This window comes from Pelobates fuscus, chromosome 3 (genome assembly GCF_036172605.1).
Source record: "Pelobates fuscus isolate aPelFus1 chromosome 3, aPelFus1.pri, whole genome shotgun sequence".
Taxonomy (NCBI): Eukaryota; Metazoa; Chordata; class Amphibia; order Anura; family Pelobatidae; genus Pelobates; species Pelobates fuscus.
Genome location: NC_086319.1, coordinates 371,354,789 through 371,470,966, shown reverse-complemented (window position 1 = coordinate 371,470,966; position 116,178 = coordinate 371,354,789). Strand labels below are relative to the sequence as shown.

Here is a 116,178-nt window from a genome sequence, read left to right as displayed (position 1 = left end):
AGGCGAAATAATAACCCAATTTGTCCAAATAAACCAATTTGTCCAATTCAGCAGTTCGGGTCTTACATTAATCTACTTTGAATAACTAAAAGTTCAAAGTTTAGTAAATAACCCTGTATGTTTACAAGGAGGTAGTACTGAGTTAACGCAGAGGACTGTGTGGTGGAGATACATCTTCTAGATTTACTAATGGGAAAATACGAATACTACGGGATTTAAACCGAATACTAAAAAGTAGCATATGTGGCTATTATTTCTAAAATATATAAACAGTGCAGGTGTTTGAGCGATTCAGAGGGCTTAGCATATGTAACAGAATCAGCATTTAATAAATATTATTTTTCAAGACCTATCTCAGTGGCATTCATTTTCCAAACCTCAGACGTTGGACAAGTCAAGATGACACATTGTCAGGATTACTATATGATCCAGCACGTAGAATTGTGTAACACAGAGGACTGATAGGTAACGTATACCGGACCTTAGAATGGCCGTACTAACGTACCAAAGAATAGTCAGGAATAGCCGAGGTCAAGGGATACAGAAAGAGACACAACGATAAGGAAAAGCCAGGGGTCAGGGATACCAGAATACAGGGAAGTCAAAAACAATGCCAAAGTCAAATAACCAGAATTACCAGAATCAATAACGCGCTCTCGGACAACCGCAAGGGAAACCACGGCAGGGCACTGAGCAGAAGGAGAACTGGGCCTAAATACCCCTCCTCTGGATCTGATAGGATGCAATCGGCCTTTGAACCCAAAGGCAGTTAACAGGTTCCCATTTGCATAATTGCTGCTTAGCACAAACCCTCCTGTGGATTTGATTGCTGCTCGGCACAACTTTTTCAGTCAGGACAGTAATGTTGTTCGGCACAACTATTCCTGTCTGAACAGTAAATTCCATTCATCACATTTTTATAAGCGGATGAATACGTGACACACAGCCAGGAAAGGAACTTTAACTCTATGGCTTGAACAGGTTCTTCAGTTGATGCATTAGCAAACTACCTCTTCTGCACACATCTAGATGCTTATTATAGCACAATAAGAAAACTTTGGAAATTGTCAGCATTAAATCACTGTTGACTTCAATAGATACTCACCATAAGAGATAACATTTTGGGAAACTTGGGTGGGCAGAGACACAGGCTGACCCAGGGGCGTATTAGCCGCGAGGCAAACAAGGCATTTGCCTTGGGCGGCATTTTCCAGGGGGCGGCAAAAAACGCCGCCGGCAAATGTCTTGTTAGCCTTGCGGCTAACAGACATGCTGGGCTGGTTGCTGGGCGGCCGGCAAGGGAGCTCTTCCCCTGAGCTCTCTGCTCAGCTCCCTCGCGCGCCGCCCGCAGAGTGAGACTGGGAGCCGGAATATGACGTCATATTCCGCCTCCCAGCCTCACTCTGCGGGCGGCGCGCGAGGGAGCTGAGCAGAGAGCTCAGGGGAAGAGCTCCCTCGCCGGCCGCCCAGCCTGCCCGCCAGTACCGTCCTGCAGCCACTGGACCACCAGGGAATGGGAGAACCCCCCCCACCCCCAGCATTCCCAAAGGTATGGGGGGGGGGGGGGAGTAGATAAAAAAAAATGTGTTAATGTGAGTGTGTGTGTGTGTGTGTTAGTGTGTGTGTGTGTGTGTTAGTGTGTGTGTGTCTGTTAGTGTGTGTGTGTAACTGTGTGTGTTAGTGTGTGTGTGTGTCTGACTGTGTGTGTCTGGCTGTGTGTGTCTGACTGTGTGTGTTTGTTAGTGTGTGTGTGTCCGACTGTGTGTGTTAGTGTGTGTGTCCGACTGTGTGTGTTTGTTAGTGTGTGTGTCCGACTGTGTGTGTCTGTTAGTGTGTGTGTGTGTCCGACTGTGTGTGTCTGACTGTGTGTGTCTGTTAGCTAGTGTATGCGTATCTGTCAGTGAATGTGTGTGTATTTAGAAGGCGGGGCAGGGGGGAAGGGTTGGGTGGGGGTGGCGCGCGCGCGGGGTGGGGGGGGGTGTCTGAGTTTTGTCCTGCCTAGGGCAGCACAAAACCAAGATACACCACTGGGCTGACCGAGCAAAAGTCTTTCGGCGAGCTCCAATCAGCCTCAATGACAAATTTTGGTTTAAGTCAAATGAGAGGGTATATTTACTTCATCCACAGCTATACTCAACCGTGCAGACATGGGAAGAAAGTTAAAGAAGAGGGAAGAAGCTCCACCAGCAAGATCCCAAGATCTTTTAAAATACCTGAAATTAGCTCTGTCTAAAATGGCAGTCCTACTTCGACCTCAATGAGTCATCCTCAGAGCAACCACCGTTATGTGCAATTGATGAATTAATATAGAGTTTACACCAAGCTTCATCATCATCTGAGGAGGAGTAGCCGGCCACTAAGAAAAATATCACATAGTTGCTGAAGGACATTACACAACTTTTTCATGCAGACCTCTCCATTATAAGAGAAGACGTCCATATCTTAATGGGCCTGGTGAAAGCTCCACATATACGCTCTTACCAGACCTCCATCCTCATTACTAACATACAGATGTAAAGGCTCACAATGAGATGCTGCTAAATATATCAGCTAAGGAAAACAAGAGCTGTCTTTGTAACATTAAGATCAGAGGGATCAGAGATGTGTTATCTTATTAGATGGCTATTGCCACATTGCTAAATCCCTTAAAGCATCTTCAGCGTCTCCAGGGGATGTCATTGTCCAGTTTGTAACCCAAATAGACCAGATGGCAGTCATGTCAGCAGTTCGATATTGCCTACCTACCTGTTTGAATTACACACTTTGTCCTTCTACACAGATATCTCAAGGTTGACTATGCTGTGGTGCCATACAGTAGGTCATGTCTCTCGATCTGAATATACCATATTGATGGGGCACCCTTAGGGCCCTACAAGTCACTTGTAACTATAATAAAACTTATTGATGTGCAGGATTCGATTATCTTCTTTCAAAATGCATATTCCACTGGATCCCAACCATCAACCTCCTCAACACAGGACACGGAAGCAGACAAGGCTATCCCACTTGCATCATCTACCTGCACCAAGTCTACACCTGGCGGCTCTATGGCTGCTGGCTGAATTTTATCATACTTGTTTATTTTATTTTCCTTTTCTCAGTTTAATGTCGCTTTTCTTTGTCCTACTCTAAAAAAAATCACAAGTAAATAGCTTTAATCTGTTGAAAGGGTTTTAGACCACAGTTCCAGAGAATATAGCTTGCCTAACGTAGCTTATATGACAATCACCCCCACATCTATGTATGCTACTGTTTAGACTATGAGCCTGTTATTATGAGGTCTCCAAGGCATGTATTAGAAAGCTCTTGTTTTAGACAATATCTATCTAACAAAAAATGGTGTAGTGTCCTGCTGACTATGTCTAATGTTTTTGAATCTGCTGCTCAGTAAATAGAGATTTAATAAAATTCATTATAGCAGAGTTGGCAAAGAGGATTTCATGAACTACTTTGTTCTCCTGGCACTATAGTTAAAAGTATCACTAAAAAAAATCCTATGTTAAATGGATTTCAGAAAGTGGTTGATGGTCTTTTTGAATAGAAGGTTGACAATGGTAGCACTCTGTTATAAAACCAAATAAATAACAATTCTATCTTTTAGGCAGAGTGGGCAGTTAACTAGAATTCACCACTTTGTGAAACAGTACACAAATATTCTTCAAATCGATTCCACACATGCACAGTTCACCAGTGGTAATGTATAATAGGAGTGTAAAGGAAACCAATGAAAGTTCTGCCCTGGCTCAGTCCTCGACAGGACAAGTAGACAAGAGAAAGAGTGGTGTGAGCCTAATAACAAGCCTGAGAAACACATCAGCTTAGAAGAGCCTTGTTCTTGATGGGTTTGCAATTTGCTAATCTTAACTGGCCATGTGTTTTGGTTTTTTTTTCCATTATCTATCGAGTAGCTTGTGTTTGTTGGGGCCGTTATCAGAGTAACACACTCCCTAGCAAGGATTAGAAGGATGGACACTGTCATTGCTTATGTCTTTATTGACTTTCCTGACTATAAAGACTACAAACTACTACTGTTTGACTAAGCTAATGGCAGAAAAGTCACAGTCAGCAAACAGTACTTGATAAATTGATAACCAACGTGTGAGAATACTCACACCACTCAGCAGTAAAACATGTGTTAAGGCTTTAAATAATAAATTAGTCAATAACTTCTGGTGGGCCAGGGTTCAGTCAATATTCAAAATCAAAGGGTAATCCAATAGAACCAGCTCTTTAATCATTTTGCAATGCTTGGGACATTTTTAAAACATACATGAATTGTGATTTTTATGCCAAATTAGTCAAAGTGTAAAAACTAAAATACAAAATGGATTCATGTATTTTACTATCTTGGCTGTTTTGACCTGCAATAAGCAATTTTCACTTTAGTTAAAGGGACACTGTAGTCACCAGAACAACTACAGCTTATTGCATTTGTTCTGGTGAGTAGAATCATTACCTTCAGGCTTTTTGCTGTAAACACTGTCTTTTCAGAGAAAATGCAGTGTTTACATTACAGCCTAGTGATAACTTCACTGGCCACTCCTCAGATAGCTGTTAGAGATTCTTCCTGAGTCATGGTTGCCTAAAATGCATCCAAACAGCCAGTGTCTCCTCCCTCTGCATGCAGACATGAACTTTCCTAATGGAGATTAATTGATTCAATTCATCTCTATGAGGAGATGCTGATTGGCCAGGGCTGTGTTTGAATCATGCTGGCTCTGCCCCTGATCCCCCTCTTTGTCAGTCTCAGCCAATCCTATGGGGTAGCATTATGATTGAATCAGGCTACCACTTCTGCTGATGTCAGCAGGCAGTGGGCAGGTCAAAGGAAACAGGGACAAAGTCAGCAGCTCCAGACTTGAATACAAGTAAGATTTTGCTAAGTTAGGGATGCATGAGGGGACCAGGGTGGCTAGATGGTGGTTTAAACCCTACAGAGTCAGGAATACATGTTTGTATTCCAGACCATATAGGGCTCCTATATAGGGCTTTCAATTAGTTTTAGACACTGTTTCAAAGCTCTACAGTGGTTTAGCTTCTAGTTATGTAACTCCCCCTCTTCTGGTGTCATTGGGTTTATTTCCTATAGTTTCATGGTTCTCTGGGCATATCTAAAAAGACTATTATAATCAGGGGTATAACATGCACCAAAACAAAAACCAAAAATGTGTGTGTGTGTGTGTATGTAATCAGCAAAATATAAGGAATGCAGAATAGACTCTCTGTGGAATGATTCCAAATTTGTGTTTAGGTCTAAGGGACAGATTCCATTCTACATACGTACAAATGTTTGTATTTTAGGAACAAAACAAATTTACAACTAATTCGAGCTTTAAGTGCAAGATCCCTTAAAAAGTGTCTCTTGGGAAATTGTAGACATTGGGCTTTGTATCAGCAAACAATGTTAATCAGTGGTTGCAAATATTAATTTATAATTCTGCTGGTTTTAACCCCTTAAGGACCAAACTTCTGGAATAAAAGGGAATCATGACATGTCACACACGTCATGTGTCCTTAAGGGGTTAAAGAAACAATTCAAACACCTAAAGCACTTTAGATGCCAAAGTGCTCTGTGTAGGACGTTTGTGTTTCCTTGCTTTTTTTCATTCTATAAAAGTGCAGATTTCAATAGATGTACCTTGCTACACCCATTGGCTGTCAGACAACCTGTTCTATTACTTCCTGGTTTATTAGCTAATTGGAGCTAACCTCACAAGCAGTTGTGTACTAAGGGGGGCTCCACCCCAGTTGACAGGAGATAGGCAGATGCTCAGTGCATCCCCATCACACCTGAGCATGAACCAATACCAGCAGCTTGCTCGAGAGGGTGCCGTACAGTAGTTGCCGGCATATTGAGTGTTACAAGAACCCTACAAACTGTTACAGAAGTACTCCCTTTTGTTCCCCAATACCCTGTTCGGTATTCAGACTGTGCAAACACATTCCACGACAAGTTATAACTATTTATTCATGTATACGAACGACGGACCACCCAGCCCTTGGCGTGTGCTGCCACTTAACCCCGGTCACCTTTGAAAGTACCGAACAACCGACCACCCCACGAGCGGAGCATGCCGCTAATTGACCGCCGGGAAGCTGCGGTCTGCGGTTAACCACAAGCATAATTGACTATCTCCGGGTGGCCTCGTTCGTGTAATAATTCACCGAACTGAACTCATTAAAGACTCACGAACGAGGCCCACCCGCATCCTGGCGTGTGTTCCCAATTAGAACGTTAAATCTGCGGTTAACCACAAGCTAAGTACCCCCTTTCATGGCGGTCTCCGTTGAGTTTACGAAGGGATAAGACAACCAGCCTGTGAGCGGTATTCGCGTAATTGTTCAGCCATTACTCATTCCAGGCATTTTAGGCCCATGTTCCGCTGTCCATCTATCAACCTAAAAACATGGCCGCCATCTCGTGTTCGGGACAAAAGACACGAATGGACTTTATATCGAGGAAACTAGCCATATCATTCGTGAGTTCTGAGCGCTATTCGTCCATCTGCTGCGCTCAGAACTGGGCTACATAATGAACGGTGGAATGGGAAACATGTCTGTTAAAGTATTAAAGTTATGTAATTTTATACAGTTTTATATGTTGTAATAAAACGTGGGATTTTGGGCGGCTTTGAGATAATTACATTGTCCCAACCGTTGGACTCTTTATCTCCAAGCTGGGCGGTAACAATTTCAAAGGATGCATTGTATTGCTATTGGTCAACTGCTCGTATTGTCACTGTAACCCATCAGGTCCAGAGGGGGTTGTCCTTGGACCTGGGGTTTTGCATAAATAGTGATGCCTGTGTGCCATTAAAGTCAGTTCGTTTTTACCCTCAACTCGCAGCCTCGACTCGTGTTGTAGGGAACTGTGAATCCTAGCTCTGCTATAGCTAGTGGGATGTTCTACACTTGCAGGTTTTTGCCGATTGAAGCAGCGTTCGACTCTCCAAGTTTGGGAACCAGGACATCCAAGCGGTCCAACCTGCCCCAAGACCGGAGGCAACCGTAACATTGAGGCTCTGCTGTTGGTTATTATTATTATATTTATATAGCGCCATCAGAATCTGTAGCGCTATACAATGTTCATTCTTGGGTTGCGCCGAGGGGGCTTCTGGGAACTCTCTACACTGATTTTCCAGCTCACTCAATCATTCTGTGCTGCTACTGAAGCCACGATAGGACATCATTCCAGCCGCAGTAACAGTACAGAGCTACAGGGAATGGGGCAATCAGTGATCATGATTCTCTGCAGCTCCCCACTGGATACAAGGGGTGGGGCTATACACTCTAGCTCTACCAGTCAAAGAACAGGGAGAGCTGGAGTGGATTTTAAATTGAATCGTGCGTGCTTGGATGTAATTCAGAGTGTGTATATGAATCTGTGTATTAGATGAGAACACAAGGTCTGCCTGTGGGTGGTCTCTTCTGCTCTACACCCTGTTCCAAATTATTATGCAAATTCTATTTAAGTGTCATAAAGATTAAATATTTTGTTTTTCAGTTTAACTCATGGATGGCATTGTGTCTCAGGGCTCTTTTGATCACTGAGAACAATCTCTGACACTTGTGATAATTAGATTGCCAGGTGAGCCCAATTTAAGGAAAAATTACTAAAGGAGGGTGTTCCACATTATTAAGCAGAGCACCATTTTCATGCAATATCGGGAAGAAAAAGGATTTCTCTGCTGCCGAAAAGAGTGAAATAGTTCAATGCCTTGGACGAGGTATGAAAACTTAAACGTGATCATCGCAATATTAAGAGATTTGTGGCTGATTCAGAGCACAGACTGGTTCGTGTAGATTAAGGCACATCGAGGAAGATTTCTGCCAGATCCATGCATTGGATCAAGAGAGCAGCTGCTAAAATACCATAACATAGCAGCAAACAGATATTTGAAGCTGCTGGTGCCTCTGGAGTCCCACAGACATCAAGGTGTAGAGTCCTCCAGAGTCTTGCAACTGTGCATAAACCTTCAATTCAGCCACTAGTGATGTCGCGAACATGAAATTTTCGGTTCGCGAACGGCGAACGCAAACTTCCGCAAACGTCCGCGAACCAGCGAACCGGGCAAACCGCCATAGACTTCAATGGGCAGGCGAATTTTAAAACCCACAGGGACTCTTTCTGGCCACAATTGTGATGGAAAAGTTGTTTCAAGGGGACTAACACCTGGACTGTGGCATGCCGGAGGGGGATGCATGGCAAAACTCCCATGGAAAATTACACAGTTGATGCAGAGTCTGGTTTTAATCCATAAAGGGCATAAATCACCTAACATTCCTAAATCACAATGGATATGGATTGACACCTGACATATGACATATTGACACCTTGACATATGGATTGACACCTGTCCTCAGAGACCCTGATACAAACTGACACAGAGCAGAATAGGGACTGTTCCCCCTACATAGGGTCACTTGGCAGATATGGATTGACACCTGTCCTCAGGGACTCTGATACACACTGTCACAGAGCAGAATAGGGACTGTTCCTCCTACATAGGGTCACTTGGCAGATATGGATTGACACCTGTCCTCAGGGACCCTGATACACACTGACACAGAGCAGAATAGGGACTGTTCCCCCTACATAGGGTCACTTGGCAGATATGGATTGACACCTGTCCTCAGAGACCCTGATACACACTGACACAGAGCAGAATAGGGACTGTTCCTCCTACATAGGGTCACTTGGCAGATATGGATTGACACCTATTCTAATGATCCCTGATACACACTGACACAGAGCAGAATAGGGACTGTTCCCCCTACATAGGGTCACCATTTTTAGCCCAAGGCAGCTCATCTCATCAGGCCTTTTTTAGTCAAATGTATCGCCCACTGTCAGTCCCTTCGGGATCCATCCCTCATTCATCTTAATAAAGGTGAGGTAATCTAGACTTTTTTGACCTAGGCGACTTCTCTTCTCAGTGACAATACCTCCTGCTGCACTGAAGGTCCTTTCTGACCGGACACTTGAAGCGGGGCAGGCCAGAAGTTCTATCGCAAATTGGGATAGCTCAGGCCACAGGTCAAGCCTGCACACCCAGTAGTCAAGGGGTTCATCGCTCCTCAGAGTGTTGATATCTGCAGTTAAGGCGAGGTAGTCTGCTACCTGTCGGTCGAGTCGTTCTCTGAGGGTGGATCCCGAATGGCTGTGGCGATGCGTAGGACTTAAAAAGCTCAGCATGTCTTTAAAACGTCCTGTCCTTGCCGGCGTTGTCGTGGGAGGAGGAGGATTACTTTCACCTCTTCCCCTGTTAGATTCCCGTTGTGCTGTGACATCACCCTTATACGCTGTGTAAAGCATACTTTTTAATTTATTTTGCAAATGCTGCATCCTTTCCGACTTGTTGTAATTTGGTAACATTTCAGCCACTTTCGGCTTATACCGGGGGTCTAGTAGCGTGGACACCCAGTACAGGTCGTTCTCCTTCAGCCTTTTTATATGAGGGTCCCTCAACAGGCAGGACAGCATGAAAGACCCCATTTGCACAAGGTTGGATGCCGAGCTACTCATTTCCCGTTCCTCCTCCTCAGTGATCTCAATAAAGGTATGTTCTTCCCCCCAGCCACGTACAACACCACGGGTACAAGATAGGTGACAACGAGCACCCTGGGATGCCTGTTGTGGTTGGTCTTCCTCCTCCTCCTCAAAGCCACATTCCTCCTCTGACTCCTCTTCCTCACAATCCTCTTCCAGCATTGCCGCAGGTCCAGCAAGCGATGCTGATAAGGCTGTTTCTGGTGGTGATGGTGACCACAACTCTTCCTCTTCACGCTCATCTACGGCCTGATCCAGCACTCTTTGCAGGGCACGCTCCAGGAAGAAAACAAATGGTATGATGTCGCTGATGGTGCCTTCGATGCGACTGACTAGGTTTGTCACCTCCTCAAAAGGACGCATGAGCGTCCAGTAACGTGGCAAAAATATTCCCAGCTCACCAGAGGCTGTCCTAGCACCCCGGTCATACAAATATTCATTAACGGCTTTTTCTTGTTGGAGCAGACTGTCTAACATTAGGAGTGTTGAATTCCAACGTGTCGGGCTGTCGCAAATCAAGCGCCTCACTGGCATGTTGTTTCGCCGCTGGATATCTGCAAAGTGCGCCATGGCCGTGTAGGAACGCCTGAAATGGTCACACACCTTCCTGGCCTGCTTCAGGACGTCCTGTAAGCCTGTGTACTTATGCACAAAGCGTTGTACGATCAGATTACACACATGTGCCATGCACGGCACATGTGTCAACTTGCCCAACTTCAATGCCGCCAACAAATTTGTTCCGTTGTCACAAACCACTTTGCCGATATCTAGTTGCTGCGGAGTCAGCCACTTTTCCACCTGTGCGTTCAGGGCGGACAGGAGTGCTTGTCCGGTGTGACTCTGCTTTCAAGCAAGTCAAACCCAAGACGACGTGACACTGCCGCATCCGGGATGTGGAATAGTACCTGGGGAGCTGGGGGGGGCGTCGTTGATGTGGAGCAAGACGCAGCAGCAGAAGAGGACTCAGCCGAGGAGGTTATGGAAGAGGATGGAGGAGGAGGAGTAGAGAAGGTGGCAGCAGACCTGCCTGCAAGTCGTGGCGGTGTCACCAACTACTCTGCAGAGCCACGCATTCCATGCTTGGCAGCCGTCAGCAGGTTTACCCAATGCGCAGTGTAGGTGATATACCTGCCCTGACCATGCTTTGCAGACCAGGTATCAGTGGTCAGATGGACCCTTGCCCCAACACTGTGTGCCAGACATGCCATTACTTCCTTTTGCACAATCGAGTACAGGTTGGGGATTGACTTTTGTGCAAAAAAATTTCGTCCGGGTGCCTTCCACTGCGGTATCCCAATAGCCACACATTTTTTGAACGCCTCAGACTCCACCAGCTTGTATGGTAAAAGCTGGTGGGCTAATAGTTCAGACAAGCCAGCTGTCAGACGCTGGGCAAGGGGGTGACTTTCTGACATTGGCTTCTTACGCTCAAACATGTCCTTGACAGACACCTGACTGTGGGCAGATGAGCGAGAACTGCTCAAGGCGAGAGACGGAGTGGCGGATGGTTGAGAGGGGGCAAGGAGGACAGCAGTGGTTGACGTGGCTGAAGATGCTGGACCAGGAAGAGGATGGCGGCTTTGAGCTTGTGTGCTGCTTGTACTCATGTGTTGATCCCATAGGCGTTTGTGATGTGCGATCATGTGCCTACGCAAAGCAGTTGTACCTAGGTGGGTGTTGGACTTCCCACGACTCAGTTTCTTTTGGCACATCTTGCAAATGGCATCGCTGTTGTCAGAGGCAGACACACAAAAAAAATGCCACACTGCTGAGTTCTGCAATGACGGCATTCTGGTGGTGGACACAGCATGCGTTGATTGGCGTGCTGTCAGGCTGACCCCGGGTGCCGATGCATGCTGTCTGACTGTGCCACTAGCTCCTTGCGACGACCTCCCCCTGCTTCCAACTCGTCTCCTCCTCCTCTCTGTCTCCCCATCTGGACTTTCGCCCTGTTCTTCTTCTTGCCGAGCGGGCACCCACGTGACATCCACGGACGCATCGTCATCATCAACCGCTTCACTTGTATCTGACAACTCAGCAAAGGAAGCAGCAGCGGGTACAACATCATCATCATCACACCGTACGTCCATGTGTGTAATGCTGCCTGCCTGAGACATATCCCTGTTTTCTACATCCTCTGGCAATAATGGTTGCGCATCACTCATTTCTTCAAACGGATGTGTAAATAACTCCTCTGACAGATAAAGTGAAGCGGCTGTCGTGCTAGTGTTGGTGGTGGCGGCAGGCGGGTGAGTGGTATCTTGAGAGGTGCCCGAAGCTAAGCTGGAGGAGGATGGTGCATCAAGGTTCCGAGCGGAAGCTGTAGAAGATTGGGTGTCCTGTGTTAGCCAGTCAACTATGTCCTCAGAACTTTTCAAGTTCAGGGTACGTGGCCTCTGAAAATTGGGCATTATTTTAGGGCAAAAGGGAATCACAGCACCACGACGGCCCCTGCGTTGTGGCCTGCCTCTGCCTGTCATTTTTTTTTTGGATTAGTGGTACTATGCGTGCAAGCTACTGTGAGAACAGATATGAGTGGCAATGTGCACTGGCAGAGGTTGGCAGAGTACACGCTGTAGGCCTGACACACCCGCTTGAAGACAACTGCTATTCAATCTATAACAGTGAAAAAAGTTTTGGGGTTTTTAAATGCACGCTATTGTGACACCAGATATGAGTGGCACTGTGCACTGGCAGAGTACACGCTGTTGGCCTGACACACAGACGCTTGCAGACAACTAACTGCTATTCAATCTATAACAGTGAATATAGTTTTTTGTTTTTAAATGCACGCTATTGTGACACCAGATATGAGTGGCAATGTGCACTGGCAGAGGTTGGCAGAGTACACGCTGTTGGCCTGACACACAGACGCTTGCAGACAACTAACTGCTATTCAATCTATTACAGTGAAAAACAAGTTTTGGGGTTTTTAAATGCACGCTATTGTGACACCAGATATGAGTGGCACTGTGCACTGGCAGAGTACACGCTGTTGGCCTGACACGCTTGCAGACAACTAACTGCTAATTAATCTATTACAGTGAAAAAAAAATGTTTTTAAATGCAAGCTATTGTGACACCAGATATGAGTGGTGGCACTGGGCAAGTGGGCACAGTATCCACTGTGAGCCTGACACAGAAGCTGGCAGGCAGGCAACTGCAACTAGATTACACACCCAAAAAAAAAAAAAAAAAGCAGACTGATGTTCTAGCCCTAAAAAGGGCTTTTTGGGGTGCTGTCCTTACAGCAGAGATCAGATGAGTCCTTCAGGACTGTAGTGGACACTGAATACACTAGCCTAGCTATACATTTCCCTATTAAATGAGCAGCAGCTACACTTTTTCCCTCCTCTAAGAATGCAGCTTCAGAATTAATCTAAAATGGATGCTGTACAGGAGGTGGGAGGGTCTGGAAGGGAGGGTCTGCTGCTGATTGGCTGGAATGTGTCTGCTGACTGTGAGGCACAGGGTCAAAGTTTAGAGGGTGGGAGGCAGTTTACATCCAAACAGCAGCTCTGGGAGGCTATTCTGACATCTTGCAAACAAATTCAAGCAGAAACTGTACAAAAACTCACAAGTTCAATGGATGCAAGACTTGTGAAGCTGCTATCAAATAAGGGATCCTATGTTAAAATGTAATGTGACAGTAAAAAAAATACTGTTATCATTAGGAGGTTTGTTTAATAAAATTTGAATTGTACTCTTAATAGTTGATAACATGAGAATTATGCTGACTGTTATTTACATAAATGAGAAAAATATCATTTGCATAATAATTTGGAACAGGGTGTAGTTAATTCTTCAGCAGTCTATGCTGAAAAAGTGAATGAAGATGGGAGAAAAAAATAAACTATTTTAAATAAACATTTCTCTCAATACACACATTTGCTATCAAACCTTCTAGCAATGTAAAGATTGAATTTTAGGCTCTTCAGAATGAGCAAAAATAGTTATGGGCCCTTTGCGTGGTAGAATCTGCACAGCTCTCATGACTTGGATTCCAAGTAGTTAGACCTGTATGATAATATTTACTTAGTCCTGCTGATGCTCATCGACTTTAATGGGTAATTAAGCAATTAACTCAGATGTTTAGTTTTACTCAATGTGGCAGTGATGCTTTATGACACCAGCTGTTCCTCCATTATTTGAAAGCGCTTCTGAAATCCGACCAATCTGACATTGGCAAAGTAGGGAGTCTAGTTTGGTAACTGAGGTTTTATCACTACCCTCCTGTACTCAACTTACATAAGCCAGGATCATAAAAGAATGTTTGTAACAAAGAGAACACTAAAACAGACAAATATTGCTCCTCTAAAAGCAGGGACATCTTAGATCTTTCCTCCTATCCAAATCTAATGAATGCAGCACTCCAGAACTACATCAAATAAAATAGTAGTAGTAGCATTGTCACGAGGGTCTGTATCGACACGGTCGCTCCTGATCAGTGCGGCTGTGCCGATACTTCACATAAAAGTAAGTCCATGATTAGCACGGCCGTGCCGAAAAGGAAAAAAATTAACTTACCTGGATCGCAGCGGAGTGCCGCACGATCCTCCAAGAAGACAGGTCCCAGCTGGTGCGGCGTTCTAAGGGCCGCCGTGGTCCCATTCTGAATGTTAAAGGGAGCACTGCCCACATTACAGATGGCACCAGCGTGCGTGTAACGGTGAGGCCACGTTATTCACCCACGCACGTTTTGGGGTCAAAGGCCATGTACTAACCAATCACAGCACTGAGAGGCATATTTAAACCCTGCAATGCCTTTTCTCAGTGCCCTTTCGTGGTTTCCACTTGTGGTTGTCAGAGAGCGCATTCTTGGTATACTTTTTTCTGGTTATTGACTTTGGGTATTGTTTTGGACTTTCCCTTCTTCTGATATCCTGACCCTTGGCTAGTTATTAGTATGGCCTCATTCTGTATCCCCGACCATGGCTTGTTCATGGACCATTCTCTTTTACGTTAAGTCCGGCCATTCTAAGATCCGGTATCCGTTGTTTGTGTTAATATAGTTCTGCGTGTTTGGTCACACAATAATTGTGACAATTATTCTCTGCTTAATGTTGCCTATCAGAATAGTATTTGCAAGTTGTCTCATTAAATTCACACACACACGGCATGTGTGTGCCTAGAAGTTATATTCAGAGATGATGGAGGATATAGACATGGTGGAATTTTTGGGTTAGAATATAGTACCGTAAATTAAAGGAACGGTTCCTTTGCTAGATTTAATTACTGCCTTCCCATTTAAAGAAAAAAAAATTACTTGAAGGGACACCAAGACATCCTCACTGTAGCCCAGCCCTCTGACTTCGTTAAAAGACCACTACAGTGCCAGGAAAACAAACTTGTTTTCCTGGCTCTATAGGGTCTCTAGGTACCCCCCCCCCCCCCACGGTCTAGGGAGAGGAAGGGGTTAAATTTACCTCTTTTTCCAGCGCCGGGCGGGGGACTCTCCTCCTCTTCAATGCTTTCCTATGGACGCTGGCGTCTTTTCACTGTGATTTTCACAGTGAGAAGCGCGGAAGCGCCTCTAGCTGCTGTCAATGAGACAGCCACTAGAGGCTGGAGTAACCCTATTATAAACATAGCAGTTTCTATAGTGGTCCTTTAAGAAGACAATATCGACTTTTATCCTATCAAATTGCTAAGGCAAGTAAGGCCTATAATTTATAAATAGGGGCATTAATTATCGGGATGACAATATAATTTTGCCTCTTTATAAATCAGTGGTTAGACAACCCATTGAATATGCTGTGCAGTTTTGGGCACCTGTTCTCAAAAAGGATATTATGGAACTGGAAAAAAAAATGTAGAGGCGGGCTACAAAATGAATAAAAGGAATTGAGCATTTTAGCTATGAAGAAATGTTTACAAATAACTCGTTTGGAAAAACAACGCCTAATATATATATTAGAAAGGACCGCACTCCAAGATCTTTGTGATAGTTTTCAAATAAAATTTTTTTACTTTTATTTAATCCATATAAAAGTCAACGTTTCAGCCCCCACATGGAGCTTTCTTGAGGAAAAATTTTTTTTTTTCTTCTTGTCCTGATGAAAGCTCCATGTGGGGGCTGAAACGTTGACTTATATGGATTAAATAAAAGTAAAATTTTATTTGAAAACTATCACAAAGACCTTGGATTACGGATATATATATATATATATATATATATATATATATATATATATATATCTCAAATCCCAATATTATTGCACTTAATTTAAACACAATAGAACTCTGTTAAATAATGCTGTATGCATATCATTTAGACGGAGGAACTAAATTTTTTTTTTTTTTTTTTTTTTTAAAAGAGCCTTAAAGATCTGGTTCTGTATTAAAACACAATGTACCAGCAAGGTGTACTGCCCCTTTAAATCTATTTGTTCAGATCAATGTATTTTGCTTCCCTACAAAATACTCTTTGCATTCTGTCACACACCTCTGGTAACATTGTATAAACGAATTATGCTGGAGATTGAGTAGTCTTCCTGGTACAAATTAACACAAGTGATAGATCTGACCTACGTCTGACCTAAAGTAGCACTATAGTGCCAGGAAAACAATCTTGTTTTCCTGGCACTATAGGGTCATTAGGTCCCCCCACCCTCAGGGCACCCTTCCGCTTACCTTTCTCCAGCATTGGGCTCCCTCTGTGCTGGGGAACTTTCCACCTCCTGCTGACGTCCGATCCGAATGCGCATGCGCGGCCTTCTATGTATAAGTAGAATAATATATATACTTTCATTTGGTGCTGCACAACTCTGCAACCCTATATCGTTTTCCTTTTAAAGGGACATTCTAGGTACCTGAACCACCACAGTTTAATGTAGTGGTTCCAATGTCATATAGCCTATCCAAGAAAAGTCAGTGTTTTCACAGCTGCCTGATGCTCTCTTGTGGCAGTCACTTTGACAGCCTGTAGGAGGTACTTCCTAGATAGTCCTGCAAACACTGCAGGACTGCCATTTTGCGTCTCCAGCTGAACACTCCCCTAAGAGGAAGAGTTGCCCTATGAGGAGATGCTGATTTGCGGAGTCTGGTGGTAGCCAAGTATTAAGGCTAGTATGCATCCATGGCAGAAATCAGTATTAATGATCTCAGCTGGGTAAGCAGCGGTGGCTGCGATAATACTGACGCACCAGGAAAATAAGGCAAGTAAAAAAGAAAAAAAAAAAAAAGGATTTTTATTTTTATTTCTTCTCAGGTGGGTGCAGTTATCCAAAACATATAGAGAACTAGCGATAGTGATACATATTTGAATTCCTAATCTGGAAGGGTTTCTGTAAAAATGTCCTATTCACCCCCTCTGCTCTTTTCCGCCAATGCTCTCACCCTATCATTGGTATGATTTGCTATGACATTAGGTGAAGTGCAGCTCCACTTTAACATTGATTCAAGGTCCCCAAGTGCACACCGCCCAGCTGTTTGGAAACAGTTTAAGAATGAAAGCCATTCTTGATGACCCCCAGGGTCTCCAGACACCATAACCACTTGAATTAGCTAAAGGGGTTTGGTGCAAACAGTACCCCTTTCAAGAGTCTTACTGACCCTTCCAAACAAACACAAAACTTAAACCCCAGTGAATAACTGCCTGCATTCTAACCAACTCAAATACTTTCACTTCAGTTTGCTAAACATGTGTACTTGTGTCTCTCATTTGCGATTTTCTTTCAGACGGTAAGTACGGCTTCCAAGGTTGACTGTGTTTGTTTGCTTACGTTAACGCCATTTTATTATAAGGATTACTTACTGAATTTGTTGGCACCAAATTTTACAATATTGCTTTTTCGATCACTACAAAAGTAAAAAAAAATATATATATATATATATATATATATATAAAAAAGTTTCCAATACAAACATTGAAGGTTTTAGAATCTTTATTTTCTCCTTATTTTCTTATGCAACATCTGGAACGCTGAATTCCAGGTAAGCACAATCAAAGTCTTTTATTCCACAGCAGGTAGGAAGCCAGAACAATTACTAAATGGAAGGAAGGCTTTCTGGAAGAGAGTTTCTGACTAACTAAAATGTCACTCCCTTTATAAATCAGTCACCGGAAATCCATGATACAGCCACTTCCGGACTCAGCGTGGGAGACGTGCTCAGGTGTCTGTGTTCATTCAAATCATCCAGATGCAAATTTATTTAAAAGTACATATACTGGGACGAATTGTCCCTCGCTGTGGCAGGTTTACAGAAGGCATGCCCTTAGCACCAGCCTTACTGAAAGTGCTGGAAGAGTTCACCGACTCCTTTCCCAAAGTCCTGGGTGTGTGCATGGAGGCAAGGACAGGGGCGCAGTAGGCTTATTCACCGATGTACAGTCCATTATTCTTGGTTGCGAACTATAAATATTGCCGTGACACATAGTTTAATATTCCTCCATGTCTATAGAATGTGATCTGTATTTCATTATCAAAGGCTGCAGTCACATGGAAACCCTTCCCATTGTTGGTCTAAAGGAAACAGAAAATAACAGCTCAGTGATACATTCCAGTTTACATGAAATTTGACATTTCTAAATGGTTTAAAGAGAGCTTTTTTACGGATAGCATCTACTATTGAGAAGAATAAATAACATTATCAAAACAGACTATATAATTAAGTGATTAAGACAAGGCACATTCAATTCAGTCTTTGCCATCCCTCCAGTGCTGTGGCCGCAGATATGATTCAGATATACACTAAATGTTACCTCTCCCTTCGGCTAGCCCCATTCATAGCTTCTCAAAGCAAGGCATAAACGCACCCTATGTTCAGCGAACTAAGACAACTGCCCTTGCCAAAGGAGACGTAGAAAGAAACACACACAAAAACCCTACCACATGCGATATAGTTGTGGTGACAGAGAGTAACTGAGACTGCTGGGTGAAGAGGCATGTGCAATAATGCTAAGAGGTCTTCCCCCAGCAATCTTAGTTGCTCCCTGTCACCACAACTACATGCATTCCAATACCTAGAAATTTCTACCACCATCACACATACTGACATTGCTCACACAAACACAGGAACATACACATACACTGACAATGCACACAAACATACACTGGCATTACATGCGCACAGGCGCTCACATATACAAACACACACATACATACAGTAACAACATACACACACAAACACACACAAACACAGGAACACCAACATTTAAGTCTAGAAGAACATTAACATCCACACGGATATTGCACATACAGAAATACCATTTACACACACAAAATGACAGTTTTCTCCTCATTGCTGTAAGAAAGATTAATAAACGACTGATCGTATTATGCAAACGTATGCCCATTTGTATCCGTTTATTAACAAATGAATACGATTCAGTCCTGCATTCCTTTTCCAATAAAAAATGTGGCTCTTCATAACACGTTTCACTTATCGAGTATATCATTATAGAATTGTAGAGTACCAACCTTAACCTCCAATGTATCTTTGGGAGTCAGATCCACTGGGATTGACAGAGAATACTGCTCTTTCCCAGACAGGTTCAAAGATTCGGCATTTTCCCCAGGCAGAAATTGCAGAGGAGCAATACCCATTCCAACCAGGTGGTCTTTGTGGATTTTCTCGTAACTTTCAGCAATCACTGCTCTCACACCCTGTAGAATGACAAAAGTCAGATCTTTCAACCCAGTCTAATGCAGTCAAAGCCCAATTATTTTGAAAAGCAAATAGATCAATAAAACCCCTCCATCCAGTTCTGCAAACCACAGTTCATTTCTACCACTAGTATCCTCTTTAAAGTGAGCCAATCACAGTCAACCATAAATATAGCACTAAAACCATTTGGACAGCAATGTAATAATGGGTACTTATTGCAGCTCTCCACAATACATTTTTTCAAACGTCTTCTTCTGTTAAGACTGCTAACCACAATCCCCCTGCAGCGCTCCCAGGTAGAGAGCCACAGCACAAAGCGACGACCTAATCTTGGTCCCTCATGCAGCCCCCGGAGGGTGAAGACATTCATTGCAGAGAGCCCTTGAGTCCCAGGAGTGACAAGGTCGGCCCTTGTATGGGACTGGAGCTGGAGAGGGGCACAATGGTGTATCACGTCTGCAGACGTGTATAGTGACCCAGGGAAATAGGTTGATCCTGGCTTTAGGCATATCATCTGCACTATGTAGTCACCTACACAGGCAGAAGCCACCTTGCTTTTTCCTTTTATGTTTTTGCAAACAGTTATTAATATTAATTCTGTTGATCATATCTGAATTACCTACTGAGATGCAGCAACATACTGTCCAGTCTAATTACCAGTGGTCTACTCTTTTCAGTGATTACCTAGCAAGTAATACAGTAATACTACAGGCTATGTTTCATTCTATAATTGGCCTATAACTTGCTTTCTGAAGCTTCATGTTTAGTTATACTCCACATGTCTAGCTGGTCCTTGAGCCTTGTTTTCTCCCTAAACAATTGGTCCAGCGTAATACTTTTATCTAATATAACTTAAAAATGTGCAAGTTTATAAAATGCCATGATGATACATGTTTATGAAGTGCTTGCTGTTGTGGCATGGCAAGCTTGATTGTAACCTCATACACAGCCAAAAAAAAAAAAAAAAAGACTGCCAATAGCAATATTTGGCTGAATAGCAGACATGGAATTTAATCTCTATCAGACATTAGCTAACTTTTACAACAAATATGGCATTTCAGAATTCTCAAACATACCAGTAAGAATGGTCCTTTAGCAGCCCAATCTCTCGAACTACCAGAGCCATACTTTTTGCCAGCTATAATTATTAGTGGGATGTCTGCTCTTTGGTATAGTTCGGCAGCACCAAATACATCCATCTGAAACATAGAATAAAGTATTTCGTTGTTTTTTATAATACAAACATGAGAACAAAAAATATATATATATATATATATATATATATATATATATATATATAAAATCCAGAGAACCCCTGCACTCCAACTTCAATAATAAGAAAAATTTACCTGGTGCTCTGGTGGCTAAACAATACAGGATACAAAATTACCGGCACTCAAGGGTTGAAAGTTGCTTAAATCTTCATTTATTTCGAAGAGAAAAAAAATCGACGTTTCAGCTCCTCACAGGAGCTTTCATCAGGACACAAAATCTTTAAACACTAAAAACACTCTTATATAGGACAAACAATTATTACTAATGGGTACTCACCATCAGGTGCACTGCATTTGCGCTCGCCGCCGGAACTGCCGAGACCGCCTTCACAGACAACCGTACTTCCGGGTTTACGGTCATGTGACCCCCTAGGACGTGTCAATTGGTCAGGCTGCTGTACGTTACTGGGGCAACACCAATACACAATGTCAGGTGGTTGCTCCCGAAGTACCAGAGCTAGCGAGGACCAAATTTCTTTGTGACACTTAGTGTTGTCATGGCAACCTGGACGCGTTTCCGGCGGGCGTGCCAAAACGCTTAAAATCAAAATACAAGACCTACCAAACACATATACCTATGGTTATATATACATATAGAAATATGTGTCAAAAATATGTGTACACAGTGAAGAGTGCATGTAAACTTGCAAACCAGTAAACATTAGGCTTGTGTATAGATATCGAAGTGATGTGTCTTGTATGATAAAGTGATAAGAATGGGAAGGTCCTAGGACTGCTAGAATGTGAATGATATGTGTGTGAAGAGTTGATCTTACTGCTAAATAATAGTACTAAGACTAAATATGTGAAAAAAAATTCATATATAGTGTTTGGTAATTGCGCACCTGGGGTGAGTCCCTTAGATACATACTTGTTACATATAACATATGGTAAGGTTAATATGGAATTTAAAAGAATAGTCAGCAGTACTAGAAGAAAATCAAAAGAATAAACATGAAAATACACATAAAAATAAAGATAAAAATAAAATAAGAATAAAAATAAGAAAATAAAAATAAATAAATATAAATGCAAAATAAACATGAAACTAAAAATAAAAATAAAAATAGAAATAAAAATAGAAATCAAAATCAAAATAAAAATAAGAAATAAAAAATGAAAAATATAAAAAATATAAAAATAGAAATAAAAATAAAAATAAAAGTGAGAACAAAAAATTGGACAACAATATAACAATGAAAAAGATGAAAATAACAAAGTAGCGGATTTGGAGTAAACAGTCCCATGACGTGTAAATATTAATAATAATAATGAAGGACAGGGCTCAGATCCCTATAGGAAAGAGACAAATGAGCATTTCTCATTGAGGCCTCGAGGTGCTAGGGTTCCTAACTGGCAAATCCAGTAAGTCTCTCTTTGTAATAAGAGCCTAGCTCTATCACCCCCTCTGGCAGACAATGGAACATGCTCAATTGCAACGCATCTGAGTGAAGCTAGTTGATGCTTAAGTTCTAAGAAATGTCTGGCCACTGGTTTGTCCGATTTGCCATCACGGTAGGCAAGCCGGATACTAGACCTGTGGCCTCTTATTCTTTCACAGAGTGCGGTTTCTGTTTTACCTATATAATTGAGCCCACAAGGGCAAGTCAATTTGTAGATAATAAACTCAGTTCTGCAGTGAATGCGTTGTCTGATCTTATAAGACTTGCCTGTGAACGGGTGTGTGAAGGTTTTGGAAGGGATGAGGTGGCCACACGTCACGCATCCCAAACACCTCACACACCCCACATTGATGTTTTCCTTCTTAACTGGTTTGTAGCAGTGTTGTGGGTCCGTCTTTACCAGTAAGTCCCTCAGATTTTTGTTCCGACGGTAACACATCATGGGTTTCTGACGAAATATTTCTGGAAGGGAGGGGTCCATTTCCAATGTGTGCCAGTTGTTGCGAATTGTTGTAGCTAAGTCCCCACTGGCGGTGTTAAATTGCATAGGGAAAAGGCATCTCTTGTCTGTTGTCCTTTGACTTATAGAAGAAGGATTCAAAAAACTTGATTTAGCTCGATCCAGAGCTTTGTCAAGAATCAATCGTGGGTATCCTCTCAGTTGAAACTTCTCATACATCAACTTTGTTTGTTGTTCCCTTAGATGTTCAAGGGAATTGTTACGTAGAACTCGCAAGAATTGTGAATAAGGGAGAGACTGTTTAAGATGTTTAGGATGGAAGCTCCCATAGTGTAAGAGCGTGTTCCGGTCCGTAGGCTTTGTAAAAAGTGTATATTCCAACTGCCTGTTAATGATCATTAGTTCAATGTCAAGAAATTGAACACTATGTTCGTCTATAGTTGAGGTTAGTTTGACCGGTGTTGGAAGCTCATTCAAGGTTTGTACAAATTCTACCGCTTCCGGTACCATTCCACAATATCAAAATATCGTCGATGAATCTGTAATAACCACTGACCTGATGTGGAAAACGCTGTAGTATGTGAATGGTCTCAAACTCATACATGAAAGCATTGGCGTACATGGGGGCCATTGCAGCCCCCATTGAAGTACCTGCTATCTGCAAGTACCAACTGCTTTCAAAGCGAAAGTAATTGTTTTGTAATGTAATTTCCAATAAATCCAAAACAAATTCTACCCTAGGTCCATGGTATTGTGGTGATTGTGAAAGAAGGTTTCTCATGGCTTGTATGCCTGCTTCATGAGGGATTATTGTGTACAAACTTCCAACATCTAGAGTCATAAGTATACCATTGAAAGTGCCAACCTGTTGAAGACATCGTAACAGATCAGGGGTATCTTTGATACATGTAGTTAGGGATGAAACTGGGTCCTTGAAGAGAAAGTCCAAGTATTTAGCTATTGGTTCTAATATTCCCTGAATGGCAGACACAATGGGACGCCCAGGCGGGTGTTCCAAATTCTTGTGTATTTTCGGGAGTGTATATAGAACAGGGACACGAGGATGCTTAGTTTGTAAGAATTGAAATAATTCTAATGTTATGTGTCCTGCCGTCAAGCCATACATAAGTACTTCCTCAATTTTATGAGCTATGGAACTGGTGGGATCTCCTCCCAGCAATTGATATGTTGAAGTGTCGCTCAATTGTTGCCTTATTTCTGCCGCATAATTTGCATAGTCTAGGACCACAATCCCTCCCCCCTTATCCGCCGGTCTGATCACGATGGAAGGATCAGTGGCTAGATTCTTGATTAAGGAATGTTCAAATTTCGATAAGTTGGAATGTGAAGGATGGTGTCGACGTAGTAGAGATTCAGATTCCCACTTGGTTGTCAACAGAAAAGATTTAATGGTGACCTGACTCGTCGGAGGGTCAAATGTGCTGGGTACTTTAAATTGATGTGTACTTGACCTCATAGTGGAATTTGGAGGAGGAGAAGGAGAGTTTTTAAAAAACTCCTTGAGTCTCAACGAACGGCCAAACTTAAACAAGTCCACCTCCCATTTGAATTGATTGGGGGTGGAAGTTGGGATAAATGAGAGACCTTTACTCAGGACAAGAGTCTCTGCAGTTGTTAGTACACGTTGAGATAAATTAAACACTGGGATTATTTGCGGATCGGCGGTTTCCCCTTGGGACCCATAGGGTCGTCCTTTTTGGCCTCGCCTAGTATTTGGCCTCTTCTGTCTTTTACTCTGCTTCTGGTGACCGTCATGGGTTGTCTGTTCCCGTTGTTTTCCCCATCTTTGTCTAAAAAAGTGGGTCTATCCAATCGTGATAGAGTTCCTTCACCTTCTGAAGCAGATTCTCCCGATGTTACATCGATGGTAGTGATGTTTGGTTTGTGGATTTTCTTACGGAACCTCCTTGGTTTCCCTTTTTGGTCGCCCAGTAACCATCTGTAAACTGTACCCTCCTGATAGTCGAGTTGAACCATCTCCATCTTCTGTCTTTTAAACTTGATAAGTTGGTTCTTGTATTTGAGGATTTCCTCACTCAATTTCAACATAATTTCCGTACCTTCCTGTGTGCTGAGTTGGAGGGCATATTCTGTTTCAAGTGTTTGGATCTTCTGTCTAATGTCAATGAGATCTTCCTTCACATCTTGAATGGTTACCAACATGAGGTCCAAAGAGCATTTATTGAGCACTGCAGTCCAGTTTTTACACACCCTGGCTTTCTTCCTCCCTATGGTCGGGATCAGGGCCGGCCTTAGGGGTGTGCGAGCTGTGCGGCCGCACAGGGCGCCATGGAGCAGGGGGCGCCGTGGATTTAAAAAAAAAAAAAAAATTATTATTTTTTTTTTTTTTAAATTTGCAGCGGGGGCAGAGCTTACCGTGCGGCGGGGGCGGAGCTAAAAGCGCCGGAAAACTGCTGCAGGGGAAGCAGGAAGGAGTCCCTGCTTCCCCACCAAACAGTCACCAGGAGCTGCACTGCCTCCACAATGAACTCCACAGGTAACTGTGGGATTGTCAGGTGAGTGTGACTCTCTGCCTGTCTGTATTACTGTCTGTGTGTGTGTATGACTGTCTGCCTCTGTGTGTCTGTGTGTATGACTCTCTGCCTGTGTGTATTACTGTCTGTGTGTGTATGACTGTCTGCCTGTGTGTGTCTGTGTGTATCACTGTCTGCCTGTGTGTGTGTGTGTGTCTGTGTATGACTGTCTGCCTGTGTGTGTGTGTGTGTCTGTGTATGACTGTCTGCCTGTGTGTGTCTGTGTGTCTGTGTATGACTGTCTGCCTGTGTGTGTCTGTGTGTGTGTGTATGACTGTCTGCCTGTGTGTGTCTGTGTGTGTGTGTGTGTATGACTGTCTGCCTGTGTGTGTCTGTGTATGACTGTCTGCCTCTGTGTGTGTCTGTGTGTATTACTGTCTGCCTCTGTGTGTGTCTGTGTGTATTACTGTCTGTGTCTGTGTGTATGACTGACTGTCTGCCTGTGTGTGTGAGACTGTCTGCCTGTGTGTGTGTGTGTGTGTGTATATGACTGTCTGCCTGTGTGTGTGTGTGTGTGTATATGACTGTCTGCCACTGTGTGTCTGTGTGTATTACTGTCTGCCTCCGTGTGTGTGTCTGTGTGTATTACTGTCTGCCTCCGTGTGTGTGTCTGTGTGTATGACTGTCTGCCTCTGTGTGTATGACTGTCTGCCTCTGTGTGTATGACTGTCTACCTCTGTGTGTGTGATTGTGTGTATGACTGCCTCTGTGTGTATGGCTGTCTGCCTCTGTGTGTATGGCTGTCTGCCTCTGTGTGTCTGCCTCTGTGTGTCTGTGTGTATGGCTGTCTGCCTGTGTGTGTCTGTCTGCGTGTTTGTCTGTGTGTATTACTGTCTGCCTCTGTGTGTGTGTCTGTGTGTATGACTGTCTGCCTCTGTGTGTATGACTGTCTGCCTCTGTGTGTATGACTGTCTGCCTCTGTGTGTGTGATTGTGTGTATGACTGCCTCTGTGTGTATGGCTGTCTGCCTCTGTGTGTATGGCTGTCTGCCTCTGTGTGTCTGTGTGTATGGCTGTCTGCCTGTGTGTGTCTGTGTGTATGACTGTGTGTATTACTGTCTGCCTCTGTGTGTGTCTGTGTGTATTACTGTCTGTGTCTGTGTGTATGACTGACTGTCTGCCTGTGTGTGTCTGTGTGTGTGTGTGAGACTGTCTGCCTTTGTGTGTCTGTGTGTGTGTGTGGATGTCTTCCTGTGTGTGTGTATGGCCGTCTGACTCTGTGTGTGTGTGTGTGTGTGTCACATACAACCAATACACGCATATCACACACTGTTAATACACCCATTACAAATATCACACATAGCATACATATCACACACAGTCATCACACCTACTATCACATACACAGACAACACAAACATTACAGCATACATGGATGACAGGGGGGGGGGGGGGCGCTGTGAAGATTTTTCGCACAGGGCGTCAAAATGCCTAAGGCCGGCCCTGGTCGGGATATTTCTTACCCTAAACCCTCTAGGGATATGTTTTGCACGATGGTAATCGGACAGAAAAGTCCCATGTAAGTCGAGATCGACTTCCTTTTTCTTTAGTTTTAGAAGTTTATGGTAAACATCTTTTAATGTAGTAACCATCGGAAATTCTGAGCTAGTGGTGTTCCACAGAATTTCTTCTGCCTGGGCATCGCTGAATTGCAATGTGTGTGCTTGTGTCGCACCCGCCCCTGATTGTGACAAGAAATCCTCCATCTTCCTTAGATATAGACTCTCCAAAATGAATAGAAAATTCTATAGTCAGAAAAAATTCTCTCTCCAGGTCCACAAAAAATAATAATGAAAAAAAATAGAGATATAAAAAGCAAGATTTTAATGATCTATTAAAACAGTACTGCGACTTTAAGAAAAAATAATAACCATAAAAATCAAGTATTTGCAGCCTTCCACAATTGAGTTGTGCAAATACGAAAATGTTAGTCCCAATCCAAAGTGATTTCCCTTTAAATGGTAGGGAATATATGCAATACTATGCAATATATATTGTGGGTGCATGGGGAGAGTGTTTGCCAGGCACTCTGTAATATACAAAATCCAGAGAACCCCTGCACTCCAACTTCAATAATAAGAAAAATTTACCTGGTGCTCTGGTGGCTAAACAATACAGGATACAAAATTACCGGCACTCAAGGGTTGAAAGTTGCTTAAATCTTCATTTATTTCGAAGAGAAAAAAAATCGACGTTTCAGCTCCTCACAGGAGCTTTCATCAGGACACAAAATCTTTAAACATCTTTAAAAATTTTTGTTCTCACTTTTATTTTTATTTTTATATTTTTTATATTTTTCATTTTTTATTTCTTATTTGTATTTGTATTTGTATTTGTATTTGTATTTGTATTTGTATTTGTATTTGTATTTGTATTTGTATTTTGATTTCTATTTCTATTTCTATTTCTATTTCTATTTCTATTTCTATTTCTATTTCTATTTCTATTTCTATTTTTATTTCTATTTTTATTTTTATTTTTAGTTTCATGTTTATTTTGCATTTATATTTATTTATTTTTATTTTCTTATTTTTATTCTTATTTTATTTTTATCTTTATTTTTATGTGTATTTTCATGTTTATTCTTTTGATTTTCTTCTAGTACTGCTGACTATTCTTTTAAATTCCATATTAACCTTACCATATGTTATATGTAACAAGTATGTATCTAAGGGACTCACCCCAGGTGCGCAATTACCAAACACTATATATGAATTTTTTTTCACATATTTAGTCTTAGTACTATTATTTAGCAGTAAGATCAACTCTTCACACACATATCATTCACATTCTAGCAGTCCTAGGACCTTCCCATTCTTATCACTTTATCATACAAGACACATCACTTCGATATCTATACACAAGCCTAATGTTTACTGGTTTGCAAGTTTACATGCACTCTTCACTGTGTACACATATTTTTGACACATATTTCTATATGTATATATAACCATAGGTATATAAGTGTTTGGTAGGTCTTGTATTTTGATTTTAAGCGTTTTGGCACGCCCGCCGGAAACGCGTCCAGGTTGCCATGACAACACTAAGTGTCACAAAGAAATTTGGTCCTCGCTAGCTCTGGTACTTCGGGAGCAACCACCTGACATTGTGTATTGGTGTTGCCCCAGTAACGTACAGCAGCCTGACCAATTGACACGTCCTAGGGGGTCACATGACCGTAAACCCGGAAGTACGGTTGTCTGTGAAGGCGGTCTCGGCAGTTCCGGCGGCGAGCGCAAATGCAGTGCACCTGATGGTGAGTACCCATTAGTAATAATTGTTTGTCCTATATAAGAGTGTTTTTAGTGTTTAAAGATTTTGTGTCCTGATGAAAGCTCCTGTGAGGAGCTGAAACGTCGATTTTTTTTCTCTTCGAAATAAATGAAGATTTAAGCAACTTTCAACCCTTGAGTGCCGGTAATTTTGTATTATATATATATATATATATATATATATATATATATATATATATATATATATATATATATATATTAAAAGTTCTGTAAAAAAAACACCCATCCCTCCACAACAGACAAAACAAACTGAGTAGGTAAAGTAAATGCATGAAAAAAATAAATAAAAAATATATATATTTACCTTACCACAAATTGAGTTTTGTGGGGGGGTTTTCTACTCAAAACCAGGATTTTTTTTTAATATAATGCACACACCTTACAGACCTAGCAAGTTTGAAATCAATTAACTTTGAAACTTCATAAAACATTTTTAAATCTGGACAGCAGTTACGACTGGACATTGGATATATATCACACATTGCACCGATGGTGTCGGCAAATAGCTGGCACTATAGCCATTTAAATTTCAACTAAAATATATGTATATTTTTTATTTATTTTTTTTACACCCAGCTGCAGTCTACAGACCACAAATAAGACCTGGGTGAGCCACCAGCTTGACCGCAACATATCTTATAACAGAGCTTTAAAAAAAAAAAAAAAAAAGTGTACATAGAGTAATGAATATAATCCTACTGCCTATAAAACATACTGTTTTAAATATCAAACAAAGGCAGAGCGTTTGTACAGACAAAGTCTGCAAAGCTGTGAATGCAAACACCAAACTTTCAAAGCCACTATAAGGTAATGTACAGAGCTGACAAGCAGCTACTGCAAATTCTAGTGTAGAATACATAGTGAAAGTAGTACTTTATTGTGTATGATGTCTTCTGGTACTCACCGTTTGCCCAGAGGGGAAGTGGATGGTTTTTGGACCCATTTTGCCAATAAGCTTATTAAAAAGTTTCATGTTTGCAAAAGTTCCACGAGTCATAACCGCATCATTACCTCTACGTGCTCCATACGAGTTAAACTCGCGGGGTACCAAGCTGGAGAGAAGACAAAATATCATTGAAAATGCACACCTTTTATATTGAATCCATATGTTATACCTCAGCAGTGTGACAAATTAAATATTAATAAATTAATGCATTGATAGGATGTGTATGTGACTGAATGTGAGGCTGGAAATGTACAGTTAAAATAAGGGGAGCTCTGACATAATAGTAAGCATACTGGAAACACACTTCTTTTGTGTCAGGTATTTGGCTGCTGGACTGGTGCGAGAGATGCTTCCTGCTGGCGATATGTGGTCAGTGGTCACAGAATCCCCTAAATACAGCAACACATGGGCTCTTTCAATGGGCTGTTGAGGCAGAGGGATTGTCTCCTAAATCAGAAAGAAGAAACACATTAATGGAGGGAGGGGAAATAAAAGACGCGCTCCTAAACAAATGAGACACGATTGCTTGAGACTAAAAGAGAGCAGTGAATACATGTAGTAATAGTCTTTCACTTACAAACAATGTATAATATCTAGCTACAATCGAGTTGGTGGCATTCTATGAAAACAAAATGTGGAATGCGAACATATAAGAGCAAAACCCACATCACCCATAACAATGTAGGTATATTGGGGCTTTAATCACTAAACAACCAAAGTTCATCCCCATCTAGACTTCTTAGACCTAAGCCTACCACAGAATGTCCTGCTTATTTTGCATTGGCTCTATAGAGCCCTGCACGAACTGAGTGGTTAAGTTTTTCTTTTTATTGCCAAAAAAAATAATTAAAACATTCTTAAATACGCTTAGACAGTCATTGATCATTAAGGGGTATAATAATATATAACAACACAGCAGAGTTGGCATAAATTAAGAAACATTTAAACTACAACTGAAGTGTGCTTACAAATCTGTGGAAGAAAGGAGGACTTCTGATATAAGTAGACCTGTGATCCCATGGAAATAATGTGCTTTCTGGAGAATCCAATAAGTTCCATCGTGTGTTTTGCTTCTGTAAAAAAAAATTAAAAAAAATAAAAAAATATTGAAAAGTGAAGTGAACAAACACCTAACGGGTCGCTCTGGATAGTGAAATGAGTGGATGTCATAAGAACCACGGAGAGTTGTGTTTCTACAGCAGTTGGAGAGCCATTAGTAAGCTTCACGGACTATAGACAAATACTAGACCAAATTAAATAAAAATCATATACATCTCAAACTGCAACAAAAAATAAACTGCATGCATACTATTCCAATGTCTTATGCATATTTAAATAAAAAAATTTTTTACTATCACTTCAATGGCCATTACCGTGCAAGCTCACCAACCCCATAAAGGTAAACCTCTGAAGGCGAGTCCTTCACCAACAATTGATCTCGCTGCTTTCAGCTACAAGACAAAATCCGCAAAAACTTTGCCATGAAAGCGCTCAGTCCCAGGACCATGTAACAGGGCGCATTTTGGAAGGGAGATAGATAGAGGTGAGGGTGAGACATCCAACGACACCATGGACTTGAGGGAGCTCCATGAACCCACAAAAAGTGCTGTGATTTTCGGTGACCTGGAATTTTCATCTCACAGCCTGGAACTCCGTGCCGGATTGGAGGATAGCTGTGGCATGCTGAAAACTCGACTTAAAGGAACACTATAGTCACCTAAATTACTTTAGCTAAATAAAGCAGTTTTAGTGTATAGATCATTCCCCTGCAATTTCACTGCTCAATTCACTGTCATTTAGGAGTTAACCCCTTCAGGACCGGCCTGTTTTTGCGATGTTTGTACGTTAAGGACCAGAGCAGTTTTAACACTTTTGTGGTGTTTGTGTTTAGCTGTAATTTTCCGCTCTCTCATTTACGGTTCCCATACAAGTTATATATTGTTTTTTTCACGACAAGAAGGGCTTTCTTTACATACCAGTATTTATATTATGTCATATATTGTATTTAAAAAAAATAATAAAATATGGTGAAAAAAAAAAAAAAAACATGTTTTTGGACTTTTACTTGAAAAATATTTTACTTATCTACAAAAGCTAATGAAAAAAACTGCTAAATAGATTCAAAATTTTGTCCCGAGTTTAAAAACACCCAGTGTTTACATGCTTTATTGCTTTTTTTTGCAAGTTATAGGCCTATAAATACAAGTAGGAAATTGCTGTTTCAATATATATATATTTTAAATGTATCAATAGTGACATTGTTACACCGTTATCTGTCATAAATCCCCGAAACACACCTAACATGTACATATTTTTTAAAGTAGACAACCCAGGGTATTTAAAATGGGGTATGTCCAGTCTTTTTTAGTAGCCACCTAGTCACAAACACTGGCCAAAGTTAGCATTTATATTTGTTTGTGTGTTAAAAATGCAAAAAAACGCTAACTTTGGCCGGTGTTTGTGACTAAGTGGCTACTAAAAAAGGCTGAACATACCCCATTTGCAATACCTTGGGTTGTCTTCTTTTGCAAATGGTATGCCATCATGGGGCTAATTCTCATTCCTTGGCTACCATACGCTCTCAAAGGCAACCTAACCAATCTGACAAATTTCAATAAAAAAAAAAAAGAAAAGTAAAATCAAGCCTTATATTTGACCCTGTAACTTTCACAAACACTATAAAACCTCTACATGTGGGGTACTGTTATACTCAGGAGACTTCGCTGAACACAAATATTAGTGTATCAGAACAGTAAAATATATCACAGCAATAATATCCTCAGTGAAAGAGCTGTTTGTGTGTGAAAAATGCAAAAAACTTCACTTTCACTGACAATATCATCGCTGTGATATGTTTTACTGTTTTGAAACACTAATATTTGTGTTCAGCGAAGTCTCCCGAGTAAAACAGTACCCCCATGTACAGGATTTAGGGTGTCATAGAAAGTTACAGGGTTAAGCACAGTGCTAGCAAATTAAATTATCTGGACTTTTGGCCTGGGTTGGCAGGCAGGTCCCTCAAATTGCAATCATTAAAATTACTTAATTAGGTAAAAATATTACATAAATATGCACGTAGAATTTTAATATATATACATATTTATATATTTGACGTCTACGTGTATATTTATGAAATTATTAATGTAATTTTGTATGTGGACATATGTATATTTCGTATTACTTTTAATTTATTTATACATAGATATATATATCATTACATTCTAAGTGTATTTTGATATAAATATATATATCAATATCAAAATACTGTTAGAATAAAATTGAATATATATATATAATTTTTTTTTAATTATTAAAAATTATTTTTATTTTTTGTTATTTATTTTATTAACATATTATTTGTATTTTATAATAATCTATATATACCATATATATAGTAATTATATATATTGTATATATTCGTGTGTAATTTAAATATAAGTGTATTTTTATATTAATATACGTATATATAAATATAAAAATACACTTAGTGTGACATTATATATATTATATATATATATACATATATTATATATAGGTATATATAGATATAATACATGTATATGTATATATATATATATATATATATATATATATATATATATATATATATATATATCATATATATATATATATACACATATTTTTTTTTTTTCACCGATTTCTTTTTTTTTTACACTTTATTTTTTTGATTTTTCACTTGCAGGGAGACTGCCTGTCAGCACAGACAGTCCCCCTGCAGGCAGACACATGGACACCTACTGCGGTCATGTGATCGAGTGATCACATGGCCGTGGGGTCCTGATCTGCCGAGGGGGGACTGCCCGGGCAGACAGGCAGTCCCCCTGGACCGGGAGGAGAGCTGATCGCCGCCGTGGGACCGACGGCGATCAGGTAAGTTGCCCAAAACCGTTATGACGGTTCAGGACCGTCAGCGGTCCAAACGCACGTTTTGCCGCTGACGGTCCTGAACCGTCAGCGGTCCTTAAGGGGTTAAATCACTTTGTTTCTGTTTATGCAGCACTAGCCACACCTCCCCTGGCTATGATTGGCAGAGCCTGCATGAAAAAAAAACTGGTTTCACTTTCAAACAGATGTAATTTACCTTAAATAATTGTATCTCAATCTCTAAATTGAACTTTAATCACATACAGGAGGCTCTTGCAGGGTCTAGCAAGCTATTAACATAGCAGGGGATAAGAAAATCTAAATTAAACAGAACTTGCAATAAAGAAAGCCTAAATATGACTCTCTTTACAGGAAGTGTTTATGGAAGGCTGTGCAAGTCACATGCAGGGAGGTGTTACTAGGGTTCATAAACAAAGGGATTTAACTCTTAAATGGCAGAGGATTGAGCAGTGAGGCTGCAGGGGCATGTTCTATACACCAAAACGGCTTCTTTAAGCTAAAGTTGTTCAGGTGACTATAGTGTCCCTTTAACCCCTTAAGGACCAAACTTCTGGAATAAAAGGGAATCGTGACATGTCAGACATGTCATGTGTCCTTAAGGGGTTAAGCTTGCCACCTCTGATCTGAATGCTTTTTGGGCAGAGTGAGTGCTTTGAAGAGAGCTTTCTGAAGACACCAGTTGTTTGGGGATGTGGACACTTAATAGGACACACATGAGGTTGGCAGCAGCACTGCAACATGGCTGTATAACTAAAAGCCTCCTGTTATTCAAATATGCATGGAGATTTGGGAGACAATGCAGTTAACTTTTTTTTTTATGTGAAATTTGTGTACCTCTATTTTCGCTTTCAATTCTTTGAACATGGACGGTATTACAAGGTTCTCTTCGACCTGCAGAACCTCTTCTCGACTTGGCCAAATGTCTTGCAGAAATACTTCATTGCCTTGAGCATTTACACCTTTAACAGAAAAATTGTCACTTCAGGACAACAAGGTTCACTTCAAGTCAAGATCAAAATACGATTTATACACAGTGTTAGTAGAAACAACTGTAGTGTAAATGTTAACTTGTGTCAATTGCGCTCCCTCCTCAGTATACAATTTGTTGCACGTGGCTGTACACTAAGCAGCGAACCATTCCATACTATGTAGGGGATTCACCTAAAGTTATGGCCAGTGGAATAGAACGTAAAATCTTAAATCAAGAAATTAGGTTTACGTACACATGCTTACATTTTTATTAGCAGTGTGTGAAATTTGCGGGACAAAAACCTATAAAGCAGGCTGTAAATCTGCAGGACCCCAGATGTTGTTGGACCACAACTTCCATAACTGCTTATTTACAGAATTCAAATACGTTATGAGAGCTGTAGTCCATTAACATCCATAGATGGCAGTTAGACAACCCTGCTTTATAAAGGGGCACTCCATGCTGGAGTTAACTTACATTTTTTAATCCAATATAGATATATATTGCATTAATATGCTCCGCTCATCCTAGGGCTTCCATTCCTTTTGAAGATAACATATACATTTATAAACAATAAAAAAGTAGGTGCGCAAAATAAATGTATAGGATAGCTAAATTATACACAATACAATGTGTCAAGCATGCAAAAGTGTCATGCAAATTTGTGCATAAATACAGATATATAGGAAAATCACCACATATACATTTAACCGTACAGGCTAATATACACAGATATAGAAAAAGTTATATACTTGCACAGGTCTGTTCAGGCTGTCCAATCTAAAATATAAGAAGACACAGACCTAGTGCAATATTGTCAAGGTAAATAATAGAATGAAAAGAAACATTTCCAAACTCACAATTGTGGAGTGGTTGAAGTACCACTCCAAACTATCAGACCTCAGGAGGATCAGCCCCTTGTGATCGTAGGATCCGATAGATGAACAGCTGAAAGCACTCACTTGATGACCGGTAAGGTATAAAAGCAGTGTTCCATTTATTCAGACACCAAAGAAAAATTAAATATATAAAAAATATGCTCCTGCCGCTGATAAGAGGGTAAGAGTACAAAAGGTCCAGGTCTATGTTGAGGATAAACCAAAGTAGTAGTTCTCTCCTCTTCTCTGCACCAGCTTGTCATCGGCTCTCCCATCCAGCGCAGTTACTTCCGGTCCACGCAACGCGTTTCGCCCCGCCTCTCGGGGCTTTCTCAAGCGTAAATACAAACGGCTCTCAGCGTCTCTGAAGTAGCATCCACATAATGAGCGGTCCCAAGCTATTTGCAGACACCGCTCACAGAGTCCATTATGTGGTACTTATTTCAATAAAATAATCAAACTAAAAATCACAGCTCAATTCCAAGTTAAATTAAAACGTATTCATGGTGTATCCATCCACTTAACCACAATTATAACAAAATGCAGATTATATATACATACATACATACACATATATATATATATATATATATATACACATATATACACACACATACATGGGAAAAAAGGAACAATAATGTTCTTAAAAAGGTTAGTATTGCAAACATATATGCAGGAGGTGCGAATAATAATGTTGCCCTAAAGGTATATCTGCTAAATATACACCCCAAAGCAGTAAAAATAACCTCAAATAAGACACAAAATGCTGCTAAATATTAAATATATTAACATAAGGTAGTATTTGAATATTTCCCAAAAAGGGGATATCTACTCAACATATGTCAACACATAGTAAAAATATCTGTAAGAAATCTCAAGATATTACTAAAACTCAAAGTATAGAATCTGTTGCACTAATAAGCTTAATCACAATGTTCACCATTTCCATAAAGAAGATGTTTAGAACAGAGAGGGAAGAACCAATGACATCAAGAGTATACCAAAGGTCGTGCTAAAAAATACATTAAAGAAAATTAAAACGGTCAAAATCTATATTCAGTCCTGTAGGGGTTAATGTATCCATGTAGTATGCCCATCTCCTCTCTTCCTGCCCAATTTATCTGATAAAGTCGCCCCCTCTCCAGTCCTTAAATACTCTTTTGATACCGATGAAAGAAAGGCCCGAAGGGTCTTGATTGTGCATCTCCTTAAAGTGATTGGAGACACTGTGACTCGTAACACCTTTACGGATGTTATACACATGTTCCCGTATTCTTACATGGAGTGGGCGTGTAGTTCTCCCAATATACTGGAGCCTGCAAGGGCATTCCAATAGATATATTACATTAATACTCCGACATGTAATGTGTTCCCTTATGTCATTCTGGTTTAGTTTTAGTTGATTGAAATTTATGTATTACTTTATCAGTCTGACGAGTGTCCCTGCATCCTAGACATGTTCTACATTTGTAGAAACCTCTTAAATCCCCAAACGAATTACTGGTTATCGGTGGGATTTTTTCCTTTAAATAGCTTCTTACCAATGAATTTTTAAAACTAGGTGCCCCTCTAAAGGGGATATTGGGTTTTTCGGGCAGTGTGTCCCCAAGGTCTTTGTCCATCTTTAAGATGTGCCAGGATTTGTTAATTATACGTTTTATTGCTCTACGCTCAGTATTATAATTAAAAACCATTAAATACTTTGGGGGATCCTTTCTATTATTTAGGGATTTATCGAGTAAGTCTTTCTGTGTTAACCTTTATACCTCTTGCCACGTCCTACTTAAAATGTCCTCAAATGTTCGGCATTTGTTTTTTGTTTTGCAATTTCTTAAAGTCATTGGAAACCACCCTCTCAACAGTTTCTATTGCACCCTGTTTTAAATAGCTTGGATAAAAGGTAGACCTGTTTAAAAACAGGGTGCAATAGAAACTTTTGAGACGGTGGTTTCCAATGACTTGAAGAAATTAATAATCTGCATTTTGTTATAATTGTGGTTATATATAATATATATAATCTGCATTTTGTTATAATTGTGGTTAAGTGGATGGATACACCATGAATACGTTTTAATTTAACTTGGAATTGAGCTGTGATTTTTAGTTTGATTATTTTATTGAAATAAGTACCACATAATGGACTCTGTGAGCGGTGTCTGCAAATAGCTTGGGACCGCTCATTATGTGGATGCTACTTCAGAGACGCTGAGAGCCGTTTGTATTTACGCTTGAGAAAGCCCCGAGAGGCGGGGCGAAACGCGTTGTGTGGACCGGAAGCCGGAAGTAACTGCGCTGGATGGGAGAGCCGATGACAAGCTGGTGCAGAGAAGAGGAGAGAACTACTACTTTGGTTTATCCTCAACATAGACCTGGACTTTTTGGACTCTTACGCAGGAGCATACTTTTAATATATTTAATAATTTTTCTTTGATGTCTTAATAAATGGAACACTGCTTTTATGCCGTACCGGTCATCAAGTGAGTGCTTTCAGCTGTTCATCTATCGGATCCTACTATCACAAGGGGCTGATCCTCCTGAGGTCTGATAGTTTGGAGTGGTACTTCAACCACTCCACAATTGTGAGTTTGGAAATGTTTCTTTTCATTCTATTATTTACCTTGACAATATTGCACTAGGTCTGTGTCTTCTTATATTTTAGATTGGACAGCCTGAACAGACCTGTGCAAGTATATAACTTTTTCTATATCTGTGTATATTAGCCTGTACGGTTAAATGTATATGTGGTGATTTTCCTATATATCTGTATTTATGCACAAATTTGCATGACACTTTTGCATGCTTGACACATTGTATTGTGTATAATTTAGCTATCCTATGCATTTATTTTGTGCACCTACTTTTTTATTGTTTAATCTTTTACTTGGTGGATTATATCAGATTCCCCTGTAGGTTGCTGCATTTGTTTGTTTAACTATTACTTTCTCCATATTTTTGCGCCATCCTATTCTACTTACATTTTATATAGATTTATAAGATCACATTGCACTAATTGGACATGCTCTTAACACTCCTGAATGTAGAAGTAAGCCCTGTAATTGGGTTCTAAACATCCTCAGTTGCAAATACATCTCCTACTCCTAGCTTGCATTTTGAATAGCTTATTGACAAGCTACGACGTAGTAAAACGTTATATTATCAGTATCTTTTGGTTAATATATGGTGATCATGCATTAGTCCATTTGCTCAGATTCGTACTCACCTAAAGGCTCCGTTTGCAGATCAATGTTCACAGTGCCAGCCAAAGCATAAGCCACAACCAGGGGTGGGGAGGCCAAGTAGTTGGCACGGACACAGCTACATCTATGGCCTTCAAAATGTTTGCTTCCAGAGTAAATCCCACATGCCACCAAATCCCCCTGGAAATAAAATAAATAAATAAATATTTAAAAAAAAATAAAATAATAATTTAATGCATATAATTTATAAATATAAAAAATAATAAAATATGCAAGATCTGTTAAGAAAGGTATGTTTAAGCATATTCTGTGACTGCTTACCTCTTTAATAGCAGTTACAATTTCTTCTGGCAAAGGATTAGCGTTTCCCACACACCGTGAGCAGCCGTATCCAATAATATCAAACCTGGAGCAGAAGGAAGTGCATTGGAAGTGAACATCCACTTTAACCACCTAAAACACTAGCTGCAATGTATTTTTCCTTCCAGCTGCTATGTAGTTTTATTTATCTTTCTAATGTATAGGTGGATGTAGCATGCATAATGTCTATCTATAGGCCGGGGGGGGGGGGGGGGGGAGGGGAGAGGATAACATGACTGCATCAAATAATGGGACTGTTTTACTTGCAAATCAAAGTTTCCTTTTTAACTCTCGCAACCTCCAGTAAATGTCTGTCATAATGATCCATAACAACGTATAGCAACAGCATCACTCTTTACAGTTATAAAAGATCTGTGCAAGGCCTTCAGTTAAAAACTAAATAAAAATAATAACCTATTTAGCAGGGATGTCAGATCAGGTTTATTTAGAGGGTCATTTTAAATACATAACTCTGCATATTGCAAAGTTAACGGTGCAGAGAGTATCCCAAAATAACTGGTGTGTGCCTTATAACCTTATATACTCACACACAGCAAAGACATGGGTTGCTTCTACTTCCTACTTTGCCTTGTCAATTTAGTTCAACTAATGTGTGTGGTGTGTGGTGTGATCTCTCCCTCTTCCATAGATTATCTAGACCAGAGCTGCCATAAAGATAGATCCCCAGGTGTTACAAAACTACAACGAACATGATGCTTTGCATAACTTGAAGGATAACTATAGTGCCAGGAAAACAAAGTGGTTTTCCTGACACTATAGTGCCCTGAGGGTGCCCCCACCCTCAGGGTCCCCCTCCCGTGGCGCTGAATGGGTTAAAACCCCTTCAGCGGCTTACCTTATTCCAGCGCCGTGCTCCCTAGGTGCTGGTAACCTCTCCTCCCCCGCCGACGTCAGAGGTTGCCGATTGCGCATGCGTGGCAATTGCCGCGCGCATTCAATCTGTCAATAGGAAAGCATTTCTCAATGCTTTCCTATGGACGCTCTGCGCGATGGAGGCATAATATGCCTCCAGCGTCGCAGATGCGCCTCTAGTGGCTGTCAGAAAGACAGCCACTAGAGGCTGGCTTAACCCTGCAATGTAAACATAGCAGTTTCTCTAAAACTGTTTGCATCTGCAGGGTTAAAACCCGAGGGACCTGTCACGCAGACCACTTCATTGAGCTGCAGTGGTCTGGGTGACTATAGTGTCCCTTTAAGAAAGGCAAAGCATCATGGAAATTGTAGTTTTAAAACATCTTAGTGTCAACCTAGACTATGCATTAACAAATGGGAGGTCAAAGTTTGCACTTCAAAATAAATAAAACTATATTTCTCCATCTTCATTGCCAGATATCAACCAGAATCCTTTACTCACCCCAGTTGGTTGAGATAAGGCAGCACTCCACTTGCATTTAGATAATGTGTGACAGTCCCACTCCCAGGAGAAAGGCTTGTCTTTATGTATGGTTTCACTACAAGTCCAGCTTCAACAGCCTTTTTGGCCAACAAACCTGTAACAAAACAGTTTGATATATACAAGCAAAATCTTCGCAGTTTAAACTTTTAAAGCAGTTTTAAGATATACGACGAATTAGCGGACAGTAGTCCCTAAATCTGCAACCCTAAAGGACTTGGCTTGAACCCATGTAAGAGACAGATCGAATAGTATAAATGAAGCTATTCGGTAAACAAGCTAAAAATAAAAAGATTTAAAATAACATTATTAAAAGTTATATTTAACTATAAATAAAACGGATAGAGATGTTAAAACATACACACAAAAAAAAGTTAACCAAAAGAATTGACGGACACACGTGCGTGGTAAATGGAGGTGGCTGTGGGCTAAATGAATGAAGGTAGAACCTCATAGCAGAAGTCGTAGAAACTTATTATTAGATAACAAGATTAAACTTATTATTAGATAACAAGACTAACGTCCCAAAGGGCACACCCTCCTAACCACTCACTGAACTAAAGAAGGGGAAAAGTGATTGGGAACAAAAATATATATTTACAGCCAATACAAAGGTAAGCTATATTCATCTACAGATACCTATAGGTGGGAAATAATCCCACTACTCTTAAGGGTATGTACTGTAATGGCTGTACCAAAGGTCATTTGAGATAGATGGGAGTAGAAAGTACATGAAGGCAAATATTATGGATTAGAAATATCATTACTCAATTATGGAGAGACAGATTATTGTTCATTATAAATATTCAATCACATATAGAAGTGTGGATGAGTGACTTCCTTCACTTAGAATCACTATGCAATTCTCTCAAGAGATCACTGATGTTATGTGCCACCAATAAACACATTTTGTGAACCACATGAGACTCCATGTCTCATATAAAAGGTTCCAACTAACATCTTTCAGATCATTTAAATTCTATCTAAATGAATGCAAAAAAAAAAAAAAAAGTCACCAGAGAAGATGCAGAAATTTCCCAGAACATAGATTAGAGGGATTGCCTGCTCTGGTGCAATTGCATAAATGAGGACCACCTGTACTCAATTTCACTCTCCTTAACTAATACTTCTACTGGCATCTTACATCATAACACTCTAGCTTAAAATAAAATGTATGTTTGCAGACGCTTTAGAAGTCTATTTAATGCACTCAAATATAAGTCTCTGTTTAAAGTCATGGATTTCTGGTCATGGAAAGCCCCCAACAGGGTAGATGACTCCCAAACCAGTATACTATATGGCCAGGTTAGCTGGATTTATGAACATACATCGCAATAAACTCCATTCAGAGGGTAATCGGACGATTACTATGTAACAAACTCCAAAGCAAACTAGTCACATTTTACACTGATATTTATTTTTCTTGTCCATGCAACAGTTTGTATTTTTTGTTCTATGAACTTTATTGAAGCATGGAACGGCCAACAATATGACAGATGGTCTGCTTCATCCTGTTTGGGTCTTATACACCACAATTTGTTAAAGGGAAATTATAGTGCCAGGAAAACAAACTTGTTTTCCTGGCACTATAGCTTCCCCCTCTGTCAAGGCCCCTCCCAGCAGTGCAGAAGGGGTTTAATACCCATTCTGTCACTTACCTGGGTCCAGCAGTGGCTCGGGTCCGCCTTCTCTCCTTCCCCGCCGACATCAGCCGGCGAGCGAGACCTAATGCGCATGTGCGGCAATGGACCGCTCACATCAGGATTTCCCTAATAGAATATTTACTAAAGTGGGAATACAAAGTGAATTTCAAATGCAAGACCACAGTACCTGAATTGAAAGCATAGTTGGCAGGGAATATTTCCAGTTTGTCTGTTTTGACCTTAAAATTTAAATCCCTTTACTTCTCACTTTAGTTCTACATTATGTGAAGTAAGTGTTGGTAGACCTATATACATTTATTCATGTATAGTGAAAGAAAATACAAAATACAATATAATACAAAGAAATTTCTTTGCATGTCTAATTATCTTTTTTACATATTATGGTATATAAGGATTTTTTTTTTAGCAATGAGAAAGGCTCAGGATGTCAGTCGAAATATTGCCATATTATGCAATAATATTTTGCTTTTAGGAATTGACCTGTGAGTGCCGGGATATTTATTTGTATAACCTTCATGCAGCTTGTAGTCTCCAGTACGTGAAACACCTTAGAATTCCCACTCTCTTGTTCAGTACGTGCAGTGCCTTCTCTTAGAAATTGGTTTGTTTAGCAATTAAAACAGACAAAGCATATCCAGGTCCGCATGGAGTTTTAAAGGGACACTATAGTCACCTGAACAACTTTAGCTTAATGAAGCAGTTTTGGTGTATAGAACATGCCCCTGCAGCCTCACTGCTCAATCCTCTGCCATTTAGGAGTTAAATCCCTTTGTTTATGAACCCTAGTCACACCTCCCTGCATGTGACTTGCACAGCCATCCATAAACACTTCCTGTAAAGAGAGCCCTATTTAGGCTTTCTTTATTGCAAGTTCTGTTTAATTAAGATTTTCTTATCCCCTGCTATGTTAATATCTTGCTAGACCCTGCAAGAGCCTCCTGTATGTGATTCAAGTTCAATTTAGAGATTGAGATACAATTATTTAAGGTAAATTACATCTGTTTGAAAGTGAAACCATTTTTTTTTCATGCAGGCTCTGTCAATCATTGCCAGGGGAGGTGTGGCTAGGGCTGCATAAACAGAAACAAAGTGATTTAACTCCTAAATGACAGTGAAGTGAGCAGTGAAATTGCAGGGGAATGATCTATACACTAAAACTGCTTTATTTAGCTAAAGTAATTTAGGTGACTATAGTGTCCCTTTAAGTACGTTGCATTTTCCCCAGATATTGTTTTTAAGACCGTTTTATATGTATTCATTTCTAAAATACAGTTCTTTATAAATGTAAGTTAATATTGTATGTAATAGCGTATTGCAAGGGTATTTGTGAAATAACTTGATCTGCAGTTCACCAGTTTATCTTATGCATAGTTATGTAAAGAGGGCAGAAAGAGAGCTTAGCAATACCACCATTACCTGCAGTGAGCATGACGGAGGGATTACAATTGTTGGTGCAGCTGATCACAGCAGCAATGAGGACACAGCCATGTGATAGTTGGTACTCAGAGTTTTGAAATGTTACAGGAACCATAATATTTTGTTTTTCTGCTGGTATCTGGAATCCTTTTAATCCAACCTGGGATGTAAGAAAATACAAAACAGACAAGGCAATGTCATGATACAATGCATATAAACAGCAACAGGTTATTAACAGGATCATAGAGCATTAAACTGAGAAAAAAAAAAATCAAGCAAAAAGTAAAAAATAAAAATTCTAAAAACACATTCTAAAACAGGGCTATAGGTTATACAGGTAAGAGGGCAATCATCAGGCACATAAAGTGTTTTAAGAAAAAAAAAAAAAATAATCAAGCAAATAAACAACACCACCAAAAACAAGCAAAGTACCTAGAAGAGAAAGCGGGAACTTTGGACAATTGACGAGGGAGTAACAAATTGTAGGCCAAAATAGCAAAGCTGAAAAGTCTACACATCTCAACTTTTTATGTAGTTTATTATTTTTGTCTAACATTTACCAATTAGCGACATATTGTTGTGCTACGGAGAGCTGAGAATCAAACGGTTGGAAGACAGAAGTAACTGACCTTTTCATTCAAGCAGTTTTCAAAATCCTTCTTCATGTCGGTCACAGATACTCTGTCCTGTGGTCTCTTGGGGCCACTGACGTATGGGATAATAGAGTTTAGGTTAATTTTTAACACCTAAAAATAAAATTAAAAAAATAAAAAAGTTAGGATTGCGATTTACCTCAAAGATCGAAACACAATGTCCAGACATCTCATTTAAGAAAATGTACAGAATTTAATCACTGCTTCTCATCATGCCTGGCTTTTGGAAGGCTGTAGAGATTAATTTCGGACACATGCATGATGATTTTTGATAGAGTCATCATCTAGACATCCAGGTATTATAATGACACTACAGTGTCAGGAACACAAACCTGTACAGTAAAACCACCGTTAACGTGGTCGGCCCCCCTTACTTTGGATTTGAAAGGTGATTTACTCACCTTTTACCTGCAGCACACTTGGCTCTTCGTGTCTGGCCTGCCCCAGATCCGCTTCCTTGTGTCGACATCAGATTTGATTTCAGCTAATCCAAAGCTTTCCCCATAGGAATGCACTGGTAGGCTATTGTGCATGCCTGTCAAAACGCAGCACTGCGCCTGTTAGCATCTCCTCAGAGATTAATTGAATCAATGTGGATCTATGAGAAAAGTTCAGTGTCTGCATGCAGAGGGTGGAGACACGGAATGTCAGGCACACTGTGAAGCACTGCCTTAGGATGCACCTCTAGCAGCCATCTGAGGAGTAGCCAGTGAAGTTATCACTAGGCTGTAATGTAAACACTGCATTTTCTCTGAGAAAGCCTGCAGGGACTGACTACACTCACTCAGAACAAATACAATAAGCTGAAGTTGTTCTCATGACTATAGTATCTCTGTAATATTTGACATAACTAGTGGGACAAGACAAGTTATGGAGAAAAATATAAATGGAAGGTTCCTAGAGTTTTGGTCTTTGACAACTGTATCAGGGTTGTGGAATTTCTATTGCCCATCAGCTGGGACATGTATATGTGGGTGCCAGGCACACAGCCTGTCCTCTAGTTAACCCTGCTACAGAATCTGATCACGGCTTTGACACTACATGTTTATATATGTGGGTTTACAGGTTCTGATGCCACAGTCTATTTGTCCACTTGCAGGCAGAGCTTTACCTACACAAAGTGGAGCTGTGTCTGGATCACTCTGTAGTTTGACATCACTTCTTACAGTGCGAGCCACACCAAACATGAATGCTGCTGTGCTCTCTGCAGACATCAAGGGTGTAAGTGATGTAGAATTATTAAATCTTTATTGAACTTGTATTGAATTATTGTACTAACTCCATTTTAACTGCACACTGTGACAAATCCTCCATTTTGTCCTCATAACCTGACTTCTCCATATGAAAACTACATTACATGACAGAATTGCTCAGCACATCTAACACAATAGACAAAGACTGTATTTTTCCATAAAGACATGATTAACACAGGAATTGCTGACTTTCCCTTAACTTGCAACATAGTATAATTTGAAGGCCATGAGAACACAGTAGTAATGAAATGTTCTATTCATAAGAGACCTTGCACCTGGCCACGAGGCCTGAGATCACCGACCGTGTAAAATGACGCTCAAGACCCCCTTGTCCCCACCCGTGTCCAAAATAATACCACCTCTTGGTGGGTGGACACGAAGCTAACCACTTAGTTTTTGATCCAATTAATGATGTTTATTTGTTATTATCTGATATTCAATGATGATGTCATTTTGCTTTTAAAAAGATCTGCACAACTGTTTTCCAACCAGATTGCATTAAATTTTCTGAAGTGCTTTTAACCTGAACTCCATGTGTCAGTGTGAGCTTACTTCTGCGTATACGCAATTTAATCATCTCAGATTTGGACAGGAACAGATAGACATTTAAACATATTTGTTTATTTCTAAATTAATCTACATCATAAGGAGGGGAATGGAAACGGACTTGCTAGCAATTTGGATATGGAAACTGGCCTTCTGGTGGGAAGGAGTGTGAATTGGGGAACGGGCTTGCTGGCAACAGGGAGAGCTGAATGGGCTTACTAGCTATAGGTGGAAGAGTGGGCTTCTGTTGTTCTAGAAAGGCTAATCCCCATTAAATACCACGTTTATATAGCAAGCCTATCAATCACATGTTTTGGAATGGTCTACTAGTTCATAATATATAGAATTATTATTATGAAATGTAATATATGAAAGAGCCACAATGAAGAGGCCCTTTCTACATAGACGCTAGATCGACACACTATGAATGATACCTTGGAATAGTCTGGGGTCGTCACATTTTCTTCTGGTCTCAGTAACTTCACTGCTTTTAAATAAGCCTCAAATGTCTGCAGCTTGTGAGAATCATAACCTATAAAATACAGCAAGAGACTGGTTAAAACTATAGCATCGTTCGATAAAAAAAAAAAAAGGATACATCAACAGACACTATTCCCGCAGATGCCTAGAGGCAATCATATTGTATGATAGAATGATGTAGGCAAACAAATAATGGAGGGGGAAAATGAAGAAACAAAAATGTATAGCCAGATAAATCTGTATAGTCATATATATAAGAAATACATTTTATGGATTTGATTCTAATGACGCTTGAAGATTCACAAGAATAATAAAATGAAATACTATGTGCCAGTATTTACCTGTCTGTTTTAGATGAGAAAGAGTTACTCTATCCACTGGGAAGAAGGCCACAGTTGCTTCATATTCTGGACACATGTTGGCTATTGTGTTGCGGTCAGCAACTGACAGCTGGGATACGCCTTCACCAAAAAACTCCACAAATTTACCGGCTAGCCCAGCCTGTCTTAAGTGCTGTGTGAGAAAGGAGACGGATTATAGTCATTATTCTGATGTTACATTTAACAGTGGAAAAAACATATTTGGATTCTGCATACCGCAGAGGGTACGGATAGTATATTATCTTTAAATAAAGGTTAACATGCAAGACAAAGCAATACCCAAGTGCACAGAAAAGCTTCAAAGAACTTATTTGGACCTCCTCAGATCCACTTCTAACAGTATTTTATCATTTACATGCTGAAAAACAGGCAGTGCAATCTATACGTCAGCTTACCTTTGTTATACTTAAAACAACATCGATTGATGTAGCAAGGGGACTGACAGTACCAGTCAGTTCACATCCAATCACCTCTGGCAAGGTCAGTGTAAGGGGCACTCCCAGCATGGCTGCTTCAGACTCTATTCCTCCCACGCCTGAAATAAAACAAATATTAAAAAAATAATAAATAAATAATACTGTATAAATTGTATACTATGATTAGAGAAATTTGAGAAAGGACAATCTAACCACAAAAAAAAAACAAAAAAAACTGTATAAATTGTATACCATGATTAGAGAAACCTGAGAAAGGACAATCTAACCACACAAAAAAATAAAAAATAAATAAGTGGCAGTATTTTAAATCTAAAATACTCATTTTACGCTTGGAACAAAAACTGTATGTCTTACTATATCGAAACTATAATTATAGGGCTTAAATCTGTAGTTCCAGAAGATCTAGTATGGGACAATACAGAATTTGGTACAATAACCCGCTGCATACTACGCAGTATTAGAAATCCTGGCACACTGTAAATGCACATAAAGATAACAAATTGTGCATAGCGTAATACTGTTAAACATTTATTGCATTGGGGGGGCAGAGCCGACTGAGCAGCAGACAGAGCTCTGATTTACCTGGTGGAAAATGTCCAAATGTGGTTTGAAAACTGGGCACAAAACTGCCTACTCACTTTCCATCCTTGTTAGGAAGAACCATGGGCAGAAAAAATAAGAAACCTAAGCCTGATAAAGGCCCTAATTGCCGAGATATTGGTGAGCTCCTGTGGATCTCACAGAAGACCGCTTGGGACAACATGGTGCCAGAGGACGAGAGCTAAAAACCCATGCACAAACAAACAAAGTGATGAGCCTGAAGCAGGATATAAAGAATCTGAGAAAGTTTCAATAAGGATAAAACTACCATTCATATACAATCTATATTGAAGGATAAATGGAGAAGACATTTTGGGGTCATACCATGAAGTGTTGAGAAACTAAATATTAACATAAAAGTGTTTTGCAAGTAAGCCTGTAGTGGCCCATATAGAAGCACTTTGTACTTGCTAAACCAGCGTATATATAGGCTCATCAACTAAACACTGTTTTTTATTTTTACTCTAAACTGGATTTTCGATTGGCATCTCAAGATACACTGTAACAATACAGAATTGGGAAAATCTTTTAATGCTAGCAGCATCTTTTGTATATATAGATTTTTTTGCATTAAAGGAACACTAATCACCTAAATTACTTTAGCTAAATAAAGCAGTTTTAGCATATAGATCATTCCCCTGCAATTTCACTGCTCAGTTCACTGTCATTTAGGAGTTAAATCACTTTGTTTCTGTTTATGCAGCCCTAGCCACACCTCCCCTGGCTATGATTGACAGAGCCTGCATAAAAAAAAAAAAAAACTGGTTTCACTTTCAAACAGATGTAATTTACCTTAAATAATTGTATCTCAATCTCTAAATTGAACTTTAATCACATACAGGAGGCTCTTGTAGGGTCTAGCAAGCTATTACCATAGCAGGGGATAAGAAAATCTTAATTAAACAGAACTTGCAATAAAGAAAGCCTAAATAGGGCTCTCTTTACAGGAAGTGTTTATGGAAGGCTGTGCAAGTCACATGCAGGGAAGTGTGACTAGGGTTCATGAACAAAGGGATTTAACTCCTAAATGGCAGAGGATTGAGCAGTGAGACTGCAGGGGCATGTTCTATACACCAAAACTGCTTCATTAAGCTAAAGTTGTTCAGGTGACTATAGTGTCCCTTTAAGTAATACTTGGGGAATTGCTTGATGCATCAGTGGCTTAAATATGGATGTGTATAAATTTTATTATTTTATTGTGTGTTGTGCTTCCCATTTGTCACATTAATTTATAAGTGTAGAGGAATAGTTTAAATGGACTCTTTGCACTTAGAACTCCAAGTCCTATATCACTAGCCAGGCTTTAAAAAAGTTACCTGCCTCTGTAAGCCTGGATGGCCCATGTCACACTTGACATGACAAAACCTTCACTCGCTAGCATTTCCAGTGTATTTGCATCACTTTTATGAAAAGGAGTCACTAGGCTCAGACAGGAGTTAGTAAGTTAGGAATTGTGATCAGTGAATCTTTTTGCTGCAGGTAAAGGGATTCTATACTGTTAGAAATATGAAGCTGTATTCCTAACACTATAGTGCCCTCTGGTCACCCCTCCCCCCCCCTCCTCTCCCCACCCCCCACCCTTGCGACTCCCCACGTGGTCAATAAAGGGTAAAAAAATAAATCCTACCTTTAGTTAAACACCCAATAGGTTGGCGCTCTACCTCCTCTGACGGAGGAACCTAATGCCCACCCCATAGGAAATTGTTGCCTCAATGCTTTCCTATGGGGATTTCACTAACGCTGAATGTCCTCATCTCAAGCGCCTGTAGTGGCTTTCTGATAGACAGCCACTAGAGGCTGTCTTAGTACTGTAATGTAAACATAAAAAAAACAACAGCATGTGTGCAGCACGTATAGAAGAAGACCACACTGTAAAATAGGGTGTGAATAATACATTTCAATACAGTGATTTTATTTTGTTTCCTAAACAAATTGCCAAGAACTCACCCCAGCCCAAGATTCCAAGGCCATTCACCATAGTAGTATGGGAGTCAGTACCCAGTACACTATCAGGATAAATTAGACCCTCCTTCTCCATCACAACACGGGACAAGAATTCCAGGTTAATCTGATGAACAGTGCCAGTTTCTGGAGGGATCACAGTCACATTATGAAAAGCTTTTGAGCACCACTGAAAGAAAAATAGAAAGAAAAAAAAAAATTACAATCACCTTTTGTTATCAAGTATTGAGTTGGAGTGTAGATTTCACATCGCAATAAATAAAGATTAAGGTTAATGAGAAAGTAGGGATGTGTAGCGAGAAACTAAGCTACTTACTCTTAACCAAGCACCAAAGCTATATCTGCTCTTACATAATGTGCAATTCACTTTGTGAAAGCTCTGTGCTTCTTGGCGTTTTATTCAATTTAAAGTTTTCAGAAACTGCACTGGTGGGATGTTCTAGGATTAAAGGCTTTGTAGTCTCATGAGGGACATACAAGCTATGTGCAAGTTCACTGTGCTTCTTATTGCCCTTGTTTTATGGGCCTTATCCTCCATTTGAGCATTTATATACATTTTTTTTCCTTTCAAATAAAGAGTCATATTGCTCCGGGTGAAGTTTATAGACTTTACAGAAGTGCCTTCCGCTCATAGAATATAATACCCCATTACAAACAGACCATATTTCATCAATTGAAGAGGCTTACAACAGGGGTTTCCAAAATGTAAATCCACATAGGATGCAGAATTACTGCTCCGCCATTCCAAGGGCTGACAAAGCATCATCAGGGTTGTAGTTCTAAGACATGTGGGAATCTACCAATGGGGCATCCTTGGTTTTCAGCTGCTGCATTTTGTACTGCAGAACTTGGCAATTAGATGCACAAAGACATGGACCATGCTCCACAAGCTATTCACAAAACATAAGCTGTTATGGTCATTACAGTGTTCCTTTATGCAGGTGTTGTGACCAGCCAGCAAGCGTGATTAAGTGTAAATTACCAAAGAGGATTAACCCCGTGTTGGTCAACTAAAAGGTTGGGAAGAAGTCCCATGACGGCGTTTTGAGATTAATTCTGCGGTGTTCCTCTGACGTTTCCATAGACCATCACCAACCACAAGTACTGGACCCCAATGTCACACTTATCATTGATTGGCTCTTTGCTATTAAACAACAAAGCAGCAGTCTCTTAGAAGCTTGACTCTAGAACAATTCCCTGGCTTCTTGAGACCAATTCAACTATGTACATTGCCAACTATCTAGTAACCTAACTTTAGACTTAAAGATTTACTTTTTTTTTTTCTCCCCTCGATGCCCTGACCACAAGCCATCTTAAAAAAAAAAATAATAAAAAAAAAATAATTTTGTTGTTCTACCACTATTTCTGCGTCCTGGACTCCTTTAGGAGATAAAAAATACCTTAAAGGGGCGGGGCCGGGCGGCCATGCCAGCAGGCTGCATATCACAAGGGCTCCCCGAGGAATCAAAGGAACTCAGGGTATATACCCACCTTACCTGGCTTATACTGATCCGGGGGTCCATGGCAAGAACCCCAGGAGTGTCCCAGTGTAGCTGGGGCGCCTAAAGTAGGGTGGCTCTAGGTCCTGTTGAGAGACTCTGGGGTTTGGAAATTGAGGCCTACCCGGGAGGGAAGTGAGGCGGACGGCCGCTGCCTTGCTTTCCGCCCCGACAGCATCATTTGCCTGGCGCCCTCCTGGTCCAGTTACCCCCCCCTGTGGGCCGGGGGGGTCATCCCAGCCCCCACCGGACTGGCTACCGCTTCTGCATCTCACCTGGGCGGCCCAAAGCCGTGGGAGAAAGGCTACCACGTGGCCTCATCAAAAGGGCCGCCGACCGCACTGCAACTTTGCTGAAACGGTAATCCCTATGAGACACACACAATCTGAGCTGTAATCACAGGAGGGCCTTAAGGGCTCGAGTCCCCACGAATCGACACTGGCACATGCATGCTGACAGGCAAAAGCCACCACAGCCAGCACTTCTTCCACGTACTCGAGTCAAAGCGGCAATACCCGAAGCGCACCCCGAGCCACATCAGACCGAGCAAGCCCCACCCACGATCAGAGCTGGAAGAAGAAACAGAAAGAAACCACAACCACTGACCGCACAGTGCTACAGCCCTCGACTGCGCACCAAGGCTTACAAGGCACGGCACTCAAACATGCCCATCAACTGAGAAGCTATGGAGGGACTATAGGATCTCGTAGGGTAATCTCCAAGAACTCTCCCCCACACCTAGGCATGGACTATGACCACGCTTTGCGTTCAGATGGAGCTGGTGGTGACCCCAGCCGTTCACGATATGAAGCATAATGTACAGTAAGCGTTGACTAACACAACCTCTGCATATAACCTTGTATATAGTTATTTTTTACTTAAGTTTAATGCGGACTGAGGGAGATGACAGAATGTGTGATGCTCTGCCTGGTGGCTTTAATGCTAAGCTGGAAACTGAAATAGAACTGCATACTCTTTAGTCTGCACTGTGTAATCTATCATAACGTAAATTAATGTCTTACCTATCGCATGTTAGGCTATACTGAAGCGAGGGACATACGTTTTGTTCAGTAACAGTCATGCATAACCATATCAATGACACTAAAGCGGTGACACTTAACAAAGAATCAACCTTAAGCTACTGTCACTAATCAACAAATAATTCACAATGGCAGACGTAGTTACCCAGCTTGTATTTTTAACCAAAAAATTGTGCGTTTTCTCTGATGCTGTTCAGCAGTTAGTGAATAAGTGCTTGTAAACATTGTTTTTGAATGCTGTTGTGGAATTACTGCTATACGAATGTTAAACCATGCACAGCAAAAATAAAGAATTAAAAAAAAAAATAATAATTACCTTAAAAAACTGAAGCCTCTCTTTATTTCGGCTGAACTCTATCTCAAGATTTTTCAAAGCAGCTTCTGGCCTGTGACAGAGATAAGAAGCATTATATTCAATCCCAACAGCAGGACATGTTATGATTTATTTAGCAAGGTTACTGGTAGTTTTAGGTGATGCTTATTTTACATACTCTGGAATCGGTTGCAAGTGGAAAGGGCACAGCATTGGTGTGTTTTCAATCTGTTCCCTGGAACTGCCAATTGATGGCCCAGAATCACAAGCACCCTTGCACCCACTCTGGTTTCTGCAGTTTGGTTTGCGTCCATGTACTTTTGCAGGAGAAAGCTTGGTTGCTGGTCTACTTGCCTCTGCAATAGGTGATGCATTAGGGGCCACTTGCGCAGCAATGCTAGGAGGAAGAAATAAAATAAAATATTATGATGACTTTTTTTTTTTCTATCTTACTCGATATGATCCTAAAATGCAAATCAAGTGGGTTTCTCACTGGTCAGTGATTTGTTCTATGCCGATTCCTTAACATTAGCAAACACTACAGCACTGAAGAATTGATCCCACTACGTATGCCAGACAACTTATCATATAGAAGTCAACTCTGACCAATGTGATATACATGACAACTTCTGCTGTTGAAAAATATATTTTTAAATGTATAGATTGATCTATATCTGTATGTTAAAAAGGTGCTATTTTCTCAGAGAATGCTGCATTTAAAAAGGGGCATACAAAAGAAAGAAGGTGGAGAAAAACCAAAACAAATCTGAAAAAGACTGTCTTAAAAGGGGCTCTGTCACCAAAAAAATAGACATTTCAAAAAATAAAAACAAATTTACAAAAAAGGAAAGGTATGTACTACTTTTCCTTATGTATAGCAGTCAAGATGACAAAACTTAATGCTTGATAAAGACCTGGTCACAGGTCAAAACGTTGCAATAAAACTGCCTGGAAGTGATCACAGTGAGATTTTTTCATTTAAAACTTAACAATGGGTCATACTTAATGCAAAGTTCTGATTCTATTGCTAAACTAATTTCCCATAATAATCTATCAGTAAAAAAAAAAAAAAAAATCTCACATTAAGGCAAGACCACACACATCAAGGGCAGATACGGAGATCCAGGACAAGAAAGAAAAAAAAGAATAAAACAAAAAGTAGTAAAAGTTGCTTGCGAGGGAGGGAGTACAAACATTAAGATGCAGGGTCATATCGGAAAGTCAATTTGAAGTAGGTATCTAAACTGTGCAGGAGAAACGGTCGACAAACGTAATGCCTTAAAAAGGATAAACATGATGATTGCATGTGTATTCGAATTTGAGGTGTAGTAGACTAGGTAGAATACCTATGAATTTGCTAGCCTTTCGTAGTCTGGTGTTTGTGATGAGGGAATCCATTGAAACAAAGGTTGATTTCCAAGCAATACATTTTATTACAAGTATGGAATGATTTATACCATTTACTGATATCCAGTTGGAGAGAATGGTCTGCTATGAGGTCGGTGGGGCAGACTGGATTCACTTCTTTAGGATCTTTACCCAATTTCCTCACTGCGTCTCTCATTGCAGCAAAATCAACCATTGCAGGAATTCCCCTGTATAAAAGAGATTAAGGCAGTTTAGACAAGACAAGTTATTGCACAATCTGCATATACTCAGTACAGAAAAAAAACCAGGGAGGACAGGGTAAAAAAAAACTAAACAAAAAAAAAAAACTATAGAAATAAGTCATAGAACAATATTTGTTATTCATGGCTTAAAGTTTCAGAAATCTTGTTAACATTTTAAGGTTGATTGGCAGCTAGTTGATAAAATACATCTGGTAATTCAGGTACACGTGGGTCGGTGCATTTGCTGACAGTGTATTGCAACCCTGGGTTCAGAAATTCAGACTCCAAGCAAGCCTATGGAGTATGAGCCAATGAAAAGGTTAAATAATAAAAAAAAAAAGCTCTCTCTACAGTTACAAATTATTTCTCACAGATTCCAAAATTGAAAATATGCTCTGTGTGTGTTGGGTTACGTAAACAAAATTCACAGCCTAAATAACTTAACATCAATAACAGTCAACAGAAACACCTAGTACAGATAATGAAATGTACATACATACATACATACATACATACCGTATATACTCGAATATAAGCCGAGGCTCCTAATTTTACCCCCCAAAAACTGGGAATACTTATTGACTCGAGTATAAGACTAGGGTGGGAAATGCAGCAGCTACTGGTAAATTTCTAAATAAAATTAGATCCTAAAAAAATTATATTAATTGAATATTTATTTACAGTGTGTATATAATGAATGCAGTGTGTGTGTATGATAATGCAGTGTGTGTATGAGTGCATGAGTGCAGTGTGTGTGTGTGTATGAGTGCAGTGTGATGCAGAGCCTTGGTGGGGGTTATTTTTTTAATTATTTTAATTGTTTTTATTATTATTATTATTATTTTTTTTTATTATTATTATTTATAGATATTAATTTTTTCGTCCCCCCTCCCTGCTTCCTAGCTGGTCGCTAATTACCAAGTCCCTCTTCTACAATGCACATTTATATCCAATTACAAGACAGATGGTAAAAATCAATCTGGTCATTCTTACACAACTCTAAACAGTAGACTGAGTAAACTCCAAGAACTCCCCTGCTCCAATGACACTGGGTTTTTTGCCCAGCACACAATCAATAGTTATATAACAAACCCACTGGCCTTCTACAGATAATTTGGACAGTAGCAGAAAGATAACAAATGCAAACACATTCTACTAAACAAACATTTTAAAACCAGACCCAGAGGAATTATACAACCAAGGTTAGCAGTTTCCAGAACCAGAATCCAATACAGTAATTTATTGTAAATATTAGTCGGTGAATGACCATGTATGATCCTGCAGAAATTACTTTTTGATTAAGTTTCCCGACAATGCAGTGTTATATACATAGCCAGTTACCCATTTTGTTAAGTGGTCCTTTCATGACCAGTTCACCAACATATGACAGCTCCCAAGGCAGTTCACATTGAGACTTTAACTGGTATTTCTATGCTTTGGAAGTTACCATTCTTCAATGTCTGTGGGTATTCCACTGTTATAAAACCCACCTTCCACTACTGTCTCACTCTGCTGTCACTAGCCCAGCTTGGGGACTCACGATAAGCAGAGCAAGCCTCCCTGATGACAACAACTTGCTGGCTTACCGCCAGTACATTGGGATGTGTTGCCCTCGATGTGTGAGAAACTTACTGGTGGAATAGAGAGCAGTTGAACCACCTTTGGAAGGGATCTCATTATCTCCCTGTCACTCAGTCTTAGGCCTGTATATGCCAAGGTCCCCCCTCCCTGCTTCCTAGCTGGCCAGGGAGGGGAGCTCTCCTTCCCTGGTGGTCCAGTGGCATTGGTAGTTCAGTGGGGGGGGGGGGAGAGGGGGCTGGCAGGGAGCACTTACCTCTCCTGCAGCTCCTGTCAGCTCCCTTCTCCTCCGCGCCGGTCCGTGCAGCTCCCCTGTCAGCTCACAGTGTAAGTCTCGCGAGAGCCACACTATGACCCTGCGGCTCTCGCGAGACTTACAGTGGGAGCTGACAGAGGTGCTGAACGGACCGGCGCAGAGGAGAAGGGAGCTGACAGGAGCTGCAGGAGAGGTAAGCACTCGCTGCCAGCCCCCTGTCTGTATTATGGCAATGGAAATTGCCATAATACAGACAGTGACTCGAGTATAAGCAGAGTTGGGGGTTTTCAGCACAAAAAATGTGCTGAAAAACTCGGCTTATACTCGAGTATATACGGTATTTTTCGTACATATGTATATGACCCAGTTGTGACTAAGGTGTATTTGTTCTTCTGCTTCTAAAAAACAAAAAACAAAAAAAAAAACACAACAACTGGGTAATCCCTAAATCCTGGACTGGTATGAGGGGGTTGAGAACTGGTTTGTGAACCACTGTACTAAAAGAACACTATAGTGTTAGGAATACAAAACACTATAGTATCCCTCTCTCACCGAGCCCCTCTCGTGCAGCCTTCAAAGTGTTAAAAATAAACTACAGCTACGTTATTCCAGCGCCGCTGGCTCTCTCTACGCTTTCTCCGAAGTCATCTCGGTGGGAGCCCAATGGGGATTTAGAAGACGCTGGACATGCAAAGCGTGAGACATCCAGCTTCATTTCAAAGAGTTAAATTCTGTGAAACAGCAGGAAGCATTTCTGAATATTTGCATATTATTTAGTATAAGATTATACTCACGTAAAATCTTGCAGTAGGACACGGCCTGGCAAGAAGGGAACTTCTGTGCATTCACGGTTTGTTTTCCATTTTAAAACATTCAGGGCATCCTGCTGTTTTATCAAAACCCCATCACAGTTTCGCACCACGGCCTCCAAGACTACACGAATACAGTAAGGCAAGGTGTCTGCACATGGAAAGAGAAAACTTTACTGAACATATTAACCTGGTGGGTCTGCTTGCCATTTTGGTTTGTTTCTTTTGTGGCATAAATGTAGTTTAACTGTCAGCATGCCTGATTTTCCAGTGGGGGTGAATAATTACATTCTAAACCAGCGACTCCCAATTCAGTTCATGATTCAGGCATTTCCAATGTGTATACTGACAAACAGGATTGTTGGTGTACAGCGAAGACTGGCTTGGGGGCCCTAGTCAAAAACTACTGTTAAGGGGCACTGGGGGGAGAGAGGGGTGGGTAAACGTTCACAAAGCTCTGTTCTTCACCTTACAAACTCAAGCAATTATTCCTACAGACCATGTTTTTCTTGTGCACACAGTATTTTTGCAAGCAGACATTAAGGCTTTATTTAATGATATCTGTGAGATATTGCGGTCTGACATGGGGTTCATCCGGGAGTAGATGGCCACAGTGACATATAGTAGTATTGGAGGTGGACCTGGTAAGGGGGATCCGGCTGCAGACTCAACAATACAACAGAGACCCCTAAAAGTGACAGTGTGGCCCCAATTAAACACATGTTAAATTAGCTACTAAAAAGCCTCTTGTACATGTTTGAAAACTGTACTGTTTTAGTATTTCTCAAATATTGACAACATTGCTGGATGTTTCAATAAAATGTGCCTATTACACAAAATAATTATTTATTGTACATCCATGTACAGACTCAATTACAGCAAATGCATAAGTCATGTTATGGTTGGTTATACTGGGTGTCTTTTTTTAATGCAATTTACAATTGAATAAAATAATAGAGGGCAATATGACAATAAAATCTGACAGACTGCACATTTCCAGCATTGAATGCCGATGCATCCAGCACAAAGAACCACAAACTCTAAACATACGTAGCTGCACTACAAATGGAAGAGGCAGGTGAACTAAACAGTGGCAGAAGAATATGATCACAGCTTGCAAAAACCCAACTAATCAGGTCCAAAAAGAGCTTAAATTTCGCATTGATTCAGTGGAACATTTTCTTCTATAGTAGAGCCCAGAAGGAACCCAGGTAAACTTAAATCTGTTTGTCTGCTTGCCGAAGGACCTCTAGCACTATTACATTACAGTGGCCTATTGTGGTTACGGTGCTTGGACAGTCCCTTTGACTATTACACCTAGAGATTTTGAATTCCTGCAGTTCAAAAGATTCATCCAAACAAATCACCCACCATACAAAGCAGGCTCAAACTTTGACACATTGAAGAACTTCTTGTCAGAAGTGCCGTCAAGAGGCTCCAATAAGGAGTGGAAAGGATTTTCTAAAAAACAAACAAAAAAAAACAAACATGAAATTCTAACACAAAACTGAACAAAGTATATTTGGACATTCCATTAATTGTAGCATTTAGCTCATATATGGATTTCACATAATAAATGATAAAACAGATACATATAGTGTATAAAATGTGTTCAGTATATTAACGCCACAAATTAAATAATATATACTACTGTTGAAGCAGCCCAAAATATCCAAGGACATTGACACTTCACGCAATAACAATCACTCGAGTTTAGTTTCTGTTTATGTATTTCTCTTGTACACACACTAAAGCAGTTCTATTTATGCATTGTTTTTCTAAGCTTGCTGCCTGTTACAGCAAGAAAAACATTTACTTTCAACAACCACCACCAAGAAGAGTAATGCCTCCCATAAACAAATTCGGTAAATGCTAATTTAGTTTGCAAATATTGATTTCAGAGACTTTGTTAGACCCACACAGAATATCAGGCAATATAGGCTACCAATTCAAATTACTCTACTTTTCAGGGGACAGTTTTTATCCAGTCATTTTGCCTTTGTGTAAATTATTGATTAAAGTGACACTGTAGGAAAAATAACTACAACAGTTTAAAGGGACACTATAGGCACCCGGACCACTTCATCTGATTGAAGTGGTCTGGGTGCAGTGCCCCTTTTATTTTAACCCTGTAACTGAAAACATTGCTTTCATTGCAGGGTTAACATGCCTCAAGTGGCTGTCTTCTTGACTGAAGCTAGAGGTGTTTCCAAAAAGCATTTGATTGGCTCAGAGTGGCATTTTGCCACACATGTTCACTAGCCTATCACTGCTTTCTTATGGGAAGGATTGGATGATATAAAAAAAAATAATCTTGATGATCTTAGCCAGGGAGGCAGAGCGCTAGCACAGAGACCAGGGCGCCCATTGATGTAAGGTAAGTAAGTCTTACCTTTTAAACCACTGGGGGGGTGGAGTGGTAGAAAGAACACTATAGCATTAGAATTATATATTTGTATTCCTAATACTATAGTGTTCCTTTAATGTAGAGGTTTTAGGGCAAACAGACTGTCCCTACAGCATCAGCAGTATAAATGCTGTCTTTTCTGAGAAAAAAAAAAAAAAAGCAGTGCTTACACTGCTGCTGCTTAAGGCCACCTCTAGTGGCTCTCACTCGGACAGCTACCAGAAGGACTACCTGGACAAAGTCCTGCAAACATTTTCAAGGGACATGCTTTACTTGACAGTTATTTTATTAAAGGAATAACATGGTGCCAGGAATACAAAGCTGTATTCCTGGCATCATAGCCCTCTGTCTACTCCCTCCTTCATGCAACCCATGTCGCGGTGAATAAAGAGTTAAAAACCCTTTATTTACTTACCGGATATCAGTGCAGATGTCGCTCCGGCGCTGGGTCGCGGCTCTGCCTCCTCCAAAGTTGCTAAACAAGGTAGCACCAATGGCCAATGGGCATGCGCAGAGTATGTTGCGTGCACATTAGGCACTTCCCTGCTTTCCTATGAGTAAATAGCGGACACTTGATGTCTTCATACAGAGCGTGAGGATGTCCAGCGTCAATTACCGGTCCAAAAATCCGGTAACATTCTGGAAGCACCACGAGTGGCTGTCTGGTAGACAACCTCTAGAGCCTATCTTAGTGCTGCGATGCAAACAGTGTAGTTTTTCTAAAACTGCAATGCCTTACATTGCAGCACTAAGTGAGCTGAACTAATCTGGGTGCTAACAGTGTTCCTTTAAACCAACAAGCAAACACTTTTAAACAAATCCAGAAACCAAAATAAAGCAAGAACAAAACAAAACTTTACTGAGAAGTATGTAAAAAACAGTTACAAACTTGGTCAAATTGCATTACTGGGCATGACGCTCATCTGAGAGAGTTTCTTCCCCCAACCTCCCTTGCCCACCTTACCCACCCATCTCAGCCTCTGACCAGTATACTAGTGACAAAAACAGGATAGAGAAACACAACACCACAGTCTGTTCTGCATGAATCACACTGATCAGATTCCCTCTCTTCTCCAGGTGAAGATGCAGTAATGTAAAGAGACACATTGCACATGTATAAATCTGTCAGGCATGCTCAATGCCCTTTCCCAGCACTCCTAGGGTTAGGAATGCTATTTCCATGCCATGAAGTTGTGACAGTAGCCACCCCAACCCCCCAGTATTTTTACTGATCCTTGTGGATTAGAGACCATGCTTTAACAGATATGTTTAAAATGGCATCCATTGTTATAGGACACCATATTCACAGCTTAAAGGACCACTCTAGTGCCAGGAAAGCATACTCGTTTTCCTGGCACTAGAGTGCCCTGAGGGTGCCCCCACCCTCAGGGACCCCCTCCCGCCCGGCTCTGGAAAGGGGAAAGGGGTTAAATCTTACCTTTTTCCAGCGCTGGGCAGAGAGATCTCCTCCTGCTCTCCTCCTCCGATCCTCCTCTTCTCCTCCTCCCCGTCGGCTGAATGCGCACGCGCGGCAAGAGCTGCGCGCGCATTCAGCCGGTCACATAGGAAAGCATTCATAATGCTTTCCTATGGACGCTGGCGTGCTCTCACTGTGAAAATCACAGTGAGAATCACGCAGGCGCCTCTAGCGGCTGTCAGTGAAACAGCCACTAGAGGACATAGGGGGAAGGCTTAACCCATTCATAAACATAGCAGTTTCTCTGAAACTGCTATGTTTATGAAAAAATGGGTTAACCCTAGAAGGACCTGGCACCCAGACCACCTCATTAAGCTGAAGTGGTCTGGGTGCCTAGAGTGGTCCTTTAATGTAGTTGTTCTGGTGAGTAAAGTCAGTCCCTAAAGCCTTTTTGCAGTAAACTCTGTCTTTTCAGAGAAAATGCAGTGTTTACATTACAGCCCAAGGATACATCCACTGGTCACTCCACAGATGGCTATTAGAGGTGCTTCCTGGGGCAGTGCCCACCCTCTGCATGGAGACATTGAAATTTCCTCATAGAGATGCATTGATTTAATGCACCTCTTTGAGGAGATTCTGACCGGCCAGGGTGGCGTTTGGCTCCGCTCCCAACCCACGAAGTCTGAAACACAATACCTATCTGTGTTAATTTGCATGGGATCTCTGGAATAGGTGTGGAAACATGATTTTTCAAGATTCTATGACAAAGGAGGACTCCACAAATCTCCAACTTGAGACATGCAGGCGATGCCCAACCGTAATTTTTTATTTATATATATATATATATATATATATATATATATATATATATATATATATATATATATATATATATATATATATATATATATATATATATATATATATATATATATATATATATATACATACATATACATACATATACATACACACACACATATATATATACACACACATATATATATATAATTATTATTAATTTTTTATTCTTCTTTTTATGACATGACTGTAGCTCACTAAAGCATTGTGCTGAAACAAATTCTATATGATGCCCGCTCACAGAGACTGAATGACAAAACAATGTATGTAGACGTACAAGCCGCTGCTCTGAAATGTTAACACTAATCTAGCTTCACAGGCAATGCTATTCATTTATCTCTCTCACACCAGTGTGAACACAACCCTTTATCATAAGCTTAATACCGGTGGTTATGCCTGGATTTTCCATCTTGTCCTGGTTAGCATGATCTTCGTTGTCAAAGACCTGAAAGCAAAATATAAAATGAAAATAAATATACTGTTTTATATGCTTTTAGGAGAAAAAAAAATTATGAAAAAAAGGAGTTACTGGCATCTAAGACACTAATTATAAAAGTTATTTATGTTAACAAGCTCATTTCACAAAAGGAGTAAAATTGTGGTATATGGCAAAGAAATCAACCTGGATCTTGGTTTTACACATACTGAATAAAAACCATACATTATGGTCACACGATGCTATATCAGTCACAACTCCAACCATCAACTTTTAGTGCACTTAATTAAATTAACAATTATTGATATAGCGCCAGCAAATTCCATAGCGCTGTACAATGGGTGGACTAACAGACACGTAATTGTAACCAGACAGATGGAAGCACATGGTTGAGGGCCCTGCTCAATGAGCTTACATGCTAGAGGGAGTGGGGTATAGCGACACAAAAGGTATAAGTAGGGGTAATGAAACAGGTTGCTAGAAAAGTAATCACTGAGAACTTAGTAGGTATTTTTGACAGTTGCAGGAGAGGAGTCATGGGGGTGGGGGGGGGTGAAAACCAGTTTAAATGATATGCTTTCCTTACAAAGTGTGTTTTCAATGATTTTTGGAAGGAGTGGAGACTGGGTGAAAGTCTAACGGAAAAGGGAAGGGAGTTCCACAGAAAAGGTGCAGCTCTGGAGAAGTCTTGGAGGCGAGCATCAGATGTGGGAGTACGGACAGAGGATAGACGTAGGTCTTAGGCAGAGCGCAGGGGCCTCGACGGGACATACTTGTGTATTAGGGAGGATAGGTATGTTGGAGCAGCATTATGTAGAGATTGGTAAGCAAGCACCATAATCTTAAATTGAACCCTATATCTAACTGGAAGCCAATGAAGGGACTGACAGAGGGGGAGGCATGGGATGTGCCAGCGGCCTTGCCGCCGCATTCATTATAGATTGCAGTAGTGCAATCTGAGAACTTGTAAGACCACTGAGAAGCGGATTGCAGTAGTCAAGGAGAGAAAGAACAACGGCATGGACGAGCACCTTAGCCATGTCTGGTGTTTAATAGGGGCGGATGGGAGCTATCACTATGAAAAAGGAGTGGGAATTTTGTTAACAGTTATTTATAAAAATGTGGGTTTTGCATGAAATGTAACTAAAGTTCTGGGGGTGAGGGGTTGAAGGCTGCAATTTTATAAATGTACAGTATATTGAAGGTTATACTTTATAAGTTATAGTTCCTGGAAATTCACTTCCATGAGTTCCAACAATTGACAGAGCTATGTAAAATACGGATGGCACAGCACAATCCATGGTATGCCGCAGTCTGCCAAGAGTCATGGGTTGCTGCTCATCTTGTGAAGGCAGTGCAGTTAACTATGGAACCCATATTTGGAGTTTACAAATATGAGAGGATGAAAGTACAGAAATAAATAAAAATGGAAGGGCTTGATACAGGACTTGATACAATGTGCAGATTAATGATGAACATTCTAAGCACTATACACTCTACAGCCTGTTATGGTGCCAGGGTGCCTAGCGCCATCCCATGGCAAGAAGTCAATCCATTTTAGTATGGTCAGACAGCTTACCTGGAGCTCCTAGGCACTTAACCTATATTTGATTGTATCCTGCAATAGATGACAGATGTCACTGCAAAGCTACCTTTGACTGATGCAAGGCAGAGCTCATTGTCTGAGAGCACTTAGCTGATGAGTGCAGTCCTACATGGATCTGCTTAGCTCTGCAGAGCTAACCATATTTTTGAAAAGGTAAAAGAATTAAAAAAAAAAACAAAAAACATAACACACAGGATGCATTGGAAGTGGTCAGCAGAACTGTAAAAACTGTACTTATCCTGGGCATGAATACACTAAAAATACACTACAGCTGGCTGTGGTAGCTATGGTGTTTTAAGAATGTCTTTAAATTGTATGTAAAATAACCTGGTGTAACGAAAATACAAAAAAAACCTTGCAGGATTCAACTCGACAAAAGACAACACAGAGGAGAGATACGTCTACCGGACCTTAGAATGGCCGGACTCAACGTATATGAGAGGAGACAGAGTCAGGAACGATCCGAGGTCAAGGGCACAAAGATACAGCGTAAACTAGGACTAGCCGGGGTCTGGTACACAGTAAACAGCAAGCCGGCAAACAGAACAGATAAGGATAAAGAGATAACGTAGTCAGAAACAAAGCCAAGGTCAATACGAAGGAACACAACTGAACACAACAAGCGCTAAAGGGAACTGAAACAGAAACTACGTTAGGGCAGGGAGTAAAGGGAGAGGTAAGTTTAAATACCTTCAATTTATTCTTGATTGGCCCCTGTCATATCCACGCCCCCAATATGTGAGAGTTTGGGGAGTGTGGGGTGACAGGGGCCAATGGGAGACCGTTTTGATTTTCGGCTCCCACTTCCCCTTTAAGAGCGTGCTCGTGACGAGCGGCACGCTCTCAAAGCTAGGCGGGACACGTGACCGCATTCCGCGGTCAGCACCCGCCGTCATCGGCGCTCTGAGCGCGCCGGGAACAGAGGACCTCGGCCGGCCCCCGGACAAGGTAAGTAACGCTACACCTGGCATGATTTAAAGGAGAATATATATTTGCTAATAAACAAGCTTTCAAAATGATTTTTTTATGATGCAAGAAATAAAAACCTTTCACATTCTTCGAGGCTAATAATGTTGCCTATACATAAGCACATCCAGTAAAAGCAGAGTGTTTTGTTATTTAATTTAAACTATATTGTTCACTTGATTGCTCATTTCGACAGCTTCAGTATCTTGAAATACATGTGTCAGAACAAGGCTATGAAGAAGAATTTACTTTCAGTTTTATGACTTGAATGTACACAAGTTATTCCTTAAAGTTTTAATTGATAGTAAAAAAGAAATTGTGCAAACACCCTGTAGGTTATTCAGTAGACCAGTAGTAGGAAAACTTTTAGTAGTGATGTTCCGCAGTAAAGCCTTAAAGGGACACAATATACTACTTAATGTTGTTGGTTCTGTTGACTATAGCCTGTCCCTGCATGCATTTTCACGTAAACACTGCCTTTTGAAAGAGAAGACAGCGTTTATACAGGTGCCTAGGGACACCTTCAGGGCAGTCACTCAGACGGCCACTAGAGGTGCTTCCTGAGTCAATGCTGCACAACGTGGAGAGACTGAAATTCCTCATATGAATGCACTGACTCAATGCATCTTTAGGAGGAGATGCTGATTGGTGCTTCCTGAGTCAATGCTGCACAACGTGGAGAGACTGAAATATGAATGCACTGACTCAATGCATCTTTAGGAGGAAATGCTGATTGGCCAGACCAGTGTCGGGCTCCTTCGCCCCACCAAAACTGAGGAGCAAGCGAGGGGAATCATTTATGGAATGTGCTGGGGGGTGTAGTACCAATGTCTCAACAGCATATAGGAGCTTTTTGTTCTAGAGTTAGGGGAACATTTGTTGATAAGCGCAACAATAATTATAGTTTCCTTCCCTGTAAATAAAACTCCCAGGGCATTATTGCTTGTGGTCATGAAGTGGAGGTATATTTCCTGAATCAGCATGTTGTACAAGATAAAAAATACCCAACGTTTTGAAATTAGTCAGGTTTTGTCTTAAGCAGGTTTTTGGGGGATAGAAAAGATGTAGTGAGCAGTTTGAAGGTATGTCAGGCCCTGTAGGAGTATGGGAGCTGGTCTTGAAATCAACGTCAACCATGGTCAACTATTCGTCAGGGAGTATGATGTCCCACACTTTAGGGCGGGTACATCAGGGAAAATCTGCCTCACAAAACACAGGGTTCCCGTCAGGAAGTGCAAATTGTGTTGGTTCGCCTGATAGGGGGTTGGGCATCGGCCTTCCTTAGCCACCACAGAAGTCAACCAGGTCAGTGCAGCTAGATCTACCAGTCTAGCTGTTCACATCCCCAATGGTCTACAAGAGAATTCGGGAATGGGCAGTAGCAAAATAATATTTGTCAACATCTGGGAGAGAGAAGCCTTCCCACTGTTACGGAAGGGTCAGTAGGTAATATGCCAGTCTTGGGCACTTGTGCTGCCAACTGAGTTTGGGTATTATGGATCATTGGGTGACAAACTCCTTAGGAACCATGACTGGTTAGGTCGGAAATAAATATAAAAGCCGGGACAGCATTGTATTTCTGTAGAATTTATCCGACCTATCCAGAAAGGTGCAGTTTATCATAGTGCTTTAGGTCCTGAAACGGCTTAGCCAGGAGGTAGTGAAAATGTATTCTGTAGGTAGGGGTGCACAAACCTCTCCACATAAGGGAAAGTGGAGTGTCTCCATCAGCGATATAGTAATGTTGAGCTTTTCTGACTTGGAGTAGTTAATTTGGAAAAAAATTAAACTTGGAAAGTTGGCCATAAGTGGTAAATTCTGTCAGTATTGCTGAAATAGTGCTTACCGTATATACTCGAGTATAAGTCGAGTTTTTCAGCCCATTTTTTGGGCTGAAAAACCCCAACTCGGCTTATACTCGAGTCAAGGTCTGTATTATGGCAATTTACATTGCCATAATACAGACTGGGGGAGAGGGGGGCTGGCAGAGCTGTAACTTACCTGTTCTGCAGCTCCTGTCAGCTCTCTCCTCCTCCGCGCCGTCCGTTCAGCACCTCGGTCAGCTCCCAGTGTAAATCTCGCGAGAGCCGCGGCTCTCGCGAGACTTACAGTGTGAGCTGATAGAAGGAGCTGCACGGACGGCGCAGAGGAGGAGAGAGCTGACAGGAGCTGCAGAACAGGTAAGTTACAGCTCTGCCAGCCCCCCTCTCCCCCTCACTGAACTGCCACTGGACCACCAGGGAAGGAGAGCCCCCCTCCCTGCCATGTATCAAGCAGGGAGGGGGGGACGAAAAATAAATAAAAATATAAATAAAATAAGAAATAATAATAATAATAATAAAAAATAATAATAATAATAATAAAAAAAATAATAATAAAAAAGGGGGTATAAGGACCACTATGGGAGGGAGGGGGTGGGATAAAGACCACTATGGGAGGGAGGGGGGGTATAAGGACCGCTATGGGAGGGAGGGGGGGTATAAGGACCACTATGGGAGGGAGGGGGGGTATAAGGACCACTATGGGAGGGAGGGGGGGGATAAGGACCACTATGGGAGGGAGGGGGGGGATAAGGACCACTATGGGAGGGAGGGGGGGGATAAGGACCACTATGGGAGGGAGGGGGGGGATAAGGACCACTATGGGAGGGAGGGGGGGGATAAGGACCACTATGGGAGGGAGGGGGGGGGGATAAGGACCACTATGGGAGGGAGGGGGGGGGATAAGGACCACTATGGGAGGGAGGGGGGGGGGATAAGGACCACTATGGGAGGGAGGGGGGGATAAGGACCACTATGGAAGGGAGGGGGGGGATAAGGACCACTATGGGAGGGAGGGGGGGAGAAAAGAAACACTATGGGAGGGAGGGGGGATAAGGACCACTATGGGAGGGAGGGAGGGGGGGGATAAGGACCACTATGGGAGGGAGGGGGATAAGGACCACTATGGGAGGGAGGGGGGGATAAGGACCACTATGGGAGGGAGGGGGGATAAGGACCACTAGGGGAGGGGAGGGGGGGATAAGGACCACTAGGGGAGGGGGGGATAAGGACCACTAGGGGAGGGGAGGGGGGGATAAGGACCACTAGGGGAGGGGAGGGGGGGATAAGGACCACTAGGGGAGGGGAGGGTGGGATAAGGACCACTAGGGGAGGGGAGGGTGGGATAAGGACCACTAGGGGAGGGGAGGGTGGGATAAGGACCACTAGGGGAGGGGAGGGTAAGGACCACTAGGGGAGGGGTGAGTCAGGACCACTGGGGGAGGGGTGAGTCAGGACCACTGGGGGAGGGGGGTGAAGGAACACGGGGGTGGGGAGGTAAGGACCACTGAGGGAGGAGGAGGGGAGGTCAGGACATATGGGGGGGGGGCAAATATCCTTGCACCGGCCCTGCACACACTGCATTCATACACTGCATTCATACGCACACACGCTGCACTCATACGCACACACGCTGCACTCATACGCACACACGCTGCACTCATACGCACACACGCTGCACTCATACGCACACACGCTGCACTCATACGCACACACTGCATTCATTATACACACACTGTAAATAAATATTCAATTAATATATTTTTTTTAGGATCTAATTTTATTTAGAAATTTACCAGTAGCTGCTGCATTTCCCACCCTAGTCTTATACTCGAGTCAATAAGTTTTCCCAGTTTTTTGGGGTAAAATTAGGGGCCTCGGCTTATATTCGGGTCGGCTTATACTCGAGTATATACGGTAGTTCAAAACAAGATTATAAAACAACTGAAATGCTGCTTCCCCAATGGTAGATATAAGTGAGAAAAAAAACGCACTATTGAATAGCTCATATTTACAGATGTGGTGTTGCTGGCTAACATTGCTCCTAAGTCAGTCCAAATTGTTTTTGCCTTGTGTACTTTTTGCAATTGCAAGAAAAGGTCCTGCTGATTTCCTGCACACATCAAAAAGGGGGAATAGATAAATATCCAGACACACCTGAGGTTTCTTCTAAAATACAGTCTTTTATTAGGAACCCAAAAAGTAGAGACCACATTTTGACTCCACTCTCCAGAGATTTTTAGAAGAAACCTCAGGTGTGTCTGGATATTTATCTATTCCCCCTTTTTGATGTGTGCAGGAAATCAGCAGGACCTTTTCTTGCAATTGCAAAAAGTACACAAGGCAAAAACAATCCAAAATAAATTATATGTGAGAAAAATTCAAAGACAAGCAAGGGCAAAAAAGGAAAGGGAATACTATTAAAAAAAAAATAAAAAAAAAAAAAATTGAAGAGAACGTGTTTCGTGTCTAACAAAAGACAATAGGAAGAAAAAAAAAAATATTGCTGAGGAAGCATCTTAGACATGAAACACGTTCTGTTCATTAGTTTTTGCTTAACATGTTTTTTCCGATTAAATTTTGACATTAGGTGCAAAGTGCATTTGTTAAATAATAAACAAGCAACTGCAAGAAAAGTTCCTGCAGTGTCTAGAAATGTGGGGTAAAACATTTTTTTCTTCAATTGCAGATATAGTGGCCTCTGGTTTAGTGGCCACAAAAAGAATGTCGTCACCATATGCAACCACCTTGTGCTGTGCCGACCGTAAAACATAACTGTGGATATCTGTGTTCTCCCTAATTCTATTGAGCAGTGGTTCCAATAAGAGGATAAATAACAGGGGAGACAGGGGGCATACTTGCCTCGTGCCTTTCCTGATGCCTTCCAGACCGCTTTGTGGAACAAGTGACAAATCCAGAGGAAGGAGTCCTTGATCCTCTCAGTAAGTAAATGCAAGGTAGCCACTCACAGTCAGGAGTTTTGGTATAAATCTGAGGGTTCATGGTCTCATCTTTCTGTGATGTTAAACGATTGAATAGAGTTGCTCTAAGGACTTGTATGTGTGGTGTGGCTGTCTCTTGTATTTAGGGGGGGCTGTTTTCAAGGTTATGAGTAGGTGGCTCTATGCAGCATTGTGGGTGAATTGTGTGTAAGAGTGTTGTTTGCAGAGGAGTTTTGGGGCCTTTATGCAATATATAAAAAAAAATATATAAATATATATTGTAAGGTTTGTTTGTTTTATGCACCCCTCCCTCCTGCCTTACCTTTTCCCAGGGAGCATGAACATTCATTAATTACTGGTGGCCCAGTATGTGGAACTTGCAGCCTGCATTTTATATGGGTGCAGACTGCTTTTGACCCACTCCAGTAAGATAAAGAGTTTCTGTGGTAACCCACAGCAATACTCTGAATCATTGATAAGTGCTGTGTAGCAAGGTAAGGTTCCCTGTGGTGTCTGCAACCGCAGGAGGTGCAGACCACAGGCTTTCTTGCATTCTGGGTCAGCTGGGGAGATCCTCTGATCTGACTATCTGACTATCTGGCCCACTTGGGTCTGGCAGCCTGGTATGCCATCAAGAAGATACATTTTAGACAATGCAAGTATTACCTACATCAATTGAGGTGGCAGATTCCAATTAAATGTGATCTAAGAAAATGTCTAGAAATGTCTGATGATCCACGATTAGCCCATATAAATACATTTACACTTTAAATGTTCAATGATTTTTTGCACATGACTCCCTAAAATAACTTTCTGGTATAGTCCCTTCTTTTATAATAAATCAAAATCAAACTTTCCTGCAGCCCGATCCACCTTACAGGACATTACTCAACCTCACTGCAGGGGAAGGACTGTTAGGGAGGCATGGCTGATTGGAAATAAGGATGGAGTTTGTGCCGCCATTGGATATCCTGCACCAGCACATTGGGTATTAACAACATATGCCTTATATTCCCATGATCGACATTAGCAAAAAAAAAAAAAAAAACCCGGTCTACTAATAACTCTTCTGGAGGTGGAGTTACACCTCTCACAGCAACATTAAATAACTAGATGTGCTGTGTTTCTTACTGAAATATTGCACAGACAGACTCCAAGCACCATAACAACTTCAACACATTGAAATGGTCATTGTGCTTGGAATAACCCTTTAATTGGGAGTGGTCACTTACCAGGATTTACTACTGCGATTACCAGGTTTACGTATGCCCAATATTTACAATATGTGCTTCTGAGGTATTACAAATAAAACTGAACGTGGAAATCCAACTTGCCGTGTTTATATATATATATATATATATATATATATATATATATATTTTTTTTTTATAGGGATCATATTGGGTTCTTGCAAATCATTATTAAAAGTTCTGCCTTTTTCAGTCATTACACATAGAAACCTAGAAACAATGGGGATATTTAGCCAAAAAAAATGCAACCGCTGGTTCCACTGGTTTCCATGGTGATTGCACCACTTTTTAAAACAGAACACGAATAAACCTTCTCTCAATGTTCCGGATTCTGCTTCACCAATGTAAAACACTGGAATTTTGTAAAAACTACAACGTTTACATTGAAGGTTTAAAGTCACCTCTATTGACTAACAGACAGCCACTAGAGGTATTTCTGCTGCACTCACCAAGTAACGGTGACGTGACATGGAAGTCCATAGGAAATCAATTAATACAACGCTTTGCTATGAGGATGCTTGAAGTCTTTTGGTAGTTGCCAAACATGCGTCTCAGGTCCCCAATACGTGGATTGGGCCAAGCCAGAAGAGGTCACATCTCTTCAATGACGTTGAAGAAGGCAGAGAGGAGAACAGCGCCAGGGGAGTAAGTAAATCTTACTGAGCTGCTAAGCCAATGCACTTTCATTAATTATATTTTTGTTACTTCTTAGCATGGGGTTTCTAGTACTATAATGCGGGTTTACTTTTTAGTACTTTTATTAGGTTATTTATAGTTAGATTGGATTAGGGGGGCTGCCTCGAAGCAGCAGGCTGGGAGGAGATCTCTGATAGCTGGCAGTAGGGATGTACAATGGGAATTGCCCTAAATTATATTCCCACGATTTGCCTTTTCTAACACTAAATATAAGTCTATGCCTGCTATTTCTATATGTGATGATTGTGTTACTGTTCGTAACCCTTGAAGGGGCCCGGACATGTATAGACTTTGTTACCCAATTAATAACATCTAAAAACTACAGGTACTTTTTCTTAAAACCCCCCTTTTATATACACAACTAAGATGGGGTTCTTCTTTATGTATTGTCTTTGCGCCCCTCTGTTTATCCATCTTTACTATTTATAGTTCCTATTAGTTGTATCGAGGGATTTAAATACAAGACTTCTATGGTTGCTTGTTATATGAAATTACCACTTAGCGACATAAGCCCTTTTGTAGACATCCCGGTTTAACCCTTGTCTCCCCATTCTTTTTAAACTGCATTAGTCTAGATTTTTACTATATAATTCACCTTACTTTTTGTTGGGGGGCACTTTGTGTGTTTTGTATGTTACTGGTTCTCCGTTACTAATAAAGTTATTATTTGCTATTACTTTAAAATGTTCTAACATTGGATGTAACCTAAGCCATTTTTTTAGGCTCCAGCCCTCATTTGTTTTTGTTTTTTATTTAGCTAGGGACTGTGGCACTATAGCTTTAGGGATTCAGGTTTGTTTTCCTATTGCTGTAGTGTTCTTGTAAAGCAGAATTTATCTTATTTTGACCAGGAAATATGTGCAGTAATCACATGCCATTTATGTTACAAAATAACCATACCACCAAAACTGCATGCACAACTTCCTTACAGAAAAATGTTATTGTGCCTCACACCTATCTAAAAGCTACACAAACACTGGCATATGATACTTGGCAGTCAAAGTACAATAACGTTTGACCACTTGCACCAGGGGTGTATTAAAGCACATCAACCACAGATTAATTGATATTGTGATTTATTTATTTTTACCAGTACTACATATAAAAATGTGACAGAAGGGAGCTTAAAGTTTGAAACAATGAGCAGCACTTACATCTGAGAGCAGATTTATTTTCATGACTAGATTCACATGATCCTGAAAATCCCCACCATGTGACTGTCCCATTAACAAGAAGAGAATGGATACATTCTAGAATGGGTTGCAGGTACAGTTAATTTAGAAAAAAAAAAAAAAAGAATGGGAGTTATTTAGAACCTCTAAAATATTACAGCTATAGTGCATATACTGCATCTCTAAATTAAACATCATCATGCAAAGGAATGTATTTAACTTAAACCTATATGCACTAAAATATAAAGTGTTGTGACACCGAAACAGTCAAAATCTAAACTATATAAAGCCAAACTGAAGAAATGTCCTAACCTGCAGTTCTGATCCTTCAAAAATTTGCCTGACAGTACTATATAATGAATCTCATATGGTGCCAACACTGATAATATATACGTGGCAGGGTTTCGTTTCATCATGTAAGTGCATTGTGATTTGTTTGTCTGCATATTGTTTATGCCAGTGATGAAGTAAAGGCTAACTGTATTCATAATATTTTTGGGACTGACAGAGGTTGCATCTGCTATTCAATTCATAATATGCCTTTATGTGATCATATATTCTTATTTCTAAAATGAACTATAATTGATTCATTGAGAAGTTTAAACATGATATACTAGTAACTACAACAATATTGCAATTTTATTCTATTTAAAATAAAGTTAAAAAATTGTATTTAGTAATACCAGAATTCTATACTGCTAAACAAGAAAAAAAAGAAAGAAAACAGAAATTTTTACTTACCGTAAATTCTTTTTTTCTTAATATGGTGGCAGTCACATATGGGTTTTGCTCCTCCCTGTGGACAAGACTTTTAACAAGCTTATTAAAAAGGATCCTCCCCCTTTGGGTATAAAGGCTCAGACCGCAAAACCTACCCCAGTACGTGACAAGTAAAGAAATCAGACAAATCCAATATCCAATGCAAAATTACTTTAATAAAGAGGGAGGGTTATAATACTGCCACCATATTAAGAAAAAAAGAATTTACGGTAAGTAAAAATTTCTGTTTTTTCTGTCATATGGTGGCAGTCACATATGGGATATAGCAAGAATCCCTCTGGGCGGGACCTATGCCACGACGGCTTGTAACACCTTACGCCCAAAGGCAGCTTCAGAGGCAGAGAAAATGTCTAGCCGGTAGTGCTTGATAAAGGTGTTGTAAGATGACCAGCATGCTGCCTTGCAAATGATTTCTGGAGATGCAAGTGCTCTTTCTGCCCATGAGGTAGCCATAGCTCGAGTAGAATGGGCCTTGATAGCAGCAGGCGACTGAAGACCTGAGGAAGAATATGCCAAATCGATAGCCTGAATAAGCCAACGAGATAAAGTACCACGGGAAGATACCTTACCCTTTAAGTGACCCTGAAAATTAACAAACAGGTGATCCGACACTCTGAATTCCTTTGTTCTGTTTAAATATATACGTAACGCTCTTCTTACGTCCAACTTTTGCCATCTGTGTTCTTGAAGGGATGAGGGCGCACTAAAAAAAGGAAGGTAAAATAATAGGTTGATTCACATTCTTTGAAGATAAAACCTTAGGAAGAAAAGATGGTCTCGGGTAAAGAACCACCTTGTCCTCATGGAAAATAGTGAATTCGTCTGAGGAGGATAGGGCGTGAAGTTCTCCCACTCTTTTGGCTGAGGTGATGGCCACCAGAAACAAAACCTTAAGAGATAACATTTTTAAAGGAACTTCCTCCAAAGGTTCAAACGGGGTAGCACTAAGGGCTTGAAGGACTAGGGCTAAGTCCCATGATGGAAACACTGATCGTTTAGGAGGCCTCCTGAGGCTGATAGACCTAAAAAACCTTCTGATAAAAACATTTGCTGCCAGATCCTTTAGAAGAAAAAAATTCAAAGCAGATATTTGGACCTTGAGAGTTGAGACTCCCAGGCCAGCGTCAAAGCCTTCTTGTAAAAACTGAAGAATGTTATCAATTGATGGTTGTAAGATCGGAAACCGGTGATCCCTACACCAGTGCAGAAACTTGGACCAAATTCTAAAGTATATCCTAGAAGTCGATACTCTAGTGGCGCGGAGTAAGACAGCTATTCTCTCATCCTGTAATCCCTTGTTTCGAAGGATCAGCCTTGCAGTAGCCAAGCCGTCAATCTGAACATCTCTAGTACCTTCAAGGGTAGGTTCCTGTTCACAATGAGATGAGCTGACACTGGAAGTTCCCAATAGCTGATGGTCATCTCTTTTAGGGCGGCAAACCAGGCTCTGTTTGGCCAATAAGGGATTATTGCCAATATCCTTGCCCTGTCTGTTCGTATCTTGAGGAGAACCTTTGGGATCAGGGGCAGAGGTGGGAAGATGTAAGCCAGCTGAAAATCCCACCTTATAGATAGAGCGTCTATCCAACTGGGTCGATCCGTTCTGAATAGGGAGGCGAAGTGGTAAACCTTCTTGTTTGATCTTCTTGCCATCAAATCTACTTCTGGTACGTCGAATTTCACAGTTAGGATTCTGAATACGTCCGGGTTTAGCGACCATTCCTTTTGGTCCCACTTTCCCCTGCTCAAATCGTCGGCTATAACATTGTCGCTGCCTCTTATGTAGACCGCCGTAATGTCTTCCAGATTTCTCTGCGCCCATTCCATAACGGCTGTACAAAGACTGTAAAGCCTTCTCGCTCTGGTTCCTCCCTGTCGATTGATATAAGAGACTACCGTACGATTGTCTGACTGTATCTTGACCGCTCTTTGAAGTAACCAAGGTCTGAGGTGATGAAGAGCATACAGAACCGCCAACAATTCTTTGAAATTTGTGGATTCCTCTGCTTCTTTGGAAGACCATTTTCCTTGGAACATGGTGGAACCCAAGTGGGCTCCCCAACCTGAGTTTGAAGCGTCTGTGGTGACTATCAGCCAGACCTTTGGTAGAAAGGACAAGCCTTTTAACAGGCACTCTGAGGTTATCCACCAATCTAGCTGCTTTTTCACCTGAGGGGACAGTAGGAATCTTTCGTCTAGATCTTCCTCCTTCTTTGACCAAGACGTCAGGATGTTCCACTGTAAAGGTCTGACCTTTGATCTTGCCCATTTGACTGCGGGAAAAGTGGCCGTAAGAAGCCCTAACACACTCATGGCCTCTCTGAATGAACAACTTTTCATTCTCTGGAGGTTGGAAATCGATCTTCGGATCTTTATTCTCTTCCGTCTGGGCAGAAAAATAGACATGGTGGTTGAATCGATCTTGAACCCGAGAAACTCTATTACTCTTGTTGGAATGCAAACTGATTTTTTTAGATTCAAAATCCAACCATGGTCCTGAAGAAACTTTATAGTGATCCGCAGATCCTCGTGCAGTTGATCTTCGGTATGTGCCACCAGTAGCCAGTCGTCTAAATATGGGACAATAGAAACACCCTTTTCCCTTAAATGAGCAGTTAGAGGAGACAGGATTTTGGTAAAGATTCTTGGAGCGGAGGACAGACCAAAAGGTAGAGCCCTGAACTGGAAATGAACGGTGTGACTTCTTCTTATTGCAAATCTTAGATATTTCCTTGAAGTAGTGGCTATCGGAACATGTAGATAGGCATCCTTTAAGTCGATTTTTACCATAACGTCTCCGTTTTGCAATAGGGGAAAAATTGATGCGATTGATTCCATACGGAATCTGTGATAAGGGATAAACTGATTTATCCTCTTCAGATCCAGAATGGGCCGAAATGAGTGGTCTGGTTTTGGAACGAGAAACAGTCTTGAATAGACTCCTCGAAATTCCCGTTTCTGTGGCACTCTTTCTATTACCCTTTTGTGAAGAAGCATCCTGGTCTGACAATCTAGAGCTCGAGATTTCTTTCTGGACTGGTAGGATGAAAGTAGAAACCTTGATCTTGGCTTTTCCAGAAAAACAATCTTGTGTCCCTTTCGGATAATCCTTAGAACCCAAGGATCCTTTGTGGTCTGTTCCCATGTCGGTAAAAAATATTGGAGTCGTCCTCCTACACCTCTGGCGTCAAAAACGCTTCCCTTTGTCTCTGAAGTTTCTCTTGACTTCGTTACTCTGTTCAAATTTTCGGTTTTTTTCTTTTCTTTGAAAATAGTGTGGTCTTTCCTGAAAGGGTCTCTCCAGGAAATTTTTCGATCCTGAGGAAGTGCCTTCTTGGTTTCAGACATCTGACGTATGATTTCCTCTAAGGGAGCGCCGAACAATTTAGCCTTTTCCAGAGGAAGTTCACAAAGGACTGCCTTGGACGCCGTATCTGCCGACCAAGACCTCAACCATAGGGCACGTCTTGCCACCGAAGTCAAACCCATGATCCTGGAGGCCAATTTTATCACTTCTACTGACATATCCAAAAGGAATTCATTCGCTAAATGCATGTTCTGAAACATGTGACTAAGATCAACGACCTGGCCAGATGAAAAATTTTCTTGTACTAGATTTAGCCAAACTTCATTCGCTCTGGCTGCTGCTGCCCCTGCCAGAAGGGCTTTACATTGGAAACCGGCTGTCTGATAAGCTCGCCTACACGAGGTTTCGGCTCTCTTATCCATGGGATTTTTTAATGCTGCAGTTTCTCCAATAGGGATCGTGGTTCTCTTGGCAATCTGTGCCACCTGAACATCAACTTTTGGGAGATCTTCCCACATAACGTCGCTAGCCAGCTTAAAGATGTCCTTGAAGTGTCTGGAAATAAAGGCACGTTTTTCCGGGTTTTTCCATTCCCTAAAAATAGAATCAACTAGGCTCTGTTGTACAAAAAAACCTCTTAGGATTTTCTGCTCCCTGAGGTAGGATGGTCAGATTCACTTCTTTAACAAATTTACGGATTGCCTCTGATGGAAAACCCACTGGTTCACTGGATGAGGAACCCGAATCTTCTGATTCGACAGAAGAAGAACATTCCCCTGAAGATGATGAATCTCTTTTTCTTTTATTGATCTTTCGTTGACTGGGGGCTTCTACCCTCTTAGAATCCTTAATCGTGTCCAAGGTCTGGGACAAACTCTCCTGGAACCAGGATAGGAAAGATTGCATATCCTTTTGCTTCTCTCTTTCCAACGAGTTTGCAGTACACAGACTGCATATTTTCTTCCTAGACCCGTCTGGGAGGGGAGTTGCACATTCGCTGCAAACAATATGTTTGGACTTCACTGTAGCCTTTCTAGGCGTGGGAGTTAGTTTCTCTTTATCCATCTCAGGTGGACTAGACATATCTGAAAAAATTAAACGGATACTCCTTAGAAAGTATTTTCTCCTTCAGAAAGTATTTCAAAGTAAAGATCTATTTTCTGTAAATCTTACCTCAAAATACCTCTGAGCCGTGTGGGGGGGCAGGTGACACGGCGTACCTCTTCTGATCTGCATCATGCTGTCAGTGGGTACTAGCACAGCTTTTAAATTCAAATTTTCGCGTTTTTTTTTTTTTTTGCAATATCTCTTTAAGCTTCCGTTTGCGCATGCGTCTTTGCGCACCCGGAAGCTTAGGTGGAACGCAAACACCACCCGGGCGTGCGTTCCACCGCTGTGCGCTTGCTCAGAGCGAGCTCCGCCTCCCGGAAGTATTTGCCGGAAACTTTCTCGGCATAAATTACAGACCTCAGTATGCTCCGTAACGATTAAGAAAACGGAGCATGGGCCACTCAGCTTACCACCCGGGCAGCTCTCGGACCGGATCCCCCAGACAGCAACCTGTGTGTCTCACCAACGACGAAGTCCTGTCCATCCCTATCGGGACAAGAAAGAAGACTGGGGTAGGTTTTGCGGTCTGAGCCTTTATACCCAAAGGGGGAGGATCCTTTTTAATAAGCTTGTTAAAAGTCTTGTCCACAGGGAGGAGCAAAACCCATATGTGACTGCCACCATATGACAGAAAAAAGCATCTTTATACTTGTGTAAAACAAACACACACTGTAAGAAAAAAGAAAAAAAAAAAAGAAGAAATGGAGTGTTATGCCCAAGTCCATATACCGGTACCTCTATATATCCTGGATTGCAAGAGGCCTAGTCTGTATCAAGGCTGTAAGTGAGCCCTTATTTAGGGTTTTTGAAGAGGCCATCTGGCTGTGAAGCAGTGTTTACATGTGCTTTGTAATAAGTAGTTGAGTCCCCACATTTCACATAGAAGGAGTGGAGATGCTAAATAAGCATAGAGCAGTCATAGTGCTGCTGCCGTCAACTATACACATTTTTGTGACTGTGTATGCATGCATTGTTCAGGGAAAGTAAGTAGGAAGTAAAGAAACCGCCAGCGACATCACTAACTCAGTGGGAATCCTTATAACTAGACTAAATGCAAAGGGATATAGGACATGTCACCTCTCCTAGTTGCTTTGCAAAGAGAGTGCATGAGAACAGACAAAAAAACGTATACTGGGCAAAATGATGTCCACATAATGGCCTGGCTTGGCTTACATTAGACCAGTTAAATGAAAATAGTATTATGCAGGAAATTGTAAGGTACTGAAACCAATATTACACATTTTAGTTCAAAACAGAAAAATTGCAGCAATAGATAATGTTTCCAGTTGAGCTTGTTTGGCCTACAACTTGCAAATTCCTTGTCAATTATTTATAATTACCAATTTACAGACAGGGTTATTCACTATACTGTGAACTGCAAATCGAAGGACAAAGGAGCAGAATTTAAAATAGTCTACGATTAGGTAGGTTTCCAGCTTATTTCAGGGTTAAACTTGCAATTCTTGACAATTCACAGCGAAGTGAATTATGATTTTTTTTTTTTTTTTAAATGTTTTAATAAGGGAGCACAGATTGCTTTATTGGAAACATTTGTTTGAGAAGAAAACACAGCAGATGTGTGACTTGAAAAAGTTAATTGAAGAAACTTTGTGAACAGTAGGACAGAACAGAATAATCCAAAGTACATATAACCACAACTTGGCAATTCTGACTTAAATTGATTAATTAATTAATTGTTTAGACTAGCTCCCAATATCCACTTAGAATGTTCACATTTTTCTTCTGTAAAGGTATCTTCCTAAACTATAATTACATTTAGTATAAAACTATTTTGTTATGCACATTGGGTTACACGATTAGAAAGACTAAAATAGAATAATAGAAAAATAATACATTAGCTTAGCACATTGCCCAAAAGCAGACAATAGAATAGGAAACATAGAAAAAAAAAATATTTCTCAAGATAGGCGAGTAATAAAGGAATGTGTGAGGGGAAACAATTAAGTAAAAAATGAAGAACGTGCAATATTGATCTATACAACTGACTTGTGTAATAATAACAACAATAATGATTATACATATTAAGTTCCTACAAATATAAATACCCCTAACTTTATAGCCTATAACCATAATGTAATACATGACATCATGAGCTATGGCTGTTAAAAAAGCAGGAGAAACAGAGTCTAGATAAGTCAATGGGGGGGGGGGGGATAAACAGGGGGGCTAGGGTATAAAGCTTTTATAATGGCTTGCATTGGGGGAAAGACAAGGGGTAGGAAGTGGGGAGCAAAGGAAACAGGGATATATACAGTAAATATGGGGGGGTGGGAGGGGGCAGGAAGGAGCCCATAGTATACAGGCAGGGGGGGAGCCCATAGTATACAGGCAGGGGGGGAGCCCATAGTATACAGGCGGGGGGGGGGGGAGCCCATAGTATACAGGCGGGGGGGGGGGGAGCCCATAGTATACAGGCGGGGGGGGGGGGGGAGCCCATAGTATACAGGCGGGGGGGGGGGAGCCCATAGTATACAGGCGGGGGGGGGGGGGCCCATAGTATACAGGCGGGGGGGGGGGGGGGCCCATAGTATACAGTCGGGGGGGGGGGGAGCCCATAGTATACAGGCAGGGGGGGGAGCCCATAGTATACAGGCAGGGGGGGGAGCCCATAGTATACAGGCAGGGGGGGGAGCCCATAGTATACAGGCAGGGGGGGGAGCCCATAGTATACAGGCAGGGGGGGGAGCCCATAGTATACAGGCAGGGGGGGGAGCCCATAGTATACAGGCAGGGGGGGGAGCCCATAGTATACAGGCAGGGGGGGGGAGCCCATAGTATACAGGCGGGGAGGGGGGGGTCCATAGTATACAGGCGGGGGGGAGACCATAGTATACAGGCGGGGGGGGAGCCCATAATATACAGGCGGGGGGGGGAGCCCATAATATACAGGCGGGGGGGGGGGAGCCCATAATATACAGGCGGGGGGGGGAGCCCATAATATACAGGCGGGGGGGGGAGCCCATAATATACAGGCGGGGGGGAGCCCATAATATACAGGCGGGGGGGAGCCCATAATATACAGGCGGGGGGGAGCCCATAATATACAGGCGGGGGGAGCCCATAATATACAGGCGGGGGGGGGGGGAGCCCATAATATACAGGCGGGGGGGGGGGGAGCCCATAATATACAGGCGGGGGGAGGGGGGGAGACCATAGTATACAGGCAGGGGGGCCATGACAGCAGTATACAGGGAGATATATAGTAAAACAGGGAATGTCTAATGTAGGTATAAAGGGCCGAGCACAGTGACGGGGGGGGGGAGCCCATAATATACAGGCAGGGGGAGCCATGACAGCAGCAGACAGGGGATATATGGTGAGGAGAGAGCCAGGCAGGACACAGCGAGGAGGAGGCAATGGGGGGGCCATGTCTCACCCGGTCACCAGAGGCCTCGGTCTCCCCGTCAGCCCCCACACCTGCAGTGGCCATGTTGACACCGCAGCTGCAGCCAGCGACCGATGACGTAACGAGCAGTCTTTTTTTTCTGTTTGTTTTTTTTACAATAGCTTTATTAGCAATCCCGATTGGACAGTATGTTTTTTTTCTCCCTTCAAATAACTTTATTGTAACATTGCTTGTAAACACTTTCAAAACAGAGTGTTGTTTTTTGTTTTTTTTAAGCTAAAACAATGTCATTTGTAATGGCCTATGAGCTGTGTGTTTTAAATACTTGTAACTTGGTTGTATTGAGAACACAACAGCAATTGTTGGTACAACTACATGTTTATAAGGACACAAACAGAGCTAGACACTGCGTGCTTTCTGCATAGATACCAACATTTCAAATGGACAAAGATAAATAGTGTAACTAAAATGTAATTTAGAACAAGAACGCGTAACACAGACTGATTTCTAAAAACACATTTCCTATAGTTTAAAGGCACAGTATTATTGGTTTGAAGCTCTGGTATGAATACGTACACATCACAAAATACTACATTCCTACAAAAGATTTTCTACACACCTGAATTTTGTCCAAATGGCGGGTTGCCTTAGCAGGGTTTGAGTAATAAGATTGAAATTCCAAAAAACGAATAAGAAGAAGAATGTGTACATATTGTGCAGTACATTGATAGGCACATTTTGCTGCCATTTCGTTCACAGATCAAGTGAAAAAAATGAAGATCAGTCCAAAAAAAAAAAAAAAATAAGCTTTATTTATAGATCATATATTTGGTAAACATGTAATGTGGTGGAATCTCGGTAAAAATAAATTTAGTAGGCCGAGATTACCACGTGGCATGTGTACGTGCATATGCTGACGTATCGATCAGTTGGTTGCACGAGGCAAGATACGATCAGTAGTGTACGGAGCATGTGCAAGAATACAGGATGTAGTATTCCCCTCCTCCATTGTGCTGGACAGGCCATGCGGTCAAGCAGGAAGTTAATTCTTACTTGTAATGATTGGTTAAGAGAATGTGCGGGTGGAGCTTAATATGGGAGGAGTTATGTGCCTATATAAGGAGCCTGCACTATTGTCCGGGGCTCAGAACTTGTTGTATTTTGGTGACGTTAGTCCCTCTGAGTCCCGATCGGTGATCCAATAAAGAATCTCTTCCTTCCTGAAGAAACCTGTGTCCATCTCTCTGTGCTTCGCTTCCGTCAGTTTCTCCGGTATCATTTGGTGCATTGGCCGGGAAGCTCATCGTTCAACGGTAGCTGAGAGGCAGAGGCGTGAGACGGTCTATCTTTGCCCACGTTCTCTACGGCTGCACCCCTGAACTTCTGCGTGGACCTCCCTTCGTCTCGGCGCCACTGGTCTGTTGTCCAGGAGATCATCGGCCTCTACGTAAGAAGTGCTGGGGTGTCCCCGTCGATGAGTGTGAACTCAGGTTCAGGAACGAGGAGGTAAGACAACTGCTGTTTTAGACGGCAGACCCACTAGGGGTATACCGATTGTGCGGTAGGCCCAAAAGGGGTTTAAATCTGTGTATGGAATCTGCCCCCTCTGTCGGAGGGAAGGAGCGAAGGCGCACCGCTCGATCGAACGCTCTTTAGTCAGACCGTTTGATTTTGTTAGTCAGGCGGGGCTCTGGTGTAAATAGCCCTAGCCGGACACCGGTGTCTTGTCTAGACTAGCGTTCTAGGGTGTATATTTTGTTCGCTAGGTCGGAGGGACCGGGAGACTAAGCGGCGTCTGTGTAAATTCGGTTCGCTAGCTCTCAACCTATCTTGGCTAAGTGGGAAGGCGTGTAAATTTGGAACCCACTAGACTTTTGATAGTTATCGACTAAGAGGCGTCTGTGTAAATTCGGTCCTCTAGCTCGCTATATGTGGTGCTTGGGCAGTGTGGCTAACCAAAACGTATGTAGATTGTTTTTAGGTAGTCCATTCAAGGTACTGGCCAATAGTTTAGTTGGGAATTGTAAATGTGTTAAAGATTGTTTAGTAAAGTGTATATCTTGTTAGATAGCGCGAGCTCAGCCGTTTAGCGAGAGTGTTAATAGTGTGTTGCTGTATCATAGTGCACGGTACCATAACCCTGTATATTTACTGACACTGTATATAAGTACTAATCATTGTCGTCCATTGCATGTTTAACACCATAACCACTAATAATTGTATTGTGACCTTAACTTGTGCTTTGACCTATGCTAACCGTACTGTAACCGCTATTTGTAAAAGACGATGTTACTGGGGTGTGTTATAGACGGGTAATTCGTATATAGAGAATTATAGCGTGGGTGACTGTATAGTTTCGCCAAAGGGCATAATATTGATTATCTAGTGACTGGTGTAACAGCTGTGTGTGTACGGGAATTCCCTGAGTGTTTATTGTGTTATTGTGTACGTTTCACTTGGTAACCGTACCACGTGGTGCTGTTGCCAGAGGAAACGGGTGTGACTGTTGAATAGTACGCGTGTATAGTATTCGTTGTCGACGACGTTCCATTGTTAAGTATGGGCGCGTCGCAGTCAACGATTCCGGATCCCTTAGGTTGTATGGTGAAGAATTTTAAAAAGGGATTCAAAACCTGTGATTTTGGGGTTAAAATGTCTCCTGTACGTTTGGTCACTTTGTGTACTAGGGAGTGGCCTACTTTGGTTGCGGCATGGCCGCCACGTGGCAGTTTGGATCCAACTCTGGTACAGCGCTTACACGTGGCTGTATCAGGTAGGCCTGAACTTTACGGGCAGTTTCCATATATTGATTGTTGGAGACAGGCCGTAAATGACTCGCCAAAATGGATTCAGATATGCCACGAGGAGCAATGTCGCCTCATGGTGGCCAGGACTTGTTTGTCCACTAGGACTGTGGTTAGGCCCATTTTGGACACGCCCCCTGAGTCCGAGATCCCTTTGCCGCCCCCTTACTTTCCTTTAAGAGGAAGTGACGCAAATGCAGGAAGTCCTGCAACCCTCCCCTCATTGCCCTCATCCACTTCCGCTTCCTCCTCCAGTACAGAATCCACCCCTTCTCGTACTAAATCTCCCCTTCCGGAATCAGAGCCAACCCCCATTAGGTCTGAATGTCCTGATTTGGCGCCACTTCAGACTTCCGGTCAAGCTTCTTCTAGCTCGACCCGAAGTGTTTTATTTACTACCTTTTCCCAAAACCAAGCTCCCACATCCTCATACCCTATCTCTCCCCGACTGGAACCCATAACTGACGCCCCTCCACGTAGCCCCATACAAACCCGACAACTGACCGGTACCCAACAATTAAAACACTATCAGATGCCTCTTCGTCTGAATCCCGGGTCAGCCTATATCGATGCCGCAGGTCAAATGGCACATGCTGACCCAGTCTTTGTATATGTCCCATTCACGACAACCGATCTCTTAAACTGGAAGACCCACAATTCCTCGTATACTGAGAAACCACAAGCTATGACTGATCTGTTCACCTCGATAGTTCAGACACATAATCCGACATGGGCTGATTGCCAGCAGTTATTAATGACTTTGTTTAACAATGAGGAAAGGACAAGAATTAATCAAGCGGCCATTAAAGCGCTAGAGGATAGAGCCCGTGCTTTGAATCAAGCCAATCCAGCAGCATGGGCCGCAACACACTATCCTAACACCGATCCCGATTGGAATGTAAATGGTGCTGATATGGTTCAACTCAGAGCCTATAGAGACGCTATAATTGCTGGCATGAAAGCCGGAGGAAAGAAAGCCATTAACATGTCGAAGACAGTTGAGGTGATTCAGAAAAGTGATGAAGCGCCCAGTGTCTTTTATGACCGATTATTGGAGGCATACCGCTTGTATACCCCCTTTAATCCGGAAGACGCAGATAATTCCCGAATGGTGAACTCCGCCTTTGTCAGCCAAGCTTACGGAGATATTAAGCGCAAGCTACAAAAGTTAGAAGGGTTTGCAGGAATGTCCATCACCCAACTAATGGAGGTAGCGAATAAAGTATATATGAACAGGGAAACAGAAAGTAAGAAAGAGGAAGAGCGCAAGATGCGTAGCGATCGCAGGCGTAGATAGACGGGGCCCAGATAGAGGCGATAGTAAGTGGAATGAGGAACCTCTAAGTAGAAATCAGTGCGCATACTGTAAGGAAGAAGGGCATTGGAGAAATGAGTGTCCGCGAAGAGAACAGTCTGAGAGAGACAGACCTAGGACAGGTTATGGAAACTTTAGAGGCAGAGCGAGAGGTAGAGGAGGCCCCGGAGGGAGTAATGGTAATAGAGGGAGCAATGGGAACAGAGGAAGTGTTAGGGAAGATAGGTATTTCCCAGCAGCGCAAAGGTCCCGCGATAGAGAAGGTAGGGACTTTGTAGGATTGGCTGACACGGTCATGGAGGACTATTGATACCGACCGGGCTCCATCCCCCTTGGTCGAGCGGAGCCTATGGTCGATGTATCAATAGGGGGAAAAAGGAGTGCGTTCATGATCGACACTGGTGCTGAACATTCGGTGGTGACTAATCTAGTTGCTCCTCCATCTGGAAGGACTATTACTGTGATAGGAGCAACTGGAAGAAGTGCTGAAAAACCGGTTCTTAAAAGTCGACTCTGTACATTGGGAGGCCACGTAGTAAAACATCAATTCCTTTATATGCCTGAATGTCCAGTCCAATTGCTGGGACGTGATATGCTATCTAAATTACAAGCGCAGATTACGTTCCTACCAAATGGAACAACATCCTTAAAGTTTAATGGACCTTCAGGTATTATGACATTATCCGTACCAAAGGAAGAAGAGTGGCGACTTTATACAGCGTTGACTAGCCAAAACCCTAGGAGTGATGAATCCTTATTCAACATACCAGGAGTTTGGGCAGAGAACAACCCACCAGGACTGGCCCGCAATATTCCACCTATTAAAATTGAACTAAAACTTGGGGTTTATCCAGTGAGCCTAAGACAATACCACATCCCGCAGAAGGCTAAGAAGAACATCCAATCTTATCTGGATAAGTTCATACGGTATGGTATCCTAAAATTCTGTACTTCCCCCTGGAACACCCCATTGCTGCCTGTTCAAAAGCCCGGTACAGATGAGTATCGACCTGTGCAGGACTTGAGAGCAGTCAATGATGCGGTTGTTAGTATACATCCAGTCGTACCCAATCCATATAACCTGCTTGCTTTAATTCCGGGCGGGGCTACTTACTTCACAGTCTTAGATCTCAAAGATGCCTTCTTTTGCCTCCGAATTGCCGCAGAAAGTCAATGTATCTTCGCTTTCCAATGGGAAAACGCTGTAACGGGCTCAAAACGCCAAATGACCTGGACAAGACTGCCCCAAGGGTTTAAAAATTCACCTACCCTATTTGGTTCAGCTTTAAGCCAAGATCTACTGGATTTCGAGTCCATCCCAGGAGAGTGTGTATTGTTACAATATGTAGATGACTTGTTGATAGCAGCAGTTACAAAGGAAATATGTCAGCAAGCAACGCACGATCTACTACACATTCTCTGGAAGGCAGGATACAAGGTGTCTAGAAAGAAGGCTCAGTTGTGTTTGCCAACTGTCAAATATCTGGGATTCCATATCTCTGAAGGTCAAAGAATTATGGGGCCAGAGAGAAAAGAAGCTGTGTGCCAAATACCGATAGACAAGTGCGAGAATTCTTGGGGGCAGCAGGCTTCTGTAGGATATGGATTCCCAGCTACGCGATACTGGCAAAACCTCTGTATGCAGCTATCAAAGGTACAGAGCACGACCCCTTCTTATGGACTCAAGAACAGCAAACAGCATTTGAAGATGTGAAGAAGGCTTTGATGAGTGCCCCAGCATTAGGTCTACCTGATCACACACGACCATTCTACCTGTACGTACATGAGCAAAGAAGAATGGCTGTGGGAGTATTGACACAGTACTTGGGATCATGGCAAAGACCTGTTGCCTACATGTCTAAGCAACTGGATGCAGTGGCCAGCGGACTTCCACCTTGTCTAAGAGCCGTAGCTGCAGCCGCCCTGCTAGTAGCTGAAGCCGATAAACTCACTCTGGGTCAAGAACTTTATGTACGAGTCCCACATGCAGTACAGACGTTGTTGGATTACAAAGGAAATCATTGGTTTAGTAACAGCCGTATGACCAAGTATCAAGCAATGTTGTGTGAAAACCCAAGAGTGCATTTAGAGACTGTAAACACCTTAAATCCAGCTACCCTTTTGCCACAACCTACTGAAAGTCAACATGATTGTTTGGAAGTAATGGATGAAGTATTTTCAAGTAGACCAGATCTTCGTGATTTTCCCATCCAGAACCCCGATGTTCAATATTATACCGACGGCAGTAGTTATGTGAAAGAAGGGATCCGCTATGCAGGATATGCAGTAACAACAATAGACAAGGTGATAGAAGCTCGGCCACTAGCAAAAGGAACATCAGCACAAAAGGCAGAATTGATAGCACGAGCGTTACAATTGGCTGAAGGTTTAAGAGTGAACATCTACACGGACTCCAAGTATGCGTTTTTAACCACTCATGCCCACGGAGCTTTGTATAAAGAAAGAGGACTATTGAATTCAGAAGGCAAAGAAATCAAGTATGCAGCTGAAATCCTACAACTATTGGAAGCAGTGTGGGAGCCGAAAGAAGTCGGTATCATACATTGTCGAGCGCATCTGAGAGGAGATGGTGATGTAACCAAGGGAAATCGGATGGCAGACAGTACAGCTAAGCGTGCCGCTGAATCGGGAAGACAGGAGTATGTGGGGCATATAGCTGCTCTTATACCAACTCCACTGTCTCAATGGACTCCAGTTTATACAGCTCAAGAAGAGGAGTGGTTAAAGACTGAACCTGGAAAGTATTTGGAGAACAAATGGTATCAGTTAGAAGATGGAAGAATAGTCATTCCAGCATCACTAGCGGTAGAAATTGTCCAAAACTATCACAACGGGACACATTCTGGGAGAGACAGTACAGAAGAATCTCTCAGAAAACATTTCTACATACCAAGATTGTCCAGCTTGACTCAGGCCATTGTACGAAGATGTGTAACGTGTGCTAAAAATAATGCAAGACAAGGACCAGTAAAGCCACCAGGAGTCCAGTTTATGGGGGGACTCCCCATGTCCGATTTACAAATTGACTTTACAGTGATGCCTAAATCGGGTGGACATCGTTACCTGTTGGTAATTATGTGCACCTATTCAGGCTGGGTAGAAGCATGTCCTACTCGTACAGAGAAAGCAGGAGAAGTTGTGAGATTCCTGTTACGAGAAATAATACCCCGATATGGACTACCCTGCTCTATAGGATCGGACAATGGTCCAGCTTTTGTTCATCAGTGCCTACAGCAACTGACTCATATGCTTGGTATAAAGTGGAGGCTTCATACTGCATATAGACCCCAGAGTTCTGGTAAGGTAGAGAGAATGAATAGAACTATTAAGAATCAGTTGGCTAAAATGTGTCAGGAAACCCAACTTAAGTGGAACGTTCTCTTACCCATAGTTCTATTGCGAATCCGCAGTACCCCTACCAGAAGGATGGGCCTCTCTCCTTTTGAAATCATGTATGGGCGACCACCTCCCGTACTTGGTAACTTAAGGGGGGATTTGAGTCAGTTGGGAGAAGGAATTACCCGGCAGCAGGTTGTAGAGTTGGGTAAGACTATGGAGGAGGTACAGAAATGGGTACAAGATAGATTACCTGTGAATATTTATCCCCCAGTTCATAGTTACCATCCAGGAGATCAAGTGTGGATTAAAGAGTGGAATAATGTACCGTTAGGGCCCAAGTGGAGAGGTCCTTATGTTGTTCTTTTGTCTACCCCTACAGCGATAAAAGTAGCCGAAGTGACTCCGTGGATACATCACTCCAGGGTTAAACCAGCAGCAGTCGATTCTTGGCAAGTTACAGCAGATCCAGAGAATCCCTGCAAGATCCGGTTGAAACGCACGACTCAGTCGGAGTAACGAGGAACTTTTGTGGATTACAAATTTTATTGTTACAGAGATTTGGTGAAGTGAGTGTTTAGACGGCCATAATAAAGCCTGTCCGCTCACCGACATATAGTGTATAAGCCAGGGAAAGTGTCGAAGGGACTCCTGTGAAGACGAGCAGAACTCCATTCCCTGCAGCCCTTACCTCCTGGAAGCTGAGGTGCCTTCGCACGGACGAAGACTGAGGATGACGACGAAAGATGTGTTTTTGATAGTGTTTATTTATGTGTGTTTTTATATTCAGGAAGGTAGAGGTACCGACACTCCTAGCTGTGAGGTATGCATTAAGACTACAAGAACAGGTAACCATATTTCCCAAACCCTAATTTGGCATTCACAATACGAGTGTAAAGGAGATGTATCAAGATGTAGATACCTTAATATAGAATATAGTGTGTGCCATTTAGGAGTAGGAGAACCTAAGTGCTTCAGTCCGGAGTATCAACCTCGTGCAATTTGGTTGACTCTCGGGAATGGAGATCATCAGGGGACCCTAATTAATAAGACAGTGTTAGAATCCGTACATTCTTCGGGTGTTCTGCTATTTGATGCATGTAAGGCGATATCAAGTGGTAGAAAGCCGTGGAATGTATGTGGGGATCTTAGATGGGAGAGGACGTATGGGTCTAACGATAAATATATTTGTCCCAGTAGTAAAAATAAGTATGTGAGTCCTAGATGCCCAAATAGAGATTATAACTTTTGCCCATATTGGTCTTGTGTGGGGTGGGCAACTTGGGGACAGACAGTAGACAAGGACATGATAGTGACTAAGTTGCCTACCAGCCCATATTGTAAGTCTATGGAATGCAATCCAGTCCATATACTTATAAATAACCCCGACAAGTTCTTAGACAAGTATGGTAATTTATTTGGGTTTCAAATATATGGGACGGGTTTAGATCCTGGGACAGTATTGTTTATAGGGATAGAGACTGATACGGTATCCTCCCAGACTCATCAAGTATACCATTCCTTTTATGAAGAGATGAGTATAGATAATAAGATCCCCCATAATGCTAAAAACCTGTTCATCGATTTAGCTGAAAGTATTGCCGGTAGTCTTAATGTTACCAACTGCTATGTGTGTGGAGGTACTAACATGGGAGACCAATGGCCTTGGGAAGCAAAGGAGGTAATGTCCGGTCCTGAGGCAGTTGACCAATTAATATCTACACAAGCCGATTATCATATGAGTGTTAGAGGTAAATCTGAGTGGAGATTAAAGACCTCCATCATAGGTTATGTTTGCATAGCAAGGAAAGGAATAATGTATAATACTTCTGTAGGAGAATTAACTTGTCTAGGGCAAAAAGCTTATGATGATGATACAAAGAATACAACTTGGTGGTCGGCTTCAAATGTCTCAGAACCATCTAACCCGTTTGCTAGATACGCCAATTTAAAGGATGTGTGGTTTGATCTATCCATCACATCTACCTGGAGAGCCCCAGCAAATTTTGTACTGGATCTGTGGTAAGAAAGCCTATTCGGAGTTGCCACAGGACTGGGAAGGGGCATGTGTGTTGGGTATGCTTAAACCATCCTTCTTCTTGTTACCTATTGAAACAGGTGAGACTTTAGGTGTTAAAGTGTATGATGTGAATCATAGGAAGAAAAGGGGACCCATAGAGATAGGCGCCTGGGAAGATAATGAATGGCCTCCCCAGCGTATTATAGATTATTATGGGCCAGCCACGTGGGCAGAAGATGGTACCTTTGGTTATAGAACTCCTATTTATATGCTCAACCGTATTATAAGATTACAGGCGGTGGTTGAGATTATTACTAACGAGACATCACAAGCGCTCAATCTTCTAGCGAAGCATAATACCAGGATGAGGACAGCAGTATACCAAAATAGATTAGCCTTGGATTACCTTTTGGCAGTAGAGGGAGGTGTATGTGGGAAGTTTAACCTGAGCAATTGCTGTCTTCAAATAGATGACGAAGGGCAAGCAATAGCTGAGCTTACTAGCCATATGGTTAAACTAGCGCATGTGCCTACTCAGGTATGGAAAGGGTATAATCCAAGTAGTTGGTTTGGTAGCTGGTATGAGTGGTTTGGAGGGCTTAAGGCAGTGGTAGGTGGAGTCCTACTGATTTTAATGTTGTGTCTACTCTTGCCGTGTCTTATACCCTTAGTAGTTAGGTCTGTGCAAAGCCTGATAGAAAATATAGCAGAGAGGAAGGCTGCTGCACAGATAATGGCAATCTATAAATATGAGGCTCTAGATCAGGGAGAACCAATGCAGGAAGATGAGTGTTGAAGATTCACATCATAAGATAAGTCTGGTCTGGTTCAAGGTAACTTGCGGTGTATGCAAACTAAGGTTAAGTGATGCCTCAAGTAATTGTAAAATATCAAGAGGCATCAAAGGGGGGAATGTGGTGGAATCTCGGTAAAAATAAATTTAGTAGGCCGAGATTACCACGTGGCATGTGTACGTGCATATGCTGACGTATCGATCAGTTGGTTGCACGAGGCAAGATACGATCAGTAGTGTACGGAGCATGTGCAAGAATACAGGATGTAGTATTCCCCTCCTCCATTGTGCTGGACAGGCCATGCGGTCAAGCAGGAAGTTAATTCTTACTTGTAATGATTGGTTAAGAGAATGTGCGGGTGGAGCTTAATATGGGAGGAGTTATGTGCCTATATAAGGAGCCTGCACTATTGTCCGGGGCTCAGAACTTGTTGTATTTTGGTGACGTTAGTCCCTCTGAGTCCCGATCGGTGATCCAATAAAGAATCTCTTCCTTCCTGAAGAAACCTGTGTCCATCTCTCTGTGCTTCGCTTCCGTCAGTTTCTCCGGTATCAGTAATATATAAATATAGATTAGGTTTTTTTTCTACTCCTCCATTTTCCCCTATATTGCGCTGTTCTCAGTGTGAATTATCTGAATAAAATCAGCATTTAGTGAAAGTCCCCTAGCCATCAATCATTTCTTTTTTTGGGGCGCCACTGGTGGAATTCAGAATCACAACCTGAATCAAACATATTTGGCATTGTGCAGTTTGGTTGGTCCGTGATTTGAGTAAATTTCAGCTCAGATTTTGGGAATTGAGTGGATCATCTCCACTGAATTGCAGTGGGTTCCATAACAAATTTCCAAGTATTTTGATAAAGAGACACTGCAGGCACCAAAACAACTTAATCAAAAGCAAGTTGTTATGGTGCCAGGATGCTCCCGAAGACACTCTTACCTCAAGGGGTAAAATGTTCTCGAACTTACCTTTTCCAGACCAGTTTTGTAAATGGGGAGTCTTTGGTTGGCTGAGATCGTCCTTGCCCGACGGCACTCTGCGCTTCCTGAAACTGAAAAGCCAGCAAAACAACATTTGACCAGACCACGCAGGGTCCTTGGTTATGTCAGAAGAGGAGCGGAGAACAGTGAAGGTTGCTTGACCTTCATTGGGTTAAAGGTAGGTTTTCTAGCCAATAATGCTCAATAGGGCATTTTCATTTTTATTTTATTTTTTAAATATGTCTTTAAAAGGATTACAACATCTCATTAATGTTAATTTCACACACTTAAAGAACATTTGCCTGGTGATGTTTTGAGATAGTGAGGTAGTCAGTTGGTATTAATTGGTTTTATAGAATATCAGATACTGTTTGTCATAGGCAGTCAAAGATAGTCAAAGCACAGTTTTGGAACCAAGTGTAAGTAAGACGGCAGATTTCAGAGTACAAAGATATTTATGTAGAGATGAATAGAACACATTTGCAGGCTAGAGTGATTTCCTGTAGTGTTCTCAGTTTGCCCAGCATTCTGCCAACCTCCTCTATCAGGCTGCTAAAATCCAGCTATGAGGTTTGATCTACAATGGTTCCTGTGTAAAAAGATGCAGAATAACAGAATGGGTCTCTAATTTAAAAGTAAATTCCCCTTTAGAGTAAAAAATCAGCACTGGAGCGAAGAAGAAAGTAGCTATGGCTATATGGACTAAATTTTATGATCCATGCTTTTTTTATGTTATTGTGAAAGAGCTCCTATACTACAGCTGAGTACCTCTGCCAAAGTTTCCCTGTTGCTTGATTAGAATCATAGAAGTGATTATATAGGTTCCACAAACATCAGCCAGGGCTTGATAAAGGGGTAAATATCACATACTTTATTGGCAGAACTTGCACATATTTATAGTAACATTCTCCACCAAGGGTCATCAATATGAACAATGGGTCCCCTCCCTGGCGCCTATGTGTTTAAGGGATAACATAATTAACTAGGATGAGTTAATTAACTTCCAGACAACAGGGCGCCGTACAGCGGTAACCCCCCAAAAAATAGGTTTCCCAAACACAATAATAACAAGTTATATATCCCAGGACAGGGCTAGCGGCCAAGAGTAAAATGTCCAAAATGCACTTGGATCCCCATGTGAAGTTTTAGTGCGCGCTGCTATCCTCCGATCTGACACAGAGTTTGAGGCTGCCGCTGGGTAAGTGCTGGTCAAAAGGAATAACACTCTCTTACTCCGTGGAAGGGAGCTCCCCCTAACTTTCAATGCTTTTCATTAGCCTCCCACCTCCTCCACCTTCCCTCCAATTAGCCATGTCCTGGGTGACCGTGGGCATGAGCGGCATACAATGGAAATTGTGCCGGGTAGCCGCAGTGATTTCTATCCCAGTGAAAGTACCAGATAGATGGTATGTATTTCCCGCTGGTGTAGTTGGTGTTGTCAGGATGAACGACCCCAGGGGCTAGAAATAGGGACATACTAAAAGGAATGACAGATTGGAATGCCCATAGACTTTAACAAGGCAGTGGAATGCCCATAGAGAATAATGAAAGTAAAAGGAATGCCCATAGAGAATAATGGAAACAAAATATTTCAATTAGAGATGAAACTATTAGACATATGAAATACATCTTTTGCTACAATACTCTCCAGATTCAGTGTCATTTTTTTTAAATTGAGATTAGATGGGATTATTAATGTTTTCTATGGAATGACAATGGTGAATGACTAAAGAGAATGCCCATAGACTATAATGGGAGGCAACACAAACTAATTTGCAGGTAAATCTGTGTTATGTAGCAAATTCATCTTTAGCACAGGTGTTCCCCAAGTACAGCAGTAGATTGTAAAATTAAAAGTAACTGGGATTATAGCTCTTTTCTATGGAATGACAGTTAACCCCTTAAGGACCGAGGACGGTTCAGGACCGTCATCGGCATTTTTGCATTGCCGACCGAGGACGGTCCTGAACCGTCCTAACGGTCCAATGTACTTACCCGATCGCCGTCGTTCCCCCGGCGGCGATCGGCGGTGCTCCCGTTGTGGGGAGACTGCCTGCAGCCCAGACAGTCTCCCCATGGCGGATTAGGACCCCTGTGGCCATGTGATCGCCCAACAGGGCGACCACATGGTCACAATAGGTGTCCATGTCTCTGCCTGCAGGGGGACTGTCTGTGCTGACAGGCAGTCTCCCTGCTTAGTGTAAAATTATAAAAAAAATAAAGTTTAAAGTTAATAAATAAAAATTATAATTATATATGTGTGTATATATATATGATATATAGACGTATATTATATATATATAATATACGTCTAAATATCATATATATAATGTCATACTAAGTGTATTTTTATATTAATATGTACATATATTAATATAAAAATACACTTATAATTAAATTACACACGTGTATATATATAATATATATAATAACTATATATATTGTGTATATATTATTATAAACTACAAATAATAAGTAATTTAAATTAAACTAAAAAAAATTAAAAATAATAATAAAAATTTTAAAAAAATTATATATCTATACGAAATTTTATTCTAACTGTATTTTGATATTAATATATATATATTTATATCAAAATACACTTAGAATGAAATTGTATATATATCTATGTATATATAAATAAATAAAAAGAATACGAACTATTCATATGTCCATATACAAAATTACATAAATAATTATATAAATATACACGTAGACTTCAAATATAAAGAAGAAATCTCCTTAGGTTGTCTAGCTAAGAGACAGCCATATGGAGAGGTACCCAGTCCAATTCCGTAAGTATAATAAGAAAAAAATAATAAATAACTTTATTAGATAGAAATTGTATATAAAAGTACAAATCTAAGTAGATAGAGAAATGCCTACCATCAGAACATAGACAAGGTGGCTAAAAATTAGCTTGCTTTGACTATATATATAGACCTTCTAACTGGAAGGAAGAAAATACTGAATAGTACTGGCGGTACTCCTGGAAAACCCACAGGGGTATATAACTCAGGACTCTATCTAGCATAGAAAAAAGCACACAAAATTAAAACATAATAACTAATGGAAAACGATCTCAGTAAGAGGAGCCAGAGAGAACAGTGGGGAGACCAAGCACAATACAAAGGGTGGCTAAAGTAATAGCCTACCATAGATAGTGCTCACTTCCAAGACTCAAAAGGAAATGAGTACACTGGTACTGGGGCTAAAACCACAATGAGAGGGGAGGGAGTATGAAAGGAGAGAGGTAATATTAAAGTAGTCAATGACTAATATAATACAATCATGAAACATATATACCTCTCCCCCCACTTGCCAAATCCCACACAACCATCTCTGTGCTTAAGCCCTATGCTCCTCTGATGACACCTTCGAGGGTGTCCTAATCTTAGCACAAAGCTACAGAAATAGTGGAGAGACAAAGCAAAAAAATAATAATAGAATAAATAGGCAGAGGCTAGACCGCCTACTAGAGAAGCTGCTACCTTTCAAAACAAGAAAGGAGATAAACTCTCTAATGCTATGGTATAGGGTATATTGAAAGACAGTGAGAGGTTAGTCGGAGAGATAAGGGAGAGAGGTAGGTGAGGACGATAGGTATAAAACGACCAAAACTAATAAACCTCTCCCACCCTTTGCAAACTCCCGACAAACAGTCTCACGCTGTGCTAAACCCTATGCTCCTATGAAACACCTTCGAGGGTGTTCTAATCTTAGCTCAAGCTAATAATAGAGAAGGTCCAATAGTTAGAAATAGTGTCAAATCATATCAATTGTGCAGGGTGCTCAAACGTGAGTGAAGTGAAGGCTAAAACCCGACGCGCGTTTCAGCGTGTTCCACACGCCGTCATCAGGGGTAACGCTAGTACGGCCTGCCCGGCCGTCTGTTATATACCCTGCTAATTGTGCCGGTATCGGAGTCCACCAATCACCGATCGTCTGTCAATGACGCAAACGGGGCGTGTCTGATTGCCCCGTTGCGTAACTTATACGGCGATCTGGAGGACTGGGAGCATAGTAGAATTAACCCATAGAGTGCCTAATCATCCTCCAGGGTTAAGTTCGAAACGGTACAGAGGATCAATGCAGCATCAACAGTTATAGATACACTGTGTGTCCGCAGGTGTAACGCTTAACTGGTAGTCGAGCGAGTATATAACCTGTCTGATAACCCAGTGTAATGCCTATAACTATGTAAAATAGCCAGTTTGATTACATTGCCTGTATAGTATAAAAGGACAATCTTTAGCATCAAAAGGCAAGTATACTTCATATACTTTATATATATACTTTTGCCAAACAGGTACATCTAACATGAAACGGCATAACCAGTAAGAAGGTAATAAGTTTATGCCTGTACTGTATATCATGCAGAATTACCATTGAGCAAACACAGCTACATATAAAACCGGCTCAAATATGTAATATTGTACCGGTACTAAGAAGTAACTGTGTCTGCCTCTGTTCCCCATGGCTTATATACTGCATAATGACATTCACACAGCAGATGTACCCATAATGTGCATGCATTGATATCTATGTAGCTAATGTGTAGTTCGAGTTGTGCCTACATACAAACCACGATTGAAATGTAACTATTCAAATATAGTATGATACAAATCAATCAATGTATGCAGACTAAACACATCGATGCTCGATAGGAGAAATAGGCTCACGGTAACACCTATCGTATAATAGCAAGGGATCCTACTAAACAATTCCAAGAAGAATTGAAAAATTTGCTCACGAAGGCAGCCAATGATCAATTGATCAATAAAGATGAGTTTGATTTCATGTACATTAAGCAACCATGCTTATCTACATTCTACTGCTTACCTAAAGTACATAAATCATTGACTGATCCCACCGGTAGGCCGATTGTATCGGGATGTGGCAACCTTACCCAAAATGCGAGCATCTATGTTGATAAAATCTTGTCTCCAGTGGTACAAAAATTACCCTCATTTCTTAGAGACACCAAACAACTACTGCAGCTTTTGACCACTCTTAAGTTGCCACAAAATGCCACACTATGTAGCTTGGATGTGGAAGCTCTTTACAGCTCCATTCCGCATCATCTGGGCATTAAACACGTCGGCGAACTTCTCAAGTTCGAAAGTAATCTATCCCAAAATGTTATCAATTTCGTAATGGAACTATTAGATTTCATTCTAACTCATAACATTTTTCTTTTTAATGGTAGGATCTACCACCAGACCACTGGTACAGCTATGGGGACGTCTTGCGCGCCCTCATATGCTAATTTACATCTAGGATGGTGGGAACGATGCATTAGGTCTGATCCTAGGCTGAAGGCATACATTGATCAGATCTATTATTGGAAGAGATATATCGACGACGTGTTCTTAGTGTGGCTGGATACAATTGATAGATTTCATGAATTTGTAGATTTGCTGAACAATAATGATTTCAAACTCCACTTTACTAGTGAAGTTGGGGGCAAAAACCTTTGTTTTTTGGACTTAACTCTATTGATTTCGGAGGACGGTAGAATTGAAACTACACTATATAGAAAAAAGACTGCAACCAATAACCTACTATGCTGGAAGAGTCATCATCCTGTGTCACTAAAGTCAGGTATTCCAATTGGTCAGTACCTGAGACTTCGCCGTAACTGCTCAACTGTGGAGGAGTTTAAAATAAAAGCCAATGAATTGCGTCACATGTTCAAAAACAAGGGTTACCCCAATAGGGTCCTTAAGAGGGCATACCTGAGGGCAATACTCTCTGAACGTGAAAACCTTATCACAGATAGGACTACTAAGACCGAAGATACAAAAATACGCTGTATCGGCACATTTGACACAGGTTGGGATGCTATGCAAAAAACCTTTCATAAGTTCTGGCCTATCCTATACTCTGATAAACATCTCAAGGAAGTACTGCCTCCCTCCCCTTCCATTACAGCACGGAGGGGTAGAAACTTAAGGGACATGTTAGCACCTAGTCATCTTCAGACCACTGCACCTTCTGGTTACTTCCAGAAGTACTTACCAATAGGCACATTTCAATGTGGCCGATGCAGTGCTTGCCCCTTCATTAAGAGACATTCAAAATTAACCACTGACAGTAGTGGTATGGGACAATTCAAACCTCGTTCCTTTTTTAACTGCCTAACCACAGGAGTGATTTATCTACTAATCTGCTCCTGCGGTTTAAAATACGTAGGCAAGACTTTTCGTCCTTTAAAATTCAGGATACGTGAGCATGTGAACTCCGTTAAGAGACATCTGGAAACACCGGTGTCGAGACACTTACATTTACACCATAACCACTCCTCTGCAGGAATTAGGTTTATGGGTCTTGAACATATTCCACAACCACCACGCAAAGGAAATTGGGACTTGAAACTGAGACAGAGAGAAGCCTTTTGGATCTATCAATTAAAAACCCTGTCACCGGCAGGGCTAAATGAAGGTTTCTCTTATTCTCCATTTATTTGATAATCTGATTATTAATGATATTCCAGTTAAATTAAGACACATTTGTATATATCACTTCACACTGGTTAAGATTTCTCTTTAATTAATTTTTTGAGCCTATTTCTCCTATCGAGCATCGATGTGTTTAGTCTGCATACATTGATTGATTTGTATCATACTATATTTGAATAGTTACATTTCAATCGTGGTTTGTATGTAGGCACAACTCGAACTACACATTAGCTACATAGATATCAATGCATGCACATTATGGGTACATCTGCTGTGTGAATGTCATTATGCAGTATATAAGCCATGGGGAACAGAGGCAGACACAGTTACTTCTTAGTACCGGTACAATATTACATATTTGAGCCGGTTTTATATGTAGCTGTGTTTGCTCAATGGTAATTCTGCATGATATACAGTACAGGCATAAACTTATTACCTTCTTACTGGTTATGCCGTTTCATGTTAGATGTACCTGTTTGGCAAAAGTATATATATAAAGTATATGAAGTATACTTGCCTTTTGATGCTAAAGATTGTCCTTTTATACTATACAGGCAATGTAATCAAACTGGCTATTTTACATAGTTATAGGCATTACACTGGGTTATCAGACAGGTTATATACTCGCTCGACTACCAGTTAAGCGTTACACCTGCGGACACACAGTGTATCTATAACTGTTGATGCTGCATTGATCCTCTGTACCGTTTCGAACTTAACCCTGGAGGATGATTAGGCACTCTATGGGTTAATTCTACTATGCTCCCAGTCCTCCAGATCGCCGTATAAGTTACGCAACGGGGCAATCAGACACGCCCCGTTTGCGTCATTGACAGACGATCGGTGATTGGTGGACTCCGATACCGGCACAATTAGCAGGGTATATAACAGACGGCCGGGCAGGCCGTACTAGCGTTACCCCTGATGACGGCGTGTGGAACACGCTGAAACGCGCGTCGGGTTTTAGCCTTCACTTCACTCACGTTTGAGCACCCTGCACAATTGATATGATTTGACACTATTTCTAACTATTGGACCTTCTCTATTATTAGCTTGAGCTAAGATTAGAACACCCTCGAAGGTGTTTCATAGGAGCATAGGGTTTAGCACAGCGTGAGACTGTTTGTCGGGAGTTTGCAAAGGGTGGGAGAGGTTTATTAGTTTTGGTCGTTTTATACCTATCGTCCTCACCTACCTCTCTCCCTTATCTCTCCGACTAACCTCTCACTGTCTTTCAATATACCCTATACCATAGCATTAGAGAGTTTATCTCCTTTCTTGTTTTGAAAGGTAGCAGCTTCTCTAGTAGGCGGTCTAGCCTCTGCCTATTTATTCTATTATTATTTTTTTGCTTTGTCTCTCCACTATTTCTGTAGCTTTGTGCTAAGATTAGGACACCCTCGAAGGTGTCATCAGAGGAGCATAGGGCTTAAGCACAGAGATGGTTGTGTGGGATTTGGCAAGTGGGGGGAGAGGTATATATGTTTCATGATTGTATTATATTAGTCATTGACTACTTTAATATTACCTCTCTCCTTTCATACTCCCTCCCCTCTCATTGTGGTTTTAGCCCCAGTACCAGTGTACTCATTTCCTTTTGAGTCTTGGAAGTGAGCACTATCTATGGTAGGCTATTACTTTAGCCACCCTTTGTATTGTGCTTGGTCTCCCCACTGTTCTCTCTGGCTCCTCTTACTGAGATCGTTTTCCATTAGTTATTATGTTTTAATTTTGTGTGCTTTTTTCTATGCTAGATAGAGTCCTGAGTTATATACCCCTGTGGGTTTTCCAGGAGTACCGCCAGTACTATTCAGTATTTTCTTCCTTCCAGTTAGAAGGTCTATATATATAGTCAAAGCAAGCTAATTTTTAGCCACCTTGTCTATGTTCTGATGGTAGGCATTTCTCTATCTACTTAGATTTGTACTTTTATATACAATTTCTATCTAATAAAGTTATTTATTATTTTTTTCTTATTATACTTACGGAATTGGACTGGGTACCTCTCCATATGGCTGTCTCTTAGCTAGACAACCTAAGGAGATTTCTTCTTTATATTTTGTGTCATTTTCCCGAGGGTTATCCCCTCTTTACCCAGTCTAGGTGACCACTTTTCACCTTTTGAGTCGGCGACAGAGTTAAGGTTTTCCTTCCTGTCTTCTGGTCTCTTAAGGTTTCATTTATATCCATAGACTTCAAATATATAAATATGCATATATATTTAAATTCTACGTGCGTATTTATGTAATATTTTTACATAATTAAGTTATTTTATTGATTGCAATTTAAGGGACCTGCCTGCCAACCCAGGCCGAAAGTTCAGAGAATTTAATTTGCTATCACTGTATTTTACCCTGTAACGTTCTACGACACCCTAAAACCTGTACATGGGGGGTACTGTTTTACTCGGGAGACTTCGCTGAACACAAATATTAGTGATTCAAAACAGTAAAACATATCACAGCGATGATATTGTCAGTGAAAGTGACTTTTTTTGCATTTTTCACACACAAACAGCACTTTTACTGATGATATAATTGTTGTGATACATTTTCCAGTTTTGAAACACTAATATTTGTGTTCAGCAAAGTCTCCTGAGTATAACAGTACCCCCCATGTACAGGTTTTATAGCGTTTTTGAAAGTTACAGGGTCAAATATATGGGTCATATTTTTACATTGAAAATGGCCAGGTTGGTTACGTTGCCTTTGAGAGTGTATGGTAGCCCAGGAATGAGAATTACCCCCATGATGGCATACCATTTGCAAAAGTAGACAACCCAAGGTATTGCAAATGGGGTATGTCCAGTCTTTTTTAGTAACCACTTAGTCACAAACACTGGCCAAAATTAGCGTTCAATTTAGTTTTTTACTTTTTTCACACACAAACAAATATGAACGCTAACTTTGGCCAGTGTTTGCGACTAAGTGGCTACTAAAAAAGTCTGGACATACCCCATATTGAATACCCTGGGTTGTCTACTTTAAAAAAAATATGTACATGTGGGGTGTTATTTAGCGATTTATGACAGATAATAGTGTTACAATGTCACTATTGATACATTTTAAAAATATAGGTTTTGAAACCTCAATATCCTACTTGTACCTATAGCCCTATAACATGCAAAAAAATAGCAAAAAGCATGTAAACACTGGGTATTTTTAAACTCAGGACAAAATTTTGAATCTATTTAGCAGTTTTTTTCATTCGCTTTTGTAGATGAGTAAAAGATTTTTTACATAAAAGTCAAAAAACATGTATTTTTTTCAATTTTTCATCATATTTTTTCATTTTTTAAAAATTAAATTACATGAGATTATATAAATAATGGTATGTAAAGAAAGCCCCTTTTGTCCTGAAAAAAACAATATATGATTTGTATGGGAACAGTAAATGAGAGAGCGGAAAATTACAGCTAAACACAACCACCACAAAAGTGTCAAAAAGATGCCTGGTCGCAAATGTACAACATCGCAAAAAAAGTCCGGTCCTTAAGGGGTTAAATGATACAATGGAATGCCCATTATAATGGGAAGCAATATGTGACATGTAAAATATCAAGTAAATCTTTTGCAGGCGGGTGGGGGCCCTAAAGTAAAATAAGGGGGGTTGGGACCTATTGTCCTCCCCCTGGCCCCCACCCATGAGCGGCAGGTGGAGGCCCTAAATTACAATGGGGGGGGACCTACTGTCCTCACCCCCAGCCCCCACCCCTGAGCGGTGGGTGGGGGCCCTAAATAAGAATGAGGGGGGAGGGTGACCTACTGTCCTCCCCCCGGGGCCCCACCCCTGTGTGGTTGGTGGGGGCCCTAAATAAGATTGGGGGGGGGATCTACTGTCCTCCACCCTCGGCCCCTCCCCTGTGCAGTGGGTGGGGGCTCTAAATAAGATTGAGGGTGTGGACCTACTGTCCTCCGGCCCCCACCCCTAAACGGTGGGTGAGGGGCCTAAATAAGAATGAGGGGGGGGACCTACTGTCCTCCCCTCCAGCCCCCACCCCTGAGCGGCGTGTGGGGGCCCTAAATTTAGAATAAGGGGTGGGGACCTATTGTCCTTCCCCCCGGCCCCCACCCCTGCGCTGTGTGTGGGGGCCCTAAATAAATATTTACCCCCCCGTCACCCCTCTACCCCCAAAAATAACCCCTACCTACCCCCTTCATCCTAAAAATAATGAGGGGGGGGGGCCATAAGCTTGAAACCTGTAAAAAAAATTAAAATAAACTTACCATTTGATGTCTTCTTTCTTCTAAAATCTTCTTTTTTCAGCCCCCAAAAAAGGCCAAATAAAAATTCCATAATAACCGACGCACTTCGAAAACAAAACAAAAAAAAAACGAGCGCAAAAAAACAATCCATCTTCACCTGGAGGGCTCCGCGCAGACTGAGCTCTGCAGGGCGGGGCAAGGCTTATAAAGCCTTGCCCCGCCCTGCAATTAGGCTCAGAGCACTCTGATTGGTGGGTTTAAGCCAGGGGCTGTGGGGGCTGCAGAGAGTTTACTTACCTCTCCTGCAGCTCCTGTCAGCTCCCTTCTCCTCCGCGCAGGGCCGGCCTTAGGGGTGTGCGAGCTGTGCGGCCGCACAGGGCGCCATGGTGCAGGGGGCGCCCTGCGGCCGCATAGCTCACACGGCATGTCTGTTAGCCGCAATGCTAACAAGGCATTTGCCTTGGGCGGCATTTTCCAGGGGGCGGCAAAAAAAGCCGCCCCCAAATGCCCAAGGCAAATGTCTTGTTAGCCTTGCGGCTAACAGATATGCCGGGCTGCTGGGCGGTCAGGCGGCGCTGGCGGGCGGCTGGCGAGGGAGCACTTCCTCTGAGCTGTATGCTCAGCTCCCTCGCGCGCCGCAGAGTGAGGCTGGGAGCCGGAATATGACGTCATATTCCGGCTCCCAGCCTCACTCTGCGGCGCGCGAGGGAGCTGAGCAAACAGCTCAGAGGAAGTGCTCCCTCGCCAGCCGCCCGCCCAGCCCAGCAGCCACTGGACCACCAGGGAGGAAGAGAACCCCCCCAGCATTCCCAAAGGTAAGGAGGCTGGGGGGGTGTCTAAATAAATTTAAAAAAATGTGTTAATGTGGGTGAGTGTGTGTGTCTGTTAGTGTGTGTGTGTGTATGTTAGTGTGTGTCTGTGTCTGTTAGTGTGTGTCTGTGTCTGTTAGTGTGTGTGTGTGTATGTTAGTGTGTGTCTGTGTCTGTTAGTGTGTGTGTGTGTGTGTGTGTATGTTAGTGTGTGTCTGTGTATGTGTATGTTTGTGTCTGTGTATGTTAGTGTGTGTCTGTGTCTGTTAGTGTGTGTGTGTGTGTGTGTGTGTCTGTGTATGTTAGTGTGTGTCTGTGTATGTTAGTGTGTGTGTGTGTGTGTGTATGTTAGTGTGTGTGTGTGTTAGTGTGTGTCTGTGAGTGTGTTTGTCTGTTAGTGAGTGTGGCTGTTAGTGAGTGTGGCTGTCTGCCTATGTTTGTGTGTGTGTGTGAAACTGTCTGCGCGTGTGTGTGTGTGTGACTGTCTGCGCGTGTGTGTGTGTCTGTCTGACAGTGTGTGTTTGACTGTTTGTCTGTGTGTGTGTGTGGCTGTTTGCCTCTGTGTGTTTGGCTGTCTGCCTGTGTGTTTGTGTGTGGCTGTGTGTGTGACTGTCTGCCTGTGTGTGTGTGTGTGGCTGTCTGCCTGTGTGTGTGTGTGTTTGTGTGTGACTGTCTGGGCAGACTAGATGGGCCGAATGGTTCTTATCTGCCGTCACATTCTATGTCTGTGTGTGTGTTTGTGTGTGGCTGTCTGTGTATGACTGCCTGAGTGTGTTTGTGTGTGTGTGTATGGCTGTCTGCCTGCCTGTGTGTGTGTGTGTGTGTGTGACAGGGTGTGTGGGAAGGGGTAAGGAGTGGGGGGGGGGGGGGGCGCTGTGAAGATTTTTTGCACAGGGCGCCCAAATGCCTAAGGCCGGCCCTGCCTCCGCGCCGGTCCGTTCAGCACCTCGGTCAGCTCCCAGTGTAAGTCTTGCGAGAGCCGTGGGGTCATAGTGCGGCTCTCGCGAGACTTAGTGTGAGCTGACAGAGGGAGCTGCACAGACCGGCGCGGAGGAGAAGGGAGCTGACAGGAGCTGCGGGAGAGGTAAATAAACTCTCTGCCAGCCCCCCTCCCCCTCCCCCTCCCCACTGAACTACCAATGCCACTGGACCACCAGGGAAGGAGAGCCCCCCTCCCTGCCATGTATCAAGCAGGGAGGGGGGGACGAAAAAATAAATAAATAATAAAATATTTATAATAATAAAAAAAAAAAAATTAACAAAATAAAATTAACATAATAATAAAAAAATAATAATAATAAAAATGCCCCCCCCCCACCAAGGCTCTGCAACACACACACACACACACACACACACACTGCATCACACACACTGCACTCATGCACACACACTGCACTTATACACACACTGCATTCATACACACACACACTGCACTTATACACACACTGCACTCATACACACACACACACTGCACTTATACACACACTGCATTCATACACACACACTGCACTTATACACACACTGCATTCATACACACACTGCATTCATACACACACACTGCACACATACACACACACTGCACACATACACACACTGCACTCATACACACACACTGCACTCATACACACACACACTGCACTCATATACACACACACTGCACTCATATACACACACACTGCACTCATACACGCACACTGCATTCATTATATACACACACTGTAAATAAATATTCAATTAATATAATTTTTTAGGATCTAATTTTATTTAGAAATTTACCTGTAGCTTCTGCATTTCCCACCCTAGTCTTATACTCGAGTCAATAAGTTTTCCCAGTTTTTTTGGGTAAAATTAGGGGCCTCGGCTTATATTCGGGTCGGCTTATACTCGAGTATATACGGTACTTGATATGTTACACGGTTCAGATTCCAAGTCACATATTGCTTCCCATTATATTCTATGGGCATTCCATTGTATCATTTAACTGTCATTCCATAGAAAAGAGGTATAATCCCAGTTACTTTTGATTTTATAATCTACTGCTGTACTTGGGGAACACCTGTGCTAAAGATGAATTTGCTACATAACACAGATTTACCTGCGAATGAGCATTCTCTTTAGTCATTCACCATTGTCATTCCATAGAAAACATTAATAATCCCATTTAAACTCAATTTCAAAAATTGCCACTGAACTTGTAGAGTAAGCCTGCAAAAGATTTACTTGATATGTTTCACGGTTCAGATTCCAAGTCACATATTGCTTCCCATTCAGGGCCAGATTAAGAGCCCAGTGGGCCTGGTGCTGACAATTATGATGGGCCTAATTACAAAATCTTATTGACCAAAAACACTAAAACAGTCCTACCTCCTAAGCGTCATGTATCTGATGGAGATGATGCTGGAGAGAAACTCATAGGATGCAGCCATGAGAACACACATACCCTATGCTAATCTCACGCTTTCATCTTTCAAGTAAACCCATACCCCCAAACAGCAGTGTCCAGTAAAGCAGGAAGTCTATGGATGGGGTAAAAGGGTGGACCACAGACACAAATCACATAACCAGAACTGCCGAAAGGGGCAAACATACACAAAAATGGGGGCATATCTGTGTCCCCATGTATCCCAGTGTCCCCATGTCACTAGGACACTAGGGAACATTGAGATAAATTGGGACACTGAGATACTAGGGGACACTGGGAGACCTGGGGACACTGAGACTCTTGGGGACACTGGGAGACATGGGGACACTGGGTGACTTTGAGACATGAGGGGACATTGGGAGACATGGGGCACTGAGACACTGTGATACATAGGGGACATTTATTTTATACTAGTGGACACTGAGACACATGGGGGCACTGTGAGACATGGGGACACTGGGACACTAAGGGAGTCTGAGAGACTAGGGGACACTGAGACACTAAGGACACTGAGAGACACCAGGGACACTGGGAGACATGGAGCACTGAGACACTCTGATACAAAGGGACACTGTGATACATAGGGGACACTGGAGACTTGATAAAGACCTGGGTATAGGTCAAAACATTGCAGTGTCCAGTAAACCTGCTTAAATCTATCACAGCGAGTGCCTGAGATTTGTTCTTTTATACTAGGGCAGGGATAGGCAACCTTCGGCTCTGCAGATGTTTTGGACTACACCTCCCATGATGCTTTGCCAGCATTATGTGTGTAAGAGCATTATGGGGGATGTAGTCCACAACATCTGGAGAGCCGAAGGTTGCCTATCCCTGTAGTAGGGGACACTGAGACACTAGGAGACATGGGGACACTGGGAGATATTGGGACACTGAGACACTGGGAGACTAGGGGACTTTGGGAGACTAGGAAACACTGAGACACTAGGGACACTGGCACACTACGGACATTGAGAGACACCAGGGACACTGGGAGACATTGGGATACTGAGATATTAGGGACACTGGCTGGGAGACATACAGACACCCCATGTCTCCCTGTGTGTCTGTGTCCCCATGTCTCTGTGTCCTCTAGTGTCTCAGTGTCCCCATGTCACCCAGTGTCCCCTAGTGTTTGTCTCCCCATGTCTCCCAGTGTCCCTTAGAGTCTGTGTCTCAAAGTGTTCCGATGTCACTAGGACACTAGGGGACACTTAGAGACATTGGGACACTGAGACACTGGGAGAGACTAGGGGACTCTGGGAGACTAGGAGAATCTGGGAGACTAGAGACACAGACACTAGGGACACTGAGAGACACCAGGGACACTGAGAGACATGGTGATACTGAGACATGAGGCTGGGAGACATGGGAACTCTGAGAGACTAGGGGCCATGGGAGACATGGGGTCACTCAGGGTCTCAGGGTCCCCATGTTCCCCAGTGTCCCTATGTCTCCCAGTGTCCCAATGTCTCAGCGTCCCCAAGTCTCTCACCGTCCCCAAGTCTCTCAGGCTCGGAGCTGCTGTTTGGACTCTCTGTGCAGAGCTGCTCCACTGTGGATCAGTGTGTAGAGAGAGGCAGGGAGGGAGATGCAGTAACTTCTTATCGCTGCCTCTCTCCGCACAAACAGCGACCCCTACTGGCCGGCGCTGGTATTGCAGAATAATCTCTGTTTATAAGGAGACAGACATTTGTATTGCCAGTATTACTGCAATACCGGCACCGGATAGGCAGCCTCAAATACCTAAGAAATACCTGGCAACCATAAGAAATACATGAGAAATACCTGGCAACCCTATGAGTAGTGTGTAAAAAAATAAATAAATAAAAAAAAATATTATTATTTTTTTTTTATCAATGGGCCTATTCCATGGGCCTCGGCCTGGAGCTGCAGCTCCATCAGCCCCTATGTTAATCCGGCCCTGTTCCCATTATAGTCTATGGGCATTCCATTGTATCATTTAACTGTCATTCCATAGAAAAGAGCTATAATCCCAGTTACTTTTAATTTTACAATCTACTGCTGTACTTGGGGAACACCTGTGGTAAAGCATAATTTGCTTTGTAACACGGATTTGCCTGTAATGGAGTTTATATTTTACTTCCCATTTTAGTCTATGGGCAATCTCTTTAGTCATTCACCCTTGTCAATCCAAAGAAAACATTAATAATCCCACCTAATCTCAATTTAAAAAATCTGGAGAGTATTGTAGCAAAATATTTATTTCATATGTCTTATAGTTTTATCTCTAATTGAAATATTTTGTTTCCATTATTCTCAATGGGCATTCCTTTCACTTCCATTATTCTCCATGGGCATTACACTGCCTTGTTAAAGTCTATGGGCATTCTAATCTATCCTTCCTTTTAGTATGTCCCGAAGAAATAGAGCGATCTGCTGCAGGGCCGTCTTTAACACAGGGCAAACGGGGCAGCTGCCCCGGGCCCAGTTACTCCTGGGGGGCCCAAAGCAGCTGCCCTGTGGGCCCACAACAATTTGGAGGGGCCTATCAGGTGGCCCATGCATTTAGGGCCACCCGATGGGTATCTCTGAACAGGGACCCGGTGGGGTGCCTTGGCCCTTTAAGAGCCGACCGGGCCCCTGTAGTATTAGCTGGCTGGGAGGAAGTGACAGCCGATCACTTCCTCCCAGCTTCAGAAGAGGGCACCGCGGGAGGAAGGAGGCAGCAGCAGGTAGCAGCATGGGGAGGAGAGGCAGGAATGAGCTGCTGTTTGCATGAAAATGCCTGAAGGCAATGATAATACTCACCAGAACAACATTAAGCTGTAGTTGTTCTGGTGACTATAGTGTCCGTTTACAAAGAGGAGGAAAAATAATCACTGCCTTCTTGTGTGAAATAATTTATCATAACATGTATGTACGTAGTGGGCATTGGATAGCATTCCCTTCATCCCCCATAAAACCATAACTTACCCCTTCAAATAACGACAGACAACTTCTTGGAGAAAACAGGCCACAGCATTTATTAACACAACCAAATACTGTATAACTCCTTTTAACATATAACGAAATAATAATTATCATAAATTATTATAAATTAACATAAACAATTTGCATATAGTTATACAGTAACCAAAGAAACCGTCCTTGCCAATCTAACTTCCCCAAGGCTCTCACCTCCCCCCCTCGGCATAATAAAAACATCTTTCTTTTCAGGGCTCCCCACCCACTCGGTGGGGCCCAACCATAATGCTCCCCACTGGTCGACTTACAACCCAGTGGGGACATGTCCAACCTCCTCCAGGTTCACCATAAGAGACAGGGGGAGGATGAGACCCGGCCATTATCCCCCTTTTTCATCTAATCTACCAAACCATCTCTTATTTGGCAAGGACACACCCCCGCCACAACCCCGCTGTTTTAAGCCTAAAATCAGCGGGGGACCCCAAACAAATCATCCACCGTCTCTCGAATGGCCAGATTAAAACGGTCGAGCCCGACCCCAGACAAATGAACCCCATCCGGCCGCAACCAATCTGCCGCCTCCTTCTCAAAACCTGATGAAATGGGCATCCCCCAAAACCCCTATAACGAACCGTGAAACCCAACGGATGAACCCTTTGCGGCAGCACTCCAACGCACTCCAGATGTATGCTTGCCGCCAATAGTTCCTCGTCGAGTGCTCAATCATCCGCCCCGAGAAGGAAAAAACAAGCAACGGAGCAAAACAGCGTCCCGCACACCGGAACAAATCTCCTAGAGTCCCACCTTCCTATCCTCCGCACATCCCAATTCAGCATACCCAGCCGAGAGGCCTCCGTCGCAGTGCCAATGCGAAAAGAATGACCGCCAAACAAATTGAAATGGGAGAGGAAGTTCCCCTCCTCGTATACCACGATTGGGCCAGCAAGGTACAGCCGTACCGCAGACTCCCTGAGCGCCTAGACCAGACAGGCGTCCAATCCTGGGACCGCTGCCAGCGGGACCCACCTGCCCTTGCAAAGGATGTCGGTCTTGTATGGACGAGTCTTGAAGGACACCAGGTCCTGACCATCCCGGACATCCGCAAACAGAATCCTCCCCTACCTGCTGACCAGTTCGGACCCACCAATACCCCAATCCTCATGGCCCCAAAGAAATGAAGAAACGACGAGGCATACCTCCGGGAGCACCTGGCACAATTGTGCCCATAGGGCCCCCAAAACCGGCCTCTTTGGATCCACAAAAACTGACCCCTGCACAGGCCCCACACCGCATGCCATACCAGAAACTCCGTGGTGACAGCCACCCAACCCTGGGACTTAACCAGAAAACTAAACTGGACACGCGTAAGGACACCCCGGAGGACGACATATCCGCCGAAACCCAAACGCTCCAGCAGTCCCAACAGACCTTGTAACGAACAGGCGAACCCGCAAATACACCCACCTCTGACTTCCGCGCCTGCCATTTCACCCATACCCTGGAGTACTTTGGCCGAAGAGGAACCGGACCTACATGACACATGAAGACACGGGCACTGGAGCACCAGACGCTGGAGCAGGGGAAGTGCCAAAAGAGAAAAGGGGGGGACCCCACAAATCCAATGCCACCACAATGGAAAAGTTCCAGGAAGGCAAGAATTCCTGGTCAAGTCGGAGGCGGACCACGCCGCCAACCATGTGAGCACACCAGCGCGATCCCAGAATCGCCCCAACCAGAGAGAGCCAGCGCGCCTGCCAAGGTGACCTTCCAATATACTCGGTCAGGAAGAAAACCCAGACCTCCAGAGCCGGATAAAATACTGCGGTCCCGGTAGTAGCGGCCACCAGGCGCCTGCGGGACAATTGTCCCATGGGCCTGATCTGGCAGCGGAAGATAACCTCCCTAACAGGGACTGCAGCTTGCACAGCTGCATCCTCCCCAGACCCCTTGCCATCGCCACACCCTCTCAACCTCATCCCGCGGCAGCCAGCACTCCATGGCCACAGAATCAATTTCGATACCCAAGGAGCTAAGGCACGTCACTGGGCCCCACTGTCTTATCGTGCTCCAAGAGGACCCCAAAGCTCCACCGAGTCGAGCAAGAGTCAACAAGTCAGCGAAGGCCCAAACACAAAAGCCATCAAGGTAACGCAGCAACGAGCCAATCCTTGCCTCCTGCCGCACCACCCACTCCAGGAAAGCGCCGACGCACTCACCGTAAAAGCAGGTAATGAACAACCCATGGGGAAGCATGTATCCACAATACCGACCACAAACCCACCACCCAGGAGTTGATGACAATCATATGAACTGGCAACAAGCGAAACGTGGCTCCGACGTCGGCCTTCGTTAGCAAAGCCCCAGGGCCCACTGCCCCGACCATGCGTACCGCAGCATCGAAGGATGCCTAGGACGCCCGACATCTTTCACCAATACCCCTTGAGGGCAGGGCAAACGAACAGACGAAAATCCCCCGCCTCCCACTTGGGCACCAGGCCCAAGGGGGACCTGCAACTTGGGGAGCGACAGGGCCTCAACTGACCCCGCGAACCAACCCAAAGCTACCTCCCGCAGGAGCTTATCCAGCACCATCTGCGGGAAGTCGAGCACAGACTTAGAAACATAACATAGAATGTGACGGCAGATAGGACCATTCGGCCCATCCAGTCAGCCCAATTTCCTAACCACTGACAGTAGTCCCTGACCTCATCGTATAGGTAGGACAGCCGTACGCATATCCCACACCCACTTAGACTCGTCTACTACTTCAGCAGGAAGGCTAGTCCACGCATCCACTACCCTTCAGTAGGAAGGCTAGTCCACGCATCCACTACCCTTCAGCAGGAAGGCTAGTCCACGCATCCACTACCCTTCCGTTAACATAATACATCCGGGTATGATTGTGAAACTTTCGCCCCTCTAATTTAAGACTATGTATTCTTATTGCGGAAGTTTTACTTCTTTTAAACATAGTCTCCTCCCTACTGTATTGATTCCCCTTAAGTATTTAAACTGTCTATCATATCCCCGTCTCGACTTTCACCAATCTATACATACGAAGATCTTTTTTTTTTTTTTTTTTTTTTTTTCAATTCTTTATTTTTGAGTTTTTGATATATATTTTTTCAGGGTAGGGGTACAGAAAGAGAGTAGAGGGGATTAGTTAACAGTACAGATTTGCGGCATCATCAAGTTTCATAAGCTATGCGTTGGCTGTCCGCATGCAAGTGGGAATTCTGCCAAAACTTCTTTAATAATTGTGCGTGACTGTTTTAGTCTGTCGTTTTCCTATTAGCTTGCAATCCTGTTTCTGCTAAGGTTTGGTATGGGGTACAGAAGTAAAAGGGGTGGGGGGAAGGGTGCCCTATCTTGACGGTGTGTCGCTTGTATCTAGAGGTATGTCTGTACATTGATCTCGTCATGTATTCCGTTTGTTCAGTACCTCTGTGTTGTGGGTGTCGGTTGTTGAGGTTTGGGCCGAGCTTGTCAGGTCTTGGCTTTTGGGGTTTAGTGTGGGGGGTTATGGTGGGGCGTAGGGGTCTACATGTGGTTTCTTTGGTTTGCTATTGGGATTTTCCCTTTTGTCGTTGGCGTCGGTGAGTTGTTTGTGGTATCAGGTTTTCTTGTTGTCGTTGGTCTTGGGTGTGTGGGGTTTGGTAGGTTTTGCGTGGTATTGGCGTCGGATGGCCTTGTAAGTTTAGGAGGGGATGATTGGGATGAGAGGGGGAGAATAGGGAGCGTGTTGACGGAAGAGGGGGGGAGTTGTTGGGGTGGTAGGGTGTCCTGTTGGGCGATATAGTGTGTCTTGGTTCGGGGTGTGTTGGGTTTATGGTTTTTATTCAGTGTGTGCCGATGATGTTCGGGTATTCGTATAACCATGAGTCCCAGATTTTGTGGTAGTGTTTGGTATTATCGTGAAGTAATGCGGATAATTCATCCATTTTAACTGTGTCTGTTATTTTTCGTTTAATTGCTTCCATGGTCGGTATTTCGTTGCTGCCCCATTTTTCGGCTATCGCCCGTCTGGCTGCTAATGCGATCTTTGCTATCATTTTGTTTTGGGCTCTAGGCATATCAGCGTGTGGTTTTGATAGCAGCCAGATCCACGGGTTTAGTGGGATGTCTGTGTGCAGGATTCTAGAGACCATGGTTGCAACCTGTTGCCAGACTTGTTTGATCGGGGGGCATTCCCACCACTGGTGGAGGTAGGTTCCCTTGTGGCCGCATCCCTTCCAGCACAAGTCGGTGTCTGACCTGCCCATCTGTTTTAGTTTAAGGGGGGTGGTGTACCATCTCATGAGGGTTTTATAGGCCTGTTCTTTGTGATTTACGCAGATGGAGACCGTTGCTATGGCCTCCCAGATTTCCCCCCAGTCGGTGGGGTCTTCTGCTGGGCCTAAGTCCCTCTCCCAAGCCGACACGTATGTGAGAGCTCCGCCCCGGACATTTTGAATAATACGGGTGTAAAGTGCTGAGATTTGCCCCTTCTGAGTTGGGGCTTGCATGCATTGTTTCTCAAAGGAAGTAAGTGCCGTTGTGCCCGCCTTTGTGTATTCTGGTTGTGCGAGGAAGCTTTTGATCTGTATATATCTAAACAGGTCAAATGTCCGGAACGGTGTCGTTTGCTGCAGATCGGGGAATGGGGTGATATGTTGGCCCTGAAAGAAGTGGTACAGGCGTGTGAGGTTGTTGTCCTCGTAGCGCGTGAAGTCTTTAGGTGACATGCCTGGGGGAAATTTTGTGTTGCGGAGTATTGGTGTGAGAGGGGATAGGGAGGTGGTTAAGCCACTTTTATGTGTGACTTTGTCCCAAATTTTGATTGTATTGATCAGTGCTGGGGTAGTTCTTGGTGTGGGAGGTCTGGCTTGTTTTGGGAGCCATATATACAGGGATGGGTGGTCTCTGCCGAACATGTCGTGCTCGAGATCCACCCATCGTTTGACTCCGTAGGGGGCGTGCAGATTTTGAGCTTGTGCTATCTGTGCTGCTTGGTAGTAATGAATAAGGTGGGGGAGGCCGAGGCCTCCCGCCCTATTCGGGACGTATAGGGTCTGCCTCTTTATACGTATACGTCGATTGGACCATATGAACTTGTCTATTCGTGATTGTAGCTGTTTAAAGTCTGGGGTGTGTAGAGGGATTGGGAGGGTTTGAAACAAATAAAGTAGTCTGGGCATAAGGTTCATCTTTACTGAAGCCAGTCTGCCGAGCCAAGATATTGACATGTTCTGCCATCTGGCTAGGTCGTGTGTGATTTTTTGTATGATTGGGGTGTAGTTCTTGGAGTAGATTTGGGTAAGGTCTGTTGTTAAGGTGACGCCCAGGTATTGTATTTGGTTGGAGTTTATTTTGAAGGGATAAGCCTTCTGTAGGTGCTCCAATGTGGGGGGGTCAATGTGTATGGGTAAGGCTTCGGTTTTGTCTATGTTGAGTTTGTAACCGGATATTGTGGCGTACTGCTCTAGGGCTTGGATCAGTAGCGGCAGGGAGACTATTGGGTCGGTGATGGTGATGAGCAGGTCGTCCGCATAGGCTGCGGTCTTGTATTCGTCTTCACGGATTTTGAGGCCTTTTATGGCTGCGTTCTGTCTGAGGTTCTGCAGGAGCGGCTCCAATGATAGGGCGAATAGAATTGGGGATAAGGGACATCCCTGGCGTGTTCCGTTGTGTATAGTGAACATGGGTGATTGTGTGAGGGGTAAAAGGAGGTTGGCCCTTGGTGAGGCATAGAGTGTTTGTAGGGCTTCTAGGAAGCTCGTGGGGAATCCAAACTTTTGGAGGGTCGCGAATAGGTAAGGCCATAGTAGCCTATCAAAGGCCTTTTCCGCGTCTAGTGATAGTATTAGTGTGGGAATCTGTTTTGAGGTTGCGGCCCAGATGAGGTCGTATGTCCTTCTAGTGTTATCGCTGGCCTGTCTTGTGGGTATAAAGCCCACTTGGTCGGGATGGATGAGTTGAGGTAAGTGGGGGCATATCCGATCTGCCATTAGTTTAGTGAATAATTTGATATCCACGTTAAGTAAGGAGATGGGCCTGTAGTGACCTGGGTCCAAGTGCGTTTTGTTGGGTTTGGGGAGGAGGCAGACTGTGGCCTGGAGCATTTCTTGTGGTAATGGGTTGCCTTGTAGGATGGCGTTGAATAAGTTGCATATGTGGGGGGAAAGTATGGGGGCGAATGTTTTATAATATAGACCTGTGAACCCGTCCGGGCCTGGGCTTTTGTTTGGTTTGAGCGTTTTCATGGTGCCCGCGAGTTCCTCCGGGGTTATCGGTTCTACTAGTTTTTGCGCCGCGTCGATTGACAGGGACGGTAGCGGGGTTTCAGTTAAGTAGTGGTCAATGAGTGTTTTGGTGGTGTGTGGGTTCTGCCGTATTTCGGGGCTATGATCGTATAGGGACGTGAAGTAGCTTTGGAAGACTTCTGCAATCTTATTGGGGTCCTCCGTTATGGTCCCATTTGGCATGGCTATTTTATTTATCTGTTTCTGGGTTGTGCGTTGTCTGAGTTTTCTCGCTAGTAGGGTGTCTGCTTTGTTCGCCTTGTCATAAAATAGTTGTTTGGACCACAGTAAGGCTTTTGTCGAGTCTTTTTTCATGTACTCCTTTATGTCGGTTTGGCATTTTGTGATTTTAGCCGTCAATTCTGGTGTGGGTTCGAGTTTTAGTTTGGTCTCCAGGGTTCTAAGTGTCGCCAAGGTTTGTTCTAGGTGTGAGAGCTGTTTTCTTTTGTGTATAGTTGCTTGGTTTATTATTGTCCCTCTTAGGACCGCTTTGTGGGCTGCCCATAGAGTGCATTTGGAGTCCACCGAGTCTTTGTTTATGTCAAAGTATTCTGTTAGGGCCTTGGATATCGTGGACCGTATCTGTGGATTATGGAGGAGAGTGGGGTTAAGTCTCCATGTCCATGGTCGGTTCGTGCCTGGGATGGTGAATGTTAATGTGGTCTCCGCGTGGTCAGACCAGGTAATCTGTCCGATGGAGGTGTTCTTGAGTGAGGGTGCCATTGCCGGGGAAATTAAAATAAGGTCTATGCGGGAATGTGATAGATGTGGGTGGGAAAAGAAGGTGTAATCTAGTGTCGTGGGGTGTTGAGATCTCCAGGCGTCTATTAGGTGGGTCTGGTCTAGGAAGGTCGCGAAGAGTTTGTCTGCTTTTGCCGTTGGAATTCGGCGTTGTGAGTGGGTTCTGGCTCGTCTTCTGTCTACCGCGGGCGATGGGGTGGCATTAAAGTCGCCTCCGATTATCTTATGGTGGGAGGGGAATAATGCCAGGTGTGCTCTGAGAATGTTCCAGAATGAGCTGGTAGGCGAGTTGGGTGCATATACTGAGGTAAACGCGTATTGTTGTGGGCCGATTTTGCCCGCTATTGTAAGGTACCTGCCCTGTGGGTCGGCTATGGTGGTAGTGACTGAGAGAGGGCATGACTTCCGTACTACGATGGCGACTCCGTTTTGTTTGCCTGCTGGGGAGCTGGCGAAGTGGTTCACCCGATAGTGTCGGCTCAGGAGAGGGAACTGTTTGGCTCGGGTGAAATGCGTTTCCTGGAGTAGGAGTATGTCTGCCTTAGTGTTATTGGCCCACCTCATGAGTTGGTGCCTTTTGGAGGGGTTGTTGAGGCCTTTGCAGTTGATCGATAGG

General features: G+C 42.3%; 1 protein-coding gene across 1 annotated transcript; it reads right to left on the bottom strand.

The window, feature by feature from the left end:
* Nucleotides 1–17,418: 17,418 nt before the first annotated feature.
* On the bottom strand, nucleotides 17,419–80,581 carry IREB2 (iron responsive element binding protein 2). Its single transcript, XM_063449425.1, has 23 exons — nucleotides 80,478–80,581; nucleotides 61,380–61,440; nucleotides 57,682–57,771; nucleotides 56,296–56,461; nucleotides 53,515–53,652; nucleotides 52,236–52,454; nucleotides 52,061–52,130; nucleotides 49,191–49,374; nucleotides 46,602–46,741; nucleotides 46,168–46,339; nucleotides 45,781–45,878; nucleotides 43,524–43,640; nucleotides 42,895–43,054; nucleotides 39,776–39,911; nucleotides 38,362–38,446; nucleotides 38,064–38,220; nucleotides 33,830–33,954; nucleotides 30,058–30,162; nucleotides 29,394–29,536; nucleotides 29,048–29,195; nucleotides 20,236–20,358; nucleotides 18,973–19,158; nucleotides 17,419–18,015 (listed from the first exon to the last, which is right to left on the bottom strand). The coding sequence occupies exons 1-23, from the start codon at nucleotides 80,529–80,531 to the stop codon at nucleotides 17,905–17,907; spliced, it is 2,988 nt and encodes a 995-aa protein (XP_063305495.1). The 5' UTR covers nucleotides 80,532–80,581; the 3' UTR covers nucleotides 17,419–17,904.
* Nucleotides 80,582–116,178: the final 35,597 nt, after the last annotated feature.

Coding starts and splice junctions, on each gene's coding strand:
- IREB2 (XM_063449425.1), bottom strand. CDS start 80,531: ATGGCCACTGCAGGTGTGGGGGCTGACGGGGAGACCGAGGCCTCTGGT. Junction 52,131..52,235: donor CACTTGCAACCGATTCCAGA/GTATGTAAAATA, acceptor TCTCTGTCACAG/GCCAGAAGCTGCTTTGAAAA. Junction 30,163..33,829: donor AATTGAAAGCGAAAATAGAG/GTACACAAATTT, acceptor TTTTTTTTACAG/AAGCAAAACACACGATGGAA.